The sequence below is a fragment of the Tamandua tetradactyla genome, chromosome 23 (assembly GCF_023851605.1).
Source record: "Tamandua tetradactyla isolate mTamTet1 chromosome 23, mTamTet1.pri, whole genome shotgun sequence".
Lineage (NCBI taxonomy): Eukaryota > Metazoa > Chordata > Mammalia > Pilosa > Myrmecophagidae > Tamandua > Tamandua tetradactyla.
The window spans coordinates 25,009,277-25,143,514 of NC_135349.1; the positions used below are offsets into that span (position 1 = coordinate 25,009,277).

Consider the following 134,238-nt stretch of genomic DNA (forward strand, 5'->3'; position numbering starts at 1 on the left):
TGTGGTATCTTGGTTACAACTGATGAATGAGTATTATCATTGTACTGTTAACCACAGTTCATAGTTTACATTAGGATTCATTGTGTTGTACGGTCCTACATTGTTTTTGTTTGTGGTTTGTTTTTTTGCTGCTGTTTTTATTTTTTTTACACTGTTGTTTTTTCAATGTTATTCTAGCAACGTATACACGACCTCAAAGTTCCCCTTTAAACCACTTTCAATTCTATAATTCAGTGGTGTTCATTACATTCAAAATGTTGTGTTATCATCACCACCATCCATTACCAAATATTTCCATCATCCCAAACTGAAACTACCAATTAAGCATTAATTCCCCATTCCCTGCACCCATCCCAGGCCCTGGTAACCTTTACTCTACTTTTTGACTCTACAAATTTGCTTATTCTTACTTTGTATAAGTGAAATCGTACAATATTCTTTTGGGTTTTTTTCCCTCAACATGACGTCTTCAAGGTTCATCCACACTGCTGCATCTATCAGAACTCCATTCCTTCTCACAGCTGAATAGTATTCCATTGTACATATATATGCAACATTTTGTTTATCTGTTCATTGGTTGTGGAACACCTGCTTTGCTTCCATTTTTTTTTTTTTTTTTTTTTTGCAATTGTGAATAATGCCATTATGAACAGCAGTGTAAAAATATCTGTTTTTTTTCATGGCTTCCAATTCTTTTGGGCATATACCTAGAAGTGGGGTTGCAGGTCATATGGTAATTTTATACTTAAACTTTCTGAGGAGCTGTCAAACTAGTTTCCACAGCAGCTACATCCTTTTACATTCCCACCAACAATGAAGTGTTCTATTTCTCCATATCCTGTCCAATACTTGCTATTTTCCATTTTTTAAAGATAGTAGCCATTCTAGTGGGTATGAAAGGGTATCTCATTGTGGTTTTGATTGCATTTCCCTCATGGCTAATGATATTGAGTACCTTTATGTGCTTTTTGGCCATTTATAGATCTTTTCTGGAGAAATCCCTTTTTACATCTTTTGCCATTTTTGAATTGGATTGTCTTTTCATTGCTGAGTTGCAGGAATTCTTTACATATTCTGGACATTAAACCTTTATTAGATATGTGATTTCCAAATATTGTCTCCCATTGTGTAGGTTGTCTTTTCACTTTATGATGAAATCCTTTGATGCACAAAAGTTTTTAAATGCACAAAAAGTTTTGATGAGGTCTCATTTACCTGTTTTTCTTCTTTTGTTTGTGCTCTGAGTATAAAACTAAGAAACCATTTCCTAAAACTAGGTCCTGAAAATGCTTCCCAAATTTTCACCTGGCAGTTTTATAATTCCAGTTCGTATGTTTAGGTCTTTGATCCATTTTGAGTTACGTTTATGTGTGTGGTGTGAGGCAGGAGTCCACCTTCCTTCTTTTACAATGTGGATTTCCAGCTTTCCCAGCACCATTTGTGGAAGAAACTATTTTTCCCCAATAGAGTGGACTTGGCACCCTTGTCAAAAGTTAATTGGCTATAAACATGAAGTTTGATCTTCTTGAGGGCAGGAAGTGGTTTAATTACCATTGTTTTCAAAGCATGTAGCCTAGTGCCCAATTTTGAATGTATGAATGCTGCCTTCATCATCGAGTCAGTGGGCTGAGCAGAGTTTTGAACTAAACCTTAGGAATTTTGACCTTCATACTCTTTGTTACTGCAGCTTAAGGGTTCGTTCTCAGGCGCGGAGAAACTATTTAGATGTAAAATAATTTAAATTTAAAATAATTCAGGATTAGGCATAAGTTTATCTGCAAATATTAGGACGCTAAAACCGCCTTTAAGTCCCATCAGTCATTCTTTAACGCATAGGATAAGAGCTGCTCATTACGAAATCTACCACCTGCTCGAAAGCCCTATCCCCGCAATTTGTTCAGTCCCGGGAATTCTTTTGCACCTAGGACTCCGCCCACGGCCCCCGCCTCCCAATGTGGCGGAAGAATCTCACGCAACGTGGAGACATCTCACACAACTGCGGAGGCATCACGACCTTACGGAAGCCGGCGTAGGAGGGGCGGCCGGCTCTTCCTTTGCCTCCTCGGCTCCTCCCCCAGCGCTTCACACGCTCATTGTGAAGCGACAGCGGCTACCAGCTTCTAGGGTTGCTTGAGACCTAGAGACCTTAAATCCTTGTCGCGCGTGAGCGTCCGCGCTCTACCTTCCCCACTCCAAGACTAAGGGCGCGAGATTCACCTTATTTTGTCCTCTCCTCTACTCTTCCGCCCGGAGCTAACCGCCCCGGTGCGCGCTGGCATCTCGTGCCGCCGCTCCCTCCCCCCTCCCCTAGGGAGCTCCCGCCCGCGCGCTCCTCCCCTCCCCTTTCCCCAGCGACGCGCACGCGCGCCAGACCGGCTCGCGCCCTCTCGCTTTCCTCCGGCCCGCGAGACCCCCTCCCCTTCCGCCTCGCGGCGCTTGCTCGTACCGCGGTCTTTTCTATCCACCCCCGACACCGCGGGGCTCCCCCTTGCCCGCCAACGGCGGGCCCCCAGTTTCCCGATCCCCCTTCGCTTCCCGCGCTCTCCGGCGGGAGCCTAGCCCCGGCCCCCTCTCTTCCTCCCTTCCCCCGAATTCCCCTTCCGGACGCTGCCATCATGTTGAAGCCTCAGCCGCCACAACAGACTTCCCAGTCCCAGCAGCCGCCCCCCACGCAACAGGCCGTGGCCCGCCGGCCTCCCGGGGGCACCAGCCCTCCCAACGGCGGCGTCCCGGGGCCGCTGGCCTCCAGCTCGGCTCCGCCCGGACCTCCCGCGACGGCTTCCCCCTGCCTGGGGCCTGCAGCCGCTGCCGGGAGCGGGCTCCGCCGGGGAGCCGAGGGCATCTTGACGCCGCAGCCTCCGCAGCATCAAGAGAGATCAGGGGCAACCGCCATCGGCAGCGCCAGGTGAGGAGGGGTGGGTTTCCGGGCGGGGGAGCCGAGGCTGAGGGGAGGAGGCGACGGCTCGGTTCCGGCCGGGCGACAGGGGCCTGAGCACATCCGCATGGGGCGGGCCCCCCATCCTGGCCACCTTTGGGGGCACCCGGGAAGCCCCCGTGAGGCTAGGGGTGGGTCCCCTCAGGTCCTCAAAGGTCGGAGGAAGGGTCCCCAGGCGACCACCAGGCAATTAGGAACCTGGCTGAGCTTTCAGGGCCTGGCCAGGGCTCGGGACCCGAGGCTTTAGGGGAGGCGGGGCGCCCCACGACAGCGCCGTCGGAACCGGGAGATGGGGGGGGTGAAGAGGTGAGCGGGGTCCCCGGCTCCATTAGCACGAAGGGTCTCGCGGTCCCCGACTTCAGCCAATGGGGAGTCAGCTGCAGAAAGGGGTCCCCGGCTGTAGCCAATGGAGGGGGGCGCGCGGCCCACAGTTTGGCCAATGGGGAGGGAGGGACTTGAGAGCGGGTTGCTGCCTCCCCCTTCCCGATCTGGCCAGTAGGAGGGGAGCGGGGTAGGCGGAGGGGGACGGAAGGAGGGACAACTGGGAGGACTGCGGGCCAGGAACCTCCAGCGCGCGCGCGCTCTTGCTGTACGTGCGCGCGGATGCTCTGTCTTATGACCCGGGCATTCGCGTGCCCGGGTTAACATCTTGGACTGGGGCTAGGAGGGTGCATGGAGGAATGCTCCCGGTGTTCGTGGATGGGTACTGGACGCTCCTCTCGGTTTCTCCTGTGTGTATGTGTTTTAATGGCATTGAGAGTGGCGGTACACGCAGGCGCAGTGGGTTCTGACCGCGGGAGGGGGGATTTTGAAGAGGCCTGTGGGTTTTAGTGCGCAGGCGCAGACCGGGCGAGGCCTCCCGGTGGAAGGCTTTTGCGGCTGCGCTGTCCCCCAGCCCCGCCAACGGCCCCCTCTGCGCCCTCAGCCACCGGTTACATCAGCCAGCGAGGAGCAGGGTTGCAGGGTGATTGGTGACCTCACAGAGTTGGTAACAAGCTGAATGGGTAACGAGGTCGAGGGGATAGGGCCTGGAGGGGGGTGCCTTCTTCCCAGGGTTGGGGCAAGAGGCTGCTGAAAATGATGTCTTTTCTGTTTGGGAGGTAATGTGGAACCGGGCACATCCATCTTTTATATATGGGGTGGGTTATTGGTGATCTAATACTGTAGCTTTGTTCAGTTAGGAGCATGCAGCCATCAGCCCGTGGAGAAAGTGAGAAGGTGGTGTTAAATTGGCCCTTCCTCCTAGCAATTAGACGACCATGGTCGATTGAGATCTACTTTACTGGTATTTGCAGGGAATGTGTTTCCTGGCTCTTAAGGCTTGTTCCTCTTTTTCTATGAGGTGAGGTTTGAAAATCTTGATTAATAGCTGTGTAGCCTTAAATCACCTCGTCACAAGGAATTGCTTCTGGGATACCTAGCCCTTTAAAATTAATGGTTTAAGAAGGAATTGATGAGGTTTAAATAACTAATTTTTTGTGTTGTTCTCTTACAGGGGACAGAGTACAGGAAAGGGACCCCCACAATCACCGGTGAGTGCCCTTTTTTCCCAAGATACAAGGGCCTAAAAGACACTTATGTCAGAACATAGGGTAGATTAGATATCAAAATAGTCAGAAGGGCACACGAAGGTGAGTGTGAATGGAGTATTTAGGTGGAATGTGAAATACTTGCCTCTCTTATTTCTTCCTTCTGTGTTACTGACAGGTGTTTGAGGGTGTCTACAACAATTCCAGAATGCTGCATTTCCTTACAGCTGTTGTGGTGAGTACCTAATGCTTAGGTTGAAAAATACTGTGAGTCAGTTTGCTGAAGACACTCTCCTTATTTTTCCTACTTTTCCAGGGTTCCACTTGTGATGTAAAGGTGAAAAACGGTACCACCTATGAAGGTATCTTCAAGACTCTGAGCTCAAAGGTAAGTGTACTCTAACTTATTTCCAGAGTTGTATGGAAGGAAGAAAGTGAAATAGACTCATTGAGGGTGTGAAATTAAGTGGTGTTGGATGACATTATAGCTCTGTTAGCCATTTATCTAGGCCTGTGCCAGGATAGTGTTGCAAGTATAAAAAACAAGATTCTGAACAAATTTGGGGCTTTTGTTAAGTCCTGTGGCTGGTGTTGAGAATATAATACATGTAAAGATGTGATGCGGTTTTGGGAAAATTTGCAAAGAGTAAAAGAAAAACTGTTTTTCTCGTTTCTTGATACTGACCCCTGGGTGTTGGGGAATGGGGCCTTTTGTAGTTTGAACTAGCAGTAGATGCTGTGCACAGGAAAGCATCTGAGCCAGCAGGTGGTCCTCGTCGGGAAGATATCGTGGATACCATGGTGTTTAAGCCAAGTGATGTCATGCTTGTCCACTTCAGAAATGTTGACTTCAATTATGCCACTAAAGGTATGGTGCCACGTCACTACTTCAGACCTGGTTTCTGTGTGCATAGAGAGGAGAGGGCAGTTTGTAGATGGAACATGACAGTTTGATTCTCTCCACCTCCCCCTTCTCACCTTACTCTTTTTCTGAAGGAACTGGCAATTTTTTCTTCCTGAAGATGATGTGTCTTGATTTCTAATACATAGTGGGATGAATGCTGTCCTGTATGGTGGCTCTTCACATTCTCCCTTTCTCCCTGCTTAATTTTCACTCCTTGCTCCTTTTGAACTTTTAAAATGAAAGAAGCTTTATATGCTGCCCCATCACTCCCCACCTCTGACACACAAGCACACACACTCAACATCTGGATTTCTTGAAGTTTTCTTTGCTCCTGAACTACTTGTAATAGGGGTGGGGGTGATCGTGTGAAATAATACCTGCCTCCTGATCTTCAACTCTGCTCCCACAGACAAGTTCACCGATTCAGCCATTGCCATGAACTCAAAGGTGAATGGAGAACATAAAGAGAAGGTGCTTCAGCGCTGGGAGGGGGGAGACAGCAACAGCGATGACTACGACCTTGAGTCTGACATGGTACAGTCTTCTCACTGAGAACCTGAGAGCTGGGTGGTTCTGCTGCCAGAATGGGGGTTGTTGACAGTGAGGTCATTCTTGAAACCAAGACTTGCTTGATGGGGGTGGGGGCCAGAAAATCTTATATTTTGATTTTACTTTGAAATGTTGATTGCAGTCAGATTCCAAATATAGATATACAGAAAATAGTAAAGCAGAAATATTCAAAAAAATCTGTGATTCACAAGTACTAATATTACTTCAAGTCATTTTATTTTATTTAATAAATTATGGATAAGATTGGACACCATGTAGGCTCTCTGATGCATGTCATATTTCTGGTCAATTTTTCATACTTGGACGTTACATATGTGTGTATATTCAAGAATGAATTTTTTTTTTTAGTGTATTTAGTTGGCACAAGAATATTTTCCTTGCTTATTGTTTTGAATTTTTCATAGGTCTAGTTCATTGCCTTTAACGATTATGTGACATTCAGTTTGTACGCATGTAATAGCAGACTATCTCTTTCCTTACTAATTGGTTCTTTGTTTCCATTATTTTGCTATTAAAATAATGGCTTATTGCACTTTCAGAATATCTGTCCCCATGCACATGTGCCAGTGTTTTTCTAGGATACAAGTCTAGAGGTAGATTTATTAAGTCTCAAGACTTTTTAATTTCACTGTTGCCATTTTGTGCTGCAATTGGTTTTACTAGTTGAGACGGCTGTGTTCTTTTACACTCTTGGTTTGGTCAAAAAATTTTTTTCACATTTGTTGATTTTTTTGTTTTTATATTAGTTGTCATCTTGTGGTTTTTTATTTGTGTTGTCTTTGTTTTTTAAATTTATTTGTGTTTTTTTGTTTTTTTAATTGTGAAATATATATACAAAACAACAAATTTCCAAGTGCATTTTAGCAAGTAGTTATACAACAGTTTGGGTTATAGTTCCTTGATATTTTGTTTTTTCCTCTAGTTGCTCTAAGATACTGGAGACCAACAGAAATATCAATATAATGATATTGAGCAGTCATGCTCATTTGTTAAATCCTGTCTTCTCTGTCATACTTTTTCTCTTTAAATAACATATATGCATAAAAGCAATACATTTTGGCCAGCCTGCTTGAGCTGAGCCCACCTGAAAGGATGTTCTGCCTGCTGATGTCTGTCCTTGCTTAATAAAACTGATTTTTGAAAGCCAAAAAAAAAAAATCAATTTCAAAGTACATCACGACAATTAGTTGTAGAACAGATTTCAGAGTTTGGCATGGGTTACAGGGTTAGTCAGATTTTTAAGTTTCTCAGTCTGATGAAAGGAAAATGACATGTGCTTTCCTTGCTGAATTTTAAAATATTGCCCTCCTTCCCCAGTCCAATGGATGGGACCCCAATGAAATGTTCAAGTTCAACGAGGAGAACTATGGTGTGAAGACCACCTATGATAGCAGTCTCTCTTCTTATACGTGAGTGTCTTGATACCTCCTAAGCAGTGCAGTTTGGGGTGTGGGGTCGCTTGACAGAAAAAGTGCAAGTCGTTAGGTGGAACATGGCTTTTGCTCATGCTTTTCTTGGGGTCCAGGTTTTCTTCTTCCCATTCCTGGTCTGTCTTTTGAACCTCAAAGGTTTTCTCTTTTTCCTGATTCCAGGTGGGTAAGAGAAGCAAGTCTTATACGTCTGTATCTTTCCTCTAGAATTCAGAGATAGATTTAGGGATCTGCTTGGACTGCAGTAGATGCCCATTAAATTATGCTCAGTTGTTGAAGGGGTTAAACACCCATATACTTCAGCTGGTATCAGGACTCATGTAAATGTCTTCCCTTTTCCCCCTCTTGTCCTCTGACACGGGGACGGTGGTGTTCCATGGGGATTCTCTCAGGGTGCCCTTAGAGAAGGACAACTCAGAAGAGTTCCGTCAGCGGGAACTGCGTGCAGCCCAGTTGGCCCGAGAGATTGAATCGAGCCCCCAATACCGCCTGCGGATCGCCATGGAGAATGACGATGGGCGTACTGAAGAGGAGAAGCACAGTGCAGTCCAGCGGCAGGGCTCAGGGCGGGAGAGCCCCAGCCTGGCATCCAGGTACTTCCTGGGAGCAACCAGGACTGTTGGGGGCTCATGATACGGGCCTAGGCCAGCTTTATATCTGGTTGAGGGTAGTTCACAGCTGTGTGTGGTGCAGTTTTTAGGGTTAAGAGATTAAAGCCTAGAGAAGTTAAGTATTTTACACAAGCTAGTGTGGCTAAAGCTTGTGGTTTTAATTTTTTTTTCCAGAAGTTGGGTGTATATTTCTTTTATTCCCCACATATTCATCCATATGTATTTATTTACTTCTTTGCAAAAATGAAATAGAACTGTACATAGTGACCTTTATTTTGTAAAAGCTGCACCATTGTGATGCTACCTTTCTCCTAGGTCAGGAACGGTATCATTGTGGATTGTTTCCCTGATTGGTTGGGTTGGGGTTGGCGTAATATAAGGTCATAGACCTGTAGCTACAAAACATTTAACTGGGCAGATCCTCAAGTGGGATAGTGAAAGAAGTTGGAGCTAGGCGTTGAGGGTGGGGTGGGGTAGGCTTCATCTTTCCAAAGTGATGGGTTTTTGTGGTTACCTGACCTTACTTGGACTCTTTCTGTCTTTCTCTCTAGGGAAGGAAAGTATATCCCTCTGCCTCAACGAGTTCGGGAAGGTCCCCGGGGAGGAGTTCGATGCAGCAGTTCCCGGGGCGGCCGACCTGGCCTTAGTGCTTTGCCACCTCGTGGCCCTCATCACCTTGACAATAGCAGCCCTGGCCCGGGTTCTGAGGCACGTGGTATCAATGGAGGTGAGTTGCAAAGCAGACTTTTGTGGGGAGCAAGGGAGGGGACAGTAATTGAAAGATAGGAGTAGACAGCTTGGAAGGCTGATGCATTGATGATTACATAATAGTAAATACTCTGCCTCTTTTTAATTTTTTCCCATCTTAAAAAAAAAAAAAAAAGGCCCTTCCCGCATGTCCCCTAAGGCCCAGCGGCCTCTGAGAGGTGCCAAGACTCTGTCCTCACCCAGCAGTCGGCCTTCCGGAGAAGCTTCTGTTCCCCCTACTCCTGCAGGTAAAATTTCAGCAGTTTTGATTGAGGGAGTTGGTAGAAATCTGTAGTAAATATAAATGTGTCAGTTGTTGCACTGTTGGAATGGGAGATAGTTTCCCGATGTGAGAGATGTGATTTTTTGGTGGGGATGGGGGTTGGGTTTGATTTATTATTTTGGGGAAAAACTTTTGTTTTTCTAGTACAGAAATTTCAGACTGGTAGTTCATTGTTTGTATCTGACTGGCATGTTGTTTATTTATTTATTTATTTATATCTGAATTAGTTGCCAACATTTTAAAACATAGAAGTAATATAAAATTTCCAATTTCTTTTGAAATGTGGTTATTCCTGCCAATGCTGACACTGTAGTAACTGACACTGAATCACTACTGCCACTTTTGGCATCCTGTTTGCCCCAATAGGCCCTTTCTTCTACATACGTTACCTTCTTTGGCTGCATAGGCATTGAAGTTTGTGACTCTACCTAGTGCAAACTTTTCTTGGTGTTAACTTAGCAAGCCCCCTCTTATCCATTACTTATAAACTAGCAGTAACCATCATACAGCTCTCCCTTTCCTTCCAGTGGGCCGGATGTATCCCCCACGCTCTCCCAAGTCTGCTGCCCCTGCCCCAATCTCTGCTTCCTGTCCTGAGCCTCCCATCGGTTCAGCAGTGCCAACCTCTTCAGCTTCCATTCCTGGGACATCATCAGTTGTGGATCCTGGAGTGGGCTCCATCTCCCCAGCTTCTCCAAAGATCTCATTAGCCCCCACAGATGGTAAGCCAGATGGGTAAGGGCTATGGACAATATGAAGTCTGATTCTGGACAGTAGGACATTCAAGTGCATTTTTCTTCTTGCTCAGTAAAAGATCTCCCCGCCAAGGAACCTGGGAGAACACTGGAGCCCCAGGAGCTGGCCCGGATAGCTGGGAAAGGTATAGATTTTTTTTCCCACCTTGATCTTAAGCCCCTTTGTATGAGGGAGCACTTGAGTTAGGGAGGTTCAGAGTTCAGAAGCAGACAATGCCTATCTCCCCTTTATTCTAACTTCTGTTTTAGGATTTTCAAGAGCTTCTCTCCGCACCCTGCCCTCCCCCCATCCCAGTCTCTTTGTTCTCTGGATTATTGGCACTGTGTAATCAACCACCTTTGAGGAAGAAGTTTACATTTTCTTCTTTTCACTGTTTTCTCATAGTCCCTGGCCTTCAGAATGAACAGAAACGGTTTCAACTGGAAGAACTGAGAAAGTTTGGGGCCCAGTTTAAGGTGAGAGATGGTAGGGTGGTAATGAGGTCAAAAGTTAGCAAGATGGAGGAGTGTGGAGGGCTTGTAGAAGAGGCGAAGAGCGAAGTGGAATGGAGAAGATGAGATCAAGCAGGGATGAAATGAAGAAGCAGGGCATGGGGTCTGGATGAGACAATACTGTGTGTGTGTTTCTCTCTTTCCAGCTTCAGCCTAGTAGCTCTCCTGAGACCAGCCTGGATCCTTTTCCTCCCCGGATCTTAAAGGAGGAGACCAAAGGGAAAGAGAAGGAGGTTGATGGTCTATTGACTTCAGAGCCCATGGGATCCCCAGTCTCTCCAAAGACTGAGTCCGTATCGGACAAGGAGGAGAAACCGTCCCTGCCACCAGCAGTAGGGAGTGAGGGGCCAGAGCAACCCCCACCACCTTGCCCAAACCAAGCTGGCAGCCCCCCCGTGGGCCTCATCAAGGGCGATGACAAGGACGAGGGCCCAGTTGCTGAGTGAGTTGGGTTAGGGAGCTGGGTGGATGTGAGAAGTGCTGTGGGCTAAGCTGTGAGAATTTACTTTATATTCTCTCATAGGCAAGTGAAGAAGTCAACATTGAACCCCAATGCCAAGGAGTTCAACCCCACGAAGCCTCTGCTGTCTGTGGTGAGATGTGATGAGAGAATGTGGGCTTTGGTTTCCATGAGAAGAGGGGATAGTAAAGCAGTGGAGGGGAGCACTTAACTAGCAGTTGTCAAGTTTGAGAGGAGACATTGTAAAAGTGTGTTGGGATAGTAGTAGTTGGGCTGGCTTTAGGGGAAGTAGAGACAGGTCTCCAGGGTTGGGTGGCAAGGGATGCTGGTGTGTTTGATGTATTCATAGGTTTCTCTCTGAGACTTAACATTTGGTTCAGGGAGTTTTTTAATTGATTAATTATGAGCATAAGGCTTCATTCAGGCAGATAGACTTGGCCTCAGTACCTGTTGAAAGCATCGTGATCTTGGAAAAGTCACTTTGACTTCTCTGCTTCACTTTCCTCCCGTATAATTTGAGGCTTAACAGAGAGAAAGCATGGACTGGGTTTGGCGCACAGCACTCCATGGATGCTAGCTGTTATTACAGCCATGAGAGAGAGAGGCAAAAAAATGATAAAATCTCTTCCTCCTTTGTTTCTCACAGAACAAATCCACTAGTACCCCAACTTCTCCAGGGCCCCGGACTCATTCAACTCCTTCTATCCCGGTGCTGACAGCAAGCCAGAGTGGGCTGTATAGTCCCCAGTATATCTCCTACATACCTCAGATCCACATGGGGCCAGCTGTGCAGGTATGAGGCTGGTTGGGTCCAGAGTGAGAGGTGTGCGGTTTGTCAGGTGGTCTGGGCCACCAGGTCAGGTCTGTCCTGGGCATTTGTAAGGAGGCATTCAGCATCATCTCTGTTTTTTTCTCTTAGGCACCTCAGATGTATCCGTATCCTGTATCTAACTCGGTGCCTGGGCAGCAGGGCAAATACCGGGGAGCAAAGGGTGAGCAGGGTTGGGAGGGGCAGACAGTGGGGCTGCCCAGTACCTCCTGGCAGATGGAGCTTGAACTCTGCACTATTTCCCCCCCGCCCCCAGGCTCCCTGCCCCCTCAGCGCTCGGACCAACACCAGCCAGCCTCAGCCCCTCCAATGATGCAGGCTGCTGCTGCTGCTGGTCCCCCTCTGGTGGCTGCTACGCCCTACTCTTCCTACATCCCGTACAATCCACAGCAGTTCCCAGGCCAGCCTGCCATGATGCAACCCATGGCCCACTACCCCTCGCAGGTAACTGAGGCACAGGAGGGAAGTGGGGGAACAGATCCTGCTAGGGATCCTTAAATTCCCACCTTTGAGACTCAGGAGCTCACAGGGGTGACGTGGGAGGAAAGAGGCTGTGTTCTACATGATGTTGGCCGACAGTGGGATGGGTGTCATCAGACTTGTGTTTAAATCTTGGTTCTGACATCATTGAACATCTGAGTCTTAGTTTCTCCTCTGTAAAGTGTAGATAAAGTAGCATCTCTTGGCAGGATTCACAGAATATTTAATTGAGGTGGTTGTGACAAGGCCAGAGTGGTTCTCAACACAGGTTGTTTGGGCAGGAAGACATGCTTTCTGCCTCTCTGCCACTCACTTCTCTTTCCCTGCCCCACAGCCGGTGTTTGCCCCCATGCTTCAAAGCAACCCGCGCATGCTAACGTCGGGTAGCCATCCCCAGGCCATCGTGTCGTCCTCAACTCCTCAGTACCCTTCTGCAGAGCAGCCCACCCCCCAGGCCCTTTATGGTGAGTTTTCTAACCCCCACTCCCACCCATCCCTGCCTCTGCTCTGGGCTGTGCTCCTTGATCACTATGCGCCCAGCACTGACTCTCTCCCTCTTTCCTGCTGTAGCCACTGTTCACCAGTCCTATCCACACCATGCTACGCAGCTCCATCCCCACCAGCCGCAGCCGGCCACCACACCTACTGGGAGCCAGCCGCAGTCCCAGCACGCGGCCCCCAGTCCCGTCCAGGTGCCTGTCATGGGGGATCTGAGAGGTTGGGTTAGAGATGGGTGCCTGGAAAGGGGAGATGGATAGAGCTAAGTGTTGCCCCCCAGTGGAGAAGGAAGCCGGGGTCACTGGGTGGTTGGCCTAGGTACCAGAAGAATAGATGGCACTCACCCTTCCCTCCCCCTAACAGCACCAGGCGGGGCAGGCCCCACACCTGGGCAGTGGACAGCCACAGCAGAATCTGTACCACCCAGGGGCCCTGACGGGTACGCCGCCCTCTCTGCCACCGGGCCCTTCTGCCCAGTCCCCTCAGAGCAGCTTCCCCCAGCCAGCCGCTGTGTATGCTATCCATGCCCACCAGCAGCTACCCCACGGCTTCACCAACATGGCCCACGTCACTCAGGTAAGAGTCCAAGGCACCTGTTTCCTTTGGGTCTGTGTTTTGCCATGAGCACATGAACCATGGGACTGTCTCACCTGAATGCCTCGTGTCACCTTTGCTTGCTCCTCCCCAGGAAGCCACAGGGCTTCCTGACCCTGGGATCCTCAGAGCTTGACCTGGGTTTCTGCGGTACTCCCAGGTACTTTTTGTTCTTTGCAGGCCCATGTCCAAACTGGAATCACAGCAGCCCCGCCCCCTCACCCTGGGGCTCCCCACCCGCCCCAGGTGATGCTGCTGCACCCACCCCAGAGCCATGGGGGCCCCCCCCAAGGCGCGGTGCCCCAGAGTGGGGTGCCTGCACTCTCAGCTTCCACACCCTCACCCTACCCCTACATCGGACACCCCCAAGGTGAGCAGCCTGGCCAGGCGCCTGGATTTCCAGGAGGAGCCGATGACAGGATTCGTGAGTTCTCGTTAGCTGGGGGCATTTGGCATGGAAGAGCTGATGGGCTGCAGGTGGGGCAGGATGCACGGGTTCTGGGTGGGGAGTGAGGGGTCTTGGAGGCAGGGCTGTCCCACTGGGCGCCCGCCGACCTTCACCTGTCTGTGAAGTATGTAGGGTGGGCAGAAGCCACAGCCGCCGCCGCCAGGGGCTTGCTCCTGGCTCTGTCCTTTGCTTCCCTCCGTCCTCGCTCAGTTGTGATCCAGCAGCCCCCCTCCCCACTGCCTCCCCAGCTCTCAGTGACCCCGACTGTCTCCTGACTTAGCCGAGGTAAGGTCAGCGCAGCAGACAGGGCCAGGCTGGGGTGTGGGGGGCTGAGCTGGGCACACGAGTAAGGGCTCTGGCTCACTGGGAAACAGCGATTGATCTGTGCTTCTGACAGCCCCATGAGACACGTTGAGGAGGCCGCTCCTACCCAAATACGCCCCCCACACCCCCCACTGGACGGCATTGGATGAAGGGACAGCTGCTTGGGTTCTAATGCTCCTGCTCTCTTCTCTTTCCCCTCCAACCAGTTCAATCTCATCCCTCCCAGCAGCTCCCCTTCCACCCCCCGGGGAACTGAAGATTGTCCTGGCCGCGACCTGAGACCTCCATGAGTGGAGGGAAGAGTGACCTATGTCTCTTCCCCCAGCAGCTCGGACCAGTCCCAGCCCCTGAATCTCCCCTTTCCCCCAGGGGAGCTGGGAAATTCCTGCCAAGCACCTTGAATTGGGAGGGGCCTCATAGTGGGCAGGGTCAGGGTCCAGCAGGGTGGGGGGTTCCTGCTCTGACCCTGCCCACTCCCACCCATCTTGCCCTCCCATCCTCTCATCTATCCCCCGCTGGAGACGGAAGATCTTTTATTTTCTATTATTTATAACCTGAGACTTGGGCCCCCTGTTTTCTTCCCATTAACTTGAGTGACCTGCGTGAGAGACAGACAGACAGATACCCCACAAGGATGGTTGGACAAGGACTTTTACTTTTTATTACATAAAAAATATTAAAAAATAATAATAAAAAATAAAATTTTAAACTAACTCAATCTGCCTAGCTTCCTCATTATAGGTAGGGCAGGGTCAGAGAGGTCAGTCTTTCGAGGGCTAGAGTTCTTCAAATCTTGGGGCCTTCAGTTGGGAAGATGGAGCTTATGGGTGTTTAATGTGGGGTCGGTGTTGTATTTGTCAGTAGTGTTTCTTTCCTGCCATGGAAAAATTGTGCCCCATTTCTCAAACTAGGATCAGAGGAACCATATTAGGGTCTTAACACTATTTGAGTGGATTCCTTCGTGATGTTTGTTTGGTTTTTTTTTCACATGGGCAGGCACTGGGAGTCGAACCCGGGTCTCCAGCATAGTGGGCCAGAACTCGGCCTGCTGAGCCACCGTGGCCCGCCCTCCACTATGTTTTGATGGTGTGTAGTAGGTAACTGAGGTTCTGGGTAACCGGAGGATGAGAGTAGGCAAGATGTGTCTGTTAGCCAAACCCTGTTCCCAGGTGGGTCTTTATCCTGGCTCTGCAATTACTGATCACCCAGTGACTTGTTTTCTCACCTATAAACTAACTTCAGTCTGACACATGACCAGAAGCTTTTCATTTCTAGTATTAAGCCTCATGAATTACATCCACCCCCTCGTTGAAAAGCATTTGCATCTTTTTTGGACATTGGAAATAATGACCTCACTGATGCTGTGCTCAGGGGTCTTGGTATGGTTAAGAGCTTTAAAGGTGAGGCTGCAAGTGGGTGGAGTGGGGAGAGAACTGGGCTGAGGAGCCAGGTGTAGGGGGATAGGTGCTAAATTACGGGTTTATGGACAAGAGCAGAACCAGATCCGGAAAATAGAATTGGCTCTAGAGCAGGTGTTTTTTTCAAGGACGCAGTTTGGAATTGCAACTCTGACTTGGACCTTGGTTTCCTTGTCTGTAAAATGGAGGTAATCTCACCCTTTTAGGGCGATGAGCATGTGGCTGGTGCACACAGGTGCTTGATGGTAGGGGTATTTCCACTGGACTCAAAGCCAGAGAACATTGGCTGAGACCAGACAGGAATAATGGTTAGCTGTCAGGGTAAATTTCCCAGGGTGTGAGGTAACCACTGGGTATTGGGGGTTTGGGGGTTGGAGAGCAATGGAAGGCAGGAAGTGGGAAGCTTTCCACTGGGCTTGGAATGTCTGAAGTACAGCCCAAGTTAGCTAAGTCTTTTTGCGTCATGAAAGGACTAAGTTGGTTATAATTCTTTTTATTTCTAAAAGCACTAATCAGCTTTGAAAGGGAACTTAGCCTTCACTCAGCCAGAAATTTTCCTGTAAGACCCAGACTGTTGGACATTGAGGAGGGTAAAGCAAATAAAGAAAGGTAGTTTTGATTAAGTCTTTCCTTGGGTCCTGCTCCCTTCTAGTCTGTTGGTGACTTGTCAGAGTTCATCAAAACAACTCTTAGGTTGAGGCCACAAATCCTTCTCTGGGCTGCTGGTCCTGGGTGTGTTGTCTCTGTCCTTTTCAGGTTTCTTATCTACTCAGCATTTTAATCCCTGCATAAATGTGGCAGGGATTAAATATGCTGCGATAATAACATATCCCTACATAAATGTTAAATCTCAGTAAATGTTGAAAATACTAATTCGATAGTCTCTATAACGTCTAACCCTGTGCTTGGAATTAAGTATGCAGCAGCAATCCATCAAAAGTGACACCACAGAAGTGAAATTACTCTAGGATGATTAATAACCCCCTGGGCTTGTTTCCTCTTGTACCCTCCTGGCTCCTCTAGCTAATGCACAAGCATAAGAGACACAGGTGAGTTTACTATTTATACAAGTTTATTGGCCTATCCCAGCTGGCAGGCCACCCCTACTGAACAGGGAGAGTGTTTGTCTCTTTTTTCAGTTGACAAGAAGAGCTTCAGCTTGTGCCCTAGAATGCCTGAAGCAGCTGAAGACTGGCCAGCACAGCCCCAATGCAGCAAAACCCGAGCATAAGTCCATGGACTCAACTCCACTTGAGTTCCTTGTCCTCCTCAGTCATGGCTGGCGTGTCGGTGACAAGGCCGGTGCCAATGGTCCGGTTGCCATCTCGGAGGGTGAAACGCTGGCCCTTTTCTAAGATCATTGGCTGCCGCAAGATGAGGGTGAGCTTCAGGTCCTCCCCAGGCATGGCAAGCTCCTGAAGGAAAAAGAGACAGGAATGAATATGGCTTTTGGGGTACCTTAACTGCTTCTGCCTACTATAGAGGTTCAGTTTCATGGGACAATGCAGCAGGTGATGTTGGGCAGATGCAAGGGCAGGAAAGCATAAAAAGGACCAGTGATCAGTATTCCCAAGGTTATGTTTTTGGAAAAACATTTTGGAAAAAAAAATTTTTTTTTTTTGGTTTAAATTATGGGCTATGTAGAAGTTGCAGGACTTCTGAGTCCCACATAATAAATAACAGGAACTTTTAATTTTCCTAGGGATAAATACTGGTAGAGTAAGCTTGCCTACTTCAGCCCAGGGTACACGGTCCAGACCCATACACCTCCACCCGAGGAAATCAAGACATCTTGGCATCTTTGGCCTCCCTGTAAACAAGGTAGAGCTGACTGGAAGAGGACCCCTTCCACTCCTTCACATCTCTCTACACCTGCATACCTTCTCTGGGGGCAGGATGACACGACAGGCCATGTCCCAAGTCAGGGAGAACATGACAGGAATGAAGTGAGACACAAAGGGCTTGTGGCGACCACCCTCCTCCTTGCTGAGAATGTAAACCTGGATAAGAAAGCAGGGTGAGGTAGAGCTGGGCCTGGCTGGAAGCACTGTCTCTGCAGGGGGCTGTTTGGCTCAGCCCTGCTCACCATCCCCTAGAGCCCTCACCTGTGCCTCCACCTTCTGGTGTGGCTGGATGGAACCTGGCTTGGCCATAACTAGGCCACGCCTCAGGTCCTCCCGCTTCAAGCCTCGGACCAAGGCCCCAAGGTTATCCCCTGCCTCTGCCCTCTCCAGGCTCTTGTGGAACATCTCAATGCCTAGGAGGAGAGAGAAAGGAGGGAGGAGAAAGAATAAAGGAGGAGGGTTTGGGGCAGAGGAAGAGCACAAGGGATGTGCCAGGGGAGAGGTCAGCATGGAGCCAGTCCCTGGGTGCTGAGGTTTCATTCCCATACCTGTCACCACAGTGCGAATGTTCTTGTTATGTCCCAGGAACTCACATTCATCCCCTTTTTTCAAAATGCCACGTTCCAGCGTACCTGTCACCACTGTGCCCCGGCCTGGGAGGGAACAGGAACGGATGTCAGGGACCCTGGGCCTGCCTCTTGGAGAGGGAGTGGTGAACGAGCCCAGTCCTCACCAGGGATAGAGTAAACCGATTCTATAGGCAGCAAGAAAGGCTTCTCCAGGTCCCGGGTGGGCACTGGAATGTAGGTGTCCACAGCATCCAGCAGCTTCTGTACCGACTTCAGCCCTAGCTCAGGGTCACGTTGCTGGGAGATGAAGGTGAAGGACTCTTGAAACCTCCATTCTGCTTTTACTTAGCACAAGTCTGCCCAGACTCGGGGCAGAGCCCCTGCCCATGCAGCCCCATCCTCCACCAGCAATCCCTGCTGTCCCCACCCTCACCTCAAGCGCACAGAGGGCAGAGCCTATGATGACTGGGGTCTCCTCCCCTTTGTAGCCAAACTCAGTGAGCAGTTCCCGGATCTCCAGCTCAACGAGTTCCACCATCTCAGAGTCCTGGACAGCATCTGCCTTGTTCACATACACCACAACGTGCTCTACCCCAATCTGGAGACAGGGACAAAGATAGGGCAAATGTCTGGAATGGCCCAACCCCTACTCATTCCACCCCCATATGAGCTCTGCATACCTGTTTTGCCAGTAATAAATGCTCTCGGGTCTGGGGCATGGGACCGTCATTGGCTGCCACCACCAGGATGCAACCATCAAGGGGGGCAGTGCCTGTGATCATATTCTGGGCGGAAGAAATGGAACCCTCAGCCTAGTAAAGTGACTTTCTCAGCTCCATATCCATCTGACCCAGCCATCTCACCACCCACTACCCACGGCCACAAACTCACACATCCACTATCAACCTCCTCCCACAGAACCCTAACTTTTATCCTGACAAGAAGCAGTTCTGGCCCTGCCGTGTGCAGCAACTCTCACCTTGACATAATCTGCGTGACCTGGGCAGTCTGTGTGGGCATAGTGGCGAGCTGCGGTACTATACTCCACGTGAGCCGCGTTGATTGTGATCCCGCGAGCTCGCTCCTCCGGTGCATTGTCAATTTCCTCATACTTCTTAAACTTGGCCCCACCTCCCTCCGCCAGAACTAACGGAGGGGGAAAGAAACCCCCTCTCAGCTCAAATTCTAGAACTGGAAGCAGGGCTCAGACCACGCCCCTAGGCCCCTCCCACCTAAACAAATAATAGTCTGGAAGAAAGATTCTCTCCGCCTCCCTCAAGTCTCGAACTCCTGCAGCAGAGGTAACTTTGGATCAGACAGGAACGTTAAAAGGCCCCAGGGGTCAGCCAAGGTAAAGCTTCCTCTTACAGAGTACTCCCACGGCGAGCGCGTCCCCCAAATGCATCGCAAAGTACTAAGTGAGCAGGGGACCTCTGTCTCCTGGATCCTCCATTCTACCGCCCGCCGGAGACCTGGCTTCTGGGGTCACACTAAACACCTCCAGCAGCCACTCTGGGCTCCAGGTCCCGCCAATAGATCGGGAGCTGCCACACCCCAAGCCCGCTCACTCTTGGTGATGGCCGCAGTCAGCGTGGTCTTGCCGTGGTCCACATGGCCGATGGTGCCCACGTTCACATGGGGCTTGTCGCGCACATAGCTCTTTTTGGCCTCCACAGCCAGGCCCCGGCACAAGACGGGCAGCGCCGGGGCCTTCGGCGGCCGGAACAAAACCTGCAGCACTGAGGTGGTGCCGGCACCGAGACCTGCCGGGGCAGAGGCTTGGCGTCAGAGCGCGGGTTCGAGCCCGGCCACCCCGACACCACCCACATGCCTCTCCCCCACCCCCATCCTGAGCCACCACCGCCTTTCCTGCTCTCTCACCACTGAAGCGGGGCGTCGCGCGCAGCAGGGTCGTAGCAGCCATTGTGGTCGTGCTTGCGCCTCGGGCACCGGACCGGAAGCCCGCTAGTGCCAAAAAGAAGGACACTTGGGGTTGGAGGCTATTTCCGGCAAGAATAGGGGCCGGCAGGGCGAGGCTGGGCGCCTCTAGCTACCAGTTTCTATGGTCGTTTCCGCCAACTTCCGGGCGCGGGACGGAGGACTTCTAAGAAGGCGCTGGTCGCTGGTGTCTGCACAATACACATGGGCCTCGCCGCCTGCGGGACGACGGAGTTTTCTCTGGTGCGCTCTGGGGCCCTCCCATGAGGCACCAGGGCCCTCCCACAATGCACCAGGGCCCCGAAGCATCGTGGGCATTGTAGTTTGTAGGCCGGCGGGTCGGGAGGGCACTTTGAGTCTGGGTTAGGTAAGGGCCCGCGGGGTCGGCAGCGTCCTGGCCTCCGAAAGGCAAAGACGGCCCTAGCGCGGACTGTTGAGGAACGTCCCGGGCCGGCGGAGAGAGGCCGCGAATCCCCTGGAGTCCGACTTGCTGCGCGCGGCTCGCGGGAGGCCGGGCGGCCTCCATGCCGCAGGTGGAGGTAGGGCCAGGCCCGGGGCGCCTTTTGGGCGTGGGATCAAGTGTAAGCCCTCTGTCCGCTAAACCTTATCCGTTAGATGGAAATAACAGTATCCACCTGAGAGGAAATGAGACGGGCCGAGATCAGGGACGGAATCCTCTGTTCTCCTGGTCGAATAGTCCCTGCCCCACAAATAGCTGCCCCCTGGCTCACAACTTCCTGGACTCTTTACTGCCCGACTTTACAGGTCACAGTCCCCAAGACATTCCTGTAAACCATCAGCAGCCCAGGGAGAAACTCTCCGATCGTCGCCCCGCCACCACCACTACCGCCACCTCCCGACTCCCGCCTCAATTTTATAAATGAGGGTGAAGGACCAACCTAGGGGGGCGTTTAACGGCAGACTGAATCTTGTTCTAGGCTTTATCCCCATCACCTAACGCGGGGCGGGGCATGCAATGAGTGCTCAATAAATGCGTTGACTGAATGAATGAGTAATAACTTTTAACTTTCACATCCATCGTTTCATCGCAGCTTCCCAACATTACTCCAAGACAATAATAGCAGCTACTTAAACCCGATTAAGTTTCTGAAACTCACTAGATCCTGTGACTATGTTGACTGGCTTCCTTACCTGGAGATTATGATTCAGAGGGACTGGGCACTATCAGGGAAACTATATTTATAACACACACACCCTCCCTTTATTAAGCACAGAGGAGTTTCGACAACTATGAACTACAGCTTTTTAGGTATCAGGTGTTGTGCAGATGCTTCGTATTGGTACACAATTACTGCTTCCAGTGCTACCCTGTATAGTAGGATCTGTTCTTTCTCCCATTTTACAGGTGAGAAAACTGAGGATCAGGGAGGTTAAGGAACCTAATGCAGCAAAACTCCAAAACATAGCACTAAACCAATGTACAGTACTATCACAGAACTATAATTTTATGGATGGTTCAGATAAACCAAGAGACCAGCCAACACCGCTTTCCTCCTGGTCCTCCAAACTATCACCTTTTCTTAGAAAGGGCTGGTACAGTGTAAAACTGTTTTCTTTGTTCCTACCCTTTACCTCTGTCACTCTACTCTTGGAAATTATCCTAAGATTTTTGTGATCACTAGTGGGTTATGAATTTTTTGGGGGGTGGTATGTGAACTAATGGATTCTCTTTTAATGGTGTTTGTGTGTGTGTATTGTTTTAAAAAAAAGGAAAAACCTGGCACAAGTAAATGCTGAGTTTCAAAAGATCAGTCAATTTAAAAAGTATTCGGTAAATAATATTATGGGTGGCAAAAATTTTTGAAGGGGGTGCCTTTGAATGAAGTTTCAGAAGCACAGGGCTAAGAGTCCAAAGGAAGAAAAAAATATTATAGAGCTGTTAACTACAACATCTTTTATAACAGTGAATGGATCAGTCGGAAATCTTAATTTACAGGTAACAGAATTTATATTGGCTGGTTTAAGCAGAAGAGGGATTTGTTAAAGAGTACTGGGCAAGTGATTAAATAAATAAATAAATAAATAAATAAATAAATGAATAAATAAAAAGTTCTGGGCAGGGATGGGGAGGGCTGGATAAATAGCTGCTGAACTGACCTGAAAAGAAAACTGCTGCTGCTACCACTGTCTCCAGATACTAAATGCCAGGACTTAGACTTGTCTGCTACTGCTCGCGGCACTGAAACCACTTCTGCATCAAGAAAGTGACCTCCCTCCACCCTGCCCCAAAGCCAGACAGATTCAAAGTCTCACGTGGATGTGCCTGATTGTGGAAGCCTTGATCATGTAAGTGTTCTTGTATCAGAGGAGGCTGAGAGAGATATTGTCAACTTTGATGTTGGGGAAGCAGGACTGATAGGGAATTTCCCTAGAGGTATAAGAAAGTCTCTTCAAAAGAGACTTTCCACAGAAAGTTAAACATAGAATTACTATATGACCTGACAATTTCACTCCTAGGATATACCCCCAAAAAACTGAAAGCAGGAACTCAGACAAATACTCTTATATCTGTGTTCTTAGCAGCATTAATCACAACAACAAAAAGGCAGAAACAACACAGGTGTCCATCAACAAATAAATGGTTAAACATAATGTGGTCTATCCATACCATGGAATATTATTTAGCCAGAAAAAAGGAATGAAGTTCTGATATATGCTATAATATGGATGAACCCTGAAAATATTATGCTAAGTGAAATAAGCCAGGCACAGAAGGACAAAAAAGTGTATGATTCCACTTACATGAAATATATAAAGAAAAAAAGTAGATTAGGGGTTACCAGCGGCTAGAGGGAGGAATGAACGCGGGATTACTGCTTAATGGGTATAGGGTTTCTGCTTGGGGTGATGGAAAAGTTTTGGTAATGGATGCTGGTAATGGTAGCACAACATTGTAAATGTTATTAGTGCCACTGACTTGTATACCTGAAAATGATTAAAAAGGCAAATTTTATATATATATATATATATATATATATATATAGTACCACAATTAAAGAAAAAGAAAGATGCCCAGCCATGCCTGTGACAAATACAATGAAAGAGTAGAATGATCACAAATGTCCAGTATGTAGATATGGTAGCATTAATTGTGACATATCCGCTAGATGGAGCAGGCTCAGAGTTGCAGAGATGGAGCCAGGTACCTGTAAAAATGCTTGTGAACAACATAAAATGAACCAGGGAGGAACGGCTCCATGGATGGGAGAAGGCAGGGGATAAAGAGATTAGGACAAAGGAAGTTGAAAACAATTGTGATTTCGGCAGGCTGTGAATCTCCTTGGAGGAGGAGAGAGATTTTCTCTTTTAAACATTTTTGTTTTTGTCATTACAGTTAAAGAAAGAAGGGTTCTTTGTACAGAATCTTTAACTCTTAAAAAAGGTGCTCTTGAAATCAAAGGGCTTCTGGGTTCCTCCACCCCCGCAGCAGGCCATTCATTCTGCTCTATGGCAGACATTTTAGCTCCAAATTAGCAGCAATTTTCTCATCTCCCTGCAGGCAGGGCCCTGATTTTGTTCATCAAAACAAAAGGCCTGGTCTGGCCTGGTCTGGCTGCCCTTTTCCCAGCTCCAGGAATAAATCCTGACAGGTCTAATACAATTCCGCTGGTCCTGGAATCCCCTGGTCCTTGCCAGGGCATTTGTTTAGGGTTGAGTATATGACTCCTCTGGGGCCAATAATTGGTAAGAGGAGATCTGTTTGAGGAAACTTCCAGAAAAGAATTCCTCACTTTAAAGAAGGAAACACTGGAAGCGATGGACCTCTTTCTGACTCCACATGTGGCTGGTTCTGGCAGGGAGCGGGAAACACTGTAGCCTTCTTGCTCCCAGTTGGATGACAAGGCCAGAACCCAGAGGAGGCCAAAGCATAGAGGATCCTAGAAGGCTGGATTCCTTGTGGTAGGAGATGATGACTGTCTTTATGGTTTAAGCCAGAATGCTTCAGAGTTGTCTGTTATTTGTAGCCCATTACAGCCTGACAGACACTCTTACAGCAGTTGGTACACTGAGACATATGTCCTGGTTTTGCTTGTTTGGGAATACGTTGTGACTTGAGCAGGGTGGGGGCTGGGCTTCACAAATCTCTCCTCCCCTGTACCTGGCTAAACAGTTGAACTGTTAGTGAGCTTTCTCAGCTGAAGGGTGCTGCCACTGTGGTGCTCACCATTTACAGTGTCCAAAATAGTACTCTTTTTTCTCTCCCACCCCCTCATCCCTTACATATGTCAATAAACAGAACCACCATTTCCCTTGCCCTGTTCACCTAGCCCATTATCCAGCCCTGCTGGTTCTCCAGAATATACCCCAAATGTGGCCACTCCTCAAGTAGGCCCTGGGGGTCTACTTGGTGGCATTGTTGGTCCAGGTTACCTCAAGAGCTTTCTGGTGGGTCTCCCAGCTATTATTCCTATTCCTAATACCTGTCAAATCCATCATCCACACAGTAGCCAGATCAAGCTTTTAAAAATATGCATCAGCAAAAAATTCTCACAGAGATAATCTTACCCTCAAAACAATCTTTTGAATTATGTGTTCTTCTTAACTTTATTTTACAGTGAGTTTAAGTGACTTGTCCTGGGGCCCAGACCTAGTTTAATTTTTCTGTCACTAAATCATGCACCATCACACTATTGATTATTCTGAGCTTGTGGCAACCCAAAACTTTATCCTACTTGTCTCAGTGTTTAACCATGTCATCCACATTTTATATTTGTGCGGTCATTGGAGTTCAGTAATGTATATATTTTTCTTTCAAAAAGCATTAAAAATTTTCTAGTAAGCAGCTACAATTCTGCTTGGAGTTTGGTTTACTTTAATAAATAAAACATATGGTCCCTGAAAAAATAATTTATCAGAAATTAATATTCCCTTATTAACTCCTGTGGCACTTAGAATAACATCCAAACTTCTACTTTAAATGGACAATTGCATGGTAGTTTAATTATATCCCAATAAAACTATTTTTTTAAAAAAAATCATCTCTTTGGCCCACAAGGCCTGCCTGATCTGGCCCCCTGCCTACTCTTTGACTCTCTTGTGATATGACTTTCCTCTCCCTTGCTCTCTCCCAGCCACACTGCCTTCCTTCCCTGCAAATGTCCTGCAGTTGTTCCTATCTTGGGGTCTTTGCAGATGTTTTTCCCTGTCCCTGTAACATTCTTCACTGCAGCTTTCTTCATGGTTTATTCCCTGTCATCATTCGGGTCCCACCTCAGATGTCACCTCCTCTAGCTAAAGCAGCCCCTAAGTCACCTTACCAATTATCCTCTTCAAGTTTCTTATCTCAGTTTACTTGTTTATTTGTTTCTCTCTCACCAGCTCATGACAGTCAAAGCTTATTATTATTATTTTTTTTACTCTAAGAATAGTACCTAACACTTAGGTGAGCAATAAGCATTGGTTTAAGGAATTGTTTCTTGAATGGATTATTTAGGTTGAGGATGTATTATAGGTTTATGAAGTTTCCTGTTTTCAGTGGAAAGCAAATTTTGGGTTCACATTCATTTTCCAAATAAAAGGTGAGTAGCTGTAACTTTTTGGGCTTCTGCTTATTATCTATAAGATGGGGGCAGAGTGAAGAAGTTGAACTGTATGATGTCTAAGATTTCTTGGGAATGAGAACTGGGCTGGCCCAGCAACACAGTGGCAAATCGAGGACTAGGACCCAGAGCTTTGTCCTTGATGTCTCTTAGCAAACCCTCATTGGAAACTCATCCTTCACTCCTCTCTTGCTCACCAGCCAGCCTTGCAATGCCTCCTCATTCTGGACATCCCCTTTGAATGCCAACTCCACTGCTCTGATCTGGTCAGACTGGCATCAGCCCTCTCTTGGACTGCTACACCAACTGCCTCTGCCTCTAGGCCTAAACTCCATTCTCTAAAAGCAGTGCTAAGAGACTGAGACCAAGTTCAGGTAGGATTGTTTGAGCCATCTGCATCCTGGTCCCAGATGCCCTTCCAAACTGCAATCTGAGCTCTGATCACACTTGTCATCAGATGTGACTGGGGAGGTCCCAGTTGGAAATACTTAACAAATGTTACACAAAAGCTACTAAGTGAAAAGCACTCGAGAGATGGCATAGGTGGGTCCGCCTAAAGGAGGCCACACTTCGGAGCCTGAAAATGGAGGAAGGCTAAACTGCCCATCTTGGCAGAAGGGAAAGGAAGGATGTGTGTAGGCTCAGAGGCAAGCCCGAGTGAAGCAGAAGTATTTTCGTTCTCTCAGAAAGTCCTAATTGAACAGGGTATGATTTAGTGGGGCAGGAAGTCCAGGCCAAAGCACCAAGGCTGAATTTGATGTCCCAGAAATGAAGATGAAATAGGAGAAATCCCCATCTCTTAGGGATGAAGGAGAGTCAAGATGACTCCCCAAAAGATCGCATGAGCAACCACGCCACCCTGGGTCAGAGACCCTGGTTTTTCTTCAAAGAGCCACCTTCTGCCATGTTCAGCCCATGGAGTTTGACTGGAGCTAAGCTCAGCCCATCTCTGATGATGGAACCACGATTTAGAGATTATCAGTCAGCATAACTCATCCCTCATGGTCACAAGTGATTGGCCCAGGGATTGTCAGTGGGTGACCCAAGCCAAGGTTATAAGACTCAATCCTGTTTCATTCTGCTAGAGTTGTTAAAACTTGGTGCAATTTAAGTGTGGACCTTGTCTTGCTTGAGAATGAAGACAGTCCAGAGAAAAGTAATGTTAAGAGACCTAGACCAAGTTCAATTGGTATTGTATGAGCCTCCAATGCTAGCCATGCTTGGAATCATTCAACTTCTGACTTTCCAATTTAGTGAACCAATACCATCCTCCTCTTTTCATGTTTAAACTAGCTTAAATTGGGGTTTCTGTTGCTTGTAGCTGAAAGCATTCTGAGTATTAAAACCTCTTTTCCCAAGGAAGAGATATGTCTCCCCTTCATAGTGGTACCCTGGCTTAGCATTGGCCCTGGATCCCATCCCTTCATACAGTCCCTGGAACTTTGCTCCATTAATTATCTCTTAACGCTCAATTCTATTCCACTATTCCATGTCTTTGTGCCAGTACAACCTTCTCTATGTGCCAGTACAACCTTTAACTATGCCTTTGTAGTAAGTTATACAATAAGAAAATGTGAGCCCGCCCAAGTTTGTTCTTCTTCACTATTGATTTGGCTATGCCAGGCCCCTTGCAATTCCATATGATCAGTTCTTCCAGTTCTGCAAAAAAGGCTGCTGGATTTGTGGATTGCTTTGGGTAGGTAGTATTGACATCTCAATAATACTGAGTCTTACTATCCATGAACACGCGATATCTTGCCATTTAATTAGGTCTTCTTTAATTTCTTTCAGTATTGTGTTATAGTTTTCCATTTACAAGTCCTTCATCTCCTTGTTTAAATTTATTCCTAGATGTTTTCTTCTTTAGGGTCTACGGTAAATGGAATTTTTTTTTAATTGTTTATTTCAGAATATTCTTTGCTGGCATATAGAAACACAACTAATTTTTTGTGTGTGCCTTGATCTTGTAACTTGTCCATTCACTATCAGTCTCTCTACTGGCTCCTTTCCCCCACAGACTTCCAACATAAACAGGTATCCCTGAAGATATAAACAAACAAGCAAACCTTCCCACCCTCTCACAGTACAACCCTCCATTCTCTCCTTCCTTTCTCTTTTCAGCTGAACTGTTATGGGACAGCTCTCTATATTTCTTCTCCCATTTCTTTACCTCCCATTCACACCTCCATTCAATCCTCTGTCACCTGGCTTCTGTTACTACTACTGCCCTAAAATTACGCTCACCCTGTGTGATGGTGAAAACCTTGTGTCTGATGCTCCTTTTATCTACCTTGTCAACAGATGAGTAGAACATATGGAATAAAAATAAATAATAGGGGAACAAATGTAAAAATAAATTCAGTTTGAAATGCTAGTGATCAATGAAAGGGAGGGGTAAGGGGTGTGGTATGTATGAATTTTTTTTCTGTTGTCTTTTTATTTCTTTTTCTGAATTGATGCAAATGTTCTAAGAAATGATCATGATGAATATGCAACTATGTGATGATATTATGAATTACTTATTATATATGTAGAACAGAATGATCAAAATAAGAATGTTTGCGTGTGTTTGGTGTTTTTGTGGTATTTAAAAAAAATTTTAAATTATAAAAAATATTACGCTCACCAAGGTCACCCAGAAATCTCTTAGTCATCGCTGCTGCCTATAGGAGACAATGGCAGTGCACAAAACCAGATCCCTTTGGATGCCTTTAAATCATTTGTACGTTATGTTTGCCCAGCCTCCCCCTGCTCTTTGGTGTGGGGTTTCACTTCCTACAGTTAAAACTTTCAGAATTTTTTTCCCTGAGGAATGCTTTCAGGCCACTCTAGGTTCTACTTTGATAGAAGTGCCTGAGAATTGAAATATCTCAGGGGCAGCCCTTAGCCAATGACTGAGGGTTGCTGGGAGTAAGAAAGTCTCAGCTCCCTTTATTTTCAGACAAATCTGAGGCATAACTTATATCTGGGGCACTCCTGCAGGATTAGGCTGAATACTCTGACATCATTCCCTTGTTTGGCTTCCTCTCTTTGCCTGTCCTGCTTCTGTCACTCCATTACTGGTTTCTACTGGTAGCACTTCTTTTTTTAATTTTTAATTTTATTTATTTATTATTTTTTTAAATAAAAAAAAATAAATGCAAACATTCCTATTTTGATCATTCCATTCTACATATATAATCAGTAATTCACAATATCATCACATAGTTGCATATCATCATCATGATCATTTGTTTGAACATTTGCATCAATTCAGAAAAAAGAAATAAAATGAAAACAGAAAAAAAAATGTATACATACCGTACCCCTTACCCCTTCCTTTCATTGATCACTAGCATTTCAAACTAAATTTATTTTAGCATTTGTTTCCCCTAGTATTTATTTTTATTCCATATGTTCTACTCTTCTGTTGACAAGGTGAATGAAAGGAGCATCAGACACAAGGTTTTCACAATCACACAGTCGCATTTGTGAAAGCTATATCATTATACAATCATCATCAAGAAACATGGCTCCTGGACACAGCTCTACATTTTCAGGCAGTTCCCTCCAGCCTCTCCATTATATCTTGAATAACAAGGTGATATCTACTTAATGTATAAGAATAACCTCCAGGATAACCTCTCGACTCTGTTTGGAATCTCTCAGCCATTGACACTTTGTCTCATTTCACTCTTCCCCCTTTTGGTCAAGAAGGTTTTCTCAATCCCTTGATGCTGAGTCTCAGCTCATTCTAGGATTTCTGTCCCACGATGCCAGGAAGGTCCACACCCCTGGGAGTCATGTCCCATGTAGACAGGAGGAGGGTAGTGAGTTTGCTTGTTGTGTTGGCTGGAGAGGCAGGCCACATCTGAGCAACAAAAGAGGCTCTCTTGGGGGTGACTCTTAGGCCTAATTTTAAGTAGGCTTGACCTATCCTTCGTGGGGTTAAGTTTCATATGAACAAACCCCAAGACTGGGGGCTCAGCCTATACCTTTGGCTGTCCACACTGCTTGTAAGAATATCAAGAATTCAACTTGGGGAAGTTGAGTTTTTCCCTGTTCTCACCATTCCCCGAAGGGGACTTTTCAAATACTTTTCTCTCACTAATCAAATCATTCTGGGATTCATCTGGACATCACTCTGGACAAACCAACAAAATTTCATGTCCTGGTAGCACTTTCTTAAATCAGTTACATGCAAATCCTCATCTCAGGGTCTGCTTCTGGGATACTTGATCCAAGATATCATCTCAGCCACTTTCTACTCCTCTTTGACTATTTTTGTTCCCCAGGTCCTGGGCCCGCTTCTCCTCTCTATGTATATATAACTTGGACAGTCTCACTCATATCCATGGCATCAAACACTACCCAGATCTGATCACCACCAAACTGCTTTGTGCAGATTAAACAGTAGATCCATCTCTGGTGGATAGCCCCACCTGGTTGTCCATGGACACCTCCTGCACTATCTCATACAATAGCCACCAGCCACATGGGTATTTAACTTTAAAATTTTCTGTTCCTCAGTCACACTAGCCACATTTAACATCTTAAATAGTCACATGTGGCTAGTGGCTACCATATGGCACAGCGCCAATATATAACATTTCAGAAGTTTCATAGGACATCTTAGATTTGACACTTCCAAACTCATCATCACCGGCCCCTTCCCTTTGTGTAGTCCTCATCTGTGCCTCTCTCCCCCAGACAATGATGGGCCAACTACAGAAAAAAGCATGTATCCATTGGCATCTTCCTCTGAAGTGGGAAGAGGGGTGGACAAAGGTGATGATGAAGAACTTAAAGGTCACCTGGGAGTTGCTATTAGTTTGAACAGAGCAGAAGTAGAGCTGAGGGGGTACTCATTCTGGCTAGACCAGAATTTGCTCTTCCATATTGATGTTTTTTTCCCAACCCCACCCAGAGAGCCTCAGCCTTGAACAAAAACATTCTTGTGTGACTCAGGGCATGTACCCATCTCCATCTCTTGGGTCTGCTTGCCTCTGCGTTCCAGGATGGGCACTTGATCCAAGCCAATCAACCACAGTCAGGTTTGAAAATTTTATTTCAATCTCAGACGACATGCTTCTTTCTCTAGAGTTGCAAAGCTATTAGAACTTGAGCTTGGAACTAGAGAAAGACATCTTATACTAAGAGAGAAGAGCCTGCCTGAAAATGAAGCCAAATGCATGGGGAAAGCAGAGCCCTGTTCTCTGCAGATATCTATGAAATACAGACTTCTCACATCTTTTGAGCCCTGTATTCAGCTGTTCTAGAAGCCTAATACACTCTGGACTTTTGAATTACCTGCTCCAATAAAGTCCTTAATCGTTTAGAGTCAGTTGGAGCTAGGTCACTGAGAGATCCGACAGGGAGAGGATCTCATGATGCTCATGATTTCAATTATCTTCTATACCTTTATATTCTCAGTTTCCCTCTCTGGCCTTAATGTCTCTCTTGAGCTTCAGATTCCATGTTTGCCTGTCGCCCACAGTCCTATGAGCAAGTCCAAAACTGACCTCATACTATATCTGACCCCCATCTTTATTTCCTGTCTTAAAGATGGAACCTCCTGGACCACCTGTCCCTTTCCTCAGAGAAACCAAGGTCGCAAGTTCAGGCTCCGCCTCCTCGCAGGGCCTCGCCAAGGTCACCCGCGTCTTTCCTCGCCCCACTCCTTGAGGGCAGTCTCCGCGTCCCCCTCAGCAACAGGGCTGGGCGCTCTAGGCTGCAACGGGCCCTTCAGAAAGCATGGTCGTCTCGCTGGTTTCCGGCAGCCGAGGCTACTCTAGCCTTCCACAGGGTTTCGGGGTTCTAGTCTGGAAAGTGGCGTCTCTATGGTGGACTTCATTCCTTTGTCCCGAATCTCCTCCGGGAGGGCGCTCTAGTGTGAGCCAGCCCCTTCCCATCGCTGCTTCCGCGGCCCCTTTGAGGTGCAAGTGGAGAAGTCACAGAAGCCCTTCAGGAGTCTCACGCTCCTTAGCTCCTTCAGGTCTGCACTGAGCCAAAGGATGACGGAAGTGAGTGTGAAGGTGCCCTTCCCTCTCGCCGCTCTTCTCTATGATTGCTTCCTTCGGTGACGGGAAAAGGGGTCCCGGCGCCTGCGCAGAACCGGGCTGGGAGCTGGTCGCGGAGAGGGGGGTGGGGAGCGGGAGCTGCCGCCGCCGCCGGAGCTAACCGCGGGGACCGAGATGCAGGTGGGACCGGAACCGGAACCCCCCTCTTCAAGTACCTCTTCTCTCACCGCGACCCGGCCCCGGCCCCGGAGCCTGAGAGGAGTTGGGGTGGGGGTGGGCGTGGGGGCCCCGGGCCAGGAGGTGTGCGCTCGGGCCCGGAGTGGGTGCAGAAGACAGGGCTGGTCCCGAGGAGCCCGCGGCCCCGGGGAATGGGAGGGCGGGGGGTGGCCAGGGGGCAGCGTCGGGTCGGAGTGGATTGCCCCCCGCGCCCGGAGGGTCCCAGCCAAGAGTGGAGCCTGCACCTTCCACCACCCGCTCTTCGGGAAATAGCAGAACTGAGCCAGGAGGCAGGTGCACCGGGAAAATGGGTTCTGAATCCTACTTAGCAGAAGAGAAACTGAGTCACCAGCTCAGGAGCTGCAGGGTTAGCGGGCCTGAAGGGGGCAGGGTCTGCCTGTGGTGCAGAGGGATGGTTGGGCCGGTGTGCGCTGAGGTGGCCTCTAGCCGGAGGTTGGTCGCTGCTGTGTCTGCACCTCTTGGCTCAGTTCCCCTGTGCTCCATGACTCCTGCATCTGCTGGCCTCTTCTCGTTGGTTTGGAGTTGTCCCTGTGGCTAGGGCCAGCTGAGTGTATAGATCCTAGACCAAGGGGACAGTGGAGGGGTGACGGTAGTGCAGCTAGGCTGTGGGTCTGAGCACAAGACTAAGGGTCTCTGTGGGGAGACTTTCCTAAGCCGCCTTCGCCTCCTGCTGTCATCTTCCAGTGTAGTTTTGAGGAGGAACTCTAACAAAAGAGCAATGGGTTTTAATTCCACACCCAGCTCTGCCACTTTCTAATTGTAAGAACTTGGGAAGACCTTTCTTTTCTCTAATTTTCTTTTTAGAAAATTGGAGTCATAATACAATAATGGCAGCCTTGTATTGTGTGCTTAACTTTGTTTCAAGCACTAACATAATCCATTTTATTCTCCCAGTGATTCTAGGAGGTTGGGACCATTAGTTCTGTTTTACAGATATGAAAACTGAGATTCAGAACACATAATTTGTTCATTAATACAGCTAATAGGGATTTGATCCCAGCTGGGATTTGATCCCAGGTCTGACTCCAGAACCCATGGCCCCACCATGCTAACCAGTCTTTAGGGCACACTCCCCAGTGAGAGAGTAGGAGATGAAAAGTCAAAGGACCCTCATATCCCTCTTATGTGTTATTTACTTTTTGGGCAGCAGAGACTTGCCCTAGCCTGACCCAACCCACAGCTTCCCTCCCCTGGTGCTGTTGCCTCTGGGTCCCAAACTGAAGCCATTCTGGCCTCTTGTACCCAGTGCTTGGGCCCTGAGTTCTAGGATTGGCTTTCAAGGCAGTTGCTGTTTCAGTCCATTGTCCTGCTGTCCTCTCTAATGAGTAACCTTCCCTCCTTAGAGCTGGAGGGTCTCTAAGCTCCATAAGCCCAGATCCCTTTGGTCCTCTGAGAGTTGAAACAGTGAGGGACTATAGCTGAGGCTGGTTCAGTCAGTCCCTGGGGACAGGGACTATGCTGTGGGAAAAACAGTAGACCTGAAGTTCTGAAACTTTTCTGAGCTTCAGTTTCCTCATCTATTATAGAGATTATTAAAGCCTCTCACAGGGAAAGGTAAGATAACCGTATGGAAGACTCTAGAACAGCATATGGGAAGCATGTAATAAATATTGAAGGATCCGTTTTAGAGAAGGGAGGTGATTTGGAATAGATTCCTTTTTGGAGGAAGGTGCTCCCCAGCCTCCATAACTCGTGGATCCAAAGCCAAGGAAAGTGAGTTGAGGAGGCAGCAGGATGGGTGCAGGCTAGACACTGGAGAACTGGTTTACCGGGGTATGTGGGGTATGAGGATCTGGAAAAGGGAAAGGAGGCAGTTTTGGTTTTCTTCACCAGTTTCTCATAGGAGGGAGTCTCTGGCTTGGGGTGGGACTCGCCCTGGTCCCTCCTCAGCAGTGACTCCATGTATGTACCTCTCTCTTCCTTCTGCAGCTGCTGCCGCTCACCCCGTGTCTTCTGGTCGCTTTCCTCTTTGCTGCCCCTCCCCACAGGCTCCCCCTCTCCACCTCCTGGGGGCCATCATGAATGGTACCCCATCCCCAGAGGATGGAGGCTCCCTATCCCCTACCCCCTTGCCACCACCACCTCCCCCAAGTTGGCGGGAGTTCTGTGAGTCCCATGCCCGGGCTGCCGCCCTGGATTTTGCCCGCCGGTTCCGCCTTTACCTGGCCTCCCACCCCCAATATGCGGGGCCAGGGGCTGAGGCTGCCTTCTCCCGCCGTTTTGCTGAGCTCTTCCTGCAGCACTTTGAAGCTGAGGTGGCCCGGGCCTCTGGCTCCCTCTCGCCACCCATCCTGGCTCCCCTGAGTCCTGGAGCGGAGATCCCACCACATGACCTGTCCCTTGAGAGCTGCAGGGTGGGTGGGCCCCTGGCTGTGCTGGGCCCTTCTCGATCATCTGAGGACCTGGCCGGCCCCCTCCCTTCCTCAGTCTCTTCCTCTTCGACAACCTCCTCAAAGCCGAAGCTAAAGAAACGCTTCTCCCTCCGTTCAGTGGGTCGCTCCGTCCGCGGTTCGGTCCGTGGCATCCTACAGTGGCGGGGGACTGTTGACCCTCCCTCCCCAGCTGGGCCCCTGGAGACCTCATCAGGCCCCCCAGTCTTGGGAGGAAACAGCAACTCCAACTCCTCTGGTGGGGCTGGGACCATTGGTAGGGGACTGGTTGGTGACGGAACATCCCCTGGGGAAAGATGGACTCACCGTTTCGAGAGGTTGAGACTAAGTCGGGGAGGGGGGACGTTGAAGGATGGAACAGGGATGGTCCAGAGGGAAGAGCTGCTGAGTTTCATGGGGGCTGAAGAAGCAGCCCCTGACCCAGCTGGAGTGGGCCGGGGAGGAGGGGCAGCCGGGCCTACCTCAGGGGGAGGAGGGCAACCTCAGTGGCAGAAGTGTCGCTTACTGCTTCGGAGTGAAGGAGAAGGAGGAGGAGGAAGTCGCCTGGAGTTCTTTGTACCACCCAAGGTGAGGCCTGGAGTGGGGGTAGGTGACTGGGAGCAAATGATAGAGTAGCCCCAGAGGTAACTCAGCCCTGTAGATAGGCTGTGGTAGTTTACCAGCCCCCACACACATAGATTCACTTATGTTTGTTTTTAAAGCTAGCTCCTGGTTCTGGGTTTAGTAGCTGTAGGCAGGAAAGAGAAAGTAGTGCAGTTACCTTTTATCTAACTCCCTTAGGGTATAGAAGGAACAGTGAAACTTTGAGGGGAAGGGAAAGATGGTCTCTGCACACCCAGGATCTAGATCTTGTTCTCTCCCTAATTTAGGCTTCTCGGCCCCGACTCAGCATTCCCTGCTCTGCTATAACAGACGTCCGAACGACCACAGCCCTGGAGATGCCTGACCGGGAGAACACATTCGTGGTTAAGGTAGGAGCTCTGAGCTCTCTTGGAGCGCTGGTGTTGAGAAGAGAGCCCTTAGTACCTTTTAGCAAGGGACATTGGTGAAAGGAGGTGCCTGTGAGTCAAGTGCCTTGAGAGTATGTCCTGGGGGTTGCCTCTTTTCTGGAAGGAGAGTAGAGTTTGAGGAAGTTCTTGTTCTCATTAGAAGTAGATTAAGGCCTCAAGACCTGGAAATGACCTCTGGGCTTCCCTCAACCCCTGCCCTGGCTGCGACGCTTCTTTGTCCCCGTAGGTGGAAGGCCCCTCGGAATATATCCTGGAGACAGCTGATGCTCTACATGTGAAGGCCTGGGTGTCTGACATCCAAGAATGCCTGAGCCCAGGGTGAGGGGCCTGACTTCTATCATTGGGGGGGGGGGGGGAGTGGGGAGCCTCGTGCCTTTCTTCTGGTGACTGTCTTCCTGGCACTGTTTTCCCCTATCTCTGCAGACCCTGCCCCACTACCAGTCCCCGCCCCATGACCCTCCCTCTGGCCCCTGCGACCTCATTCCTTGCAAGGGAGAACACAGACAGCCTGGAGCTGCCCTGCCTGAATCACTCAGAGAGTCTGCCCAGCCAGGATCTGCCGCTGGGACCCAGCGAGAGCAATGACCGCCTATCGCAGGGTAAGGGCAGAGTTTTAGAGAGCAGAGAACCTCCCGACTTGCCAGGCAGGATGCCCTTGCTGTCAGGCCCCTGGCCCTCTTGCCATACTCCACTGTGTTCCCCCATTCCTGTTTCCAGCAACCGCCCACCCCACCCCCACACAAATGCCAAGCATTGCCGATCCCTTGGTTTGCCTTTTGGAACTGTCATCATCACTACCCTACAGAGGCCACAAGCAAACTCCGGTCCAACTTTCTACTACCAGCCTTGTCACCAATTCCACAGTCTCCTGCAGGCTACCACTCTGGCTGGAGAGAACTTTCCCTTCTCCTGGCCTCTAGAACACATTGTAGACATCTCTGTTTTGTTCTCACTCTATCTCTTTCTATGTCGGTGAGGCCAAATTTTCTTTTGATTCTCTCTGTACTTCACGGCCTGAGCAAATACACACACATACCTTCTCCACATATATAGACACACAAAGACGTGCCTACCTGACCCCGGCTCATCTTTCCAGACTTAGCTTCCACTATGCTCTTTTCTCCTGATGCACCCATCCCTCTGCTCTGGGCTCAGCTTCATAGTGTCTAGCAGATAAGCTGTATTCAGTGAAAGAAAAAGGAATCATAGTTTTAGTACTAGAAAGGATCTCACAGGTTATCAGATCCAGCCCCTTTACTCTCAGGTAGCTAAGACCCAGTGAGGGAAAATGGCTTTTCTGAGGTCACCTGAGAGTCCCTGAGAAAGACAGGACCACCACACCAGCTCCTGCATCCGACCCTCTTCTTTCTGCACTCCACCGTGATGCCTGTGTTCCGACTACATTTGTGACCTTCATGTAGGCTCAACAGATGCTCAGGGAGGTCCATGCACAGACCTGGCTTTGCATGAGGTCCTGGAGCAGAATGGGGGAGTAAGGGTTGCCTGAGACAAGGCCCTTGCCTTCCGTGGGCTCATAGTCTGGCTGGATTGATAAGACATCATGCCCTATCAAAAGCAGGTCCCTAAAAGGAAAGCCTCCCTTAGTGTCTTCTGAGTGGCACAGGCAGGAGGCTTCTTGGGAGTAAAGAGGAAGAGAATGGGGGAGGGTAGAATAGACAGGGAATACTAAGAGGAGGTGAGGGACGGAGATACGGCTTGAAGGGAGGCAAACAGGACAGAGACCTGAGGTGGGGGTGCCCTGAATATTTGTAAAAAGCAAGTGGTCTAATTGGGCTGAAGGGCAGGATATACAAAAACAAGTTAAGATGATGATATAGGTGGCTGGATGAGGGGGGATTAATAGAAGGGTTTCTAATGCCTCTTAGAGTTGGGCACTTTCTCCTGCAGGCAAAAATCAGGACTCTTTTTTTAATGTTAAAACATTTGAGGGCTCCTACCTCCCACCTTTGCAAAAACAACTGATATTTCAGTTGTTGGTTTGGAAAACAGAGGCACATTTGGATTTTGGGACCTCCTTGCAGTAACTGCAGTCTTTCAGGAGTGTACAGTGCATCTTAGGAGCTGTTGGTAAACTGTCAGCTGTCACTGCCTGAAGAGGTATCTGGCCTTTTAGCCAGCTCATTCCACTCAGTCTACACAGGGTAGACTGGCTGGTGGAGAAATGGGCCCAGGCAGAGCAGTCTGCCAGGGAGTAGCTTCTTGAGTTCTCAACTTTGCCCTCCTTTTTTTCTTCCAGGGGCATATGGGGGCCTCTCAGACCGTCCCTCCGCATCCATCTCCCCCAGTTCCACTTCTATTGCTGCCTCCCATTTTGACTCAATGGAACTACTTCCCCCAGAGTTACCCCCCCGTATCCCCATTGAAGAGGGACCCCCAGCAGGGGCAGTGCATTCCCTCTCAGCCCCCTACCCTCCTCTGGACACTCCGGAAACAGCCACAGGTACCAGAGGTGTGAGTGGACGTCTGCCTCCAGGCCCAGTTGTCTCTCTTTCTGAAACTTCTCTCTTGGGATCCTGAGGGATCTGATCCAGGGGGAGGGAAAGGTCACATGGTGGGAGGAGGTACCTCGACTGGGAAGTAAGCTTTTTTCTCCCAGGATGGGGGAAGCTTCCCTGACATTCTGGTTTCCCTCCCTTTTTCCTTTCTGAAGGGTCATTCCTGTTCCAGGGGGAGTTAGAGGGAGGTGAAGGGGACCAGCCCCTCTCAGGATATCCTTGGTTCCATGGGATGCTCTCTCGACTCAAGGCTGCCCAGTTAGTGCTGGCAGGAGGTACAGGCTCCCACGGCGTTTTCCTGGTACGTCAGAGTGAGACAAGGCGGGGCGAATACGTCCTCACTTTCAACTTCCAGGGCAAGGCCAAGGTGGGTGACTGAGGAAAAGGCCCAGTTCCCTCCAGATAGCTTGGGATGGAGCGGGGAGGGGCACCACTGCCCAGGGAAGGATTCTAGAATCAGCAGGGGCCCAGGTTCCTGCTTCACCTTGCTCGTCCTGCCCTCAGCACCTGCGTTTGTCGCTGAATGAGGAGGGTCAGTGCCGGGTCCAGCACCTGTGGTTCCAGTCTATTTTCGATATGCTCGAGCATTTCCGGGTGCATCCCATCCCTCTGGAGTCTGGAGGCTCCAGTGACGTTGTCCTTGTCAGCTATGTCGTGTCCTCCCAGCGGCAGCAGGGTGAGCAGAGCAGGTCTGCAGGGGAGGAGGTGCCCGTGCACCCAGGAAGTGAGGTGTGTGTGCCAGAAAGCTGGGGCGGGGGGCTGTGTGGAGGGGAGAGCAGGGCAGAGCAGCTCCTGTGCCTTGGGGTTTGGAAAGGATACTGACAGAACATAGGAAGGCTGAGGGCTCCTTGCTGGAGCCGGGGAGGGAGCCAAGAGTTGATCGGTGCATTCCCATTCCATCGGGCTCCTCTGTTCCATCGTCTGTCCATCCCCCTGATCCATCCTCCCAGCCTTGTCTTTGCCCTTTGTCACAACCCTGCCTTGGGCCTGCCCTTCTTGGGAATGTTCAGTCTGACCCCCCACCCTCCTCCCTTGATGTCTGATTCCCTGTCTGATCTCTCCCTTTTCCTTGCCCCAACGTCCCATCTGTCCCCACGTTACCCCTCCCCCCCCCCCGCCAGGCCGGGAGCAGGCTGGGAGCCATGCAGGGGTGTGCGAGGGAGATCGATGCTACCCCGATGCCTCCTCCACCCTCATGCCCTTCGGAGCGAGTGACTGTGTGTAAGTGTGGTCCTCTTCTCACCGCCGCCATGATCCATCCTTCATGGACGGGGGGGTTGCTCAGGAGATGGGTGTGGGGGGAGATAGCATATGGCTCCTGGGGGGTGAGTGAAGGGGAAGCCACTGAAAGAGCTTGCCTCCCTCCACAATCAGTCTGTCTCCTTACCATTCCTCTTCAGAATCGAACACCTCCCGTGACACACCCCAGCCCCCTGAACCCCCTTCGTGGACAGATCCCCCACATCCTGGGGCAGAAGAGGCGTCGGGGGCGCCAGAAGTGGCGGCAGCAACAGCCACAGCAGCCAAAGAGAGGCAAGAGAAAGAGAAAGCGGGCAGTGGAAGGGGCCAGGAAGAGCTGGTCCCCATGGTTGAGCTGGTCCCCGTGGTTGAATTGGAAGAGACCATAGCACCAGGCATAGAGGCCCTGGGAGGCACTGGATCTGGTGGGGACCCCGGGGTGACCTCTATAGTGCAGCTTCAACAGTTACCACTAGCGGGCAGTGGAGAAGAAGCAGGCCATCCCAGAGCCATTAATAATCAGTACTCCTTCGTGTGAGACCCCTGCCCTACCCTCTCTCCACTCTTCCTGTTCCCCAGCCCTTAGTTCACAAGTTAGGGGCTGGATTAGGACATCAGGGAGAGGTAGGACCCCTCCCTACATGCTTCCTGACCCTTGTCTGCCAAGGGTGCCCATGTTGGTACTAGAAGAGGTTCAAGAGCTCTGTTAACTCCCCAGTCCATACACTACACATGCCCCTTCCCCTGGGCTGGGGATTTGGGCTCCATTACCTCCCTGAGGGGCTCTTGTGGCCAGCCCCACCCCTGGGGGCCATTTCCCCATTAACCACCCCAAGCCCAAAGGAAGGCAGAGGGGGAAGGGCTGTCAGTTATATTAAGGTGGTTGTTGTTGTTGTTTTAAACAAAATGGTGAAGCATAAATAAATAAAAGGGTTTATCTCAGTTCCATCCTCTTGGCTGTGGCCAGTGTTTGTGGGGGGAACTGGGACAGGTGGGTCAGGAAGGCAGCTCGCTCGGTAATGAGAGCTCCAGAGCTGGGCAGCCAGAGCTGGGTTCAAGTCAGTCCCTTCACTCTCTGGGCCTGTGCTTTGGGGCCCATGGCTCCTGTGTGAGCTGTCCTGCTTGTCGAGCCATAAGTACAGGGCTGCTCTGGGGCCCCAGCCAAGTACCATTGATGTGAGAGGACAGCAAGCAGCAGGATGATCCCTTACTGCTGAGAATCTGAGATGAAGGCTTCCTACCCTATGGGGAAGGCAAGCAGAGAAAGAAGGGCCATTGTAGTTATGTCAGAAGAGAAGCAATGACTAGCTTTAGAGGGACCAGGGCTGGCTGACTGCCCCCCCCTCAAAGCCAAGCTGGGGACCAGGAGGATGGGTGGCAGAACCGGCTCCCCCTCCTGGCCTGGCCTCTCCTGCAGTGTGACCTAGGTTACACAACCCCTCCAGGCCTCAATGTCCTCATTGTAAAACAGCTTTAACCAAGTCAGAGCTACCGACATGATTTGTTTGGCCTGGATAACATTTCTGTCTTGAGTTTCATAATAAAGATGAGATTACTGGTTTATCCTGAAAATCAGAAGATCCAGCCCATGGGGTCCATTTCCACATCTACCCCTTCTCCACCCACCCACTGCACGTGGCCTCCTGACCTTCCCCTATGCCATGCCCTTCACTCCCTGTGACTGCCTCACCACCATTAAACATGAGGTCTGCTCTTTTTATTGTTATCCTAAACTGTAGTTGTGTCCCCCTCCAAAAGAGGGCGCTCCTGGACTTCCCAGGTGCCAATAGGGAGGGGCCACATTCTGCAGAACCCTGCCTATCTTGCTGCTGCGCGCGCACACACACACCTGTAGCTCTGACTTTTACCTTTGTGCACCTCGCTTTTCTTCCCAGGCAGAGTGGAGCCTCCACTCTCTCTTGCCCCTCAGCCTCTGCCCCCACCTCCAGGAGGCCCGACCCACGCTCGTGACCTTGCTATTCTGGGCCTCATGGCCTGTTGGAAGATGGACAGGAGACAGCTGGACTCACGGGCTGCCCAGGCTGGGGGCTAGCTGGGGGAGACTGCTAGCTATCCCTATATTGTCTAACCCCAGGGGTCCCCCAAACTTTGACCTCAAGCATTTGGAGGTAGGATTGGCCTTGAAAAGGGGGAGATGGTTTGGGGAGCTGGGTTCTCACAGTGATGGCGATTGATAGCCATGGTGCCCGGGTAAACAGGACCTGATCCTCTCCTAATCTAGAGGCAACTGGTGCTCCCAACCCCTCCACCCCCAACTCTGCCAGCCTTTAGGGACTTGTCTTCCAAAGACAGAGTGGGGGAAGGGTGTGGGGACACCCCCAGAGATTTGCTTGTCTTGGCTAGAGGCCTAAAACCATTTCCCTCTATGCCTTTTTTTTTTCTTTGAGATGGTTAAACTGTGTTTCAGAATTGGTCGGGGACTGGCCCAGAGTCTAGGCTCCATCTCCCTGTCCTCAGAACTAGGGCCTCCCCCACTCTCCCAGCCTCAGCACATAGCTAGGAGAGGAAGAACGCCTTTCAACTCTGGCTGTGTTTGGCTTGGAGACCCCACAGGGCAGGAATCCAAGAAAGCACCCAGTGTTCCACCATCCTCCATCCCAGTTCACACCCCCACCCCCTTCTGACGTTGATCCTTTTGCAGCTCTTGACTGGTGGCTTTCCCTCTCTGGCTCCCGTATTCCACTCTGGGAAGCTGGGGGAGGTGACAGTGGTTAACCTTAGAGGGCCCTGCTGGCAGGGATGCCCTGTAAAGCCTGCCTCCTTTCCTCCATCTCAAGCTCTTAACTCCCTTGAAGCTGCCATTCTCCGACTCTCCTGTTTTAAGACCCTTTTCCATGTTTAGGCATCTCCCTTCTTTAAGACAGTCCCCTGTCACACCTCCAGGTGGTGATGGGGAGAGGCTTGGCAGATGTTGAATCAATCCTGGCCTAGAGGTGGGGGCTGAGGCAGGAGGAGAAAGCTATCCATGGGACCCTAACACTCACACCCCATTGTCTGAGTCCCTCCATCCTGGGTCACAGCAGGACTCTGCTTGAGGGGAGGGCCTAGTTAGAACTGTGAAAAGAGGGAGGGAGGGAGCACCATGTCCTCAAATCACCCTGGAGGTTGTCCCTCCCCTGTACGTTCCATCCACCCCTGCTGGCAGCCCCACCCTCCAAAGTTGGGGGCTCCCCTCTTCTCCACCCACTGTCTCCCTATGCCTTTCTGTGCTTAGGAACTTGAACCCCAGGGCTGGGAGCATCCTTGAGAATCCTTTCTGTGGATCACAGTCCTCATTGGTCATTTCAGGAAACTGAGGCCTAAAGGCTGGACTTGCACCCAGAGTCATGTGGTGCCCTCCTCCCCTCACTGTCCTTTTCACCATCACTCTCACAGAGCATCTCTCCTCACTCTACCCTTCTTTCCTCTCTTGTGTCCACCTCATGGTACCCTCCATTCTGCTTCCCCAGCAGCTGCCCTGGTGGAAACCAAAAGCCCCCACCCCAGAGCAGGGGTGGGGTGGGTGGCAGGCGGCTCCAAGCAGCTGCTTCTCTGAGGAAGCTGACACCAAGGCCAGCCGCTCAGCAACAACTTGTAGCTTTACACCTAGCTCCCTAGTCCCCGCCCACCCGGCTGCCACAAGCCTGCTCCCTGCTGCCCTCTTTCCCCACTGCTTCTCAGACATCCCTGACCCCCGGTAGCCCTGGCTCTTTGCCCTTCACCCCCCAGCTCTTTGCGTGTTTGCCCTAGACCTGCCCCGTTGAATCTGCCTCCCTCCTGGTTCCTCTGGTTTCAAGCCTCTACTTTACCCTGACCCTTTTCCTTGATGTCCGTTCCCTTACACCTCTCTCAGTGGAGTTCACCCAGCTCCTGAGCACACAGCAGGCCTGATCCTCATTCCTCCTGAAGAACAGATGCCATTGGGGCTGGAGTGAGGACCACACACTGCCCTTGAGTTAACCAGAGCACACCAGGATGAGATGACCCTCTTTCTGTGACTTGGGGTGACCCCGTCCCCCTCTTGAAACATTTATCCCTCCCCCTCTGCCATCAGCACATTCTGTAGCCTCTTGGGTTACCCGACTGCCTGGGTATCCCATTTTCCCAGGGGGGGGGGATTCCCTGTCAGAGATGGGGGGGCACTGAAGGCTGTGATCCTGCAGGCTGTTAGAGCAATTGGGGGGGTTGTTTGGGGGGAACAGAGGGCAGTCCTGGCTTTGCTTACCAGGGCCTGGACACTAAATCCCTTGTTGATGGCTGCGGCCACCCCTCCCTAGGGTAGGGTTACCATCTTCTGCCCTGTCCCCTTGACCCTCTCCCTTCCCTACTTCCCCTCATCCACTGCCTCAGCCCCTCAAAAGATGCTCTCCCCCTTTTCAGGTGACTGGAGGCTTGAGGTATCTCTGCTGCCCTTTCAACAAACTGGGTGAGGAGAGATTGGCCGGGGAAATTAGGTTCAGGGTAATCGAGCAGGAAATGAGGGTGTGAAGAAGTGAAAGGTAAAGGCCTGAGCATAGACAAGGACATAAAGGGAGGAACTGGGGAAATGAGTTTGGGATGGGAAATTCAGTGTAACAGAGGAAGTTAAGGCAACTGGAAGAGGGGTCAGTAAGTCAAGACAGTGTGAAATCTCCCCACCCCATCCCTTCCCTGGGGCTAGGGCCACCTTAGCTTCCCTCATGAGTGACATCTCAGGCTGCAGCCCCACTGTTCCCCCTCTGTCAGCAGAAATATCTCTCTCTTCTGACCCCTCCTGCTGGTATCTCAGCCAGCCAATCCCTGGTCTGGAGGAGGGGGGAACCTGGCCCCCCCACTCCCTCATAAGGACCAGCTGGGGGCTGGGGGGGGTGGCCAGCTGCTGCAAGTAGGACGGGGGTCAGAGATTCGTGGAGGGAAGAAAATCCTGGGGGGGGGGGGCAAGAGAGAAAAAGCAAGAAACCCAGACAGGCAGGTGGACACACTGAGGAAGACCCCCACACTTGAGACCCCTCCACAGGAAGAACACACCGCCCCGTGGCCCCCAGGAAGGGAGCACAATGGAGGCCGCACACTCCAAGACCACGGAGGAATGTCTGGCCTATTTTGGGGTGAGTGAGACCACAGGCCTCACCCTGGACCAAGTTAAGCGGCATTTGGAGAAATTTGGCCCCAATGGTGAGTGTCCCTTGGAGGAAAGGCTGGTAGCGCCCTCCTGTGTTTACCCCTCCGCCCTTTTCTCCCCCACTCCCACTCCCACTCCCACTGGAGCCTCTCTCTCCAGGGTAAGGCTGGACCGTGGTCCAGTGACTACAGGAGGGGAGAGGATACTGTGAAAACTCCCTGAGACCCCGAGTTTGGGGAGGTTTCATGGGATGATCCTGATGAACCTCAGCTGCCTTTTCTTTGGCCTGATTCTCTTATCTTAGCTGTAAAGCCTTAGGTATGAAGGGCACTGGATTGAGCACCAAATGATTATTTCCTTTTCTTCTTTTCCCCTGGGTAGAGCTCCCTGCTGAGGAAGGTAAGTTACTGGAGTCCCTGGACTCTCATAAATGACCCTCCCAACGCTGTGTCTCCTACTCCCATCTCCTTCCCTCCTCCCTCCAGACTCCTTGGACAAACATCCCTCCCCAAAGGTTAGAGTCTGGCTTGGGGAGGGGGCCCGCCAGTATCCCAGAAATTCCCTGTTCCTAATCCCGATCCAGGGCCCACTGAGCCCCTGGGCCCCTGCCTCCGCTTGGAGTCCACACCTTCAGCCTCTTGACCTGAACCCCCTCTCCCCTCAGGGAAGTCCCTGTGGGAGTTGGTAGTGGAGCAGTTTGAAGACCTGCTAGTACGGATCTTGCTCCTGGCTGCCTGCATTTCCTTTGTAAGTGTGGCATGGCTGCTAGGGACTGGGGCGGGGGGGGGGGGGGGGGGGGGGGGGGGTGCGCGAAGCCTGTTGGCGGCGGAGGTGCAGGGAGCGCCGAATCATCCGGTCGTCTTGGCCAAGCATCCTCTTCTACAGACCAAAGCTGGGGATGGGGCTGAGGCACGCCGAGACTCTCGTCCCTTCTGTCCTCCACCCTCCGCAGGCAGGTTTTACTTGAAGTTTTATGGGAGTTCTGGGCCAAAACACTGCAGCTAAACCGTCCCGCAGCTTCAAGGACTAAGACTCGGATGACCCCACCCCCACCCCACTCCACCCTACCTTCAAGCGCCCGGCTTCCAGGCTTAGACAAGGACTGAGGCTGTCCGCGCCCCAGACCACTAGTCCCGGCATGCCCCGGGGCTGCGCTCTACCAATCCCTGGGCCTCCCGGCGCCCCCGCCCCGCCCTCCTGACGCTGACTGGCTGAGGGAAGGACTCTCTGGTGGAAGCGGGAAAGAGCCGCTGGTGCGGGGGGAATGGGGCGGAGGGAGCGGGGAAGGGACTCACCACTGCTCCCCGAAGGCTATGGGCTGGGACTCCCGGAATCCCTTTCCTCACCCATCTGCCCTGGACTTCTCAGGCCCCTCATATCCTCAGAGCTGCCCCCCAACCTCATCTCACAACCTCAGAAAAAGCCCCCTGGCCTGGGGCCCCTTTCCAGCACCCAGCATCCCAGCTGTCCTACCACACTTAGGGGTCTCTTCCTTAATATCTTAGTCCTCCTGGAAGACCAGACGCCAAAGGCAAAAAAAAAAAAAAAAGTTTCCTTAGGTCTTCATCCCTGCAATTGGCAGGGCCTCACTTCTACCCTCTGGGATTTGCTCCTTGACATTTGCCGGTGGCTGTTGCCTGGCAGTGGCAACAGCTGGGGCTGGGTGTGTACAGGAGGCCCGTAACCCTATTCCCCCACCTCCCTCATGAAATCGGAGCTGCCCTGCCCATGGGCCTGGTGCCTGCGAGGACCGCAGGGTTTTTCTTCTGGGCTTTGGCTCCCCTGGGATGGATGTGGAGGTGGGGGGTGGTTGGCTGGGTGTCCCCTGGGCTTCATTTACAAGCCAACAACTCAGTCAGGGAAACCTGAAAGCATTCCCAGTCGATCCTCTAGTTGTACAGGGCTGCACGAGCCACCACAGAGCAGGACAATGCATGTGTAAGTGTGAGCCTCTGAATGTGTAGAACCTTCCCAACAGATGTGGGGCTGCACTTGCCCCCTGGGGCCTTGTTCCTTGAGCTCTGCAATGTTCTCATCGCTATGCGGTGGTCTTTGGAATACTTCTGCTTCCTTTCCTTACCTGTTAATCTTCCTCCCACTGTCCCACAGGTGCTGGCTTGGTTTGAGGAAGGCGAAGAGACCGTCACTGCCTTTGTTGAACCCTTTGTCATCCTCTTGATCCTCATTGCCAACGCCATTGTTGGGGTTTGGCAGGTTAGCTTGAGCCCTCTTCGCTCCTTCACATCCTGACACTGAATGTGAGACCCACCATACATTGCCAGTCTCCTCTTCCTCCATCACTTCCCCAGAGCTTACCTTGTCCTCTGGGCCTGTCACCCAGTATGGAAATAGAATGGCATGTTGAGACTAGGTGGGAGACTAGGGTTCCCACTGGCCCTTGCTGGCTGTATGACCCTGGGCAAGTTCCTTCATCTCTTTGAGCCTCAGCCTCCTCATCCATAAAATGGTACTGATAATCCCATCTCTTAAACTTGTGGTGAAACCTAACAAGATGATGAGTGTGAAAGTGCCCAGGGCTGTGCCTGGCATGTAGTAGGTGCTCAGTAAATTCTTGTTTCATTTCCTTACCACCTTCTACTTTTCCTTTACGTTGCTTGCTGGTTTTCTTTGATTTTCCTTTCTCCTCTCCCCAGAATGTCTTTACCTGTGATATCCTGTTTTCAGCTGTTGGGTTCAGCTTCCCCAACACACACACATACCTACCTCATGTGGGGTTTTGTGTGCCCCCTGTGAGGAGCCAGAACTGCATAACCCTCCCTTCTCTGCAAAGCCCTTCATTTCCCCCCAGACTCTGGCCCCTTCTCCTCTGCCTTAACTTTGAATCCCCCCTGACCATCTTCTCCCATTCCATGACCTTCCTCTGGAGGTAACCTGATCACCCTTCTCTCCTCCACCCTGTCTCCCAGGAGCGAAATGCAGAGAATGCCATCGAGGCATTGAAAGAGTATGAACCCGAGATGGGGAAGGTCTACCGGGCTGACCGCAAGTCAGTGCAAAGGATCAAGGCTCGGGACATTGTCCCTGGGGACATCGTGGAGGTGGCCGGTGAGTCATGAGAATGAGGTGGTCCAGGAGGAGACCTTTGGGTCTGAAGCAGAGGTATATATGTTGAGAGTGGGGGATGGTTAGCCTCTGATCCTGGTTCTGGGAGGTAGACAGGGTGGTGGAGTCTTTGCCTCTCCTTCCCAGACACCTCAGGAGGTCATTCCAGGGCATTCGGGCCGTGCCCCCCCCCCCCCACTTTCCTCTCTCCGTCAGAGTCTCAGCAGGAACAGCCAGTCCTGTCCCTGAAGCTGCAGGCAGACCCCCTTGTTCCCCTCCTCTTACCCAGCACTTGCAAGCAACAGGTGGAACCAGGAGCTTGCCAATGGCCCCCGTCTTCACCCCCCTCCCGAGGCCTGGCTCCTCTCTCCTTCCACCCATCTCCAAGCTTGGTCAGCTTTAAATCTTGACCTCTTGGTACCCTTGAGGCCTCTCAAAGGAGAAGGAGCGAGGATAGAAGGTGGTGGGGGGGAGGGGGGGAGGAGGCCGAAGGCTCAAGCCCCCGACCATGTAAGGGAAACTCAGGCCCCAGCAGAGAGCACGGGACCTGGGAGGAGGGTAGCGCAAGGAGGAGCCCCGCCTCTCTGGTCTAGGGACACTTAATGCCTGACCAGGGAGGGGTGGGGGCCGGGTGGCTAAGATTACTGGGATTCTGCCCCCTTCAGCGGTTTTTATGTTTGCCCTGTGCAGATCTGGTCACAGCTCCAGGCCCCTGGCATGGGAGAATGTGTCTTTCTAGGCCTCTTTCTCTCCACCAGGCTCCTGGTCACAACAGGAAGCTGGGAGAGAGAGATGGGGGTGGGCTGAAGACCCCTATACCCCATCACAGGGCCATCCTGCCACAGTGTCAGTTTGGAGTCAGCGCCATGAATATCTATAAATATCACCGCAGCTTGGGTGACAGAGTGTCCCTCCCGATTCCATCCCAGACCTCCTCCCTCCTCCGTCCTCTTCCTCTGGCCCAGGAAGAGGGACCTTAGGAACTCAGGGAAAGGAAAACCATTGAACCCTGGCCCCATTGTCATCCAGGCTACCAGGGTGGGGTTAAGCAAGGGCCCTGGGAGGTGTTTGTAGTTGCCTCCAAAGGTCCTAAATCTGGCGGGGCTCTATCCACCTCTTGGGCTTCTGCCCCAAGGGGTTCCATGTTCTGACCCCACCAGTCTGTGCATTTCTCTTGGCCTCCCCTCCATCTTTCTCAGCTCTCAAGCGTGTCTTGCTTTTCCTGCCCCTCCATCTCCCCGGCTCATTCACCTGCGACTTCCGGCCTTCACTCGGATGCTCAGGCCCTTCGGGTCCCTGAGGTGCGGTCTCCCCCATGATCCAGCTCGTCCCCCTCTTTGCCTTGGCCCGCATCTACTTCCCCTGCTGCATCCTCCCTTCCCACTTGCATCTCTCCTGCTTCTCGCTCCGCATTTATTCTGGACTCATCTTGGTTTTCTCGATGCCCTGTATTTTCTCCTGTTTCTTCCCATCTTCTCTGCTGCTCTCACTTCTTCCTGATACTCATGCCGCTACTGTCCTACTCACCCTGTTTCCCCTGCATTCTTTTCTTCCCTCTTCCTCCCCACCTTTCTTACTCTTATTTTCCTCTCTATTTTGTTGTCTCCCCAGGCTTGGTTTTAGTTTTTTGTTCTGTAACTTGTTTGTCCCTAATTTTCCATTCAGTCATTCTGCTTACGTTTATTGAGCACATGCTATGTGCCAGGTGGAGCCTGCCCTCATGGAGTGCAGAGCCCAGTGGGGAAGGAAGATACTCAACAAGGAGGGGCAATTGGAATGAGTGCTAAGATATGGGATGCTCGCTGGAACACATGCTAAGGACTTGGCTCAACCCCAGGGGTGGCGGCACCCAGTCCAGGGCCACCTCCCCAGAACCTGAAAGATGAGTGTGAGTTAGGCAAAGATTGGGTGTTTCTTAAAAAGGAAGTCAACTCCCTTCCCAGCTGACCTCACCCTTCTCTTCTCTCTCTCCACAGTGGGAGACAAAGTCCCTGCAGACATCCGCATCCTCACCATCAAATCCACCACCCTGCGGGTTGACCAGTCTATCCTTACAGGTTGGTGGTCCAGGTGGGAAGATATGTCACCTCACCATTGGCATAAGGAAGTGATGAGGAAGGAGCTGGGTGGACAGATGGGGATAAAATTCCAAGTGCAAAAGAGAGCCCCCAGCCACAGGCCCTCCTCCCAGCCCCTTCATTGCAGCAATCTTGGGCATCACTCAACTTCATTCCCTCTATCACAGCCTGAAATACAAGGAGGAGATGGGATATCTGTGCCCATTCTCTATATGGCCATCTATCCATCCCTTCTACATGACATACAGACATATGAGAGCTAGCCTATCAAAAGTCCCCTAGCCAGGAACCATCAGACTCTACTGCAAGATGGAGGGTTCTCATGCCCTTTAAACCAAAACTGCTTCTGTTTCTTCATTGGGAAGGAGAAAGCAAAGAGCCAGGAATAGCCCCTGGGGTCCAGGGAGGCAAGGCCAGACTGTCCCATGATGCTTGCTGGAAACCCTGCTGTGAGGATGAGGGAGGCCAGGTCCTGAGGTGGTGGAGTCTCCCTCTCAGTCACCTGCTCTCCAGTTTACAGTGCACTTTCACATACATCAGCTTATTTGGTTTCCTTGTTCTGCAGTGTACATATCATTGTCCCCATTTTACAGAGGAGCAAACTGAGGTGAAGTGATCCAAAGTCATACAGCTTGTAAGAGGTCAGGCTGGGACTCGGTCAAGTTCTTTTTGCTCTAAGTATATGGATTTCCCATTTGCCTCTGGTGGCCTCCTCCAGAGTCCAGATTTCCTCCAGAATCACAGCTTGGGAGAGGGTTCGGGGTTGGGAAGTACGGAAGAGGGGCATGATGTCATCTGAAAACCACTCGGCCCTGTCTCCACAGGCGAGTCTGTGTCTGTCATCAAGCACACAGACCCTGTTCCTGACCCCCGAGCTGTCAACCAGGATAAGAAGAACATGCTTTTCTCAGTGAGCAATGCAGGGCCAGCTGTCACACCCTCCAGCCAGAGAGGCCTGGGGGAGCGACGTGGCAGCGGGAGGAGAGATGGCCCTGCAGGCCTCATCGGGGTGGCCCTTCCCGGGTGGGGAGTGGGCACGAACATTCCCACTTGCCTGACCCTTTGTCTCTCCATCGCCTTCCCAGGGTACCAACATTGCAGCCGGCAAGGCCTTGGGCATCGTGGCCACCACAGGTGTGAGCACCGAAATTGGGAAGATTCGTGACCAAATGGCTGCCACGGAGCAGGAAAAGACCCCACTGCAGCAGAAACTGGATGAGTTCGGGGAGCAGCTCTCCAAGGTCATCTCCCTCATCTGCGTAGCTGTTTGGCTCATCAACATTGGTCACTTCAACGATCCCGTCCATGGGGGCTCCTGGTTCCGTGGTGCCATCTACTATTTTAAGATTGCTGTGGCCCTAGCTGTGGCTGCAATCCCAGAAGGTAGGGCCGCCTCTCTTTCTCCTCCCTTTGGCTGATTCCATCAGACACCCTTTCACCACCTAAGGTCGCATTGCCCCGTTCCAGGGATTGGGACCTGATATCCTGTGGGCCATTATTTAGCCTCTACACTAGGTACCCCCCTCCCCAATTTCCTAAAGAGTCCCGTAACCCCCTGTGCCACCTTCCCACAGGTCTGCCTGCAGTTATTACCACCTGCCTAGCATTGGGTACCCGCCGGATGGCGAAGAAGAATGCCATCGTGAGGAGCCTACCCTCTGTGGAGACCCTGGGCTGCACGTCTGTCATCTGTTCCGACAAAACAGGCACTCTAACCACCAACCAGATGTCTGTTTGCAAGGTTAGAGTGGTGTGGGTAGCATGCCCACCCAGAGGACTGCATGTGGGGGTAAAAGGAACTCTCTACCCCTTTGTCATAGGTAGCTTCTTTCTTTGGCCTGGGAAAAGCTGAGAGCTAGAGCACCATCCTGCCAGCTCTGAAAGGGGTCAGAGAGGACCCTTCTGCCATGCCTATCTTTAATCCTCTGCAGCAGCCTCTGGGGAGGAAGGTTTAGTAAACCCCATATTTTCAGAGGAAACTGAGGCCTTGGGGTTCAGTGGCTCACCCAGAGGTGCATGGTTCATAAGTAGCTGAGTTGAGTTTCCCACCCAAGTTTGTCGGGTTCAAGAGCTCCCTCCTGGGCACTGGACATCCCCCTTCCCCTCCCCACCAAGAATGGCAGCTCCATGCTGGGGCCTGCAGGACCTGCCATGCTCATCCTGAACAGCATTTCCCAAGCGAGGCCTCTTAATCTTTTCTCTGCCTCAGTCCTTGGGCAGTCTGGACCTCTCTTGGTATAATATTTTAAATGTGCAAAATAAAACAATGGGATCCTATTTAAAAATACATAGGATTACAGAGGAAATCAACCATTGAAATACACTTATCCAGGGCGGGCCATGGTGGCTCAGCAGGTAAGAGTGCTTGCCAGCCATGCCTGAGGACCCGGGTTCGATTCCCGGTGCCTGCCCACGTAAAAAAAAAAAAAAAAAAAAAGAGGAAAGAAATACGCTTATCCAGAACATTTTAAAAAGAACAAATTTATGATTTAGTAGCATATGTGCTTCTTCACTGATGTGTTTAAGTAGCAAGCAAGTTCTCGCAGAGGGCCCATCAACTATTAACATTTTGAAGCAGCATGAGTGTAAGCATTCTTTTGAGAGAGTTGCAACACTGGAAATGTGATAGGAAAATATCTGTGACTGTACTTGTGGCAAAATTACAGGTTTTGCTAATGCTATTGTGGTTCGTTGCCTATATGCTAAATGCTAAATGTCAGAAAATAAATAAAGATGTATTTTTGCCATCCAAGTTTGCCAACCCCTTGGGAGCAGTTGTCCATAGATCCCAGGTAAAGATGCCTTCCCCTAACAGTGTTCTGTGGAATAGCATGTCCATGAAATAGAAATTGGTGTTTTGAGAAGTGAGAGTTCTGTGTTCAGAGCTGAGCAAGAAAGGTCAAACCCCTGGCCCCTCAGGAGACCCACAATACCTGTGGGCACTTGAAAGCCTGAGAAGGCCGACTGTAAAAAAGGTGGATTACACTTTGTTAAACCCAGAGTTTCCCAAATTTATTTGACCACAGAACACCTTTATCTTATAAGACATCTAAACCATTTTTCTTCTCTGGAATGTTAAAAGCCCTGTCCTTTCTGCTCACTTCGGGCTCAGGGCTGGCTGCTCCTCTCCAAAGCACTGCATACCCTGCCTACCTTTAATGTACAGGCTTCAGAGCCAGACCACAGGCATGTGTAACTTGGCTCCTACCCATATTTCATGGTTTGAAAAGCAAATTAGTTTTTTGCCCACATTTGAAAATCAAGAGATTCCATGAGGAAAACAACCTGAATTTCTAGCTCATCCTGTAACTCTGTAAGATCTGACCCCAATCAGGTGGAGCTACTGATGGATGTGTGCTTTCTTGTTAGTCGCAGTCCCCACCACACCTTATTATGTGCCTCCTGTTTTAACTGATTTAAAGAAGCCCCTAGCCAGGGCCTGCAGTAACTTCTGTTTTAAGGCCACCAACACAGAACATGGAAATGATTGCAAGGGAACAAGTCTGGAAATGAGGGGAGGAAGAGGGAAAGGCAAGTGGAAGGGTAAATGGTAGGAAGTTCAGTTAGTCTGCTTTGAGGGTTGCCTAGAAGGGAGGCCAGATGTTAGAACATAAGCCTCCTCTCGGTGCAGGTGGATGCCTTTGGGGATGGGGAGGCTAGGCACCCACCTGCGGACGTGTTTGGGGCTGGGAGAGCCAGACACCTGTGGGTGTGTTAGGGACTGGGTGAGTCAGACACTTGTGGTGTGTTAGGGACTGGGAGAGCCAGACACCTGTGGACACACCCTTCTCGCCCTGCAGATGTTCATCATTGACAAAGTGGATGGAGACATCTGCACTTTGAATGAGTTTTCAATTACTGGTTCCACTTACGCTCCAGAAGGAGAGGTGTAAGTCACCTAGAGTCTTCTCCACAGCTTCTCATGCCCCCTCCAACTCCCCATGCCACCTCTCTCCCCAGGCCCCCCTCTACTTTGGTCTTGGTTCTTTCTCCTCTGCCTTCCCCTGCACCCATCTTCTCTCCTATCTGATCTCTAAATTTGTGGCCCTCTCCGTGTTGTCTTTGCTTATGGCCAGCTCTCTACTCTCCCTATGCTCTCTCTGCATCTCATTCTCTGTTCTTCTCCACCTGTCTCTTTCCCTTCCCTCCTCCCCACCCTGCCGCCAGCTTGAAGAATGATAAGCCAGTCCGGGCGGGGCAGTATGATGGGCTGGTGGAGTTGGCCACCATTTGTGCCCTCTGCAATGATTCCTCCTTGGACTTCAATGAGGTAACCCCCTCACTCCCCCAGCAGCCCCTCCTCCCCTTCCATCGCCTGAGAGTCCAGGCCTCCTCAGGAACCCAGGAGGAAGGGGTCCGGGGAAGGAAGTCTGTCACTCCATATCCTCTGCCTGGGGCGGAAGGTGGGTAGGACAGGTGGGGAGAGGGGCGAGGAGCCTGGGACACCCACTTCTTGTCCCTCTGCTGCCCTCTCAGGCTAGAGGCGTCTATGAGAAGGTGGGTGAGGCCACTGAGACGGCGCTCACCACTCTGGTGGAAAAGATGAATGTGTTCAGTACCGACATCAGGAGCCTCTCGAAGGTGGAGAGGGCCAATGCCTGCAACTCGGTGAGTCTGCAGCCCCCCTCCCACAAGACCCTTCTCGGCTCTGGCTCGCACAGAGCAAGAGCTGGGGAAGCCTCAGGAGGCTAGGCAGGGCCTGGTGCCCCAGCTGGAACCTCCCTAAGCAGGAGAACAGCCCTTCATTAGGGATTTGGGTGGTGCCCACAGCCCTTTAGAGTTAGTGGACTCTGCACTGCTTAGCTGCCCCTGGTGTCCCTGATTGAAATGGACAGAGCTGGACATGGAATCTCAAGCATCCCATCCTAGGGCAGCCCCGATTTCAACTCTCATCCCTTGGTCTCTACAAGTACACCTGTTTTCAGCAGATTCAAGGTCTGAGTTAGGGTTGGGAAAGTGTGGTTATTGCACCTGCAGGGAAGGATGAGGTGGGAAGGACAAGGCGTGCCTCCCCTCAGCGTCCTTGTGTCCAGATGAACAAGTCCAGTTCCCTTGCCCGAATTCTGTTGCTCTGTCACTTAGTTCTTTTTTGTAGTATTACTGAACTCTCTCTATTGGGTTCCTCTGGGATGTCAGGTTTCCCACAACTCTCATTCGTTATTGCTTTATATGCAGAAGCTGATTGCTGCTTTATTTCACGTTTTAAAAAAATGAGAACAACACAAGTGCTTATCAATAGAAAATTAGTTTTTAAAATTAAAGAACTGCCATTCATTAACTACTATTATAGGTGAAAAATGCAAACATAGATTTATGGATGTGGAGAAATACCCATGATATATTTGGTGGATAAAGGCTCTCATTTAATTTTTTTAAAATTTATTTATTAATTTAAAAATAAAATAAAACAACATACATAATCAGTAATTCACAATATCATCACTTAGTTGCATATTCATCATTTCTTAGAACATTTGCATTAATTCAGAAAAAGAAATAAAAAGACAATAGAAAAAGAGATAAAACGAACACAGGAAAGAAAAAAAAAATTATACCTACCATACCCCTTACCCCTCACTTTCATTGATCACTAGCATTTCAAACTAAATTTATTTTAGCATTTGTTCCCTCTATTATTTATTTTTATTCCATATGTTCTACTTCTTTGTTGACAAGGTAGATAAAAGGAGCATCAGACACAAGGTTTTCACAATCACAGTCACATTGTGAAAGCTGTATCATTATTCAATCTTCGTGGTAACATAAATGACATAAAATTTCCCATTTTGGTGGTGATGGTAGCACAACATATCTGAATGTGGTTAAAGGAGAAATGTTGGATTATATATATGGAATAAAATACAATATATATTTTTTAAATGCACTATACAAACAGTGAACCCTACGTTAAATCATAGACTATGGTTAATTGTACAGTTATAAAAATGTGCTTTCATCAATTGTAACAAATGTTCCACACCAATGCAAAGTGTTAATAATTGGGTGGTAGTTGGGAATCTTGTATTATATGCATGATCATTCTGTTAACCAACAACCTCTCTAATTAAAAGAAAAATTCCCATTTCCACCTCTTTCACACATATAATTCAGCGGTATTAGTTACACTCACAGTGTGGGGTAACTGTCTCCTTCATTTTCTGGAATGCTTATTTCTGTATGTCAGCTCTAGGCCTGTGCTGTCTAACCACACATGTGGTTGGTTACATTTAAATTAAAATTAAAGTGAAAACTCAATTCTTCATTGGCACTAGCCACATATCAAGTGCTGCATATCAAGTAGCCATTGCTCAATCGTGCTGTATTGGACAGGGCAGATTATCAAACATTTCCATTATGGCAAGTTCCATTGGACAGTGTCTCCCTAGGCTATCCTTTATCTGTTGAACTTTAAACTGGACACTTGTAGTTATCACCTTGTTATTCAAAATGTAGTGGAGAGGCTGGAGGGAACTGCCTGAAAATGTAGAGCTGTGTTCCAGTAGCCATGTTTCTTGATGATGATTGAATAATGATAAAGCTTTCACAATGTGACTGTGGGATTGTGAAAACCTTGTGTTTGATGCTCCTTTTATCTACCTTGTCAACAGACGAGTAGAACATATGGAATAAACTGGACACTTGTAAGCCCAGTGGCGGCAGTAGACTTGGAATTCTCTCCATTAGTATTATCAACACCAGACGTAGCTTTAGTCTCAGAGTCAGCTTGGGGTCAGCTCTGACCTGCAGATCCTTTTTTGACTATATTATAAGGAATCTGGGACTTTTCCCTTCCACCACAACATCTTTATTCTTTTCCCACTCATATCTGGTCTCTCCCTTCCTGTGTCCTCTCTCCCAGGTGATCCGCCAGCTAATGAAGAAGGAATTCACCTTGGAGTTCTCCCGAGACAGAAAGTCCATGTCTGTTTATTGCTCTCCTGCCAAATCATCCCGGGCTGCTGTGGGCAACAAGATGTTTGTCAAGGTCAGAAAGCAGACCGTGCCTCTGGCCTGCCTCTTGGTCCTAATCCCACCGGCCCCTCCTATCCTAGACCCTCTTGCTGTGCCCTGGAAGAAGGGTGGTCTCCAAATGCTTTTCCCTTCTCCTAGGGTGCCCCTGAGGGGGTCATCGAGCGCTGTAACTACGTGAGAGTTGGCACCACTCGGGTGCCGATGACCGGGCCAGTGAAGGACAAGATCATGTCAGTGATCAAGGAGTGGGGCACTGGCCGGGACACCTTGCGCTGCCTAGCCCTGGCCACCCGAGACACCCCCCCCAGGCGAGAGGAGATGATCCTGGATGACTCTGGCAAGTTTGTGGAGTACGAGGTAAGCAGAAGGAAGCTTCCCATGGTCCGGAGCTCGTGAGGCATGAGATTTCCTGCCGCCCACCTCACACCCCCTGCCACCCAGTCACACTGATTCCTCCCTTTATGGGCATAGAGTCGCAGGGCCTTTGAGTCTGCAAGAGTCTTCTGGTCGGACCAGTGCTCCTTTGAGGGATCCCTGGGCTGATGTATGACAGGGGGCCGTGTAATCACCAAGTGTGCTGTTGGTTATGGGTAACGTTTTCCAGTGAGATTTTTCTCCAAGCCAGAGGCAGTGCATTGATGTACATTCTGGTGCAGGCGCCTTATCTTGCAGTGGCCAACACTCTGCCTAACACTGAAATCCACCCCCTTCATTTCTAGGTGGGAGGCAGTGGCCTAGCAGGTAAAATGGGTTTGCTCAAAGTCGGGTGCTGCTGCTGAAAGCAGTAGCCACTGCACTAAGTTCCAGCTCTTGTGCCTTCCTACAAAAGGTACAAGTCTGGGCACCCACGATGGGCCTGGCACCGCTAGGGGCTATGGGTGCGCAGATGAACAATGGCACAAAAAGCTTCGCTGCCCCTGAGCTCCCGAGTCCCCTGAGCCCGAGTCCCGAGCTCAGGCTCCGCCCCTCTCCTTCCTTTGCTTCCTCCCTGGCTCATGGCCTGAGCCCCTCCATGCCCCTGATGCTTCTGCCTCTGACCCCCCAGGTGGACCTGACATTCGTGGGCGTAGTGGGTATGCTGGACCCGCCCCGCAAGGAGGTCATGGGCTCCATCCAGCTGTGCCGCGACGCCGGCATCCGCGTGATCATGATCACGGGGGACAACAAGGGCACGGCCATTGCCATCTGCCGGAGAATCGGCATCTTCGAGGAGGACGAGGAGGTGGCTGACCGAGCCTACACGGGCCGGGAGTTTGACGACCTGCCCCTGCCGGAGCAGCGGGATGCCTGCCGCCGCGCCTGCTGCTTCGCCCGTGTGGAGCCCTCCCATAAGTCAAAGATTGTGGAGTACCTGCAGTCCTACGATGAAATCACAGCCATGGTGAGGGCACCCGGGGCTGCCCAGGAGCCTGGTGGCGAGCCGTCCCCGGGGTGTCCTGGACAGGGGCATCTCGGGAAGTCGGTCCAGGTGGGAGGAGCGGCGAGGCAGGGGTGGAGGGACGCAGGCCCTGAGCACCCCTCCCCCCCGCCTTCTCCCCTAGACGGGTGATGGCGTCAACGACGCCCCGGCCTTGAAGAAGGCTGAGATAGGCATCGCCATGGGGTCGGGCACCGCCGTGGCCAAGACCGCCTCGGAGATGGTGCTGGCCGACGACAACTTCTCCACCATCGTGGCGGCCGTGGAGGAAGGTCGCGCCATCTACAACAACATGAAGCAGTTCATCCGCTACCTCATCTCCTCCAACGTGGGCGAGGTGGTCTGGTAGGTCGGGCCGGGGCGGACCCGGGGCTGGGTGGGTGACGGCCGCGGGGCCGGGAGGCAGGATGGGGGCTGACCTTGACTTACGTTAATTTTATTGTTTTATGTGACCACCGGAAGTTTTTATCTATGTTTTGAAGCTAAAAAGAGTCCAGAAGCTAAGTCTCATAAATAGAAACTGTAGTGTTAACTATTAATTATTGTGACAGGCCAAAAGAGAGAGAATGTTTGTTCTTTTTTTCTTTTTTCTTCAAAAAGAACCTAAGGTAAATTGAGAACATTGAGAAAGTAATCAATTACTTCTAGCCTTCTTAGTACTGTAATATTTGTGTATTACTTGTATTGTTCTATATATGAAGTTAGGTAAAGAAAAATTTTCACAGTCAAAAAAAAAATAAAGGAAAAAAAAAGGACGGGGTCTGAGCACCTCCTTCCCGACAGCATCTTCCTGACAGCCGCCTTGGGGCTGCCCGAGGCCCTGATCCCCGTACAGCTGCTGTGGGTGAATCTGGTGACCGACGGGCTCCCAGCCACAGCCCTGGGCTTCAACCCACCTGACCTGGACATCATGGACCGGCCCCCCCGGAGCCCCAAGGAGCCCCTCATCAGCGGCTGGCTCTTTTTCCGCTACATGGCAATTGGAGGTGAGCAGAGGGTCCCTAATCCTTACCCCACCCTCCTCCTCGATCTTCAAGCCTGAGTCCCTCCCCATCCCCACAGCTGCCCTGATGGATCCTCTTCCTCCACCCCTGAGGAGGAGCGTCCCCAGCCCTGACCCCCAACTCCCATTCCCTCTTCCCACAGGCTATGTGGGTGCAGCCACAGTGGGTGCAGCTGCCTGGTGGTTCCTGTATGCAGAGGATGGGCCTCAGGTTACCTACAGCCAGCTGGTAGGGGGATGCAAAGGATGGAGGGTGCTGGGCGGGCGGGTCCAGGGGCTGCTAGGGACCTCATCTCCTGTCCCTCCCCGGCAGACCCACTTCATGCAGTGCTCCGAGAGCAACCCTGACTTCGAGGGTGTGGACTGTGAGGTCTTCGAGGCCCCGGAACCCATGACCATGGCCTTGTCTGTGCTGGTCACCATTGAGATGTGCAATGCTCTCAACAGGTGGGCCCGCCACTCCCTCCCAGGGTCCTCTCCCAGAGCCCTGCCCTGCCCCTCCCTGCTGCCCCCTCTCTGCCCTCACCACTTCTTTCCTCTCCTGCCCGTTCTGAGCAGCCTGTCTGAGAACCAGTCCCTCGTGCGGATGCCACCCTGGGTGAACATCTGGCTGATGGGCTCCATTTGCCTTTCCATGTCCCTTCATTTCCTCATCCTCTACGTCGACCCCCTGCCGGTGAGCCCACCCCCAGGGAGCCCATGGTGCCCAGGAAGGAGGGGAGGTGGTGCTGGGCCCCCTTCTCCCTCCCTGCTCACTGCCTTTGCCCCCCCCCAGATGATCTTCAAGCTCAAGGCCCTGGACTGGACCCAGTGGTTCATGGTCCTCAAGATCTCATTTCCGGTTATCGGGCTTGATGAATGCCTCAAGTTCGTTGCTCGGAACTATCTGGAGGGTGAGCCACACCCCCTCCTCAGAGCCTCAGAGCCTCTGATCCTCTGGGCCTGGGTCCAGGCCCAGCCCCTTCCCTCTGCGCCGCCCCTCTTCCTTTACAGGTGGGGCCCAAGGCCTGCTCACCTCCCTTCCCACTGCATCCACCCCCCCAGGCTGACACATTCTCCACGGCACCCCCACACCCGCCACCGCCCCCCCAGCCCCTCCACGTGGGTCTCCCCACCTCTTTGCCCCCATTCCTTGATAACGGCTCTCTCTCTCTGTCCTCTGGCCATAGGATAACCCGTTTCCCCCTCCTCCAACTCTTTGAATCCGTGTCACAGGTATCACCCCCCTTTCTTGCCCTCACCCCCAGCTGCTGTGCCCGCCGCCTGTCCCTCCATGCCCAAGGTCACTTGCACTCGCAGCTCCTCCGGGAGCCACTGCCACTGCCGCGCTGCTCCCTGGGCTTCTCCTGCCCTGGCCGGAGCCTCTGGCCACCACAGGCTGCTGCGCTGGCTGCGCTGGCTGGACGCTGCGCTCTGCTCTCAGGGGCTGTGGGTGGGGAGGGGGCGCTCTGGGGACCCAGGTGAGCAGAAGGAGGAATCGGGGATGGGGGGAAGTCTCCAGGTGAGTGTGCCAGGGAAGGGGAGCCTCCAAGGGCTTTTCTTCTCCCCTCCCCCCATCTGCTTCATCCCTTCCCTTTCCCTTTCCAGATCCAGAAGATGAAAGAAGGAAGTAACCAGTCCTTTTGCCCCCTTCTTCCCCACTCTGGTAGAGCGATGACTCTTCAGCCAGAGCCGTGGCACAGAGCCCCACCCCCACCCCTCCTATACTCCCCTCTACATGTTTCTGTTTATAAACACAATGTACCCTTCATTTCCCTTTCCCTCTTACCCTTGTAAAACCTCCCCCCTTCCCAACCTCGTGGGGCTTGCAGGGACAAGGCGAATGATTGATCTGAGCTGCTTATTTATTGAAAATAAATGACAGAAAAGTCTGACCTCGCCTCTGTGTACATCTCGGGGCCTGGGTTGGACCCACATGGACAAGCATCTTAGTGTCACGCAGTCCAGTAAGCAGCTGCCTGTCCCAGGGTGCGCGCGGGACCCACTGACAGTGCCTGGAGACTCTTGACCCCACACACAGCTCAGGGCTGCACCTCGGGGAGGGGAACAGGCTGTGATGGCCATGGGCTATTAATATGGCTGGGTGGGAGCAGTGGGTCAGCAGAAGGGCTAGGGCCCAGATGGTGGCATGACAGTCAGAGAGCACAGGGCTAGCTGCACCTCTGCTTCTGGGAGGGGCTTGGGACCCTCACCCAGGTGTCATCCCTGAGAGCAGAAGGCCCAGCCACCTCTGGGGGAGGCACTGGAAGGAGAGGGCAGTGGTGGCCCTGTCACCTCGGCCCCCGGCCTGGGAAGAGCACAGACCCCATCCTGAGAGCCCCAGAGCCTGGGCCTCGTGGTTCCAGAGCAGAGGAAGGCAGCCTTCTCCCTGGTTGGGTGGGACTAGGAGAGGGGTGGGCTGGCACCCTGGCTCTCAGGTATCTGTGATGTCCCTGACATCTCTAAGGGGCGCTTCATCCATGATGCTACGCACTTGCTGCAGGGTCTCTGCCTGGCGGATCCGTTCCAGGCGCACCTGTGGGGACGAGCGAGGAGGGCAGCGAGGGCCCTAGGCGGGTCGGTGTGGCCCCTGCCCCACCTGCTTGCTCACCAAGGGGCAAGGACCTGGGGAGCACATCCTCAGGGACCATATCTGCATGGGCCACCCCATCTCTCAGCCCCTGGGGAAATCTGGGTCCAGGAGAAATGGGTCCTAAGACTGCAGCCTGAGGAAACTGGGGAGGCGCTGTTCACTGATGCAGCCTCTATAACGAAGCCACTACACAGCCACGTGCCAGGCCATGTGCTCAGGACTTATGGGCCCGGCTACGCATGCAGGGAAGGCCTGTTTCAGAGCAACAGTTCAGGTGGAAGGCCCGTATCAGCGCCAGGAGGACTGTCCAAACTGGGGGGACCACGCTGGCAAGACCCAGGACGAGCTGCCTAGACTTAGGGCACCCTGATGGGGAGGGGATGTACTGTACCTGCAGGGCCTGGGACAGACGAACGAAATCCCTCTGCACTTGCTCACTGGTCTCTAGCTCAGCCTGCAGCCGCAGTGCCTTTGCCCTCTGCTCTGAGAGGAGGTCCGTGAGCTGTGCCTGGGGGGGTGGGACACTGAGCTGGGGCCTCGGTTCAGCCGTGTGCTGGATGGGACAGTGCAGGGCCAGGGGGTGGGGGGCATCCGGATACAGCAGCCCCTCCTACCAACCTCTACCCCCAACTGGCCCTTCCTTTGCCTGGTCCGAGACTAGCAGCTACCCCAGTGTTTCCTGCTGCCCAACCTGAGGAGAACAGCCCGGTCATCCCAGGCTGACCCGGTTTCTGCCTCACCTTGCTTGGTTCCTGCTGAATCCGCTCCATCTCCGTCCTCAGGCTGCAGAGGGTGGCTGGGAGGTCAGGTACAGAGAGGAGGTCAGGCCCACACTCTCTCCCCTCCCCACCGGCCCTCCGGGCCTGGGCTGCAGCCCGTACTCACCTTCTAACACCTCTGTGGGGAAAGGAAGGAAAACAACAGTTACGGCGAGGCCTGGTCAAGGCGAGGTCTTACACTGATGCCCCTCTCTGCCTGCCATGTGGCCCACACCTGGGCCTGGCTATTCCCTCCCCGTCATCCCCTTCTCCCCCCATCTGTCCCTCTCCCTCACCTGTCTCCTCCCGCTGCACCCTCAGCTGCCCCTCCAGGCTGGCCCTGGCTGCTGTCTCCTCCTCCAGTGTTTCCCGCAGCGTCACGATCTCAATCCGCAGTCGCTCGGCCTCGTGCTCCCACGCCTGCTGCCTGGCCCTCGCCTCCTGCCACGTGCGGCGCACCAGCTGCTGCAGCTCCTGGAAAAGATACATGTCACTGCTGGGTGGGGCGGCAGGGGGGGTGGGGAGGGTGGCAGAGGGCCAGAGAGCACACCACGGGGCAGCAGGGGAGGAGGCTGCCCTGGCCGCCAAGACAAGGTGCTGAGTGAAAGTTCCAAAAGACGATCTATGGCAAGATACCCTTTCATAAAGCCTGAAAACAACAGAAGGCCAGCCCTCCAGGGTACAGGCCTGCATGGCGAGTGATAAAACCATCCTAGAAAACAAGGAGGGAATGATAAGCAAGAGAGAGCCAAGGAATGTAGGGATACCCAGGAGGAGGTAGAGGTTTTAGTTCTCAGGCTGGGGAAGGGTTTCCAGGTGCTCTTTATATATTTAATAAATTAAGGTATGAGGAAAATATATCATGAATAAATGAAATTAAAAGAAGGTCACGCACAGGTCAATGACGAAAGCTTGATAGGAACCAAAGATTAATCCAATTTTGTGGATCTGATGTCACTTAACAATAATAGACCAAAGACCTTATTATGCTTCGTTTGTGCCAAGTATCCTGTTAACTTGTCTTCTCTTCATGCCAAAGCTGGGAAAGGGGATGTGCTCCCATTTTACAGATGAGGAATCCAAGCCTTAGCGAACTGAAGGGAGTTAGTTGGCCACGGTGATGCAGCTCCCTGGGCTGTCTGCCGGTCCCACGGTCCCAGGCCAATGCTTCTCTGGACCTGGAGCAGGAGGGCCGACAGGTGGTCCCCCAGGCTCTCGGTGCCCACATCCCCCTTACCGGCACTGAGCTGGGCAGCGCCTCTTCCTCGCCCTTGTCCTGCTCCAGGCTGTGGGGTGCTAAAGGTCGAGGCTGTTCCGCCCGGAGCCCCTGGTTTTCCTCGTTTAGCCGCTTCACCTCATGGCTCAGGCACTTGTGGGAGGCAGCCAGCTCTGCCTGAGGACGGCAACGAGGGTGACAGGGTGTCTCCAATCCCCTGTGAGGCCAGAACCCGAGCCCTCCCAGACACTGACAGCCAGGAAGCCCATGCCTTCCTTAGCTGCGAGAAAGGGGGAAGCATCCTTTCCTAAGTCTTTGGAACTGAGCACTTTCTACACCCTATGCCACTAACTCAGAGGTGGCTCTCTCACAGCCCAGGCCACGTCTGGCGTTTGATTTGATCCAGATGGGTTTTTTAAAACCATTCAATTAGTTGCCAACCTTAAAAATTGGGAGACATCATACAAATATCCAGAAAATCTGACAGCGTTGGGCTCACCTTCCCCATGGCACAATCAGTGGGCCAGGGAGCAGAGCCCTCTTGGGACAAGACTCATGCTCTCTGGTTGGCTGTGGCACCCTCCTCTCCTGCTGCCTCATGTTGGGACTGATTCAATCACCTCTGATGCTTGCCTGGTCTTGGTAAGCATTTGATTTTGCAATTCCTGCACTGAATCCTCACCACTCTGCAAACGGGCTCTTTATCACAAATTTGCAGATGGTGACACTTAGACTCTTGAGTTTGTGGAATTAGCTGACAATCCACAGCCAGTAAGTGAGGAAGCTTCTGGAGTTTTCCAAGCCCCAGAACGGCCATCGTCCTGAGCTGCCCTTGAAACCCTTCTCCCCATTCCAGGGCACCAACTCCAGGGTGAGACCACAGTAGCTGCCCTCTCCCCCCACAATTCCTGGCAGATTCCTCCCCCTCCTGCCCTGGCTCTCTCTGGTCCTTACCATCTGCAGCTGAACCCGCTCCTGGGCCTGGCTCACAGTCCCCTGCAGGGTCCGCAGCAGCTGCTCTGAGTTCTGAACCTGGGCCAGGAGCACCTGCACCTGTGGGTGGGAGGTGGCCGAGTCCAGGAGGAGGCGGGCAGCAGGAGGCCCTGCTGGGGACAGGGCTGAGCTGGGACCCACCTGCTTGGTGCAGTCCTCATTGCTCCGCCTCAGGCCCTCCTGCAGCTCATCCCGCTCACGGCTGACGCTCTCCAGGTCCTTCTGCAGCTGTCGCCCCTGTCACAGAGCCCTGACCTCAGTCTCCACCTTCCCTGGGCCTGCTTCGGCCTCCCTGCCCCACACCTCTTACCACTTCGGGTAGCGCTGTCCCTCACAGTCCCTCAGGCCACTGGCCTGGAAAGCGCTGCCGGCTCTTCCTTCACTGCCCACGTCCAACCCGTCAGCAGGTACTGCCCATTCAACTCCACAGCATGCTCCAAATCCATCCACCTCTCCCCATCTCTGCTGTCACATCCTGCGCCCAGGCACCACCTTTCCCTAAACTATGCTGAGCATTTCCCAACTCGTCTCGCAGCTTCTCCTGTAGCACCCACTGCCCCCAGTCCATAGGCAACCCTTTAAAGTGTAAAGCAGAACAGGCCTGTCCCTGGTTTGAACCCCCTGGAAGCTTCCCATGGCCAAAGTGCAGACACACGGCAGGCCTGTCTGGCCCACCGCATGCAGGCCGTCTGCCTTTCTGATCTCCTCTCCTCCACACTCACCTCCTCTCAGTTTGGGGCCTTCCTGTCACTCCATCCTTTGAGCTTGCAGCTCCCTCCGCCCTGGGTCTTTAAAGAGCACTGCTCTCAGCATTCAAATCCCAGCCCCAGCCTCAGCCTGGGGAGCTCCAGCACTGCCAACCTCGCTCCAAATAACGACCTCATGCTGCTTTCTTCTGAGCCTCTCACCCCATGCCATCAACCTCCTGTTTCCTCCAGCAGGTTCATGCCCAACACCCTTCAGGAAGAGGAAGCTCCAAGAGGATAGGGAGTTGTCCCTTTTGACTGTAGAACCCCAGCTCTAGCTCAGGGCCTGGACACAGCGGAGGCTCATAAGTACTTGGGAATAGGATGCATGCACGCAGGCCCCTCTGCCCAGGGCACTCACCTCTGTTTGCAGCTGTTCCCACTGGGTGTCTGAGACCAGCTGGTACCCGGGAGGGGGCAGGTAAATCCCCTCAGGGACCAGAGTGCCCGTGGACACCAGCGAGGCTGTCTCTTCCTGCTCAGGGCTCAGGCCCTGGCGGCTCCGGGGCAAGGAGGCACTGCTACCGGCCCCACCGCCCAGGGAGAAGGAGGAGATGGAGGCGCTGTCATCGCAGTTGTGGGCGAAGGCCTCGGCTGCCGCACCCCCGTCTCCACTCAGCTCCTCCAGAGGCTCCAGCGGGGGAGACGGGTCCCGCGACAGGGGCAGCAACTCCGTGGAGCCATGCAGGGAAGGGGGGTGCCGGGGACGTCTCTAGGGGGTGGGGGGAGGGAAGAGGCTGGGGGGCCGGGGTGCTGCAGCACCCCTTCTTCTCTCAACGCCCCCTGGCCGCCCCCTCACCTGGATCTCTTGAATCAGTTCCTCCGCTCTCAGCAGCTTCGCCTTTAGTTCCTCGATCTCCTGCTCCATGGGCAGCACAATCTCCCGAAGTTTCTCCGAGTCCTCGTGGGCCTGTGAGTGGTGCACAGTGGGTGCTGGGCCCTTCAAGTCTGTTCCAGTGCCCTCTCAAGGTACACTGCCTCCTCTGACCTGCCTGAGAGGGCCTGTCCCCACTCCCACCCCCATTTCAGACATAAGAAAATAGAGACTCTGAGAGCTCCCGAGATAAAGGGGCAAAGGTCACAATTAGCTTCCAGTGAGGTGAGCCTGCTGGCTCACTGCTATTCTTTCCCAACATCCACTTGCCCTTTCTTCTTTGGTCATGGAACCTCGCATTTTGAGTTGGGCCCACAGGCCTAAATTCTAGAATGCCATCTACTGTTCTCAGCTCCCCCCACAACTAGATGCAGCCGAATGACTAAGTCTGAGCTAACAAGATGGAAGCAGATAGGCCACATGTCATGCCTAGGACAACTTTTATAGGAAAAGGGTACATCTCTCTTTTCTCCTCCTCCTCCTCGCTGGCTAGGAATGTGGGCTCTCAAGCCACTACCCTGGACTAGGAGGCAGTATGCTATCTGGGGTAAAACAGCAATTTGCCAGCACTGTCCCTCCTGCTGGTACCAGGTCAGCGAGAATGGTCCAGCCAGCCACCACTCAAGGCCGAAATCTGCCAGTCCTTCCTATCTCCAGCCTCTCTCAATTCATGCCACTTCTACCTCTTGAATTGCTCTTAACCCGTCTCAAACAAACTCAGTTTAACCCTCCAAATCTCTTAGGTGAACAGTTACAAAGGCGGGGTAAGCTTGCATGGTCCAAACAAAATCACTGTGATCCCATAGGAAGCCCTGGAATACTCGCTCTGCAGGTGGTCACCCTGCAATGGACAGATGGCTGGCTGACCCCATAGGATGGGCCAGGACTTGGAATCTGACAGACCCCAGAACTGGGGCTCTGGTCCCTGAACACCGGAATCGTAATTCAGCAGAGCACTCTCCTTCACACCCAAAGGAGCTGCTCCTGAGAAACACTTGGAAGCAAGTTGTGACCTCGGCCGGGAAGCTGTGGGCTGTAACACCTTCCTTTCTCAGGCTCCTGTTTTGATCTTGGTCTTTCTAACTAGGCAATTGGCTCCATATTCCTGATCCTCAGTGTCCTCATGTGTAAAATGAGGTATCAATAAGCAGCCGCCTCACAGGGCTGCTACGAGGATCAGAAGAGGTAAGGGTGTGGAGTTGCTTTGGAAGATAAGAGTGTGATATATTTTGGCTATTATTGTTAACAATTACAATAACAATAATAATAAAGAGCATAGAGATTAAGAACCAAAATTTTAAAACCAGATTGTATGGTTTTAAATACCAACTCTGCTCCTTTCTAGCTGTATAACCCTGAGAGAATTCCTGAACTTCTCTAGGCTCTCTGGTACATACCACAGTCTCATGATATGGCATCTATTCATGAGAATAGATGGCCCTACCTCATAGGGTGCAAGACTGAGGAGACCGAGTCTAAGAACTTAATGGTACCCTCATGTGTTCTCTTCTCTCTTCACCTCTTCCCTTAATTTGGGGGGCGAGGGGGGGAAGAACAGACCTGCCCTAGGTTACCCCACTAGCAAGTGGCAAGCCAGGGCTCTGCCCAGTATGGAGCTCATCATTCAACAATATGTGGCAGCTCTGTGCTGCACCGAGAATTACTAACAGGTGCTCTGCTCCCATGTGAGCTGGGAATGGGACATCAACAGTCCCTCTGCCCCAGAGTCACCTTTGGCTGCCTCAACATCTTTCCAAGTCCCAGGAAAGGGGGTGGGGGGCTGGGGAGGCCATCCTCGCCCCAACCTTTTCCATCTGCTTCTCCAAGGAGTCCAGGGGGTGAGCCCGGGACAGCAGCTGCTTCAGCCGGCCCAACTCCTGCTCCTTCTCCTCACAGTCCTGCTGCTGCTGCTGCCGCTCCTGCTTCAGAGTGGCAATCTGGGCTTCATAGCTGCTGATGGAGTCTGGCAGGGCAGGAAGGATGGGGGAGATGGAGGGTCAACATGTTGGCCCCACCAGTGGTTGAGTGGGGTTCTTGATGCAGTGATTTTATCTATGCGAGGCAATTTACCCTAGTGGGTAAGATAGCAGGCTTTGCAGAGAGCCAGACCTCAGTCTGAACCCTGCCTCTGAGGCTCAGCTACCATGGCACCTGGGGAATCCACTTAGCCTCTCTCTGTGTACTTGAGTCCTCAGGTGCAAAATGGGGATCCTAATGATACCTCTCTAGGTTGTTAAAGGATAAATGAGATGACATACTATACGTGTTCAGCCCCCTTCCTGGTACATACCACATTCTCATGATATGGCATCTATTCCTATGAATATGTACCAATAACAATCAATGTTTACCAACAGTAATAAATGTTTACTTTGGGTCCCCTTGGGGGAAAATTCAACTTCCCCAAGTGGAGAATTCCTGATCTTCTCACAAGCAGTGGACACAACCAAAGCAACAGGCTGAGCCCCCAATCTTGGGGTTTGTTCATATGAAACTTAACCCCACACAGGATAGGTCAAGCCTACTTAAAATTAGGCTAAGAGTCACCCCCAAGAGAACCTCTTTTTGTTATTCAGATGTGGCCTCTCTCTCTCCAGCCAACACAACAGGCAAATTTACCACCACCACCACCTCCCCCCACCCTGCCCCCACCCCGGCTACATGGTACATAACTCCCAGGGGTGTGGACCTTCCTGACAACATGGGATAGAAATTCTAGAATGAGCTGGGACTCAGTATCAAGGGATTGAGAAAACCTTCTCAACCAAAAGGGGGAAGAGCAAAGTGAGACAAAATAAAGTGTCAATGGCTGAGAGATTCCAAACAGAGTTGAGAGGTTATCCTGGAGGTTATTCTTATGCATTAAACAGATATCACCTTTTTAGTTAAGGCATAACAGAGAAGCTGGAGGGAACTGCCTGAAAATGTAGAGCTGTGTTCCAGTAGCCATGTTTCTTGAAGATGACTGTACAATGATAAAGCTTTCACAATGTGACTGTGCGATTGTGAAAACATTGTATCTGATGCTCCTTTTATCTACCTTATCAACAGACGAGTAAAAGAGAATAAAAGTAAATAATAGGGGAACAAATGTTAAAATAAATTTAGATTGAAATGCTAGTGATCAATGAAAGGGAGGGGTAAGGGGTATGGTATGTATGAATTTTTTTCTGCTGTCTTTATTTCTTTTTCTGAATTGATGCAAATGTTCTAAGAAATTATCATGATGATGAATATGTAACTATGTGATGATATTGTGAATTACTGATTATATATGTAGAACGGAATGATCATATGTTAAGAATGTTTGTGTTTGTTATATTTTTAAAAAAAATTTTTTAAATTAATAAAAGAAAAAATAAATAAATGTTTACTTTGGGCCAGGCTCTGACTGGGCTCTGGAAACAAGACATTAATCAAACACAACCTTGCCACTAGGAGCTCACAGTCGAATGGGGAAGATGTCCATTCTTCCTTTGGAAAAGGAAGGCTGCATCCTGAGAAGAACTGTTTGAGAGGACCTTTCCTAAGCTGATGCACCCCAGAGGAAGTAGCCCTTTCCTCTGCTTGTCTGGCCAGGAGGAAAGAACCCTGCCAGGTGGGGAAAGAAAGAAAGGATCAGCATGAGCAAACGCTCAGGGATGGGACAGTGGCTGGTGTATCTGGGCCATGGTGGGCATGTTGGATGAGCCAGAGAGAGGTACACAGGGAGGGATGATGGAAAGGGTGAAGAGGGTGGCAGTGATGGTTCATAAGGCCTTGAATGCCAAACCCAAGGACTCTGAAATTTATCCTGCAGGTCAGTGGGAGGTGGAGATGATGCTGGCTGGAACATGGACATGTTTTATTTTTGGTGGAACATGGTCATTTTTTATTTGCATAGGTATTTATCTTAATATGAACTAACATTAGAAATAAAGGTTCTGCCGCCAGACTGCCTGCATTCAAATCTAGCTGTATGACTGTGGGCAAGTTGCTTAACCTCTCTGGGCTTCAGAGCCTCCTCTGTAAAAATGGAGATGGGTAATGATTCCTACTTCACGGAGTATGTTATGCAGATTAAATCCTCATGAAGCATTTAGCACATTACTAGCATATAGTAGGAGCTCAAGTCAATGTTAGCTATTATAGCTGTTTAGGACAAACCTGCTTTTTCATATATAGATAGATAGATAGATAGAAAGTTTCCTTTAAAATAAAATTTCTACAAGTTTTAAAAAGTGGATCTACCCAAAGAACATATCTTAAAAGACAGCAGGGGAAGGCATGCAAGGATAGGACCACATCAGCACAGGTGGGATACGGATGCCTGGAATATGGGAAACAGCCCAAGATGTCTGGAGTCAGGAGGGATTTAGAAAGAGAAAAGATATGTGTGATGGAAATTTTAGAAAGTCTACTCTGGAAGCCAATGTCAAGGCCAGGCCAGAGAGGGAGACCTGTAGGAAGGCTGGGTCAACTGTCCAGGAACGAGATGACAAGGGCCCACTACAGTGACAGTGGAGACAGCAGGGTAGGAACAGATAGGAAAGCCATTTTTGAGATTCTGGCTTCTGACTAAAGGAGGAGGAGAAAAGGGGAAAGAAGCTGGAGGTCTGGGGTCAGTGGAACTGGTACATTCCAAGTTCAGATGATGTGAGGTAGAAAGAGGGGCTGAAAAAAGTTGGCGTGTGTAATGGCCAGTTGGATGAAAGTTTGGGGAAGGAAGGAAACCTGAGGCTCAAACCCAGGTCCCAGGGCTGACTCTGTAGACCAGAGCACCAGACTAAAATAAGTCTGGTTCAGGGAACTCAAGTTTCCTGTTCATCCTCAGGGTTGATCAGTCATTCGTGAGGGACAAGAAAAGGTTGAAGGTGGGCAGTAAACTTAGCTGTGACTGACAGCTGCTTCTGGCACAGCAGGGAGTGTCTCTATGTAAAGTAAAAAAGGGCACCCATTCCTCTGGGCCAAAGGGTCTGCCCTGTGCTGTTCAGCCCTGCCAACCTACCTTACAGCTTTTCTGTGACCCCAGGAAACCTGTGATGAACGCTTTCTTGTCACACGATCCCCTCACGGGGCTGATGGGGGGAGTCTGGCAGAAGCCCTGTCTCACCTTTCAGTATGGTCTGCAAGGAGGCCACCTCCTCTTGGCACTGCCGCTGCACAGCTGCCACAGCCTCGGCCTTGGTGCTCTCGCTCACCTCCGCCACAGCCTTCATGGTCTCCATTTCTGCCAGGGCACCTGCCAGCTGTGCCTGAAGTCGGTCCAGCTCCCCAGACTGGACCTCTGCTTTTGTCTCCTCCCGGAGCTGGATGTCCAGTGCTGTGGGGCACAGGGATCAGCTTCTCCTCTTATAACTTACCGGATCCTAGGTCCCCACCCAGGGCACCAATTCACACCCCTGGCAAACCGGGACAACCTCCCCAGTTCCCACCTCTTCACTTGGCCCCTTCCCACTCATCTGGCCCCGCCCCTTCCCACTGGCTCCGCCTTGTAGTGCGTACAGCCCCGCCTCTTCCTGTTCCTCGGTTCAGCCAATCCCTACTTTTTCTCCTAACCCGGCCCCTCCCTTCTAATGGCCACGCCCCCTCAGTGTCACACCTCTCACCTGCCACCGGCCCTGCCCCTTGAATGGTAAGGCCACGCCCCTTCCCTCGAGTGGCTCCAGGCCCCGCCTCTCGCGCTTTCTGGCAGCATGGCCCCGCCCCCTTTTCCAGTCTCCCCTCACCACCCCTCATCTGCCGGCGGCCGAGCTTGGCCCTACATCCAGCTTCACCGGAGCCCGCGTGCACGGACGCACTCTCACGTACCGGACCCCGGCCGCAGCCGGCCGTCCTCATCCGCAGCCGCCGACGCAGCCGCCATCGCCTCAGCGCAAACGGCGGAATCCCGCACTCCTGGTGACGGCGTTCCCCGCTTCCGGGTCCTCTCGGCTGTTTCCGGATCCGCTCGGCTGTTTCCGGATCGGCCCGTTGCAGAGGCCGGAGGTGGGCGGGCGAGGGAATTGCCAAGGCTCGGCGGGTGATTCCCGAGTCGACATGGAGTCCTGCCCACGTCTCGGCTTTCCTTCCCAGGCGCTCTTTGTAAAGGACGCCAGCCCTTCAAGCCCCGAGAAGCTCCATCCGGAAAGACAGTCTCTGGCGCCTCCGCTTGACCTTAGGAGCGCCTCCGGAGCGCTAGGGGGAAGCTTGCTCTTTCTTCGGAGTCCGGGCGCTAGCCCTGTGGTCGGCCCTCGGCCTGCCTGTCCTTCCGCCAGAGCCTGGCTCACATTACAGAGATTTGTGGCCCGGCCCTCTCCGCGCCTCCGCCTGTGTGTCCCTCGAGGCAGGGCTGGGCCGGCTTCCTTTTTCTGGGCGCCTCCGAGTCCCCGCGTTGTCATCCACCCGGTTGTGGGACTCAGAAATTTCCACGTCCCCACCTTCATCCTGATACCCAGCCGGTCACCTCTTCCCCCAGTCTCTAGTGCCTGCCAAATCCCGCCTCACAGCCACCGCCCTAGGCCAAGCTCTCAGGATCTGAAATGGTTCCCTCCGACAGGCCACCTGGCATCCCCCCCTTGGGCGGTGACAGGCAACTCAAGTTCACAAGTGTTGATTCCGCTCCTTCCAAACCTGTTCCGCCCTCAGTAAGGGATGCCTCAGGAACCTGGAAGCCATCCTTGGTATTTCCTTTCCTCCTCAGGTCCTGTGTGCTTTACCTCAATGTACTCCAGTATTGTAGAATGTTCCTCTTTTCCCCCATCCCCAGTGCTGACACCCAGTCCCAGGCCCCATCATTCTCTCCTGACCATCTACAGTGTCTCTTAACTGTTCTCCCTCTGTTCTCTCTTGGCCCCCTCAGTCCATTTCCTCACAGCAGCTGGAGTGATTTTTGTAGAATACAGAGCATCTCTGCTTAAAACCTTCCAGTTCAATCCAATTTGAAAATGAGCAAAAGACATGGACTGACATTTTACTGACATCAAAATGGCAAATAAGCACAAGAAAGATGTTCAACATCATTAGCTATTAAGGAAATGCAACCTAAAGTTGCAGATATCAGTGCAACTTTTAAAGATATCAGTGAGATATCCCCACAAACCTATCAGAATGGTTAAAACGAGAAATAGTGGTAATATCAAATGCTGGTGAGGATGCTGAGAAACCATCTCTCATACTAAGGGTACGGTGAAATGGGACAGCGATTCTGTAATGTGACAGTTTCTTCGGAAACGAAAGGGTGCTTACTTGAACAAGCAAGCTTTTCTCTGCCTCAGGTTTCAGTCAGATGTCATGTCCTCAATGAGACTTTCTCTGACCACCCTGTCTAAAGTAGCAGTTTCCATCACCTTTCCACCATTATATCAAATCAGACCACTTTGCACCATCTGAAAGTATTGTCTCTATTTAACACCCCTTCCTCCCCAAAACTAGAACAAAGTTCCATGAGATCAGGAACCTTGTCTTTCTTATTGCCTACTGTTTTCCCAGCACCTCACACAATACTTAGTACTTAGGAGGCACTAAATAAACGTTTGGTGGATGAACATACATTTTCCTTCCTGGCCTCCCTGACCTCCCTTCCTCCAACTCACCCTCCACCCTGCAGCCAGGGAAGCTTTGGAAAATGCAAATCTATCCAAGTCAGCTCCAGGCTTATAAACTCCCATTGACTTCTTGTGGCCCTCAGGATAAAGTTCAGACTCCCTGTTTCTGGAGTAAGATTTCTGGGGAAGGGGATGAAACAGTGACTAGAAGTAAGGGTCCAGTCAGTTTGGCGAGAGCCTTAATGCCAGCTTTCAGACTTGGGCTTTAGCCGGCAGGCCCTGGGAGCCATCAAAGGCTTCTGAGTCAGGCAGGTATGTGACCAATATCAAAGATATATCCGTGTGGAGTGTAGGTGGGGCACGAAAGAGATGGGGGGGCTGGAAGCCCAGGCAGAAGGCTACTGGAATGGTTCCAGTTGTAACGGGAAGGGTCCAAAGTTAGAAGAACGTTGATTCTAGAAATATTTAGGATATGAAATGGACTACCCTTAGTGAAAGAACATGTTGGGAGGAAGAGAAAAGAAAACTTTCACTTTTTCCTAGCTTCCTTCCTTTATTCAACATTTATTGAGCACCTACTAGATGCCAGCAAACAGGACAATCAAGGTCCCTGGTCTCACAGAGTGAACATTGTGCTGCAGGAGGCAAATGAGGAGGCTAACAATTAAGAAAGTATAACTTGTGATTGGGGCACGTGCTGGGAAAGAAATTAAAAAGCATGAGATCAAAAGTAAGTGGGGTGCAGCCCCTTGTAGAGCAGTGTGGGTTCCACAGGAGGCTAGGGATGGTTGCCATGTGATCCTGAAACCCCATTGCTCAGTATATTCCTGGAGGAACTGAGTGTGGGGACAGGAATGGACATTTGTACACTTGTGTTTATGGTGGCAGTATTCCTGATCCACAATGAATGAAGGTGGGGCACAATGACGGAGGAATGGAAGTGGGTACTATGGTGTACACATACACTGGACTACTGAATCTCCACCAGAAGGAATGAAGTTGTGCAGCATGCAACTAGATGAATGAAGTTAAAGAGCTGTATGTTAAATGAAATGTCAGGAACAAAAAGACAAATATTATCCCGCTTCAACTATATGGACTAACTATAATATAAAAATCTGGTGAACTACAGTCGAGAGCATGGGTTATCAGGTTGGGGGTTATTGTAAAGGATCCTAGATTGTAAGCTCTGAAAGCAGTCGTAAATGTTTAGGAGTGTAACTGTTATTTCTAAATTCTGAGATACTGAGGTGTTTGCATATAACATGGGTTTTCCCAGAAACTTCGGGTATTTGTGTGACACCTGAGACTCAGAGTCAGAGCTCTGAAGCTATCAAAGTCAGCAGTACCCCATACAGGAACTGTTTAAAGAGTTGAAAAAGTGATCAGACTTCGAGTAGAGATATGAATGAAGATGATATCATCCGTATCTTAAAACTTCAACTTCTGTGTCAGACTAAAGGGAGAGAAGTCTATTTGGTGCAAGATTTATATTTTGGGTAGTGCATTTCCTGATTTAATTTGTATAGTCAGTTTAGTTGAACACCATAGATACAGGGAATCTTGAATAGGGCATGAGATTTTATTGGTTGTCCAAGTTAATGTGATGGCCTGATAAATTCCAGAGTGATATGGACAGTGAATAAAGAAGTATTTGTAAAGTCCCCTTGGGGGAATTGGGAGAAAGAGGGAAAGATGCAACTTCCCCATTTAGAGAATTTCTGATACTCTCACAAGCAATGGGGACAACCAAATCAATAGGCCAACCCCTCGATCTTGGGGTTCATCCCTATGAAACTTATTCCTGCAAAGGGTAGGCTAAGCCTGCTTAAAATGAGGCCTAAGAGTCGTCCCTAGAGAACCTCTTTTGTTGCTCAGATGTGGCCTCTCTCTCTAAGCTGACATGGCAAGTGAACCCACTGCCCTCCCCCATCTACGTGGGATATGACTCCCAGGGGTGTATATCTTCCTGGCAACATGGGACAGGAATCCCAGAATGAGCTGGGACCCAGCATCAAGGGACTGAGAGAGCCTTTTTTAAAAAAATTTATTTATTAATTAAAAAGTAAAGAAACAAAATAAAACATACATAATCAGTAATTCACAATATCATCACTTAGTTGCATATTCATCATTTCTTAGAAAATTTGCATTAATTCAGAAAAAGAAATAAAAAGACAATAGAAAAAGAAATAAAACGAACACAGGAGAGAAAGCCTTCTTGACCAAAAGGGGGAAGAGAGAAATAAGGCAAAATAAAGTCAGTGGCTGAAAGATTTCAAACAGAACTGAGAGGTTATCCTGGAGGTTATTCTTACACATTATACAGATATCCCTTTTCAGTTTATAGTGTATTTGAGTGGCTAAAGGGAAGTGCCTGAAACTTTGGAGCTGTGTTCCAGTAGCCTTGTTCCTTGAAGATGATTGTATAATGATATAGCTTTTACAATGTGACTGTGTCATTGTGAAAACCTTGTATCTGATACTCCTTTTATCTAAGATATGGACAGATGAATAAAAAATATGGATAAAAAATAAACAGATAATAGGGGGAACAAAGGTTAAAATAAATTGGATAGATGAAAATACTAGTGGTTAATGAGAGGGAAGGGTTAAGGGTATGGGATGTATGAGTTTTTTCTAACTTTTTATTTCTTTTTCTGGAGTGATGCAGAAAAAATGATCATGGTGATGAATACACAACTATGAGATGTTATTGTGAGCCACTGATTGTACACCATGCATGGAATGTTTGTATGTTAAGAATGTCTGTATTTGTATGTTGTTTCACCAATAAAAATATTAAATAAAAAAAAGTAACTGGGGAGAAGGAAGGGATCAGGGTAGGCCCTTTAAATGCTGAGACCCGACCGAACCGAGTGATGAAGGAACCAGCCCCCTTGAGTTGCTGTGCTACAGATCCCAGAAGAAGAGCAGCGAGTGCAGAGGCCCTGAGGGTGGGAAAGCCTGTGAGTTGGAGGCTGGTGCACTAGGACAGGCACGAAGGATGGGGTGGAGAACACAGGCAAGGGCTGTGGTTTGGAGGTTTTCTTTTAGGTAGGTTAGAAAACCCCCTGAACTGTTTTAAGCAGAGAACTGACATGCTCCAGCAAGAAGGCTGGTGATGGGGACACGTGTGTCAGCAGGGAATCGAATGAAGGGGATCAGAGGGAGTTTGTTGAATAACAATGCCCCACTCTTTCCCCTCCCAGCCACAAAGCTGTTCAAAGGGAAGTGGGGCTCTGCCACCTGGAGGGTCCCCTGGGGTTTGCCCAGAGCAAACAGGAAGCCACAGCCCAGTGAGACAGGCATGGGAATCGGCAACTGAGAAAGTGGGTCTCTTGGGTCCCTCAATCCTTTCCCTCAGTGCCTATAGCAGTGAAGACAAAAGATACCGAGAGAGAGAGAGAGAGAGAGAGAGAGAGAGAGAGAGAGAGAGAGAGAGAGAGAGAGAGAGAGAGAGAGAGAGAGAGAGAGATATGAAGGAGGGAGGGAGGGGGGGAAAGGCGGGGAGGCAGAAGGAAAACAGATTTAGGAAGTCAGGACTCCTCAGTTTTAGTGTTCATTGCGCCCCCAGCTCGATGTGTGATGCTGGGCAATGCCCTGCCTTTTTTGGGGTCTCAATTTCTCCATTTCTAAATGGATTCCTTCCTTAACTGAATGCAGGAGCTACTTAGGGGAAGAACCAGGAGAAAAGAGGGCGTTATTCACCAGTCATTTCTAAGATGGCTGCCAAGGAGCTACAGAGTCTCCTGCCTGCCCCCCACACTGTCAAGCCCTCTCCTGGCTTTATGTGTGTTGACTGATTCATTCTTAGAACAATGGATGGGGGGCCGGAGGTTCTCTCCTCATCACCCCCAATTCACAGGGAAGGACACTTGCCCAAGGGTTTGAATCCAGGCAGACTGGCTCAAACCTGTGGTTTTAGCATTCACTGTGCTGGGCATTGAGCTAAAAATGCCATATACCTACTGTTCTGTCTAATCTTCACGAACAAGCTTTGGGTAGTTGTAGCATTATCTGCAATTTACAGAGATGGAAACTGAGGCTTACAGAAATGAAGAAATTTAGCCAGGTAGTAGAGGCGGAGGATTAAAACACAGGTCTGGCAGATCCCAAAGTGTATGGGATGGGTTAGTGGTTCAGGATAGAATAAAAGCCCAAGAATTATCAAATGAATGAATGGAATGGGTTTGTTGAAAGAATGAGTGGGAAATGGATTTGGAGCCTGGGGTAGGGAGGAGGGAGAAGCAGAGAGCCCCTAAGGTTGAATTCACTCATTCAACAAGTATTTCTTGGGCACCTACTCTGCCAAGCACGGTTTTAGGGCCCTCGGCATTTAGTGGTGAATAAGACATAGTCTCTGCTGTGAGGGGGAAACAGAAAGTGAACACGCAGGCACACAAATAAGACCATTTCACATGGTTGTAAGCACTGGGATGAAAATAAAACAGCGTAGCAGGGAAGAGGCGAGCTTTGTGAGTCTGGTGGGGTGCTTGAAGAAGGGGGCCTGAGGCGTGACCACCCCTTCCTCCCCGGGGGGACTGCCCACCCGCCCCCATAGACGCCCATGGTTCAGTGCCCCCCCAGCCCCCGCCTGCCCAGCATCCTCTGCGCAGCAAAGCTGGGCTTCCTGGGGAGTCTGGCCACCATGCCGCCTCCTCTCCTCCTCTCCTTCCTCCTCTTCCTGATCCCGGTGGGAGTCAGACCCCAGACCCCAGTGCTGGTGGAGGCTGAAGGTAGGTCCGGAGGGCATGGAGGGTAGGCAAAGGGGTTGGAGACCTGGGTTCTGGCTGGGTGGCTTGGCCAAGTAACTTACTCTCTCTGGGCCTCCATTTTCTCATTTGTAAAATTTGGGGAGGGATAGGAAGGAGTCTGAGGACCCATCCACTCCCCACCTGTGGGGTCTGGGTTAGGCCCCAGTGTAAGGAGTGACGGGAGAGTCTTCTCTATCTCTGCCTCTCTCCACAGAGGGAGGTAATGCCTACCTGCAGTGCCTCACAGGCCCCTCGGACGGACCTTCCCAGCAGCTGGCCTGGTCCCGCGGGTCCCAGTCAGCACCCTTCTTAAGGCTGAGCATGAGGCTCCCAGGCCTGGGCATTCAGATGGGACCCCTGGGCATCCTGCTGCTCATCTTCAACGTCTCAGACCAGATGGGGGGCTTCTACCTGTGCCAGCCAGGGCCTCCCTCTGAGAAGGCCTGGCAGCCTGGCTGGACAGTCAGTGTGGAGGGCAGCGGTGAGGGCTGGGCCCAGCTGGGGAAGGGTGGGCTGAGACAGAAGAGGGAGGCCCACCTGAATGAAGGAGTTCCCGGGGCCAAAACTGAGCTGGAGGGAGAGGCTGGGGCTGGGGGGCCCTGTGGGACAAGCAAATGGGCGGGACTCAATGGCTTCAAAACGGAGCTGCACCCAACCCTTCTGTCTTGTACTCTCTGCTCTCTCTACCTGAGTCTCTGTTTGTCCTCCGGCTCTTCTTTGGATCATTGTTGCCATTTGTCTCTGCCTTCTGGGCCTCAGCATCTCTTTCCCTCTCCTGGATGTCTCTGTACCTGGTTCCGGCTCTCTTCCCAGGGGAGCTGTTCCGGTGGAACGCGTCAGACATAGACCACCCAGGCTGTGATCTGGGGAGCAGGTTTGCAGAGGGCTCCAGGCTCTCTTCTGGTCCCCCCACCAGCTCCCAGCTATATATATGGGCTAAAGACCAACCTGAGATCTGGACGGCGGACCCTACATGTGCCCCACCTGGGGACAATCCAAACCATGGCCCCAACCAAGGTAAAGTGACAGGAACTGGCAAGAAGCAAGGAAGTGGAAGTTTGTGTATGTGAGTGTGTGGGGGGGTGCAGTAGATGGAGACTGGGAACTGGAGGGCTTGCGGGGGATGGGACCAAGGACCAAGCTTTCCTAACCTTGGTTCCTTCTACCCTAGATCTCACGGTGACCCGTGGCTCCACACTCTGGCTGTCCTGTGGCATGCCTCCAGATGTCGTGGCTACGGGTCCCATCTCCTGGATCCATGTGCGCCCCAAGGAGCCTGAAATCTCATTGCTGAGCCTAGAACTGAGGGAAAATCCCCCAGTCAGAGAGATGTGGGTTCTGGGGACCCTCAGGGAAAGGGCTCTTCTATTGCTGCCCCAGGTCACAGCTCAAGATGCTGGCACCTACCACTGTCACCATGGCAATGTGACCACCGACTTGCAGTTGAAGGTTATTGTCCGGCCAGGTAGAGAGTTTTTCCCAATTGTGGGCCATCTGTGTGGGGATGCTGGGAAGAAATGGCAGGTAGTCCTCCTTGGACTCTAAACCTAAGGGCTAGTACCAGCCTCACCCTGTACCCCACTTCAACCTTGACCCTCAACTCTTTTCTCCCTCACTTCCTGTACTACTCATTTGTCCTTCCCATCAGCTTTGGTAAGGTCTTCCTTCCTCTTCCACCTTTCACTGCTAGAGCCCTGGTCCTCTTCTCATCTCTGTCCACACTGTCATCCTTGTATACACACTCTCCTTCTTTAACCTCCTTTACTTCCATGGCTGCTTGCACATTCCATGCCCCATACCTAGCTGTCTCCTGGACATTGCCATTTGATGTCCCATGGACACTGAAGACTCAACATCTACAAAATCATCATCTTCCTCCCCAAGTATGGTCTTCTGGGTGGTCCTGTGTAAGGAAGGGCATCACCACCTGCCCACTGGCCCAAACCAGGAACCGGGGTGTCCTTCCTTTTCCTCAACTCATTCATCAAGTTGGTCACAATGTTCTATCCATTCTGTTTCCTTGATCCAATCCTACCATGCTAGCCTAACCACAATTCTCAAACTCAGTCTCAACTTTCACTACAGACGTGACCTCAGCAATGTGCCAGATCCCAACTCTCACCTCCTGAACTCAATTCAGCTCTTGACTTTGACCATGACTGATTCTTATGCTCCCCTTAATCCTAACATGCCCTTGACTCTAGTCATGGTTTGTTCATTCATGGCGCCAGGCTTCATGGCACATCCCTGGCCTCCTAGGACACAGCTCCTTAGAGAGGGAGGGACGAGTGTTGTCTTTGTATCTTGGTTGAGGTCTTGACACTGGGAAGTAAGGTGCCAGTCCTGGGTCCTCGTCTCAAAGCCCCTTTCCTCTAGCAGTATGGCGCTGGCTCCTGAAGAATGGTGGATGGAAGGTCCCAGTTGTGACTCTGGTTTACCTGATCTTCTGCATGGGTTCCATAATGGGCTTTCTTCTTTTTCGAAGGGGTAAGTCATGTTCCCCAGGTGGTCTGCCCAAACCCTGCTCCATCTTCCTCAGGATAATCCCACACTGATAACCTTCTTTCCTCCCATTCCCTCCTTCCATCCCCAAGGACCCCAGAATCCTTTGCCCCACTCCTCCTCGAACCCCCTCAAACTACCATCTCCTCCACTGGCCTGAGTGCTTTCCCTAGAACCCCCCCAAGTCCTCACCCCGCCAAGCAGCCCCTGCCTCTGATCACTCTCAACTCCCACCAGCCCTGATTGTGAAGAAGAAAAGGAAGAGAATGACTGACCCCACCAGGAGGTAACACGGGAGTACCCCCCTCCCCCACCTACAGGCTTTCACTTCATGCTTTGCACTTAACTGTTCCCTGTGCTGGGGGTGAAATATTTCCTAACTCCAAAGCTATCTCCTCTGTGAAGTCTGGCTTGGAGTGATCCCAGGCTCCTCTCTCCTCTGAAGGCTGTCCCACCACAGAGGAGCTAATTATAAGTGGACACCCTTTAACCTCCGAGGGCCTGGCCTCAGGGTGCATCCCTCCCCCCCTCCCCAGGTTCTTCAAAGTGACTCCTCCTCCGGGAAACGGGGCCCAGAACCAGTACGGGAACGTGCTATCCCTTTCCACGACCAGCTCCAGCACCGGTAGGAGGTGCCGCCAGGCCTCGGCTCCCAGCTCGGCCTGTCCCTCCGGCCTCCAGCCCCACCGCCAAGCTGGAGCTCCTCCTGCAGAGCCCATAGAATTCGTTCTCATAGAACCTTCCGCAGGGCCTGAAGGGCGGACCCCACAGCAGAACCCCACCCTAGAACTTGAGGCCACGCCCCTAGAGTTAGATCCCTCCCCCAAGGCTCAAAGCCCGGTACTTTGACGCCGGGTCGGTCATGCGAGCCTGAAGCATCCTCCCCTCGTCCTACACCTCGCAGACCCTTAGTCCTGGACCGCTCCCATCTCTTCTGACCCCCACTTTCGACGCCCCTCTCGCCAGGACGCGCCATGCGGTGGGCTGCCGGCCTCGGGGGCGCCGATCCGTCCTCCCGAAACCTGGCCGGTGACTACCAGGAGGCTGGAGCCGCGGGCTTCCGGAGCCCGTCGGGAGCCGGTGAATTGGGCGGCGGGGTGGGGGATGTCGTTACTCACGTGGTGGGGGGAGAAGTTGGAGCGACCTGTGGCAAGAAGAGTGGATTGAGGCTTGGAGGAGGTGGGGGGGCGTGACTTGGTTCTCCCTCCCCACCCGGCCCCATCTCCCAGACCCGAAAGAGGAGGAAGGGGAGGCCTATGAGGAGCCGGACAGTGAGGAGGGTTCCGAGTTCTATGAGAACGACTCCAACCTGGGGCAGGACCAACTTTCCCGGGGTAAGGCTGCCTCCACTCCCTACCCCGCACCCCTAACCTCCTCGGCTGTGTCCCTCGCCCCACAACGACCCTTTCTCCACTAGATGGCAGCGGCTATGAGAACCCTGAGGATGGGGCCATGGATCCTGAGGATGACTCCTTCTCCAGCGGTAATTGGGGTTCCCCCAGGCCCTCAGTTGGGAGGACTTGCAGGAGCCTGTAGGGGGCAGGAGTGATCCCTGGAGCTCTCTTTCCTCCGCAGCAGCCCAGTCTTATGAAAATGAAGATGAAGAGTTGGCCCAGCCAGCAGCCAGGACCACAGGTGTGTGTGAGGCTGGTCACATTCCCTGGGGCTGGGGGCCGGCTTTGAGGCCTGGAGGGATGGTGACTTCCCTCTTCCTTCTCCAGACTTCCTGAGCCCTGGTGAGGCTGCCTGGGACCCCAGCCGGGAGGCAACTTCCCTTGGTGAGAGATGCATGGAACCAGCCCACATTGCCCACCTGGGCCTGACCTGGTCTCAGCTCTGCTCCTAGGCCCAACTTTGACCTTGACTATGACCCCAGACCCAAGCCTGACCTCAGATTCGATTTCTAACTGTAACTTCAGTACTGGCACCCACTCCCATCTTGACCCCACCCACTATTTACCCCCACTCCACTCATTAACATCAACACTGACCTTAATCCAATTCCAACCTTGACTTTGACCTCCATCTCACCTCAGCCCCAGTGCAGACCTTACCCTTGACCCCAGCTTTCTTTACACCCTCCTCATGACTTTGACTCCTTCCATTTCTGTTCTTGACCATCACCTTAATCTAACCTGACCCTAACCCTACAATTAGACCAGGGCCCTGAACCTGATGCCAGTCCTAATCACGCCTTCCTAGTGCAAATGCGGCCCAACTTACTACCTTCCTCCACCTCAGTCCTCCTCCTTAGGCTGCACTACCCCTCCCCATGCCCTCAACATGGCCTCCAGGCCTCCAATTCTCATTCCCTGCCCAAGCAGGGTCCCAGTCCTATGAGGATATGAGAGGGATCCTGTATGCAGCCCCCCAGCTCCACTTCCTTCGGGCCCAACCTGGTCCCAATCATGAGGAAGGTGGGTGCTTCTGCCGCTATCCCTTGTGCATCCTCTGGGGCTGGCTTCCTGCCCTACTTATGTTTGACTCCTTCCTGGTCCTATCCAGATGCAGACTCCTATGAGAACATGGATAATCCTGATGGGCCAGAGCCAGCATGGGGAGGAGGGGTCCACAAGGGGACCTGGAGCACCAGGTGACCCCCTCCAGGTGAGTTGGGAACTGCCCCCAAAGAAGGGGAGAAAGAAAGAGATGAGTAGGGATTAAAGTGGAGTGCTGGCAAGAGAGAGAGAGGAAGGGGTTCACAGAGCCTGGTGAGCAGGGAGCGGGCCCCTGGACTCCACTCCATCAATATTTCTTCTCCATAGCCTGGGCCTCCTCGTGCCCACAAGATCTACACCTGACACGCGTCTGGGGACCCCAAGCAGACCTTGTCAACCTCTGGAGCGATGCTGCTCAGGATGTGTATATGTGTGTGTAAGTGTGTGTGTGTGTTTGTGTGTATGCAAGTGAAACTTTCAGCCGCCTTTCCTCTCCAAATAAACTCAGTGAGCTCTTCCAGTCCTATGAAGTCACGTGGTTGTGTGGGAGGGGCAGGAAAGATGAGGATGGGTGCACCCCTGGCCCTCTGGCTGAGGAGGGAGGGCTGCAGCCTCCATATAATAAGGCCTTTTCCCCCCTGTGCCTTGGCCCTTACCTCACATCCCCCCACTTGCCTGCCTACCACCTGATTCCTCACAATCTGCCACCCTCCCACCCAGTTTTTCAGTTAGTGTTCATTCAGTAGTTGGGTGCTGGGTGTCTTGTGAAGAAGAAGCAATTCAGGAATCGGCTGTCTGGTTAGGAAACATCATCTGTCATCACCTACATTTATGGAGCCTCTTTGATGGTCTAAGCATTCACATCAGTTAACTCATTTAACCCTGACAATAACCTCACAAGGTTACCAAGCACTCATGGGCCAGGATTGTCCAAAGGACTTTATGTATATCACTCATTTCATCGTCACAAACAACCCGATGAGGTAGATGTCCTATTCTTATCCCCATATCATAGATGAGGAGATTGAGGCAGAGAAGTTGAACGCTATGCCCAGTGTTCACCTAGTTGATAACTGGTGGGCTCAGGGCCTGAACTTTCTAGAGCCTACATTCAACCTTGACGCTCTTCCTCTCTAGGTGCAATTTTATAGATGGGAAACTGAGGGTCAGAGAGGCTCAGCGGCAAGTCTAAGATCATGGGACTAGCAATTGGCAGAGCTGGGAGGGGAAACCTGAAATCCACAGCATTGTACCTTTTTACCTGATATAAACTTTGCTCCTGATATAAACCGTCAATGCAAAGACTTTCAAGGTGGAGAGTCTCCAGTCCCCGAAGCCACTACATGGCACGCTCGACCACATCCAGATTCTTGTCTCAGGGGAAGGAAGAATTGAAGCAGTCACTGATATTCTTGCTGTCTTCTGCCTGGTCTCCTCACCATCAGTCTCACCAGCTCCAATGGTCTTCTGAAACCCAGGACGTCTGCCTCCTGCTCAAGAAATTTCAGTGTTCCCTTTAAGGCTGAAATTTTTCACTAGCTACATTTTAATTTCTAGAATTCTTCTTACAGCATCAGTTTTTTCTTCATAATGCCCTGTTTTTGTAAACTTTATATTCCTTTTATAATCTCTGAACTTTCAAAACTTATTTTATCTGTCTGAGCTATTATTATTATTATATGCCAGGACTTGTTTTCAGTGCTTTCCATGTAGTATCTCATTTTATCCTGACAACAGTCCTACAGTAGGTGCTCTAAAATTATCATCATCTACAGACAAGGAGACTGAGGCACAGAGAAGTGAAATACTTAGTTGCCACCCGTGTGAATCGAGGCAACTTACCCTCTCTGATCTTCAGTCTCCCCCACTGTAAAATAGGGAGGAAACAGGGTATGGCTGCTAATATCTGTAGCAGCTCTTCTGTGTGAATTCCCTCATCGTGTATACAGGCTACACAGGTTTCCGACCAGTTTTTTTTTTAATTTATTTATTAATTGAAAAAATAAACAAAATAAAACAACATACATAATCAGTAATTCACAATATCATCACTTAGTTGCATATTCATCATTTCTTAGAACATTTGCATTAATTCAGAAAAAGAAATAAAAAGACAATAGAAAAAGAAATAAAACTAACACAGGAAAGAAAAAAAAAAGATTATACCTACCATACCCCTTACCCCTTGCTTTCATTGATCACTAGCATTTAAACTAAATTTATTTTAGCATTTGTTCCCCCTATTATTTATTTTTATTCCATATGTTCTACTCCTTTGTTGGCAAGGTAGATAAAAGGAGCATCAGACACAAGGTTTTCACAATCACACAGTCACATTGTGAAAGCTGTATCATTATTCAATTATCCTCAAGAAACATGGCTACTGGAACACAGCTCTACATTTTCAGGCAGTTCCCTCCAGTCTCTCCATTACATCTTGAATAACAAGATGATATCTACTTGATGCATAAGAATAACCTCCAGAATAACCTCGACTCTGTTTGGAATCTCTCAGCCATTGACACTTTATCTCATTTCCCTCTTCCCCCTTTTGGTCGAGAAGGTTTTCTCAATCCCTTGATGCTAAATCTCAGCTCATTCTAGGGTTTTTCTCAATCCCTTGATGCTGAGTCTCTATTCATTCCAAGATCTCTGTCCCACGTTGCTAGGAAGGTCCACACCCCTTAGAGTCCTGTCCCATGCAGAGAGGGGGAGGGTGGTGAGACTGCTCGTTGTGTTGGCTGGAGAGAGGGGCCACACCTGAGTAACAAAAGAGGCTCTCTTGGGGGTGATTCTTAGGCCTAAATTTTAAGTAGACTTGACCTATTCTTTGCGGGGTTAAGTTTCATATGAACAAACCCCAAGACTGGGGGCTCTGCCTATAGCTTTGGTTGTCCGACCAGTTTGATCATGAGTTTCTTGGAGCAGGTTTTCACATCAGAGGTTTGGTATGAGTCCAGGCCCATCTTTTGGTGAGCCTTTGGGTTCTGATTTCTCACGGTGACTTTTTCTACCCACCCCCTGCTGGGTAGCCTGATTCCACACTGTGTCCTGGGGACTGTGGAGAGATTTTTTTTCCCTTGTTCTCCTGGGTCTAGAAGAGACAGCTCTGTCTCAGCTGCCAGCTCTGTGCAGGAAGCTGCAGTTCAGCTTCCCGCTATTCCTGGGCCCTCAATCTTAACCTCTGTCCCCATGTGAGTGTTGAAACTCCAATCCCTAGGGTCTGTTCCTTCCCAGCATCCCCGTGGGCTGCTTGACTTTAGTCCACTGCTGTGGTTTTGATTTCCTTCTTTATTTCAGGAAGATTCTGTCTTGCTTTTGAGCTCAGCTATCTGTTTTTGTTTTAAACAACAATCTTTGTTGTAATTTTGCTTAGTTTGTCTGTGTGTTTGCAGTGTAGGAGGCAGGTTATGAACCTCTTGTATTTCCTTGGGCTTTCACCTTGAACACATGTCCCTTTGCTCCCCTCACCCTGCCCCCCCCCCAAAAAAAAATCCCAGGTCTGGCTCAGCATTCAAAGACCTCTGCTATCTTCAGCCAAATAAGCTCTCCACATTGTCATTATCCCCACTGTTCCTTGGTACCTTTCATCCAGCATGCTTCATTCATTTAGGTTTCCTGCCCAGAGCATGTGACTCCCTGGGAAAACACCCTACCTTCTTGAAGACAAAACTATGTTGGAGTCTTTGTGCTTCTGATGCCCAGGCAGGGCAGGGCTAAAATTAGGAACTATGGAAATTCCAGAGGAGTGAATGTAGGATATATTCTGCATACAGAAGACGGAGATGGTCCTGTGGGCTCTGCCATCCAGAGGAAGCCTGGGAAGAAAGTGAGGTTGAACGAGAGATGTGCTAACTGCAGCCCCGTGCTCTGGAATGGAACTGTGTGGGGTCAACCCCAGCCCCCTCCCTTTCTTGCTGTTTGACCCAACTTCTTTATGCTGCAGTTTCCTCATCTGTTAAATAGGGATAATAATTATAGGTACCTTAATGAGACTTAAATGAGATGAAAGCACACAATGGTGGCACTTAGCGCTCAATAAATATTAGCCATTATTATTTGGCCTACTGTGTGTCAGGAGCCAGAGAGCACCAAGTCTATTTGGATTGGGGCTTCCTTCAATGTGAAGCCACATCTTAAAGCTTCTCAACCTTCTGTCCTATCATTTGATTTTTTTTTTTTGGCAGAAACTGGACCACTTTCAGCTCTTGAGTACAGCTTAGGGAGAAGCAGGCATGGAGGAAGTTTCAGGCCCTCAGGACCACCCTCTCCCTGCTCCCGCAGCTTGCAGTTGTCTCCCGGATGGGGTTTGAAGCTGGCACAAAGGCGTTCAGTCCAGTTTTGATGCCCCCAGCCTGGCTACAAAGAAAAGCTGAGTACAAAGAGAGGATGAATGTTCCCTGGAGTTAGGAAGTCCTTGGAGTCCCTCTGCCAGAGCCCAGGGGAATTATTTGTTTCCAGGGAAACAGCCTCACCTGCTGGGAATTATGTGCCCTGGGTCCTGGCCTGGCTTGAGTCTGCGTGGAGTGTCTGAGTGTGGGTTGACCTAGCTGGGGTGGATGGCATGGGTTGTGGGTGGTGTTGGCGATGCTGTTCTGGGTAGATGTGTGGGGTACAGGTTATGTGAACCCTGTGGGTGGGAGAGGAATGTGGTTTGGAGTATGGGTGAACGGTGTGAGGTGTGGGGCAGGGGGCTGTGCTGTTGAAGGGGCTTGCTTGGGTTGTGTTGGGATGAATGTTCTCCGGGAGTTGTGAAGGAGGTACGTGTGTAAGGACGCATGGGATCTCAGGTGTGTGTTTGGCTGAGGTGCTGGTGGGTGTACTTCGGGAGGCGTGTCGTGCTCAGGTGTCTAGTTGTGGGAAGGTGCTGTAAGGGCGTATGTTCTGTTGACATTGAGCGTGAAGTGTTTTTGCGGAGCTGTTTTGTGTGAAGCGAGGGCTATACGCTGTTGGTGGTTACTGGGTATATTGAGTTGGCCCAAAGTGTGCCACATTTTGTGTGGATTCTGCATGTGAGCTGGGGCGCGTGGGAGAGTGAGTGGCTTTGAGTGGGACTGCTCAGGCCCATAACGCAGTTCGAGGGACGATAAAAAGGATATCAGTGAGGTTTCGGAGCCCCGTTCACTATTCCTTAGAACAATCTCCAGCCCGCCTTCCGCCGCTCCGGAGCCTTAGCGCTTGAAGACTACAATTCCCAGGGTGCCCCGCTCCCCACCAATCGGGAAAACGGATCGCTTCAATGGGCGGGACTAGGGGGCGGTGGTTTTGAAGGAAGCCCGGCCAATGGGTGAGCCGCGCCGAATCGAAACCTATGCTGATTGCACGGAGGGCGATTGGATTCTTTGGCGCCTTGGTTCCAGTGGTGGGAGCGCGATGGGCGGGCGCAGTGACCTGTGAAAAGGCCAAGGGGAGGAGTCAGAGGGCGTGGGCGGGGACAGGCGCTGAGTAGCAGTCGGTCCGCCCAATGAAGGGGAGACGTCGCGGGAGCGGGCCGGGCAAGGCGAGAAGAAGCGGGCCGCTGTGGTGGCCGAGGGTGCCATGGCGGAGCCCGTGAGGAGGCGCGGCCGGCGGAGCCGAGGCGGCGGTGTTGGCCGCAGGGCTCGGGGAAACCGGGGCAGCTGTGGCCGGCGTCCTCCTGCCCAGCGGTCTCCGGCACGGCGTCCCCTGGACTCGGTGCTGGTGGATCTGATCACCGACAGCGACGAGGATATCCTGGAGATCGAACCAGCGCGCGGCGCCGCGGACCCTGCTGAAGTACCGCTTCCGGAGACCCCCGTGCAGGCCGCGCCCCGGGACGACAGCGGCAGCGACAGCGACAGCGAAGGGGCCAACGCGCGGCCCGCCGGAGCTCCGCGGCCCCCGATCAGGCGGCGGCGGCGACTACTGCTGGATCCAGGGGAGGCCCCGGTGGTTCCGGTTTACTCTGGGAAGGTGCAGCCAGGGCGCCGGGCGTCCGGGGAGAAGCTGGGTTTAGGGAGTGCTGAGGTTAGGGTTCAGGGGTTGGTCTTGGATCTTGGGGGACCACATAGAAACCCGGGTCTTGGAGGCAGAGGGATGCAGGGCTCCTGTGGTTCCCGCCGTACCGAGGAGGTGAAGGGATTTGGGGTGTGTTAGGAGCTTGAGATTCCTGGGAGTTGGAGTCTTGGTGGCATAGGCAGGCTAAGGGGTTCAGGGAGGAACTGAGACTGGGATTTAGGGCACATTAGAATTTGAGGTTGAGGTCCATTGCTCGGGAAGCCAAGAGGCTTGGTTATGGGGAATGAGAAAGAAGCTTGAGACCTGAGATCCATGGGGGTTCAGGGTAGACTGGGGAGATCTTGGAAGCTGTGGTCCCCAGGTGATGGGGTGGAGCTAGGGGGACTGGGCTTCCCCTAGGAATCTTGGATAGGGGGATGGCTACCATCCTAGTAAAAGAGAACTAAACTCATCTTCCAAGTACCTGAGTGTGCTACAGTTTTGGATCCTGGGAAAGCCTGACAGGCCCCCAAGAGAGGGGCTGGAGTCCTGGGGCCCTGAGAAAGGGCAGTGGTGCCTGCACCTCAGGGAGGACTTGAGATGGAGAAAGCCTGGGTATTAGGGAAGAATCACCTGTAGATTTCCCTTTCAGTAGAGCGAGGGCTTGGGACTGACCCTCCCACTCTTCTTGATCTTTGCAGGTGAAAAGCAGCCTTCACCTCGTCCCAGATCACCTGTCTCTTCTGAAATTCTGCCCCCCAGGGGCTGAGGAAGGTAAGGGAGGGCTTCCAGGAAGAGTTGCCCCAGGGTTGGCCTCTGGGAGGAGACTTCCTGGAGTTTACATCCCTTCAGACACTTGTCTCCTAAGGCTCAGGAGTAGAACATAGGAGAGGTGACACCTGCATCCTTGCTAGAGAAAGGCTTCAGTCCGGAAAGGCGCTGGGGTTTTAAGCAAAGATGTAGCAGACTTAGAAATCGTTTCAAACCATCCTCTGCCCAACTCTAGAGGGCATGAGAGAGTGTGATGATATTAGATTTCTGAGTCCCACCTCCAGAGATCCTGATTCTGTAATCTTGGGGAACAGAGATGGGGTTGAGGATCTGTAACATCTTAATACATTTCACTACATCTGCAGCAAGTTTCCAGCACACTCTGGAGCTAGTAGGGTATTTTTCAACTCTTATCAGAACTGTGTAGCGTTTGTCCCAACCTAGGGGATGTGATCTTTGGAAACCACCCACCCAAAGGCAGAGTGAATGGGAATTAACTGTTACAAGAAAGTGAATACAAGTCTTGAATCACGACTACTGTAACATGAGGGAGTGTGGTAGAGTGATGAAGAGTGCAAGTACTACCTAATTGTAGCACAATAATGTAAGTACACTAAATGAAGCTGAATGTGAGAATGATAGAGGGGGGAGGGCTGGCGGTACAAACGAAACCAAAAGAAAAGATAGACGATAAAGACTGAGATGGTATAATCTAGGAATGCCTAGAGTATATAATGATATTTACAAATTTAAAAATGTCTTTGCATAAGGAAGAACAAAGGAATGCTAATATCGCAGGGTGTTGAAAATAGGTGGTATTTCATTTTTTTAATAATTTTTTATTAATTAAAAAAATTACAAGAAAGAAACAAACGTCCTTAATATATGCTCATTCCGTTCTATATATATAATCAGTAATTCACAATATCATCACATAGTTGCATATACATCGTCATGATCATTTCTTAGAACATTTGCATCAATTCAGAAAAAGGAATAAAGACAGCAGAAAAATAAAACAAAAACAGAAAAAGAAAAAAAAATTTTACATACCATACCCTTTACCCCTCCCTTTCATTGATCACTAGCATTTCGAACTGAATTTATTTTAACGTTTGTTTCCCCTATTATTTATTTTTATTCCATATGTTGGTGTTTCATATTTTAAAACTTCACTTTATGTATGAGACTAAAGAAAAAAATTTTATTTGGTACAAAATTTATATTTTGACTAGGGCATTTCTTAATATAACTTATATGGACAGTTTAATTGAATGTCGTAAGTATGTGGAACCTTGAATAGGACATTAGATTTTGTAGGTTTGTCCAAGTGATGCCCCGATAAATCCCAGATGATTTGAACAGTGAATAAAAAAGTATTTGCAAAGTCCCCTTGGAGGAATGGTGAGAAAGGGGGAAAATTCAGCTTCCCCATTTGGAGAATTCCTGATATTCTTGCAAGCAGTGGGGACAGCCAGGTCAATGGGCTGAGCCCTCAATCTTGGGGTTTGTTCATATGAAATTTATCCCCTCAAGGGGTAGACTAAGCCTACTTAAAATTAGGCCGAAGAGTCACCCCCAAGAGAACCTCTTTTGTTGCTCACATGTGCCCTATCTCTCTCTCAGCCAACACGGCAGGTGAGCTCACTGTCCTCCCCCTCTCTATGTGGGACATGACTGCCAGGGGTGTAAACCTCCCTGGTAACATGGGACTGAAATCCTAGAATGAGCTGGGACTCCGCATCAAGGAATTGAGAAAACCTTCTCAACCGAAAGGGGAAAGAGGGAAATGAGACAAAATGGAGTGTCAGTGGCTGAGGGATTTCAGAGTCGAGAGGTTATCCTGGGGGTTATTCTTATGCATTTTGTAGATATTCCTTTTTTAATTTAAGGTCTACTAGAGAGGCTAGAGGAAAGTGCCGGAAACTGTAGAGCTGTGTTCCACTAGCTATGTTTCTTGAAGATGAATGTGTAATGATATAGTTTTTGCAGTGTAACTGTGAGATTGTGAAAACCTCGTGTCTGATGCTCCATTTATCTACGATATTGACAGATGAGTAAAAAATAATATGGATTAAAATAAATAAATAATAGGGAGAACAAATATTAAGGTAAATTTAATAGATTGAAATACTAGTGAATAATGAAAGGAAGTGGGGGAGTATAAAAAATAGGGGAAACAAAGAGACCCGGGTTCAATTCCTGGTGCCTGCACGTTCCAAAAAATATATATATATTGAGTAGAATACTGTGCTCAGTGAGAGGAAGGGGTAAGGAATATGGTATATGTGAGTTTTTTCTTTTTCTGAAGTGATGCAAATGTTCTAAAGAATTATCATAGTGATGAATATACTACTATGTGATGATATTGTGAGCCATTGATTGTACACCATACACGAAATGTCTGTATATGTTAAGAATGTTCATGTCTGTATGTTGTTTTGGTTTGATAATACAAAAAAAAAAAAGAATGTTCAGACTTAGGAGCCTGCTGGGATGGATTCGAATCCCAGCTCTGCCCCTTAAGCTGTGTGACCATGGGGAAGTTGCTTAATCTCTCAATGAGGAAAATGGGGCTAATAGTGGGCTTATGTCAAAGGATTTGGGTAGGAATTAAAGGGAATAGACAGACAGATAGATGGATAGATAGATAGACAGACAGACAGTCAGATAGATAGATGGATAGATAGATGCTTCCCTGGTTTTCTATGTGGCATGCCGCGGCACCTGGAACATGGCCATGCTCTGTGAAAGGTAGCTGTCTGTGTCCCTGCTGCTCCCAGGGTGGTCTGTGGGCCCAGCAGTGTTGGGTAGTTCCTGGGAGCTTGTTAGACATGCAAGCTGACAGCTTCCCGTGTTTAGCAAGGACAGTATTTCTCAGCCTTGGCCCTACTGATCTTTGAGACCAGATAATTTATTGTGGGGGTTTTCCTCTGTGTTGTTGTTGGATGTTTAGCTGTATCCCTGACCTTTACCCAGATGCTAGCAGCATTTCCCAATTGAGACCATTAAAAATGCCTCTGGACAATGCCAAATGCCTCCTGGGGGAGAAAAATTACTCCCAGTTGAAACCACTGAGTTTTCTTTTTTTTTAATCTAATTTGCAAATGTGCATTTTAATAAGATTTTTTAAAAACTTTTTATTAATTAAAAAAAATTAACAAACAAAACATTAAGATATCATTCCATTCTACATATACAATCAGTAATTCTTAATATCATCACATAGTTGCATATTCATCATTTCTTAGAACATTTGCATCAATTTAGAAAAAGAAATAAAAAGACAATAGAAAAAGAAATAAAACGATAATAGAGAAAAAAAGATTATACATACCATACCCCTTACCCCTTGCTTTCATTTACTACTAGCATTTCAAACTAAATTTAACATTTATTCCCCCTATTATTTATTTTTATTCCATATGTTCTATTCTTCTGTTGATATAGTAGCTAAAAGGAGCATCAGACACAAGGTTTTCACATTCATAGAGTCTCATTGTGAAAGCTATATCATTGTTCAATCATCATCAAGAAACATGGCTACTGGAACACAGCTCTACGTTTTCAGGCAGTTCCCTCCAGCTTCTCCACTACATCTTGAACAATAGGGTGATATCTACTTAATGCATAAGAATAACCTCCAGGATAACCTCTCGACTCTGTTTGGAATCTCTCAGCCATTGACACTTAGTCTCATTTCACTCTTCCCCTTTGGTTGAGAAGGTTCTCTCAATCCCTTGCTGTTAATTCTCAGCTCATTCTAGGGTTTTTCTCAGTCCCTTGATGCTGAGTCTCAGCTCATTCCAGGATCTCTGTCCCACATTGCCAGGAAGGTCCACACCCCTGGGAGTCATGTCCCACGCAGAGAGGGGGAGGGTGGTGAGACTGCTCAGCATGTTGGCTGGAGAGAGAGGCCACATCTGAGCAACAAAAGAGGCTCTCTTGGGGGTACCACTGAGTTTTCTTTTTTAAAAAATCATTTTGTTTGCACAGTATTTATTTATTTATTTTATTAATAAAAAAATTACAGGAAAGAAACACATTCTTAATATGTGATCATTCCATTCTACATATATAATCAGTAATTCACAATATCATCACATAGTTGCATATTCATCATCATGATCATTTCTTAGAACATTTGCATCAATTCAGAAAAAGAAATAAAAAGACAACAGAAAAATAAAACAAAAACAGAAAAAATATATATACATACCATACCCCTTACTCCTCCCTTTCATTGATCACTAGCATTTCAAACTAAATTTATTTTAACATTTGTTCCCCCTATTATTTATTTTTATTCCATATAGTCTACTCATCTGTTGACAAGGTAGATAAAAGGAGCATCAGACACAAGGTTTTCACAATCACACAGTCACATTGTGAAAGCTATATCATTATACAGTCATCATCAAGAAACATGGCTACTGGAGGGAGAGGGGGCCAAGATGGCAGCTTAGTAAGGTGCGCGCGTCTTAGTTCCTCCTCCAGAACAACTACTAAATAACCAGAAACAGTGCAGAACAGCTCCCAGGGCCACGGCAGGGATCCGACACACAGTGTACCCCAGTCTGGATTGGCTGGTCTGGCTGCAGAATCCGCTGCGGTGAGCTCCCCGAGCAGCGCGCGCTTCCCTGGGCCGCGGCGGCTGGCGCCCCTCCCTCCCTCCTTCCCGGACGGGCTGAGAGTCTCAAAGAGGCGAGTTTCCCAAGTCGCAGCGGCCAGCGGCCGACACCCCTCCCTTGTGGGTGGCTTCCCTGACCAGCTACGAGTCTCAGATCCGCAAGTTTCCCAAGCCAAGGCGGGCGACCGGTGCCCCTCCCCCACAGGCGGCTACCCGGAGGGGAAAGAAAGAGTCTCCAAACAGTAGCAGGGACTGAGCCCAACCAAACACCAATAGTGGCGTTAATGGGCAAATTCTGACTACTAGAAGTAGGCCCCCAGCTCAGTTGAAACTTAAGGTGGAAGCCGCCTATTGGGCTAACTGAAAAAGAGGAAAGGGGGCGAAACAGAGCCTTCTGCAGCTGTTTCTATGGAGGCTCGGTTGCCTCTGGGCTCAGGGCTGGGATTACACAAGGTGCAACTGCCCCAAACACAGAAACAGGCTGCTTTCAGGGCTCTCTACCATATGAACTTTCCCCACGGGAGGGGTGAAACGCAACTCAGGTGGAGTACCTCTCTCAGGGAATTCAGATCCCAGGACTTCGCAATTTGAAGCCATTAAAACCAGCCTACAATCTTTCCTCTGTCTCCACCACGCACACAGCAGGGAGAGCCTTTCAAAGTTAAAGGAGCCACAACATCTTTTGCTGGTGGGACCCACAGACAGACGAGCGCCACATACTGGGCAGGATAAGAAAAACAGAGCCCAGAGACTTCACAGGAAAGTCTTTCAACCTGCTGGGTCTCACAGTTGGGGAAATCTGATTAAATGTCCAGACGCCAGCAAAAAATAACAAATCACACCAGGAAAATTGAAGATATGGCCCAGTCAAAGGAACAAACCAATAGTTCAAATGAGATACAGGAGCCGAGACAACTAATTCTGAATATACGAACAGAAATGGAAAACCTCTTCAAAAGCCAAATCAATAAATTGAGGGAGGACATGAAGAAGGCATGGGATGAACAAAAAGAAGAAATGGAAAATCTGAAAAAACAAATCACAGAACTTATGGGAATGAAAGATACAGCAGAAGAGATGAAAAAAACAATGGAAACCTACAATGGTAGATTTCAAGAAACAGAGGTTAGAATTAGTGAACTGGAGGATGGAACATCTGAAATCCAAAAAGAAACAGAAACTATAGGGAAAAGAATGGAAAAATTTGAGCAGGGGCTCAGGGAATTGAATGATAATATGAAGCGCACAAATATACGTGTTGTGGGTGTCCCAGAAGGAGAAGAGAAGGGAAAAGGAGGAGAAAAAGTAATGGAAGAAATTATCACTGAAAATTTCCCAACTCTTATGAAAGACCTAAAATTACAGATCCAAGAAGTGCAGTGCACCCCAAAGAGAATAGATCCAAATAGGCGTTCTCCAAGGCACTTACTAGTTAGAATGTCAGAGGTCAAAGAGAAAGAGAGGATCTTGAAAGCAGCAAGAGAAAAGCAATCCATCACATACAAGGGAAACCCAATAAGACTATGTGTAGATTTCTCAGCAGAAACCATGGAAGCAAGAAGACAATGGGATGATATATTTAAATTACTAAAAGAGAAAAACTGCCAACCAAGACTTCTATATCCAGCAAAATTGTCCTTCAAAAATGAGGGAGAAATTAAAACATTTTCAGACAAAAAGTCACTGAGAGAATTTGTGACCAAGAGACCAGCTCTGCAAGAAATACTAAAGGGAGCCCTCGAGTCAGATATGAAAAAACAGAAGAGAGAGGTGTGGAGAAGAGTGTAGAAAGAAGGAAAATTAGATGATATATATAATACAAAAGGCAAAATGGTAGAGGAAAGTATTACCCAAACAGTAATAACACTAAATGTTAATGGACTGAATTCCCCAATCAAAAGACATAGACTGGCAGAATGGGTTAAAAAACAGGATCCTTCTATATGCTGTCTACAGGAAACACATCTTAGACCCAAAGATAAACATAGGTTGAAAGTGAAAGGTTGGGAAAAGATATTTCATGCAAATAACAACCAGAAAAGAGCAGGAGTAGCTATACTAATATCCAACAAATTAGACTTCAAATGTAAAACAGTTAAAAGAGACAAAGAAGGATACTATCTACTAATAAAAGGAACAAGTAAACAAGAAGACATAACAATCATAAATATTTACGCACCGAACCAGAATGCCCCAAAATACGTGAGGAATACACTGAAAATACTGAAAAGGGAAATAGACACATCTACCATAATAGTTGGAGACTTCAATTCCCCACTCTCATCAATGGACAGAACATCTAGACAGAAGATCAATAAAGAAACATGGCTACTGGAACACAGCTCTCTATATTTTCAGGCAGTTCCCTCCAGCCTCTCCATTTCCTCTTGGATAACAAGGTGATATCTACTTAATGTGTAACAATAACCTCCAGGATAACCTCTGGACTCTCTTTGGAATCTCTCAGCCATTGACACTTTGTCTCATTTCACTCTTCCCCCTTTTGGTTGAGAGGATTTTCTCAATCCCTTGATACTGGGTCTCAGCTCATTCTAGGGTTTTTCTCAATCCCTTGATGCTGAGTCTCAGCTCATTCTAGGAATTCTGTCCCACGTTGCCAGGGAGGTCCACACCCCTGGGAGTCATGTGCCATGTAGACAGGGGGAGGGTGGTGAGTTTGATTGTTGTGTTGGCTGGAGAGAGAGGCCACATCTGAGCAACAAAAGAGGTTCTCTTGGGGGTGACTCCTAGGCCTAATTTTAAGTAGGCTTAACCTATCTTTTGTTGGGTTAAGATTCATATGAACAAACCCCAAGACTGGGGGCTCAGCCTATAGTTTTGGTTGTCCGCACTGCTTGTGAGAATGTCAAGAATTCAACTTGGGGATGTTGAATTTTCTCCCGTTCTCACCATTCCCCAAAGGGGACTTTGCAAATACTTTTCCGCTCACTGTTCAAATCACTCTGGGATTCATCGGGGTATCACTCTGGACAAACCAACAAAATCTCATGTCCTACCCAAGGTTCCATGTACTTATGTTGTTCAACCAACTATCTACAAAAGTTATATTAGGAAATGCACTAGTCAAAATATAAATTTTATACCAAATAAACATTTTTTGCTTTAGTCTCACACATAAGTTGAAATTTTAAAATATTAATTACCATCTATTTTCAGCACCCTGCAGTAATGACATTCCTTTGTTCTTCCTCATGCAAAAACATTTTTAAAATTTGTACATTTAGTCACTGTCATTATACACTCTAGGCAATCCTAGATTAAACCATCTCAATCTTTATCGTCTCTTTCTTTCTGAATTCATTTGTGCCCCCTGCCCTCCTCCCTCTACCATTCTCACATTCAGCTTCATTCAGTGTTTTAACATAATTGTATTTATAGTTAGGTAGTATTGTGCTGTCCATTTCTGAGTTTTTATATCCAGTCCTGTTGCACAATCTGTATCCCTTCAGCTCCAATTACCCAATATCTTACCCTATTTCCATCTCCTGATGGTCTCTGTTACCAACGAAATTCTCCAAGTATATTCACTAATGTCAGTTCATATCAGTGAGACCATACAGTATTTGTCCTTTTGTTTCTGGCTAATCTCACTCAGCATAATGTCCTTAAGGTCCATCCATGTTGTTACATACATCACAACTTTATTCTGTTTTACAGCTGCATATTATTCCATCATATGTATTTATCACAGTTTGTTTAGCCACCCATCTGTTGATGGACATTTTGGCTGTTTCCATCTCTTGGTAATTGTAAATAATGCTGCTATAAACATTGGTGTGCAAATGTCCATTTGTGTCCTTGCCCTCATGTCCTTTGAGTAGAGACAGCATATAGATGGGTCCTGTTCCCTAATCCATTCTGTCAGTCCATGTCCCCCGATTGGGAAGCTTAATCCATCAACATTCAGTGTTATTACTGCCCAGGCAGTACCTTCCTCTACCATTTTGCCTTTTGACTTTTTTATGTCCTTCTAATTTTCCTTCTTTTTACTTTTACTCATAATCTTCCTTTCTACACTCTTCTCTACACCTCTCTCTTCTGCCTTCATATCTGTCTCTAGGCTCCCGTTAGTATTTCTTGCAGAGCTGGTCTCTTGGTCACAAATTCTCTCAGTGATTTTTTGTCTGAAAATGTTTTAATCTCTCCCTCATTTTTGAAGGACAATTTTGCTGGATATAGAATTCTTGGTTGGCAGTTTTTCTCTTTTAATAATTTAAATATATCATTCCACTGTCTTCTTGCCTCCATAGTTTCTGCTGAGAGATCTATACATAGTCTTATTGGGCTTCCCTTGTATGTGATGGATTGCTTTTCTCTTGCTGCTTTCAAGATTCTCTCTTTCCCTTTGACTTCCGACATTCTGATTAGTAAATGTCTTGGAGTACATCTATTTGGATCTATTCTCTTTGGGGTACGCTGCACTTCCTGGATCTGTAATTTTAAGTCTTTCATAAGAGTGGGAAATTTTCAGTGATAATTTCCTCCATTAGTTTTTCTCCTCCTTTTCCCTTCTCTGACGGAAAAAGGGAAAAAAAAAAAAAAGGGAACAGAGGTTTTTGTGGCTGTGTTTCTACAAAGGCTTGACTACCTCTGGATTCAGCAGCAGGACTTCTCAGGCTGCAACTGCCCCAGGCATATGCAGAAACAAACTCGTTTGAGGGCTTGTCTGGAGCCTGTGCCTTCCCCAGGGGAGGGGTGAAGCCCAACTCAGGTGGAATCCCTCCCTCAAAGATACTCTGTGCCCTTCCCCAACCCATAAAGTCCCCACCAAATTGAGGATGAGAAAAAAACAAGAGAAACAATATGGATTTTTTTATCATCCTTTGAAGGCATCTGTTTTAATGTATGTTTTATTATATACATAGTGATACAGTAGTATATGTATTTTAAGTAAATCTATATTTTCCTGGATTGTGTGCCTAATATATATATATATATATATATATATTTTTTTTTTTTTTTTTTTTTTTTTGCATGGGCAGGTACCAGGAATCAAACCCAGGTCTCTGGCATGGCAGGCAAACACTCTGCCTGCTGAGCCACTGTGGCCCACCCCCCTATGTGTGGGATGCATGTCACCAAAAAATTATGACAAGCTCTGCTTTCGTCGCAGTTTGCCACCCACACTCGCCACACTGTCTCATGCCCTTGCAGTCACCTGGGATTCTTCCATACTCTTCTGCTCTGATCTGCCGAACTCAAGCCCATACTGTTCTCTGAGCTAGGCATTTCCTTTTCAACTCTTGACCCTTTGAGCCCTTTCTCAGTGTTACTGAGTAGTCCTCTGTGTGTCTGGGGGCTCTGCAGGCTCCTCATTTTTTGAAGAGACCCTTGTTTCTCCTTGACACCACTGCCCTCTCTTAGCTAACTATCTTCCACTTTCTCCCCCTCTGTCCGTAGATGTGGATATGGCAGATTCTAGCAGTCCCCATCCTGAGGACCCCCCATTTCCAGACTCTCCCTGGAAGAAGAAGCTGAGGGGTAAGGATGAAGAAGAAGAGAAGAAAAAGAAGGTGTCTCTGTGAGTGAGGCTGGGGCACTTGGGTCCTAGGAGCAGAAAGGAGGTTGGGGGAATGGCTGAGGCCGGTGGGTCTGGAAGAATCAGGAGAGAGATGGCCTGGGGCTCAGGTCGGGTGTGGTATTCTCGGGAGTAGTGACCCAGCCTGAAGGGTGGTAGCAGACACTTCGGGACCACTCATTGAAGTGGAGTGTTTCGTCTTCACTCCCAAGGCAGGAGGACATGGCTACGGGGACAGTCCCTGGGGTCCCAACCTTGCTAGCCGTCTCTTACCTCGCATCGCTGGCCTTCAGTTCCCTCTTCCATAAAATGGGGATAGCTGTGATCCCTGTGTCAGAGAACTGTTGTTAGATGAACTGAGTTAACACGTAACACACAGTAAGTGCTCGCTGTCTGGTACGTGATTCATGCATTCACCTTGGAAGTGACCCTAATATTTGGGGCATGAAAATATAAAAGTGATGTCTGATGTCTTCACTGTCTCACACATTCCCTTGTCTTCTAGTGAAATAGGTGTTCCTGGAAGGTGCCCCCTATCGATCCTCCAGGGCCCATAGCCTGTGAGGAGAGGTCTGGGGCTGGAGTCTCTCCTTTGCCTCCATTCTGCCCCTCTCTTTCTACAGGTTCCAGGACACCTCTCCTTTGCCCCCACCTCCGCCTAGGACTAAAAGCAGGAAGCACACGAGGGCACTCCAGAAGTTAAGGTGTCAGGGGCTGGGACCCTGTCTGGGCTGGGGGAGAGGGGCGCTCTGGGAAGGTGGCTGACTCCAGCTGACTCCAATTCCTCTCCACACCCCAGGGAGGTGAACAGGCGCCTCCAGGACCTCCGTTCCTGCCTGAGCCCCATACAGCGCCAGGGTCAGGACCACCGGAACCAGGAGGATGAGGTGGTCCTGGTGGAGGGGCCCACTATCCCAGAGAGTCCCCGACTCTTTCCCCTCAAAATCCGGTGCCGGACTGACCTGATCAGATTGCCTGTCCAGATGGTGAGTGTCTGGAGGGCTTGGTGGGAGGCTGCAGGAGCTGCCTTGGGAGAGATGGGGCATCTGGGCAGGGTTGATGGCAGAAGGCACCATGTCTTGGTTTTCCCACCCTTCTCCTGCTCTCTGGGGCTGCCCAGCCCTCTTCATGCTTTGGTGTTACTGTTCCTTGGGTATGTATTATCTTTTCCTCATGTTCCCCTCCTTTTTTGTCAAGCTACCTCCCCTATTGCTCAAGGTTCCATGTATGCATCTTTATTTTCTGAGAAGCTTTTCATGGTAGCCCCTCATCCCTGCCTGGGTTAAGCCCCTGTCCGTGTCCCTTCCCCAGGACCTTGTGCTTCCCTTTGTGCCTGCTTTTCCTGCAGTGGATCCAGCAGATGTCCCTCAGTCCTCCCCAGTGCCCTCCTTCCTGGGGAAGGCTCAGATCTTGGTAGAGATGGCCCTGGTTCAGGAACAAGAATGATAGTCTCAGTTACTGTCCACTGAGTAGCATATGTCGGGCAGGCTACTAAGCCAGGGCTTGTAAACAGACAACCCATGGCCATAGCAATGGAGCCTCTGCTTTCTTCACTGTACAGTGCTTTTAAAATAGTGGAATTTGTCACCAGCCTTTATAAGGGGCAATTTCATATAGAGGTCCAGATTTCTGGCTTCTCTTAAAAACAGAAGAGCCAGTCCCACTGGCTTGTGTCTCCCTGTGGTTCCATTCACCGATGCTGAAGGAAGCCTGCTCAGAGGGGCACTTTGCTTCAATCTGTCCCTGCCGCCACCACTCCCCTTTCCTCCTAACCCTCGGCAGCTGCATGTCTTCATGTCAGTTGCCTGAACCTTTGTTGATCTGTTTTTATTCTAGTCTTGGCTGGGCAGATATGAAACACACCGCTGAGGAGCTCAGCCAGTGGCTAGGGCCAGACCCGAGTGTTTAGGGTGTCTCTGGGGTGTGGGGTGGGCGGCCATCTTGGCAGGAAGGCCTTCTTTGCTTCTTGCCCACCCCCTCCTAGTCGGAGCCCCTGCAGGGTGTGGTGGACCACCTGGCCGCCCGCCTCGGGGTGTCCCCAGGCAGGATCCTCTTGCTCTTCGGAGAGACAGAGCTACCCCCGACTGCCACCCCCAGGACCCTGAAGCTCGGAGTGGCTGACATCATTGGTGAGGACATCAGGGAGGTGTGGCCTCGAGGAGGCTCTTGCCACAGGGAGGGCTTGAGGGAAACAGTCCAGAGGGGCCACTGCTTCTGGTCCCCACCTTCCCATTCAGGCGCGGCCTCCTGACCTGCAGACTGTGTTCCACAGACTGTGTCGTGCTAGCGAGTTCTCCGGAGGCCACAGAGATGTCCCAGCAGCTCCAGCTCCGGGTACAGGGGAAGGAGAAGCACCAGACACTGGAGGTGTCGCTGGCTGTGGTGAGTGGAGAGGTGGCTCTCCGTGCGCTGCACCCTTTCCCGTGCTGTCTCTTGTTGTCAGTTACAGGAAGATGGAGTCCTCCTAAGCCTGAAGGGCTGAGACACTGCTGTCTGTCTTCTTGGGTTCCCCCCATCCTAGAGAGCGGGACTTCCCTCCCCATCCTGCTGGGGAGCCCCTTCCCGTCTCCAAGCTCCTTTCTCCATTCTTTACAGTTCCCACAGAAAGGACCCTTGGATGGTAACCAATAAAACCCACCAAATTAACAATAAAAGCCCTATTTCTTAGTGCCAGTCCCTGTGCTGAAGATAATTCCTTCACATTTGGAATGTTATTTAATTTTCACAACCATCGGTGTGGGAAAGCACTGTGGGTACCCTCAGGTAACAGAGAAGGAAACTGGTCCTCTCGCTTCCGGGTCTGGGCTCTTAATCTCTGTGGTCTCTGCCTCCATTTTATAGATGAGGATGCTGAGTCTTGGAAAACTAGCCTACCCAATCGATACTCCTGAGACTTACCTCTGAAATCCCATTCTCTACCTGAGGAACTTGGGGCCGAGAGGGAGGAAAGGACTTGTCCTGGTTTCCTGGAGAAGCAATGATGCAGCCAGTCCGGGAACCTGGCTCTCCTGGCTTCCTGGTCCACTCTCTTTTCCCTCCATGGGTCTCTGACTTCACTACTTTGGCCCTTCATCCTCCCTGTTCCATGTTCTCTATTCGTCCCTACAAGTTCTCTTCAGCTCCCCTTTCAGATTCTTATGTCCATTTTTCCCCCCCTCTCCATCCAGAATTCTCCCCTCAAGATCCTCATGTCCCGCTACGAGGAGGCCATGGGACTCTCAGGACACAAGCTCTCCTTCTTCTTTGATGGGGCAAAGCTTTCAGGCAAGGAGCTGCCGGCTGATCTGGGCATGGAATCCGGGGACCTCATTGAAGTCTGGAGCTGAAACCCCCATTCTTGCTTGGGGCCCCTGGACTTGGGGAGAACCCCCTGGTCCTTTTTTTTGCCACATTTACCAAGCCCCATAAAGTCTAGCTGAAACTGAGATAGAACTTCTCTTTAAGCTAAAGCAAAATCAAGGAGTGACTCCCTCTCTCGTTGACCCTGGTTTCAAGCCGTTAATTACCTGTTTAGTTGTATGGAAGCTGTCCCTGCCCTGGATGGGCTGCAGCTCTGTCCACATCTTAGGCTGAGTTTTCCAGGCCCCTGGGGAATGGAGATGGTTCCTCCATCTTCATTTCCATCATTATCCTTTCCTTCAACTGTCTGTTCTGTGAAACTTTGCTGAGATTTAAAGAATGAGTGGGAATAGATGAGGTTTAGTGTGGGTCTCCAGACCAGGGATTTATGCCACAACCAAGACCAGCAGTGACCTTAATCTCAGTTGGGGTTGGGGGTTGAGTTTGCTTGTGGCACAAACACTGGTGTGCTTCCTTGGCCTCCAGAAAATATATGACTGAGCACGTACACGGGTTCACCCCAGCATAGGCAGACAAGTTGGTTACTCTTTTGAAGTACACAGGAATGATTTCTCAGTCTTGGGCATCTTCCTTAGCCCAAGGAACCTTTCTGGCCACCTTTTCTCATTTGCCCTTCCTGATTCACATGCGCTAAGGCCTAACTGAGCACATTCACCTTTATAGTTTTGAATCTCAGGATTACAGTCCCAGGCAAGCCTTCTTTGGCTTAATGGCTCCCTGCTCGTCCCCCCACCTGCCTTCTCCGTGCCATCCCCTCCCATCAGCACCCATTCTAATACGTTTATGACATGTCTTTAAATATGAATATATCCTTGTAAATAGGTTTAATGTGTGAATATGCTTTTAATTACCTGAGTGGTATTGTGCTAGAGGTCTTGAGCTGTCCTTTTTTTTTTTACTCAACTACATGTTAAGATTTATCCCTGTCCCTTACTGTCTTTCTGGTTCATTGCCTTGAACTGCTGGGTGCTATTCCACAGGGGGCTGTCAACTGCATTTTTCTTAGAAATTCCTGCAAGTGGGGGACACCTGGGTATCTCTGGCACCTCCGTACCACATACAAGGCCATGGTGAATATCCTTTTACATGTTCCCTTCCAGGTTTGTGTAAAAACTTCTCAGGTGTAGACGCCCAGGACAGGATTATATGTCACACAGGTTAATTTCTCTGTGGTGCTACCAGATTTTTCTTTAGAATGGTCACTGACCCGCCTACTTTAGGCTTCCCACTTCTTGTCCTCACCTGTACTTGTTGTTGCCCAGCTTTCTAATGTTTGCCATCTGATGGGTGGACAGAGGCACTGTTTTCATGTACATTCATCTGGTCACCACTAATCTGGGGACTCTCTTCATGTGCCTATCAGCCTTTCTGTTTTCCCTTTTTGTGAATTGCTCGCATGTTTGCTTATTTTCTCAGGAGTGCTTGTATAGTCCTTGGGCATTTTCAGACGTGGCAAATACCATAACTCTCTCAGAATGGCACTTGTCTTTGTCTGCATATCTGGGGTGGGGTAGGGGGCGGGTGTCCTTCACTGAACCAAAATTCTTAATTTTAATTAGACGGGTTACCTATTTTGTCACATAGTTTATTGCTTATGATTGCCTATTTAAAAGTAGTTAAGATATTTTTCATTTTCTTCTGTTCGCTTATTAGCGTTTCCTTTCATACTTAGGCCACTGCTTAGGGCTGAATCCCAGCTGGTTCGTGCTGGTGGTGCAGTCACTGGGGCCTCTTCTCAGTAGTTGGACACTTGTTCTGGTTGGTTGTCAAACTCTATTGGTTGCTAAATACTGCTCATTACTCCTGCCTTTAAACCATTTGAAATCCTCCTCTGTATATGTGATTCGAGCTTATTTTTCACCCTATAATGAGCCAGTTTTCTCACTACCGTCTACTAAAAAGTCACTAATTTTCCAGCAATATGTGGGGTAATGTTAACAAAATTGTCAACTTAAAAAAAACTTTGCTGTTGGGATGTTGTAGTCCTTTGAATTTATAATATGGGAAAAATTGAAGAAAAGCTTTATAACGTTTAAATAATTTGATATGGTATACCTTTCCATGTTTTCTGATCTTTTGTGCTAAAGATTACTTATGCAGTCTCACCAGAATAAAAGGGAATGCATTTAACCCATGTGTCCTTGAGGTTTCTGCCTCTGTGCCTCCCCTAAGGCCCCTGAGACAGACCAGTGGCGGTCCCCTCACATCCATTCGCCCTCCTAAAGTAAGAGAACCTGTGGTTTTTTACTAAGCACAAAATCACAATAAAGACAATATTTCCTAGCCTCTCTCGTCAGTAGGTGTGGCCAAGTGTAAATTCCGGCTCATGGGTTGTAAGTGGAAGGGGGCGGGGTAGGGGGCACCTTCCAGGAAGGGTTCCTAAGCTGGGAGTGTGTGAGCCTCTCCTTGGCTCTCTTCCTCTCTGCTGGCTGGAAGTGGAGAAACCGAACTGACCCCGCAGTGATCTTGGGTGTGGAAGCCACGTAGGGCAGGACGAGAGAGAGGACCCTGGGTCTCAGTCTCTGTACCACAGACCTCTGGCCTTTTGTGAAAGAGTTGCTGCTGTCTTGTTTAAATCACTTCTATTTGGGATTTCTGTCGCTTGTCACCAAATGTGGTTCTGATATCCCAGGACATCATTATTGCAAGCAATACTGCAGCAATCTTCTTGGGTACCTGCATGAGACTTTCTCAGAGGTTTATATCCAGGTCACTGGATGTGCACCTGCCCAGGTTCTTTTGAATGCTGTTAAATTGCTGGCCAGAGTGGCTGGATCGCTTTCTTTGTCCATAGAAAGTGATAGAAGATTCCTGTTTCCTCATCTCTTGCCAGCACTTAATCCGGAGGATGTGGGACAGATATTCCTTGTAAAAGAATTTGCAATTCCTTTTTAAAAAGACTTGAAAGTCTAGAAGACTTATTGGGTGTTCTTATTGAGAGTTCTAAAACTCTCCAGTTTAGGAGCCTTCACAACTTTTAGTTTTTTTTTCATTTTATTTTTACTTTTTTTTTTTTGAGAAGCCTTCACAACTTTTTTTAAAAATATATTTTTATTGAGAAATCTTCACAGATACATTCCTCACATGTGTTCAATCAGTGGCTCACAATATCATCACATAGTTGTGTATTCATCACTTTGATCATATTTTCGAACATTCGCATCATTCCAGAAAAAGAAATAAAAAGAAAGAAAAGACCCATATATACCATACGCTTTCCCCCTCCCTCTCATTGACCACTAGTATTTCCATCTACCCAATTTATTTTACTTTTTGCCCCCCTATTATTAATTTTTTATCCATATTTATTTACTTATCTGTCCATACCCTGGATAAAAGGAGCATCAGACACAAGGTTTTCAAAGTCACACAGTCACATTGTAAAAGTTAAATCTTTTTACAATTGTCTTCAAGAATCAAGGCTACTGGAACACAGCTCAACAGTTTCAGGTACTTCCCTTCAGCCACTCCAATACACCATAAACTAAAAAGGGATATTTATATAATCATAAGAATAACCTACAGAATAACCTCGTGACTGTTTTAAATCTCTCAGCCACTGAAATTATTTTGTCTCATTTCTCTCTTCCCCCTTTTGTCAAGGAAGCCTTCTCAATCCCATGATGCCAGGTCCTGGCTCATCCTGGGATTTCTGTCCCACGTTGCCAGGGAGATTTATACCCCTGGGAGTCATGTCCCACATAGTGGGAGAGGGCAGTGATTTCACCTGCCGAGTTGGCTTAGAGAGGCCACATCTGAGCAACAAAAGAGTTTCTCTGGGGGTGACTCTTAGGACTAATTTTAATTAGGCTTAACCTATCCTTTGCAGGAATAAGTTCCATAGGGGTGAACCCCAAGATTGAGGGCTCAGCCTATTGATTTGGTTGCCCCCACTGCTTGCAAGAATATCAGAAATTCTCCAAATGGAGAAGTTGAATATTTCCTCCTTTCTCCTTTGCAAATACTTATTTCTTCACTGCCCACATTACTCTGGAATATATCAAGACATCACACTAACTTGAACAAACCAACAAAATCTCACACCCTATTCAAGAGTCCTTATATTTATGGTGTTCAACTAAATTGACCATACAAATTAAATTAGGAAATGTGCTATCTAAAATATAAATTTTGCACCAAATAAATATTTCTCCCTATAGTCTCACACAGAAATTGAAGTTTTAAAATGGCAACATCATCCTTTACTCTGTATTCTGATATACCTTAGTCCTATCCAGCTCAGCTTCCTTCATATCTGATCACCTTTCAACTTTTTAAACAGTTCCTGAATAGGGTACTGCTGACTTTCATAGCTACAGAGATCTAACTCTGAGCCTCAGTGTCACATAAATACCCAAAGTTTCTGGGAACAACCAGGTTATAAACAACAGCTCAATATCTCAGAATTTAGAAATTACGTTATAATTTATGAATATATGTGTCTGCTATAGGAGCTTATAATCTAGGACCCTTTACAATAGTCCCCAACGTGATAACCCATGCTCTTGACTTCAGTTCGCTGAGTTTTTATATTATAGTTAGTCCATATGATTGAGGCATGATATTTGTCTTTTTGTTTCTGACATTTCATTCAATACACAGTCCTTAAAGTTCATACACCTAGTTGCATGCCTCACAACTTCATTCTTTCCTGTGGCCACTCAGTAGTCCATTGTATATATACACCATAGATCCCCCTTCCATTCCTCAGTCATTGTACCCTTAGGCCACCTCCATTCATTGTGGATCAAGGACACTGCTGCCATAAACACCAGTGTGCAAACGTCCATTCGTGTCCTCACACTCAGTTCCTTCAGGTATATACTGGGCAAGGGGGTTGCAGGATGATATGGCAACCCCACTCCTAGCTCCCTGTGGAGCCACCACACTGCCCTCCAAGGGACTGCACCTCTCAGCTTCCCGACCGACAGTGAATAGGGGCATCTCTTTCTCTCTATTTTCTCTAGTACTTGTTTCTTTCTGTTCTAGTTTGCTAGCTGCCAGAATGCAATATACCAGAAACAGAATGGCTTTTAAAAAGGGGAATTTAATAAGTTGCTTGTTTACAGTTCTAAGGCCAAGAAAATGTCCCAATTAAAACAAGTCTATAGAAATGTCCAATCAAAGGTATCCAGGGAAAGATACCTTGGTTCAAGAAGGCCAGTGAAGTTCAAGGTTTCCCTCTCAAGTGGAAAGGCACATGGTGAACACAGAGTTTCTCTCTCATCTGGAAGGGCACATGGTGAACAAGGCGTCACCAGCTAGCTTCTTCTCCTGGCTTCCTGTTTCATGAAGCTCCCCGGGAGGCATTTTCCTTCTTCATCTCCAATGGTCTCTGGCTTGTGGACTCTCTGCTTCTTGTGGCTATGTTGTTCTTTTCTGCTCTCTCTGAATCTTTTTCATTCTCCAAAGTGTTTCCTCTTTTATAGGACTCCAGAAATTTATTAAGACCCACCCAAATGGGTGGAGACATGTCACCTAATCCAGTTTAAACAACCACTCTTGATTAAATCCCATCTCCAGGGAGATGATCTGATTACAGTTTCAAACATACAGTATTGAATAGGGATTATTCTACCTTTACGAAATGGGATTTTGATTAAAACATGGCTTTTCCAGGGTCCATACATCCTTTCACACCAGCACACTCTCTGTTCATTTTTAAAGTTTTATTTACACATGCAATCCAAAGTAAGTGTATAGACACGCCTTCGTCACCATAATCTATATGAAGACATTTTCTTTTCTTTCGCAGAGTCCATACCCCTTCCCTATCTCCCCCGGGGCCACCTGTTGACATTTGTTACATAATGCCTTTGTTACACGCAGTGGAAGCACTTTACAATGTTACTGTTGACTGTAGACCCTGGCTTGCATTGACTAGGCATTTTCCTGTAATGAGCTCTTTACTCCGTGTCACACACTGAGTTTATCTTTTCATAATCACATTAATCTTGCAAGCGAGCATATGTGATAGGTGTTACTATTATTCCCATTTTACAGAAAACAGAAATTTGGGAAGATTAATCAACTTGCCCCAGAGCACTCAGCCCCTGATTACAACCTGAGAGAGGCCCAAGTGGGCCTGATAGGACTCAGAATTCCTAGGAAGACCAACGTGTCTCAAAATTTTTTTAAATTAATTTTTTATTTATGACACATAACCACATACAAACACATTCTTATCATATGATCATTCCGTTCTTGTTATATAATCAATAACTCACACTATCATCACATAGTTGTATATTCATCATCATGATAATTTCTTAGAACATCTGCATCAATTCAGAAAAAGCAATAAAAAGAAGACAGAAAAAAATTCATACATACCATACCACTTCCCCTTTCCCTCTTTCCCTTCACCCATCACCAGCATTCCAATCTACTAAATTTATTTTAACATTTGTTCCCCCTGTTATTTATTTATTTTTAATCCATATGCTTTACTTGTCCATCGATAAGGTGGACAAAAGGAGCATCAGACACAAGGCTCTCACAACCACACAGTCACACTGCGACAACCATACCATCATACAGTTATCTTCAAGAAACATGGTCACTGGAGCACAGCTCCACATTTTCAGGCAGTTTCCTCCAGCCTCTCCATGACACCTTAACTAAACAGGTGATATCTATTTCATGCATAAGAATAACTTCCAGGATAACCTCTCGACTCTACAACGCATCTCAAATTTCAATGTGCACAGAAATCAGTGGGGGATTTTGTTTTAAATGCAGATTCTGGTTGAGCAGCTTGGGGTGGGGCCTGAGATTCTGCCTTTCTAGCAAGCTCCCAGATGATGCTGGTGCTGCCAGTCCACAGGCCAGGCTGTGAGGAGAAAGCTACTATTTGCCTCTTTTCCATTAACTTAGGCCGTTGCCACCTCCTCCAGTGCTGGAGTCAGTTTCTCCATAAAGGTCATCAAGGGACTGTTCACACTCTCTTTTGTGTCCCACCTCCACCCGGAACAGGGGCCAGCTCAACACACTCTTTCCCCCTACTTGACTGTCAGCTTTTTGCAAACAAAAGACATGTCTTGCTCTTTTCACAGATCCTGGCTCAGCTTCTGGTTCCCAGCAGTCACCTAACAAATGTTTGTTGAATGAATAAAATGTTCACTGTCTCAAAGAATCCCACACCACTCATTGCACGTGCCAGAATCCTAAACTTCAGTCTTGATACCTCTCCTTCTCCTTCCCTGGCTCGACTCCATCATGCCAGATGGCTCACAAATAGTTCACTTCTCTTCCTCTCCAACTCATTCTGGTCCAAGCCACCTAACCGGTCACCTTGTGACCTCTTGTGGTAGTTAGATTCAGTTGTCAACTTGGCCAGGTGAAGGCACCTAGTTCTGTTGCTGTGGACATGAGCCAATGGTACGTGAACCTCATCTGTTGCTCATTACATCTGTAGTTGGCTAAGAAGCATGCCTGCTGTAATGAATGATGTTTGATTTAATTGGCTGGTGCTTAAATAAGAGAGCTCAATGTAGCACAGCCCAAGCAGCTCAGCATACCTCATCTCAGCACTAGCAGCTCAGCCCAGGCCTTTGGAGATGCAGAAAGAAATCACCCTGGGGAAAGTTGTTGGAACCTAGAGGCCTGGGGAGAAGGCCAGCAGAGATCACCCTGTGCCTTCCCACGTAAGAAAGAACCTCAGTGGAAAGTTAGCTGCCTTTCCTCTGAAGAACTAACGAAATAAATCCCCTTTTATTAAAAGCCTATCTATCTCTGGTGTGTTGCATTCTGGCAGCTAGCAAACTATAACACCCTCCAATCCCTGCTGCCGCCAGAATGAGCTTCTTAAATGCAAATCTGATTTTACAATGAAGGAAATCCTTCCTGTGGCCCCCGCCTTGCCCAACCCGACCCAGACCTGTTGTCTGGCCGGTCTCCTTCTCACTGCTGTCCACACTGCCCTTCTTTCAAAACCTGTGCGTCTTGCTTCCTTTGGTGTCTTCACACATGCTCTTTTCCTCAACATGGATTGTTCTTTCTTGCCTTCTCAGCCTGGTTAGTTGCTTATCCTGCACATTGGAGTTCAAGGAAGCTCTCAACCTGCCTGGCCAGGGCAAATCCCCTAGGATTAACTCTTATACACATGTGCTGCACCTCTTTTATTAAAATGTATTTTTATTGAGATATATTTGCATACCATACAGTCCATCCAAAGTGTACAATCAATGGCTCACAGTATCATCACATAGTTTGCACTCCTTTTTTGGTAACACTCATCACAGGTGAACTCTTTTTTTTTTTTCAAGAAATTTCCCATGTACTTGTATTTCATGAGCCATAATTTCCAAAGTACATAGAGCAAAAGTTGGGCTCCAATTTAAACCAAATAGATGGGCATAGACATTCTTATTGATCTGGCCTTAAATTGGTCTGTCTCAGAGGATTTTACAGAAGAGATCCAACAAACTAAAAAGCATCTGTATTCAGAGAAGAGTCAATTATTTCTCCCATTTGGCAAAACTGATATTAGCATTAAAATCTTTGCTTTTATATATAAATAAAATTTTATTTTCATTAATGTCCATTTGGGATTGTGTTTGGAATATGCGTTTTTTTTTCCCTAACATATTGGCATATAATTTACATGCCTAAACATTTAACCAGTTCTAGGTGTACAGATCAATGAATACTGGAAAATGTACACAGTTGTGCAACATCACCACAATACAATTTTAGAACCTTTACATCACCCCCCAAATTTCCTGATGCCTGTTTGCAGTCAATCTACTCCCTGTCCGCCCTACCCCAGGCAACCACTAATCTGCTTTCTGCCGCTTTAGTTTTACCTTTCTAGATTTCCAGGTAAATGTAATAATGCAGTATAGAGTCATGGAATCTTTTGTGTTGTCTTTCACTTAGTACAATGCTTTTGAGTTTCATCATGTTCAGTGTAACAGCAATTCACTCCTTTTAATTGCTGAGTAGTAGTTTGAGTGTGTGGATATACCATTCACCTGTTGATGGACATGTGGTGTTTTTGTTTCTTTCAGTTTTTGACTATTGTGAATAATGCTTTTGAAAATTTGCATACAACCCTTTATTTGGACATACATTTCGCTTCTCATGGGTAGGTATTTAGGAGTTGCACTGCTGGGTCGTGTGGGAAGTGTATGTTTAATTTTTAAGAAAACCACTAGACTGATGTCCAAAGTGGCTGCACCATTTGCATTCCCGCCAGCATTATGTGAGGGCTTTAGCTGCTCCATGTCATCTCCAGAACTTGGCATTGCCAGGATTTTGGCTATTCTAATGTAGTGGTAGTTTACTGGAGCTTAATATCGTATACCTGCCAACCATTCATAATCTTTTGTGAAATGTCTGTTTAAATCTTTTGCTCATTTTTAAAACTGTTTTTGTCTCAACATTGCATTTTAAAACTTCTTTATGTATCTCGATACGAGTTCTTTGTCAGAAATATGCTTTGCAGATATTTTCTCCCAAACTGTAGCTAGTCTTTTCATCTCACAAGTGCAGTTTTACATGTGTACGTAGAAGTACTTGATGGATATCTGTCTCTTTATAATCTGTTATAAGATTATAAACTCCATGAGAGTAGGGACTAAATCTGTTTTTACCTGTCACCTGGCACAATGACAGGGACATAGGAGATTCTCAGTATTTTGTTGGGGGGATTAATTGACTACAATCTGAAGTTCTCCACCTCTTTCCCTCAGATGTCTCAAGGAAGACCAGACTTGAGGTTTTGAAACATGAGGTATCTCCTGGGGCAATGCCACTGAGAGGTATTCAGTACTGTAATTTCTCATAATGTTTCTTGGGGGCCCAACCTCTCCCTATGGGACTTCAGAATTTCAGTAAGAAGATTGGTTGGAACAGGGGACTGGGAGCTGTATTTGCATAGAGCTATCCTATTTTGACTTAGAGTGTATGTTTATCAGATGTAACTTGGAGATGGAGAGAGGAGCTAAAGAACCACCCCAAGCTATCCTTTGGTTCCACCTCTCTTGGGCTTTCTTTGACCCCAGCTCTGTAGCAAGAAGAGAGGCCATGAGCCCCTGCCTGCCCTGAATGAAACCACCAGAGGGCGCAAGGGCTTGCGTCCCGATGGGTTGTGTTTGAGGGGGAGCGGTGGGGGGGGGGTGAGGGGTGTGGGGTGGGTGTGGGGTGGGGTGGGGGTTGTTCTGGGGACGCTTCCTTCAGTAGATATTTGAGTGTCTACAGCGAAGGCTCAGGGGGTTGTACGGTTAGCTAGGTTGAGGATCCGTAAGGAAGCGGGTTGTGTTAGAGGCTAAGGCTGGCGCGCCGCTGTTCACCATTCATTCATTCATTCAACAAACATCTAATGAGCATGTAGGTACGAAGTCGCAGACCAGACCCTTTGTGGAAAAGAGAATAATTACGTAGAGTGAGAACTGTTCATTGGCATTTTAGAGATATTTACGGTTTCCAGAGTCCATTAAGATCCCATTATCTCGTTTAAGCCTGAAGAAGTCTCCCAAGTAGGGTGTTCCAGATAAGAAAACTGAGATTCAGAAGGGGTGGGCGACTTCACGCATTCACCGAGACACCCTTTAGCTTGGAGGTTTAGCTGAGGGGCCGGGGGCCACAGGATCTGGGACCCGGCCCCTGGTTGCCCTGGCGACCGGTTGACAGACAGGTGACTTGGGAGTCGCAGGAGAAGCCGAAGAGCAGTGAAGGGTATTCCGTGGCGGCTTCCGTAGTTGGGCGGCCGGTCACGTGTCGGGAACTGCATAAGGTGGCTTGCTCCACACCGGCTCCTGTGTCACATGACCGCCTCTCAGCCAACATGGCGGCGGCCGTGGTGCAGCGCCGGGGCTGAGCGGTAGCGAGTGTAGTGCGCTCCTTCCTGGGGTGAGGGGCGGCCTCCGCTAGGGAGGGGGGATCGGGCCCTCTTAAACTCTCTCTTTCCGCCGACATCTCCTGACCTCCACTCGTCCCCTTCGCGCGGGGGGTCTGCCGGGACGGGGAGGCATGACAGGTCCGGGGTCTCTTCCCAGACGTGTCCTGTGTTCCCGGGCAAGCGCCTGTCGGTCTCTGGGCGCACTTCGCTCGCCTGGATTTCCTCCATCCTCCTTTCTTCAGCCTCCTCCCCTCGCAGGTGGGATCGTCGGTGGGACCAGAGCGCGGGCGGGCGCGGCCTCCCGGGACCATGGCCGGGTCCGACACCGCGCCCTTCCTCAGCCAGGCGGATGACACGGACGATGTTCCGATGCCCGGTACCCCCGGGTTGCCGGGGTCCGTGGGGGCACCGAAGTCCGGGGAGCCAGAAGTCCCAGACCGCGAAGGGCTGCAGCGCATCACCGGCTTATCTTCGGGCCATTCGGCTCTCATAGTGGCGGTGCTGTGCTACATCAACCTCCTCAATTACATGGACCGCTTCACCGTGGCTGGTATTCATTTCTCGCTGGAAGATAGACAGGGCAAGGGAGCGGGGTACTCAGGTTGGGGCTGCCTCACCAACTGGTCCTGAGTCTTCTCCTTCCCAGGTGTTCTCCCAGACATCGAACAGTTCTTCAACATCGGAGATAGTAGTTCGGGCCTCATCCAGACTGGTGAGAGGGGGGCCCCTCCTGAACACATAGCAGCGCTTTCTCCTCTTATATCCCAGTTGGGGCCGGGTACTGGCGTGCCTGGGGCTTTTTTAATGGAAGTCTAATGGCCAGAGCTGGAGGAGGTGGTAGCCTCATTGTGCTTTAGGGTTGTCCTGTTCAGCTGGGACACCACGGTTAAAAAGAGAGTCAGTTTAGTTTAATGGTTAAGACAGGTTTTGGCTTAAATCTCGGCTCTTTCACTTACTGTGTGGTGATGGTGAGTAACTCTGTCTCGGAGTCTTTTTTTCTTTGTCTGTAAGATGGAATGCAGATTACCTCAGAGGGTTAATAGGAGGTTTGAATGAGATAGTCTGAAAAGTGCGTAGCACAGTGCTTGGCACGTAGTAGGCACCCAATAAATAATGGCCAGAGAAAGGTGTCTGCAAGGAGGAGAGGTGAGTTTTACTTGTTTACAACTTTGGGACTTGTAGAGAGGGCAAATCCAGAGCCAAATCTTCTTGTCCTTCTTTCCCTCCTTTGTTTCTCAAACATTTCTGTGCACCTTCTATGTGCCAGCCCTGGAGGAAGTAATGTAAACATCTACTGGATTTTGTCAAGACCTTTTTTTGCCCATTGTCTTTGAATCCTTCCATCAGCCCAAGGGGTAGGCATTATTATCCCTGTTTTATAGAGGAGGTAGGTGATTTTAACTACATGTTACAGAGAAAGAAACTGAGGCTTAGAGAAGTGGTAAGAGTTGCCCACGACAAGGTTCACACAACAAGTTAGAGGCAGAACGGGAATTTGAAACCAGGTCCTGCAGTGTTCTTTGTTCCACTCCAGGCCAATGAGGAATTGGAAATATTCAAGGTGAAGTCTGGAGGAATGAGAGTGGGCCCATAGGTCAAGGCCTACAAACCTCAGAAGGGCTGTTGGATAAGAGAAGAAACATATCTTTCTAGGCAGGCCTGTTTGTTCACTTTTTCATTCAGTGACGGTTCATTGAGTACCAACGTTTTGCTAGTCCATATGTTGAATGGTAGAAATGCTCATGGCAAGTACAGGCAAGTCCTTGCCTTCAGGGAGCTGATATTGTACTGTGCTTGAGAGGGCAACAGTTCATAAAAAGTTAAAGTAATAAATGGGATGATTTCTTACAGGCTTTAGTTTTACATAAAAGCAAATTTACTAGATGTGGTTTGAGGGGAAGTAGATGTGTGGTGCCTCAGGGAGGTATCTGAGCTGGAACCTGAAGGAGCTCAGGAAAGAGGAGAGAATATTCTAGATAAGAGGAAGAAGCAAAGCTCTTAAGATGGTTTTGAGCTTGGTCAGTTCTAGAAACTGAATAAAGACCACTGGGGTGCAGAGGGAAAAGGAATGGCTGGGAAATTGAAGAGATAGATAAGAGCAAGATCAGATAAGGCATTGCAGGCCATGCTGTGGAATTTAGATTTTGCTGTTGGCTGGATAGGAGGAAGAGACTGGTTAGCTGGACCATCCATTCTTCAATGGAAATTTGGAAAGATGTTGAAGGAGGGGGCTGAACTCTATCTCCCTTAGCTGGAAGCTCTGATTGGTTTCAAGGTTGGGATGGGAGAACGGTGTGACTCTTGGTGGGGGGAAGGGTGGAGTTGTTTATTCTTTAGTCATTCCTGCCCCACCCTGAGCTGGGGGCAAGGGGACAGGTAATGGGCACTAGGCTTTAACTTTCTGCTCTCCCCCAGTGTTCATCTCCAGTTACATGGTGTTGGCACCTGTGTTTGGCTACCTGGGTGACAGATACAATCGGAAGTATCTCATGTGCGGGGGCATTGCCTTCTGGTCCCTGGTGACGCTGGGGTCGTCCTTCATCCCCAAAGAGGTGAGGCCCTGACTCAGCCCCTGCATCTGGCCACCCACCCCCCACTCCCCCAGTAATCTTTTCTGTTCCTCCTTGGTTTCATTTCAGACCATGCCTGGATAATGTCTGCAGTTTCCTTAATCCATGACATCTGATACCCACTTCTTGCCTGAGTTAATCTGCCTATCCCACCCTTTCCCTTTTTCTTCTAGAACCTAATTCTGGCCATCATGTCCTCACCCCCTGGCCACTGGCTCCTTCCACTCCACACCTAAACACTTGCATTTCTTCACCATGGGAAAAACCTTACCTGGACTGTCTTCTCCCATTCCTCACCTTCTGGTCAAACTTTCTGAAAGGCCCCATTGTGCCCAGCACCAGTCTAGGTGAAGGAGCAGCCAGGGAGAAGCCCACACTCTCTGCACTTCCTCCCATCCTACCCGTCCCTGGAGCACTCCTGACTGTAGGCTGTCCCCACCACTTCATTGAAACTGCTCTTGCCAAAATCACTGTGACTTCTGCTTGCCAAATGAAGCTCATACTTCCTAATTCTGTCCTATTAGATCTCCTGGGAGCCTCTCGCTCTGTTGACCCACTTTTTCCTTCCTGCACCTCTCTTCTAACTCTTGTGACACCACACTCCTCCGGTTCTCCTCTTGTCTGCCTGGCTGTTGCTTCTCTGTCCTCTGACGTTTCTCCTTTTTGTTCCCGTTCTCTGCCCCAGAACTCCATCTTCAGCCCTGGGCACTATGTACTTTCCTTGGGTGATCGTAATCTGTCCTTAGTTTCAGGTGTCTCTGGTGGACAACCCCCTGCCTCAGATCATTTACTGTGGGGTGTCTTGGGTGGGATGGGATGGAAACTAAGATGTATTTTACACCTACTGGATGCAAGGTGATGAATGGACCTCTTATTATCCAACCCTCACAAGAGCTCTGTGAGCAAACTACCCTCCTTTTGCAGATGAGAAAACTGAGCTCAGAGAGGTTAAGTTATTTTCCAGAGACACAGCTAGTCATGGTGGAGCCAGGATTCAAGCTCAGGGTTGTCTGTTACTAAAACTCCGGCTTCTCCTACCATCCCCGCCACCTCTCCAGAGCTGGCTGGCAAGGTAGGCTGGGAGGCCGGTTACAGGGTGGGGTGCCACCTTCCCCATGTCTTGTTCCCCAGCGTTTCTGGCTGCTCCTCCTGACCCGGGGCCTGGTGGGGGTTGGGGAGGCCAGTTACTCTACCATCGCACCCACTCTCATCGCCGACCTCTTCGTGGCAGACCAGCGGAGTCGGATGCTCAGTGTGTTCTACTTTGCCATCCCAGTGGGCAGGTGAGTGGGCCTGGGCCCTGGCGGGGAGGCACATGGACCTGAAGTTGGGGACCTGGCTGAGCAGCTGTCCTCTTTCCTCTCCTGCCTTCTCCACCCAGTGGCCTGGGCTACATCGCAGGCTCCAAAGTAAAGGATGTGGCTGGGGACTGGCACTGGGCTCTGAGGGTAAGTCTGGTCATGGTCTGGGGAAAAGTCAACAATATTCTTCACTGATCCCCCTTTCCTGTCTTCAGACACCTCCTTTTTGAGGCAGCATTCATTGCTGAGTGTACAAAACCTCCCTGCCCTCATGAAGCCATGTGCGAGACAGAGGTCTTGGCTGTAGGTGACAGAAGCCCATGTAGAACTGTAAACCTATAAAAGGGACTGTATTGGCTCTCATAATGGGAAGTCCCAGGGTGAGTGTCAGGTAAAGCTGGGTCCAGGACTCCTACAGTGTCGCAGAAATTTAATCATCTTTTTCTCAGCTTTAATTTCTTCTGTTAATTTTATTCTCAAGCAAGGAAAACCTCCCAACTTATCATCCCCATGTAGAGACCTTTGCACTGTGGAACCTTGATCAATAGTCCCACATTGCTGTCTGATTACATGATCATGGGTCACATACCTGTCACTGAACCCATCACCAAGGCAGAGAGTTGGGGGTCTTTTATTAGCCAGGACTTGATTGTATGCCCAGCTCTATTTGAATCATGTGGCTTGAGAGAAGGGGTGGGTGGCTTCCCAGGAGAAAATTAGGGTGGCATTACCAAGGAGAGAACAAAAGTAAAGTCTGCAAAATGGGTGACAGCCCCTCCAAATTACAGGCTCAGCTTCGTTGAGCAGGCATATATCTGCATCTTTGAGATCTTGGGGCCCCAGTTGCATATAAACATCCCCACTTTCCCCCAAGGTCAGGTCAAGGGTTCCTGAAGCCCGCTCTTTCCCCAGGTGACCCCAGGTCTGGGAATCGTGGCTGTCCTGCTGCTGTTCCTGGTAGTCCGGGAGCCGCCACGGGGTGCTGTGGAGCGCCACTCAGACTCGCCACCCTTGCACCCCACCTCGTGGTGGGCGGATCTGAGGGCTCTGGCCAGAAAGTGAGTACAGTCCCATCCTGGGCCAACATCCAAAGGCCCCAGAGGGACCTTGAACATCTGGTTTGAGATTTGAGTGGGCGTGGGCTTTCCTTTCTGCTGGCCCTCAAACCCTAAGGTTGGCAATTTGGTCACTACTGCCCCTTGTGGCAGCGGCTTGAATTACAGGCCTAGGTGCAGGGAGCCAGGCCAGCCTTCCTCTCAAAATCAAACCAGGAGGGGAGAACAAAGATCCCCCTCTCCAGACCCTTGGGTGGAGTCTAACCTTTTACCTCCCACCTGTTCAGTCCTAGTTTTGTCCTGTCTTCCCTCGGCTTCACTGCTGTGGCCTTTGTCACGGGCTCTTTGGCTCTCTGGGCTCCTGCATTCCTGCTACGCTCCCGTGTGGTCCTGGGGGAGACCCCACCTTGCCTTCCTGGAGACTCCTGCTCCTCCTCTGACAGGTACCCAGGTGGGGCCAGGGAGGGTGGTCTGCAGGAGAAGGAGGGTGGCATGAAGAGACCCTACGAGTCACATCCAGGCAAGGAGACTGAGTCCCAACTCCATAAGGCCTCTTCCAGCATCTCAGTGCCCCTCGGGGCTCTGGGCTGTTGGGGCCTGAGCCTGGATAGACTTGAGCTGTGAGGGTGGCTGGGAGGGGTCACTTTCCATCCCAGGCCATAGGGGCGAGGGCTGGGGTCTTTGCAGGCAGAGGGATGAGCCCCCTGCCCTCCCCCTGACCCCCTAGCCTTATCTTTGGGCTCATCACCTGTGTGACCGGGGTCCTGGGTGTGGGCTTGGGAGTGGAGATCAGCCGCCGCCTCCGCCGCTCCAATGCCCGAGCCGACCCACTCGTCTGTGCCGCCGGCCTCCTGGGCTCCGCACCCTTCCTGTTCCTGGCCCTCGCCTGTGCCCGTGGTAGCATCATGGCCACCTATGTGAGTAGCCAGCAGGTGTCGGGGGGTGGGGTTCTGGGTTCAGGGTAGAGGAAAGGTACACTGAGCAGGACTGGGTCAATCAGTATCGCGGGTAAGAGCAGCTCTGGAGTGAGAGTGCCTGGTTCTGAATCACAGCTTTGCCCTTTCCTAGCTGTGTGATATTGGACAAGTGACTTAACCTCTCTGTGTTCATTTTCCTCATCTGTAAAATGCAAATAATAGCCTATCCCAGTAGGAGGATTGTAAAGATTAAATGAATTACCAGATGAGCCTAGGGGGATGGTAGATCCTCCATGTGCTTGCTCTTATTGTGATGACTCCTCCCTTGGCCCCAGATTTTCATCTTTATTGGAGAGACACTACTATCCATGAACTGGGCCATCGTGGCTGACATTCTGCTGGTGAGTGGCTGGGCAGCTCCAGGGTTAGCCCAAAGGCTGGTGGGAGCAGGGCTTGGGGTCCGGAGGTCTTTGCTTGGCTTCATCCCTTCTTTACAACCCACCCCCAGACTGATTTCAGAGTGCAGCACGCGGTAGGCCTATAATCCTGGCCCTACCCTGTGACCCCAGTCTGACCGCAGCCTAGGCTGAGCCGTGACCCTGTCCTCATCCTCTTCCTCTTGCTCCCCACCGGGAGAGCATCCCCACTGAGCCCTCATCTCTCCCACCCCGCAGTACGTGGTGATCCCCACGCGGCGCTCCACTGCCGAGGCCTTCCAGATTGTCCTGTCCCATCTGCTGGGTGACGCTGGGAGCCCCTACCTCATCGGGGTGGTGAGCGCTGCCCCCTGGCCGGGCTTGTGGTAGGAGATGGGGGCCCCTGTACTTCCAGCGGCCAGTGGTCAGAGCCTGGGTCCCAGGGGAAGGTCTGGCCCAGCTGGGTATCCATGTCCTCGGTGCCAGGCACGCCTCACCTGGGTGGCTCAGCTAGACCGGGAAGTTCGTTCTTGGATGCTCTCCCCCTGGAGGCCGTGGACCTTACCTGGCGGTCCAAACCTCCCCTCCTTTCATGGCCTCCATTTTCCTTCTTTATCAGGAGTCAGGGGCTCCCTGTCCTGGGTTCCTCTCCAGGTCTCTCTGACTCTCTCTCTGCTGAACTTCCTCTCCTCTCCTGGCTCACCATCCTCTCTCCATAGATCTCCGACCGCCTCCGCCGGAGCTGGCCCCCCTCCTTCCTGTCCGAGTTCCGGGCCTTGCAGTTCTCGCTCATGCTCTGCGCCTTTGTTGGGGCGCTGGGCGGCGCGGCCTTCCTGGGCACTGCCATCTTCATTGAGGGGGACCGCCGGCAGGCCCAGCTGCATGCGCAGGGTCAGTTGGGGCTTCCCTCGGTCTGTCCATAGCTACCCATCTAACCTCCCCATACTGCCTGTGTGTCCGTCCAGCTGTCTGCCCAGTCTGTGTATTTGGCATCCCTGGGTCTACATCTCTCCCTCGTCCAGCTCCAGGTCCTTCTGTGTTACACTCTGGGGGCTCCCCACTGCTGCCTTGTCCATTTCCTATCACTTGTTTGTCCCCTCTCTGGCTTTGTGTTTGTCCGTCCAGCCCTGGCTCTGTCCCTCCCACCCCCAGGTCTGCTGTGCGAGGCGGGGTCTGCAGATGACCGTATCGTGGTGCCCCAGCGAGGCCGCTGCACCCGGGTCCCAGTGTCCAGCATGCTCATCTGAAGGGCTGCTGCTCCTCTGTCTGCATACCTGCCGTACCTGGTCCCCAGCCAGGAGGTGCCCAGGCCCAGACCTTCGGCTGGGCCCAGCTCCCAGGAGGGCTCTGGGCCCCGCTCCAGCTCCCGGACTTGTCGGGCAGCGTAGGGGGCTGGGGGGCGGCGGGGCTTCCGGGAGGGGTCTCCCTCTGCTAGGGTAGCCCCAGGGGCTTGGTGCTATTTGTAATGGAATAAAATTTGTAGCCAGACCCTGCGTTTCTGCTTGACTCTTTCTCTGGGTGCGAGTGACCTCTGACCTCTGGACCACAGGGGATGCCCCTTCCCCATCGTCAGGACTCCCTGAAGGCCGGTGGGGTTACTGCGGTGGGGCTGTGGGCAAGCCCGAGGGTGGACTGCTGTCCGAGTGAGCTGGCTCAGTGTGATGGTGAGTCACGTACATGGTTCCCCCTCGCGCCCGCCCCTCTGGGCAGGCAGGCCAGGGGGGAGGTGGGCTGGGCCCTGCCCTCCGTGCCTGCAAATTCCCAGCGTCAGCTCCTCTCTCCTGCTGTCTCCTCCGGGCCAGGGTGGCCCACAAGGGCCTTGCCCCTCAGCCTGGGGACCAGCCGACCCTCCTCAAGGGCCTGGGGGTGGCTCCTCAACCTTCCTCCTCTCCACTCCCTGCCGGCTGGGTGGGGGTGGGGAGGGGGCGGGTGCAGCCTGCTGAGGAGCCCGATGATTTCCTGCCCTCACCCGGCGCTCACCACAGCTTCCTGCCGCAGGCGGGTGGGCGCCAAGGAGAGGCGGGTGCTGAGCCAAGGGGCAGGTACGGCTGGGGCGCAGGGACCACGCAGTGGGTGGCTGGTGCCTATGCCTTCAGTCTGGGCCCTGGCCTAACCTGCCCGGGGCCCAGAGCTGGTGCTGAGCCCCACACAGCCCCAGCGGGGGAGGGGACCCAGGGAACCCCCAAGGAGGGCACAGCAGCCCCCCTCCCCCGGCCCCCCGGCCTGGCACCCACTGGTCTTGGCACCCCTGCCCGGCCTGCTCCTCACCCTGCTGCAGCTCTGCCCTGAGGGGCCTGCAGGGGTGCAAGCGGGCCTGGCCCCAGGTCTCTCCTGCAGATGGAGGCGGCCATCCTGGTCCCCACCGTGCTGGGCCTCCTGCTGCTGCCCGTCCTGGCCGTGTTGCTGATGGCTCTGTGTCTGCACTGCCGTGAGCTGCCAAGTGAGTGGGGAGCCGGGGCGGGGGGCGGAGGATGGGGTGCTCGGACACACAGACGGGGAGCCTCACCCCATTTCTCAGCCCCTAACTCCCTCTTTTATCCTGTCCCCACCTCTGTCCCACACCCAGAGACTGAGGGCCGTCCTGGACTCTGGAGGCCTTTCCCCTCAGCACCCCCTTTTCCTGCCTCACCAGCCCTCTCTCCCCCAGGTTCCTACGACAGTGCTTCCTCAGATAGGTGAGTGCTCCTGCTCGGCCCCTGCTCGGTGCATCTCCCTCCATACCCCGGGGCTGGGCTGGGCCGGGCCAGGGCCCACCGCTCCGTTCCTCAGCTGTTTCTCTCCTGCCAGTTTGTGCCCGAGCAGAATTGTGGAGAAACGGACTCGTGAGTACACGGAGGCTCCCTCCGTCGAGTGGCGGGAGAGGGCCCTGGCGGGTGAGCAAGCGTGCGCCTTTGTCCAGGTTTCTTCCTGGCCACCCACCGGGAGCTGTGCCTCTGGCCGGGACTTGAGTTGGGGATGGGGTGGGAGGTGGGTGTCTTTGGGCCTGTCCAGAGCCCAGGGGGTTGGGGGTAAACGTGGAGAGCAGCGTCCGTCTGCCCTTGGACTACAAGAGTAGGGGCAGATGCCTCGGAGTCATTCCTTCAGCTTGATTTTCTGTCCTCAGACACACTTGCCCCCTGGCTGCCCGTCACTTCCTACCCACCCTTGAGCCAGCCAGACCTGCTGTCCTTCCCGTGAGTAGTCCCTCAATCCCCTGTCCTCCAAATCCTGTTCTCACCTTGAATTGGGGGGCTCTTTCCCTGTTGTGACCCTCCGTGCACTTGGAGCCCTGAAGTCCTTTCCCAGGCATGACCTCTGACCTTTGGCTCCCAGGAGATCTCCACAGCCCCCTGGGGGCTCCCACCAGATGTCATCTTCCCAGCAGGACACCAACAGTGGTAAATGCAGAGGGAGGCTGGGGACTGGGGCTGAGCAGAGGCTGGGCCTGGCCCGAGCTGACTCTCTCTCTCTCTCCCTCTTTCTCTCTCTCGGAAGCCAACAGTGTGGCGAGTTACGAGAACGAGGGTGCGTCTGGGACCCTGGAAGTCCTGGCTGGGGTGGGGAGGCTGGGGCCACACCTGGAGTTGCTGACCCCTGTGTTCCCCCTAGAGCTGGCCTGTGAGGATGCTGACGAAGACGATGATGAGGAGGATTATCACAACGAGGGCTACTTGTGAGTGGCTGGCAGGGGGGAAACGTGGGGGCCGAGGTGCTGCCGCCCTCACTGACCTACCTCTTGCCTCGCCCTCAGGGAGGTGCTCCCCGACAGCGCCCCGGCCCCCAGCGCCGCCATCCCACCGGCTCCTGTGCCCAGCAACCCTGGCCTCCGAGACAGTGCCTACTCTAGTGAGTCAGGGACATCTGAGCACCTTCCAACTCCCCCTGCCCCTGCTTTTGCCTCTCGTGTTACCTCTTTGATGATTTCTATCCCGCAATTTCCTCTGTTTTCTTTCTAGAACTCCTATCCTCCAGATATTGAACTCCTGTTCTGATCGTCTGATTTTCTTAGCTCTCTTCTCCTCTTTTCTGTCTCTGTGTCTTTTTATCTGATTGTCGGGAAGATTTCTTGGACTCACTTCTTCCCACCCTTCTATTGAAATTTTGCTTCTCCTTGGTCTCTGAATGTTCCTTTTTTAGCACCTCCTGTTCTTGTTTCATGGAGGCAGCAGTGTCTTCTAAATCTTGAAGGATACCCATACCGGGATTTGGTGGGGGACTTTTCTTTGGTTTCCTGTATTGTCTCGGTTTGCTTCAAGCTGCTCTTCTCCCTCTGTTTTGGCCTCAGCCTAGCTGTTGGAGATGTCCTCAAAGCTGGGGGTGTTCAATTTTCTATAACTCCCCTTTCTCTATTTGCCCTGCACCATCACAGCCACACCCTGGCTTCATTTGCCATCTTGATTCTCAACTTGCCACCTCTCTCCTGAGCTCCAGCCTATCTGACCAGGTGGTTCTTTTCATCCATCCATCCATCCATCCATCCATCCATCCATCCATCCATCCAACAGATATCTTCTGGGTGCCTCCACTGGGCTGAGGCTAGGGATACAACCGTTAATGAGGTAAACTCTATTGGTAATAACAGCCAGCATCTTTTTGAGGACCTAATAGGTACCTTACAAAGAGTTTATATGTGCTAATTTATTAAATCTCACAATTCCCAGGTGCTGTCGAGCCCGCCACTGCCCCTCCCTGCCCCTCAGCCATCCTGTCTATCTGATGGCAGCACTTGTTCTGACAGGCCCTGTTTTAATAGTCACCACTTTAGTCCTCACAACGACCCTGCGTGGTGGGTGCCGTTACTAATCTCATTTTACAGATGAAAGAAACTGAGGCCCAGAGAGGTTAGGTGTCTTGTCTGTCTTGCTGGGGTTACACAGTTAGTGAGTGCTAGAGCTGGAATTTGAACCCAGGCAGTCTGGCTCTGGAGCCCACCTTGTCCATGTCCTCATGGACAAATTATGGAACAAAACAATGTTGGTGGCGGTAGGTGCTGTGAACGGACAGTGAACTAGGCAGGGGCCAGGTGGGGGACGTCTGAGCTGAAACTGGCTGACAAGGAGCTACCTGTGCCCACAGGGCACCAGATCCCGGAGTGCCATCTTCTCCTCTGCACAGCGTGCCAGACCCCACCCCTCTGAGCCGCTGTTTGTCCCCTTCCCCGACCTGGGGGTCATGCTGACCTCTGCTGTCTTCTCACTCTCTGCTGCCCTCCGAGTTCCATTCGTTCTGGTCACTGTTGGTCAAGCTGACCCCTTCTCTCTCCCTTGCCCTCACGAGGCCCCTTTCATCTCACCCGCAGGCCCTCTCTGCGTGCTTCTGGGATTGACCCTTGGGGTGGTCTCTGGGTGTCTGTGCTCGGGCATCTCAGGGCGATTGTGTTGGAAGTCTTTGGTGGCTGGCCTTGGGAGCCTCTGGGGGCATCTGAGATTGGTGATGGGGGAGGGATGTCTCTGGGAATCTATGGCTGAAGGTCTCTGGGTGTTTGGTTTTGGGGTCTCTGGGTAACAGTATCGGGGTGGGGTGGGCTCTGGCGGTTTTCCTCTAGTGGAATCGGGCGAAGATTACGTGAACGTGCCTGAGAGCGAGGACAGCGCAGAGGCGTCTCTGGGTGAGTGGCTGGTGCCCCCCTCATGCCTCCCCAGGCTCGCTTTCCCTCCCCCCATGGGGCTCCCTCCCCCAGCGGGGCTTCACCCCTGCCCCCCCTGCCCTGTCCCCACAGATGGGAGCCGGGAGTACGTGAATGTGTCGGAGGAGCTGCAGCCCATGGCTCGGACTGAGACTGGTGTGTGTTGGGGGGGCTGGGGGCCTGGGGGAGCTGCTGGGGGGCGGCGGGGGGGCTTGTAGGCTGGAGACCAACCTCCCTGCCCCTTACAGCTGCCCTGAGTTCCGAGGAGGTGGAGGAGGAGGAGGAGGAGGGAGCTCCGGATTATGAGAATCTGCAAGACCTTAACTGAGGGCCTGGTAAGAGGCCCTGCCCGTCCCCAGCCCTGCCCCAGATTTCGGGCTCTGGACTCTCCCTCCGGTCCCCCTTCCCGACCTCCCCTGCCTCCTCTCCCTCTGCGAGGGCCTCTTTAGACCCGGCCCTGACGTCCGCAGCCCATAACCCGCGCTCTCCCTTGCCCTGTTGTGTTTCAGTGCGAGGCCACGTCCCTCTTGAAAGCAGCCTTGTCTGGGAGGACTGAGCGCAGCCGGAAGTGGCTCTGCAGGGCCCCGCCTGGGCTCCATCCTGACAGCAGCCTGAGAATTTTCCCCTTAACTTATTGTCACTTGGAGGTCCAGTCTGTGTCCCCCCAACACTCTGCACCTTTTGACGCAGCCTGAGAATGAACCACCCTGGCCCCAGCCCTATTCTTTGTAATAGAATAAAGGCCGGTGTGGTTTGTAGCTCTTTCAGCTTGGGTGAGCCCAATGGGTCGAAGGCAGTGTGAGCCTCTGGGTGTGCCTGAGAGTCCGTGTGTGTGTCTGTGTGTGTGTGTGTCAGGGCGTGAGAGAGTGACCGACGTATCTGTGCATGTCTGCGAGTGTGTGGGGTGTGGTGACCTTGGGGTTGCTGCTTCTGCGTGTCTGTTTCCTCCACACCGGCTCGGGGCATGGCGGGTCCTGGCCGGGTCCCATGGAAGTGACAGCACGTGATGGCTAGGACGCTGTAAGCTTCTGTGTGAGGCAGGTCTCACCCAGGCTGGCACTTCTGGGTCTCCAAACACATTCCTCCCAAGATAGTTCACAGAGGGGCACAGGCTGCAAAGAGCCCTGGATGGGGAGGGAAAGGCTAGAGCCCCTTCCCCTCCAGCCCCCAACCAAGGAGTGGGGCCAGATGACCTCAAAGGTTTATTGTGGGTCTCAAGTAAAATAGAACCTGAAGAATTTGTTTAAGCAGCTAAAAATGTTAACAATGCAGCACCTTTCAGGCTTTGCTATGTAGACGACTCACCTGGAGATCTTTTGAGATGCAGGTTGTGATTCAGCAGGGCTGGGTGGGACTGGGGTTCCCCCTCTCTAAGGAGCTCCCCAGTGATGCTGGTTCCCTGACCACACTCTGAACAGCGAGCATGCAATAGACACCTGTGGTTTTTACCTGGTCAGGATCCGTGTCCCTTTATTTTGGGAGCTTCACCTCAGTTTTTCTGCGGGGATCCGCTGCTTTCCCAATCTTGTTCTGACTGGTTTGGGGAGATTCTTGACCGAACCCCCTCTACCCCAAGAGGTGGGCACGTGGCCTGGACCTGGGTAGTTGTCACCGTGCTTTCCCCTGTCGGAGGGGTGGCTCAGGTATGGGCAGCTGGCCCCAGCTGGGCCGGTGAGGATTAGGTTCTGCTTGGAGCCACTTGAGGCCCCGTGGGAGAGGATGAGGGAGGGAGAGGCTGGGCCTTGGGATTTGGGCAGGAAACGGGGAGGAGAGGCTGTTGGTTTTGCCACTGCCTTTGATAAGCTGGAAGGAGATGGTCCTCGGGCCGGCACGTGGGCGAGCCTGGCTGAGAATGAGGCCCACGTGGAGGTGAGACTGGCCCAGAGATGGAAGGGCCAGCCTCCTGATGGTGTAACAGAGCTCTGGGTCTAGTCACACCTGAAGCGACACTCTCCCTCTTCGGGCTTCCCAGTGTCACAGGCCATTTTTCTTCAGCCGGCTTGGCATGGGGCTTCTGTCACAAACAGCCTTGGTTGATGCTGGAAGTTTGTGGTGGTATCTCTTGGGACTCCAAAGGGCATAACAGCTTCTCTTTATTGAGCACCTACGGCGCTGACATGCTTCTTTCATGTGACCGTGGTGACTCCCCTACTGCTGGTGACTGTCACTCCTATTCCTCAGGGGAGGAAACGGGCTCAGAGAGGTGATGTGAACTGCCCAAAGGCACGCAGCTGAAAAGGCAAATCTGGGGTTAGAGCTGTGGCTGTCGGCCTCTGGAGTCACTGTGACTCTGATGGCCAGCCTCCCTGCTCTGGTTAGGGTACAAAGTACCAGCTGTCCTGACTGGGAAGCTGGTGAGAGGCCCACTTGGAGAAGACGAGGGAGGGAGGGGCTGGGAAAGGAGTTGAACAGGTGGGCCCCGGCAGGGAGAGTTAAATCAATCTATTTAGAGGTAATAGAAATGGGCAGAGGCATCTTGGTATCTGGGCTGAGGGACAAAGAAACATTCACCAGCAAGGTACGTTGGTACAACCATGTTGGAGGACAATCTAGCAACATCTGGTAAAGCTGAATGAAGGCGTGCTTGTTTCTTGAGCTAGCAAATGAGTTCTTGGGTCCAAACCCTGATGAACCTCAGCACATGGGCACTGGGAGGGGGTACGAGGAGGCTCGGAGCAGCATCATAACCACCTAGCTGGAAACAACTTAAACCTCCATCAGCAGGGGGACACACAGGTAAGCCAGGGAGTGTCTGCTCACCAGCAGATAAAAATGGGTGAACTGGAGTGTCTTAGTTTGCTGGGGCTGCTATAACAGAAACATCACAGACTGTTTAGCTTAAGCATCAGGAATTTATTGGCTCCCAATTTGGAGGCCAACAGTGATACCTTGGAAACATGTGGTAAAGCTGAAGGAAGGTGCACGTGTCCCTTAACCTAGCAAATAAGTTCCTCAGTCTCTGCAGTCCTTGCCTTTTCTGAAGCCTGTGGGTGGTGGTGGTGGGGGGGCTTGCTGGCAGCCACATGGCAATCTGTCTCTTTCTGTGGCTTCTTCCGGGTCCAAATTTCCTTTGCTTATAAGGACTCCAGGCTGGCCGGATTAGACCCTCCTGAATTGATCGTTTGGCTTCATCTTTTTGTCTGTGTGTGTGTGTGTTTGTATGCTGTGTGGTGGGGATCACATTTCATTATTTCCTATGTGAATATCTCATTATCGCAGCACCACTTGTTGAAATTTTTTTGGGTGGGGTGGGGACTGGGCAGTGCATGGGCAGGGAATTGAACCGGGGTCTCCCATGCGACAGGCGAGAATTCTACCCTGAGCTACCTGAGCACAACCTGGCTTCACCTTAATAGTACCTTCCAAGACCTAATTTATAAACGAGTCCATGGTCGCAGGACGTGGGGTGAGGCCCTGAACATGTTTTGGTGGGTGGGCCTCGTTCAGTCTACTGCATGGACCAACACCTGTCTACATGGATGAGTGTTGCAACACGATGTGGAGTGAACAAAGCAAAGCAAGTGCTTCATGTATGTGAAGCTAAGAGCAAGTGAAACTGATGCAGACTATTTGGGGACACTGTACATGAGGGTGTGAAGGTGGACGTGGGAATGAGGTATACCAAATCCCAGCTGGTGGGACCTCTGAGGTGGGAGGAGAGGAATGAGACTGGGAGGAGTTCAAGGAAGACCTGGATGACACGCGTAATGTCTTACTTGAAACAGGGTGGGGTCCACCGAGCTAGATGCATTATTCCTTCAGTCTGCATATCTGACTTATTTCCTAATAGCAAAGCTCAAGGTTCAAGAAGGGAGAGGATAGAGATGAGAAAGGGTGGGGGTTCCCAAGCCTCTTTAGGAGATAGTGAACAGAAGGCCAAGAGTCACTGGCTTGTCTGTGCCAAGCAGGCCCTGGGCATCGCTGGTGCTCCAGGCCTGCGGACCAGCATGTGCAAAGGCCCTGAGGCAGGAACCGGGTCTGTTGGAGTCAACCCATAGAAATTCTATGTGGCCGGCATTGGAGGAGGCACAGAGGGGTGGGCTGAGCAGGCCAAGCCTTGCAGACACCAAGGGTGGAGAGGAAAGACTTTACCCCAAGACCCCTGGGCATCTCTTGGGGGATTTGGAACTGAGAACGAAATGATCAGATTTGTGTTTTAGCAAATATCTCTGGCTTGGTTGATATGGGGGATGAATGATGAGGCCGGTTAGGAAAAAGGCCCAGGGCAGTGAGGGGGCTGTTAGAGTAATTCATGTGAGAAATGGAGGTGGGCTGGCCCAAGAAGTGGCAGGGGAGATGCAGAGAGGTTTGGGAGGTGGAATCAATGGGACGTGGTGATAGTTTGGCCATGAGCTATGAGATCTAGGAAGGGTCCGGGGCTTGATGGATGGTGGGGGCCATTTCCTGAGGTAACTAAGCAGCTCCCCACTTGTGTTTCTTGGACAAGCCTTGGACTGTGGCTTTGCTTCCACCAGTCCAACCAGGCAGTACAGACAGCAGAGTCAGTGCACCGAAGTTGATGGGGCTGATTCTGGGGCTTCTCAGCACGTTGGGGAGGCCGAAAGAGGGTGTGATTCCCTGCGGGTGGACGCTGGGCAGAATAGATTTTTCTGAAATTCTGGTGTTGGCGGATAGGAGGATTTAATGATAAGTGAGAGGAAGAGAAAGTTTACTGGAAGGGCTGGGAAAGACTTCTGGATGCTTCCAAAAGGCATCAGCAGGAACTGTTCTCGTGATTTGGATTCTCAGAAGCAGCAGGCAAGGGTCCTAGTGAAAGTAGTTTCTTTGGGAGGGGGTCCCAGAAAACACTGACTGGGCTGTGGGAAAGTGAGACAGGAGAGAGAAGGCAGATAAAGGGGGGGCGCTTTATGAGGTCAGTTCCCACGGTGGGCAACTGGGGCTCAGACTTGCAGAGAAATTCTGGGGGTGTGTGTGGGGCATGCATATGTAAGTTACCCCGCCCCGGGAGAGGGCTGGCGAGTTTGAACACCCACCCACCGCCCACGCCGTTAGTCACCAGTTGAGGGCTGCTCCCAGGGTGGGGAGGGGGGATGCTGATTATCTAGAACTTCTGGCTGGTCCTCACCTGGGCTCAGCAGCCTCCAGTGGATGGGACAAGACCTCAGGCAAAGGAAGGCAGTGCTGGCCGCTGAGTCAGGCTGGTGGGCGCTGCCGTGGTGAGGAAGAGGGCATAGGGACGAAGCTGCTACCGTGCCTGCTTCAATCACCTTGACTCTTTATGGTGCAATTCTTCCCCAAATGAATGCAGCGTATTGAGTCCTCTGAGAAGTTTCTCCAGAAAGGAATCTATGCTCAGATGAGTTTGGGGAAAGATTTAATGTCCCCTTGCTTGCAGAGTTGCCATGTGCATCAAAGTGGTAACGGCTCTGAGAAGTCTTGTAATAAATATCTTTGTTTCTCTTTGCCTAACCTACCATTTCCCACATTTATTTTACTTAGAACCTTTTTTTTTTAAATAGAGCAGTTATAGGTTTACAGAAAAATCATGCAGAGAGTACAAAGTTTCTGTATATCTCTACTCCTCCATTTTTCCCTGTTACTAACATTTTACATTAGTCTGATACCTTTGTTACAATCAACGAATCAATGTTATTGATTTACATTACTGTTTACATTAGGATTCACTCTTTATGTTGTACAGTTCTATGTGTTTTTTTTTTCAGTTTTTATTCTATTGTAATAAAATACATACAGGGTGCACGAGTGGATCAGTGGTAGAATGCTCGCCTTTCATGCGGGAGACCGGGTTTGATTCCTGGACCATGCACCCCCCCCCCAAAAAAAATACGCATTTATACACAACCTAAAATTTCCCATTTTAACTACTTTCAAATATTTAATTCGACAGTATGAATTGCATTCACGTGGTGAATATAATTCACCACCGTCCATTACCAAAACTTTTGCTTTACACCAAACAGAAACTGTACCAACTAACCATTAACTCCCATTCCCTATTCCCACCCCAGCCCCTGGTAACCCGTATTCTAGTTTCTGACTCTATGAGTTTGCTTATTTTAATTATTTCATACGGGTGAGATCACACAATTATGTGTCCTTTTATGTCTGGCCTATTTCATTCAACATAGTGTCTTGGCTTCATTCGTGTTTTAGCATGACTTCAGAACCTTTTAAAAAATATTATTATTAGCATTTGGCAGGCCGCTTTTCGGTATCTGTAGGGGATCTCTTTCCTTTCTGCCTGCTGAGCCTCCATGCCACCTTCTTCCAATGACACCAGCTGGTTTCCTTTTGGGGTCTCACCCGCCTCTTCCCCATTTCCAGTTGATGTGGCTCAGCACTGATTTCTTGGCCGCGCTTGTGACCCAGAATTAGACAAACATTGCATCCCAACTCCCGGCTACCGTAACAGAGGGGCACCCGACCCAATTCAGCCCAATAATACATTCCTGGGGCTTTCGGTGGAACTACTGGAAAGAGAAGCTCTTAGTCCGGGGGTGGGCCAAGTTGGTAAGACACAGGCCTGGAGTTTTTGCAAGCTTTTGCTTAAAGAGAGTGTGTCCGAAAATGAAAACCCTACAGAGAAAGTAGAGTTAACAGAAATGGAAACAGACAAACTGAGTCCCGATGGCCTCTGCGTGCAATGTGCCCGAAGCCGCTGCTCCTTGACTTTTCAATAGCAGCAGCCTAGCATTTCTTTTGTTTTGTGTATGTTTGTTTAGGCCAATTTGAACTCACATTCTGTCCTTTGCAATGAAAAATTCCTAAATTATAACCGCGGCCTTTACTGTTTCCACCAACCCCCAACCACAATCCGGGCATCCTAGACTGGCGATGAACCCTTAGTAGCCAATGTGTGATCCTTCCATAATCACTTTTTCCCTCATCCTCCACCTTCTCCCTCCATCTCTCACCATCAGTCCAAGCCATATCACTGCAGATAACTTCTCTCTCTTTCATTCTCTCCCAGTTTCCCAACTCTCTCCTCAAGGCCCTCGGGGAAATCTCTCTGTAGTTCCTTTACTTTGTGTGATTTATTTGGATTTATTAGTCTCATAGCCGACAAGCAATAATTCCCAAAAGCAGACTTCATTTGGTGGCCAGAGTTCTGGGGTATGTGTCAGGAGACATTGTCCCATTTTGTAGAAAAGGAAACAGGCTCAGAGAAGTTAAGCGATTTGTCTAAGGTCACACAGCGGGCTTCAAAGTTACCAATGGCAGCTGTTCAATCACTGTGAAGGTACAGCCTACTCTGAGTGGGGAAGAGGGAGACTGTGTGCTGGTGAGAAGTTGGTGCAATAGGAGAGAACAAAGAAGCAAACCAAAAAAGGAATTCCACAGAGGGAGTTCTGTGTGGTCCAGAGACTTTCGTCAGAACTCTTGGGAATGAAGCTTTCTCTTTCTGCTAGGACCACTCAACAGGGAGGACATGACTCTGGACCTGCTCCATGTGAAAGGCCCCTGCCTGAGAAAGAAGCGAGCCTGGGAGCTGAGCAGCGTGAAGAGGTGAGGCGAGACAAGCTCCACCTGACCCTGAAACTGAATCAACCCTTGAACGGTTCTACGAGTTACTTAACACCCCTCTTTCTTTCGCTTGGCTCAGCTTCAGTTGGGTTTCTGTCATTTGCAAATGAAAGCGTCCTGACTCACGTCGACAGGATGCTGTGGGAACATCAAGCTTCATTAACAAGGCCTGTCATTTTCAGGCATCTGCCAAGGGCCATGCACAATGCCATGCACTTCACAGGCATTCGGGCCTTACCGTGACTCTCGAGTAAGTTCTTCTCATTATCCCTCCACTATAAATGAGGAAACTGAGACTCAGAGAGGGCTGGTGGCCAGACCAGGCAGTGGCTGCCCCATTCTGAGCTGTCCAAGGAAGCCCCTGCTCCAGCACACCTCCCCATACCCACTGTGGCTCTCCAATGCCCCTGACCCCAGAGGTGAGGCCGAGTCCCTGTTCCCAGGGAGGCAAGGGTTGCCTGCACCCAGTGGGCTGAGTGCATGGGGTGTCAGTGCCCATGGGGGCGGGGAGGGCCTCCTGGAGTCCTCTCCCCCTGGGGACCCCTCCTGCCTGCACTCTTGGGGGCTCCAGCCGGCCTGGCTCCTCGTGGACCTGGCTGGGCTTCTGAGCAGTTCTCGCCCTCTTGCCCGGCTCCCACAGCATTCAGTTTTCTTTCAGTTTCTGGGTCCCCCCTCCCCAACACCCCACACCCCGAGTCTCTCTCCCCCTCTCTATATTCCACATGCCACTTTCGTTTTTGCCTCTTTCTCAGTCTCTGTCTCTCCTTCTCTCTCTGTGTTTCTCTGTCTCACTCTCCCTTTCTGACTCTGTCTCTCTGTTCGTCTGTCTGCCTCTCTCTGTCTCTCTTTGTTTTTGTCTGTCTCTCGGCCTCTCTCTCTCTTTATCCCTCTATGCTCCTCTGCCACTTTCCCTCTCTCCTTCTCCTTGTCTCTCTCTCTGACACTCTCTCCCTATCTCTCTCTCTCTCTCCCTCTTTGTCTCTGCCTCTCTTGGGTGTGTCCCTCTCTGCCTTGGACATTCTCTCTCTCCCCCTCCCTCTGTGGCTCTGTCTCGCTCTGTGGTCTCCTCCCATTCTCTCCCTCCTCCTCCACTCCCTACCCCCCCCTCCCCACATCCTGAGTTGTCTTTGGGGAACCGGAAATTTGGGGGATCAGAGAGATACTG

At 50.3% G+C, this 134,238-nt stretch overlaps 9 protein-coding genes and 1 long non-coding RNA gene across 71 annotated transcripts; 7 read left to right on the plus strand and 3 right to left on the minus strand.

Moving 5' to 3' along the window:
• The first annotated feature begins 2,350 nt into the window (after window positions 1-2,350).
• ATXN2L (ataxin 2 like) lies at window positions 2,351-14,602 on the plus strand. Of its 28 annotated transcripts, none has more exons than XM_077141369.1 (24): window positions 2,358-2,905; window positions 4,431-4,467; window positions 4,643-4,699; window positions 4,781-4,852; window positions 5,182-5,332; window positions 5,778-5,902; window positions 7,256-7,347; window positions 7,761-7,961; window positions 8,531-8,706; window positions 8,864-8,974; window positions 9,519-9,731; window positions 9,818-9,889; window positions 10,150-10,220; window positions 10,403-10,698; window positions 10,780-10,849; window positions 11,363-11,509; window positions 11,636-11,708; window positions 11,802-11,989; window positions 12,360-12,489; window positions 12,596-12,717; window positions 12,887-13,099; window positions 13,298-13,541; window positions 13,691-13,850; window positions 14,096-14,602. In XM_077141369.1, exons 1-23 carry the CDS (start codon window positions 2,616-2,618, stop codon window positions 13,843-13,845), a joined length of 3,306 nt encoding a protein of 1,101 aa, XP_076997484.1. In that variant the 5' UTR covers window positions 2,358-2,615; the 3' UTR covers window positions 13,846-13,850; window positions 14,096-14,602. The 28 variants fall into 28 exon arrangements, with proteins under 28 accessions (XP_076997511.1, XP_076997484.1, XP_076997485.1 ...); XM_077141370.1 differs by having other exon boundaries at window positions 14,119-14,602; XM_077141380.1 differs by having other exon boundaries at window positions 13,814-13,850.
• A 1,759-nt stretch (window positions 14,603-16,361) lies between these two features.
• Window positions 16,362-19,911, minus strand: TUFM (Tu translation elongation factor, mitochondrial). The gene is made up of 10 exons (XM_077141411.1): window positions 19,602-19,911; window positions 19,289-19,483; window positions 18,700-18,866; window positions 18,401-18,505; window positions 18,154-18,318; window positions 17,885-18,017; window positions 17,700-17,804; window positions 17,413-17,564; window positions 17,188-17,307; window positions 16,362-16,722 (listed from the first exon to the last, which is right to left on the minus strand). The coding sequence occupies exons 1-10, from the start codon at window positions 19,642-19,644 to the stop codon at window positions 16,549-16,551; spliced, it is 1,359 nt and encodes a 452-aa protein (XP_076997526.1). The 5' UTR covers window positions 19,645-19,911; the 3' UTR covers window positions 16,362-16,548.
• Window positions 19,912-20,245: 334 nt separating this feature from the next.
• Window positions 20,246-38,454, minus strand: LOC143667316 (uncharacterized). Of its 4 annotated transcripts, none has more exons than XR_013167987.1 (4): window positions 37,321-38,454; window positions 36,163-36,329; window positions 35,929-36,033; window positions 20,246-20,293 (listed from the first exon to the last, which is right to left on the minus strand). It is a non-coding gene; the product is annotated as an uncharacterized LOC143667316 (long non-coding RNA). The 4 variants fall into 4 exon arrangements; XR_013167985.1 differs by lacking the exon at window positions 20,246-20,293 and adding an exon at window positions 31,570-32,014; XR_013167986.1 differs by lacking the exon at window positions 20,246-20,293 and having other exon boundaries at window positions 35,554-36,033; window positions 37,856-38,454.
• SH2B1 (SH2B adaptor protein 1) lies at window positions 30,970-39,552 on the plus strand. 6 transcript variants are annotated; one of them, XM_077141405.1, is made up of 10 exons: window positions 31,291-31,398; window positions 33,385-34,412; window positions 34,715-34,816; window positions 35,082-35,173; window positions 35,279-35,454; window positions 37,113-37,316; window positions 37,527-37,738; window positions 37,876-38,047; window positions 38,493-38,592; window positions 38,772-38,920. In XM_077141405.1, the coding sequence occupies exons 2-10, from the start codon at window positions 33,474-33,476 to the stop codon at window positions 38,788-38,790; spliced, it is 2,016 nt and encodes a 671-aa protein (XP_076997520.1). In that variant the 5' UTR covers window positions 31,291-31,398; window positions 33,385-33,473; the 3' UTR covers window positions 38,791-38,920. The 6 variants fall into 6 exon arrangements, with proteins under 6 accessions (XP_076997517.1, XP_076997522.1, XP_076997520.1 ...); XM_077141404.1 differs by having other exon boundaries at window positions 37,876-38,100; window positions 38,772-38,885; XM_077141402.1 differs by lacking the exons at window positions 31,291-31,398; window positions 38,493-38,592 and adding an exon at window positions 30,970-31,221 and having other exon boundaries at window positions 38,772-39,552.
• A 3,889-nt stretch (window positions 39,553-43,441) lies between these two features.
• On the plus strand, window positions 43,442-60,118 carry ATP2A1 (ATPase sarcoplasmic/endoplasmic reticulum Ca2+ transporting 1). 3 transcript variants are annotated; one of them, XM_077141400.1, is made up of 23 exons: window positions 43,442-43,764; window positions 44,093-44,110; window positions 44,376-44,458; window positions 45,821-45,925; window positions 46,639-46,777; window positions 48,751-48,831; window positions 49,677-49,762; window positions 49,938-50,235; window positions 50,427-50,593; window positions 52,653-52,741; window positions 53,020-53,122; window positions 53,329-53,460; window positions 55,712-55,837; window positions 55,963-56,181; window positions 56,870-57,205; window positions 57,366-57,586; window positions 58,025-58,227; window positions 58,388-58,473; window positions 58,558-58,691; window positions 58,803-58,920; window positions 59,020-59,137; window positions 59,414-59,459; window positions 59,832-60,118. In XM_077141400.1, exons 1-22 carry the CDS (start codon window positions 43,647-43,649, stop codon window positions 59,416-59,418), a joined length of 2,985 nt encoding a protein of 994 aa, XP_076997515.1. In that variant the 5' UTR covers window positions 43,442-43,646; the 3' UTR covers window positions 59,419-59,459; window positions 59,832-60,118. The 3 variants fall into 3 exon arrangements, with proteins under 3 accessions (XP_076997515.1, XP_076997513.1, XP_076997516.1); XM_077141398.1 differs by lacking the exon at window positions 59,414-59,459; XM_077141401.1 differs by lacking the exons at window positions 43,442-43,764; window positions 44,093-44,110; window positions 44,376-44,458; window positions 59,414-59,459 and adding an exon at window positions 45,550-45,649.
• Window positions 60,071-71,839, minus strand: RABEP2 (rabaptin, RAB GTPase binding effector protein 2). Of its 2 annotated transcripts, none has more exons than XM_077141408.1 (13): window positions 71,194-71,839; window positions 70,496-70,705; window positions 67,209-67,366; window positions 65,329-65,439; window positions 64,891-65,241; window positions 63,925-64,020; window positions 63,745-63,843; window positions 62,812-62,967; window positions 61,871-62,048; window positions 61,702-61,713; window positions 61,557-61,612; window positions 61,208-61,324; window positions 60,071-60,759 (listed from the first exon to the last, which is right to left on the minus strand). In XM_077141408.1, exons 1-13 carry the CDS (start codon window positions 71,246-71,248, stop codon window positions 60,658-60,660), a joined length of 1,701 nt encoding a protein of 566 aa, XP_076997523.1. In that variant the 5' UTR covers window positions 71,249-71,839; the 3' UTR covers window positions 60,071-60,657. The 2 variants fall into 2 exon arrangements, with proteins under 2 accessions (XP_076997523.1, XP_076997525.1); XM_077141410.1 differs by lacking the exon at window positions 71,194-71,839 and adding an exon at window positions 70,818-70,867.
• Window positions 71,840-77,510: 5,671 nt separating this feature from the next.
• Window positions 77,511-83,125, plus strand: CD19 (CD19 molecule). Of its 9 annotated transcripts, none has more exons than XM_077141412.1 (15): window positions 77,512-77,647; window positions 77,880-78,146; window positions 78,479-78,682; window positions 78,837-79,130; window positions 80,042-80,152; window positions 80,405-80,453; window positions 80,704-80,792; window positions 81,134-81,247; window positions 81,397-81,501; window positions 81,585-81,650; window positions 81,743-81,802; window positions 81,889-81,945; window positions 82,492-82,584; window positions 82,673-82,774; window positions 82,933-83,125. In XM_077141412.1, exons 1-14 carry the CDS (start codon window positions 77,560-77,562, stop codon window positions 82,762-82,764), a joined length of 1,689 nt encoding a protein of 562 aa, XP_076997527.1. In that variant the 5' UTR covers window positions 77,512-77,559; the 3' UTR covers window positions 82,765-82,774; window positions 82,933-83,125. The 9 variants fall into 9 exon arrangements, with proteins under 9 accessions (XP_076997537.1, XP_076997527.1, XP_076997533.1 ...); XM_077141418.1 differs by having other exon boundaries at window positions 81,889-81,903; XM_077141414.1 differs by having other exon boundaries at window positions 81,746-81,802.
• A 4,963-nt stretch (window positions 83,126-88,088) lies between these two features.
• NFATC2IP (nuclear factor of activated T cells 2 interacting protein) lies at window positions 88,089-104,990 on the plus strand. The gene is made up of 8 exons (XM_077141434.1): window positions 88,089-88,536; window positions 89,262-89,334; window positions 99,383-99,503; window positions 100,124-100,204; window positions 100,300-100,486; window positions 101,485-101,629; window positions 101,773-101,882; window positions 102,668-104,990. Exons 1-8 carry the CDS (start codon window positions 88,144-88,146, stop codon window positions 102,824-102,826), a joined length of 1,269 nt encoding a protein of 422 aa, XP_076997549.1. The 5' UTR covers window positions 88,089-88,143; the 3' UTR covers window positions 102,827-104,990.
• Window positions 104,991-111,914: 6,924 nt separating this feature from the next.
• On the plus strand, window positions 111,915-121,244 carry SPNS1 (SPNS lysolipid transporter 1, lysophospholipid). 10 transcript variants are annotated; one of them, XM_077141424.1, is made up of 15 exons: window positions 111,917-111,948; window positions 112,556-112,624; window positions 113,861-113,961; window positions 114,049-114,253; window positions 114,350-114,415; window positions 116,119-116,255; window positions 117,405-117,556; window positions 117,655-117,721; window positions 118,487-118,632; window positions 118,917-119,072; window positions 119,357-119,546; window positions 119,882-119,947; window positions 120,221-120,319; window positions 120,682-120,853; window positions 121,115-121,244. In XM_077141424.1, the coding sequence occupies exons 1-15, from the start codon at window positions 111,945-111,947 to the stop codon at window positions 121,207-121,209; spliced, it is 1,725 nt and encodes a 574-aa protein (XP_076997539.1). In that variant the 5' UTR covers window positions 111,917-111,944; the 3' UTR covers window positions 121,210-121,244. The 10 variants fall into 10 exon arrangements, with proteins under 10 accessions (XP_076997538.1, XP_076997539.1, XP_076997541.1 ...); XM_077141423.1 differs by having other exon boundaries at window positions 111,915-111,948; window positions 113,861-114,253; XM_077141428.1 differs by lacking the exons at window positions 111,917-111,948; window positions 112,556-112,624 and adding an exon at window positions 113,059-113,714 and having other exon boundaries at window positions 114,045-114,253.
• Window positions 121,245-121,516: 272 nt separating this feature from the next.
• LAT (linker for activation of T cells) lies at window positions 121,517-126,334 on the plus strand. Of its 7 annotated transcripts, XM_077141440.1 has the most exons (14): window positions 121,531-121,626; window positions 121,961-122,004; window positions 122,287-122,402; window positions 122,529-122,637; window positions 122,750-122,835; window positions 123,066-123,135; window positions 123,275-123,339; window positions 123,437-123,466; window positions 123,551-123,614; window positions 123,693-123,787; window positions 125,487-125,549; window positions 125,661-125,723; window positions 125,816-125,902; window positions 126,077-126,334. In XM_077141440.1, exons 1-13 carry the CDS (start codon window positions 121,624-121,626, stop codon window positions 125,893-125,895), a joined length of 888 nt encoding a protein of 295 aa, XP_076997555.1. In that variant the 5' UTR covers window positions 121,531-121,623; the 3' UTR covers window positions 125,896-125,902; window positions 126,077-126,334. The 7 variants fall into 7 exon arrangements, with proteins under 7 accessions (XP_076997552.1, XP_076997555.1, XP_076997550.1 ...); XM_077141435.1 differs by having other exon boundaries at window positions 123,437-123,614; XM_077141436.1 differs by having other exon boundaries at window positions 122,750-122,784; window positions 123,437-123,614.
• The last annotated feature ends 7,904 nt before the right edge of the window (window positions 126,335-134,238 follow it).

What these genes read in the sequence shown, in the direction of transcription:
- SPNS1 (XM_077141423.1), top strand. An exon ending in TGGGGCAATGCCACTGAGAG is followed by an intron (nt 112,625 to 113,860) that starts GTATTCAGTACT and finishes GTCTCTTCCCAG; the next exon opens with ACGTGTCCTGTGTTCCCGGG. An exon ending in GGCCCAGCTGCATGCGCAGG is followed by an intron (nt 120,854 to 121,114) that starts GTCAGTTGGGGC and finishes TCCCACCCCCAG; the next exon opens with GTCTGCTGTGCGAGGCGGGG.
- TUFM (XM_077141411.1), bottom strand. Translation starts at nt 19,644, where the DNA reads ATGGCTGCTACGACCCTGCTGCGCGCGACGCCCCGCTTCAGTG. An exon ending in GACTGCGGCCATCACCAAGA is followed by an intron (nt 18,867 to 19,288) that starts GTGAGCGGGCTT and finishes CCCCTCCGTTAG; the next exon opens with TTCTGGCGGAGGGAGGTGGG. An exon ending in ATTTATTACTGGCAAAACAG is followed by an intron (nt 18,319 to 18,400) that starts GTATGCAGAGCT and finishes CCCTGTCTCCAG; the next exon opens with ATTGGGGTAGAGCACGTTGT.
- ATXN2L (XM_077141368.1), top strand. Translation starts at nt 2,616, where the DNA reads ATGTTGAAGCCTCAGCCGCCACAACAGACTTCCCAGTCCCAGCAGCCG. An exon ending in ATTTCCTTACAGCTGTTGTG is followed by an intron (nt 4,700 to 4,780) that starts GTGAGTACCTAA and finishes CTACTTTTCCAG; the next exon opens with GGTTCCACTTGTGATGTAAA. An exon ending in AGCCCCAGCCTGGCATCCAG is followed by an intron (nt 7,962 to 8,530) that starts GTACTTCCTGGG and finishes CTTTCTCTCTAG; the next exon opens with GGAAGGAAAGTATATCCCTC.
- CD19 (XM_077141412.1), top strand. Translation starts at nt 77,560, where the DNA reads ATGCCGCCTCCTCTCCTCCTCTCCTTCCTCCTCTTCCTGATCCCGGTG. An exon ending in AAACCATGGCCCCAACCAAG is followed by an intron (nt 78,683 to 78,836) that starts GTAAAGTGACAG and finishes CTTCTACCCTAG; the next exon opens with ATCTCACGGTGACCCGTGGC. An exon ending in ATGACTGACCCCACCAGGAG is followed by an intron (nt 80,454 to 80,703) that starts GTAACACGGGAG and finishes CCCCCTCCCCAG; the next exon opens with GTTCTTCAAAGTGACTCCTC.
- SH2B1 (XM_077141402.1), top strand. Translation starts at nt 33,474, where the DNA reads ATGAATGGTACCCCATCCCCAGAGGATGGAGGCTCCCTATCCCCTACC. An exon ending in AGTTCTTTGTACCACCCAAG is followed by an intron (nt 34,413 to 34,714) that starts GTGAGGCCTGGA and finishes TCCCTAATTTAG; the next exon opens with GCTTCTCGGCCCCGACTCAG. An exon ending in CACTCCGGAAACAGCCACAG is followed by an intron (nt 37,317 to 37,526) that starts GTACCAGAGGTG and finishes TCCTTTCTGAAG; the next exon opens with GGTCATTCCTGTTCCAGGGG.
- LAT (XM_077141435.1), top strand. An exon ending in GCGGGAGAGGGCCCTGGCGG is followed by an intron (nt 122,836 to 123,065) that starts GTGAGCAAGCGT and finishes TTCTGTCCTCAG; the next exon opens with ACACACTTGCCCCCTGGCTG. An exon ending in TATCACAACGAGGGCTACTT is followed by an intron (nt 123,615 to 123,692) that starts GTGAGTGGCTGG and finishes CCTCGCCCTCAG; the next exon opens with GGAGGTGCTCCCCGACAGCG.
- ATP2A1 (XM_077141398.1), top strand. Translation starts at nt 43,647, where the DNA reads ATGGAGGCCGCACACTCCAAGACCACGGAGGAATGTCTGGCCTATTTT. An exon ending in CCTCCTTGGACTTCAATGAG is followed by an intron (nt 53,123 to 53,328) that starts GTAACCCCCTCA and finishes CTGCCCTCTCAG; the next exon opens with GCTAGAGGCGTCTATGAGAA. An exon ending in AACGTGGGCGAGGTGGTCTG is followed by an intron (nt 57,587 to 58,024) that starts GTAGGTCGGGCC and finishes CCTTCCCGACAG; the next exon opens with CATCTTCCTGACAGCCGCCT.
- NFATC2IP (XM_077141434.1), top strand. Translation starts at nt 88,144, where the DNA reads ATGGCGGAGCCCGTGAGGAGGCGCGGCCGGCGGAGCCGAGGCGGCGGT. An exon ending in AGGGCACTCCAGAAGTTAAG is followed by an intron (nt 100,205 to 100,299) that starts GTGTCAGGGGCT and finishes TCCACACCCCAG; the next exon opens with GGAGGTGAACAGGCGCCTCC. An exon ending in CGGAGTGGCTGACATCATTG is followed by an intron (nt 101,630 to 101,772) that starts GTGAGGACATCA and finishes TGTGTTCCACAG; the next exon opens with ACTGTGTCGTGCTAGCGAGT.
- RABEP2 (XM_077141408.1), bottom strand. Translation starts at nt 71,248, where the DNA reads ATGGCGGCTGCGTCGGCGGCTGCGGATGAGGACGGCCGGCTGCGGCCG. An exon ending in AGCGGGTTCAGCTGCAGATG is followed by an intron (nt 62,968 to 63,744) that starts GTAAGGACCAGA and finishes TGCCGTCCTCAG; the next exon opens with GCAGAGCTGGCTGCCTCCCA. An exon ending in TTCAGCAGGAACCAAGCAAG is followed by an intron (nt 61,325 to 61,556) that starts GTGAGGCAGAAA and finishes CCACCCCCCCAG; the next exon opens with GCACAGCTCACGGACCTCCT.